Source organism: Ipomoea triloba, chromosome 3 (genome assembly GCF_003576645.1).
Source record: "Ipomoea triloba cultivar NCNSP0323 chromosome 3, ASM357664v1".
NCBI classification, from domain to species: domain Eukaryota; kingdom Viridiplantae; phylum Streptophyta; class Magnoliopsida; order Solanales; family Convolvulaceae; genus Ipomoea; species Ipomoea triloba.
The window spans coordinates 3,276,896-3,420,232 of record NC_044918.1 but is presented as its reverse complement, the minus strand read 5'-3'; the positions used below and the strand labels follow the sequence as shown (position 1 = coordinate 3,420,232).

At 34.9% G+C, this 143,337-nt stretch overlaps 16 protein-coding genes across 20 annotated transcripts in view; 10 read left to right on the top strand and 6 right to left on the bottom strand.

Annotated features, from left to right (window-relative positions):
• LOC116014398 (sucrose synthase 7-like) overlaps positions 1–263 on the top strand; it is a 4,539-nt gene extending 4,276 nt beyond the window's left edge. For both annotated transcript variants that reach the window (XM_031254450.1, XM_031254449.1), the window contains one exon: positions 84–263. In XM_031254450.1, coding sequence (XP_031110310.1) covers positions 84–99 — 16 coding nt within the window. In that variant the 3' untranslated portion in view covers positions 100–263. The remainder of the gene's footprint in view (positions 1–83) is intronic.
• Positions 264–41,464: 41,201 nt separating this feature from the next.
• Positions 41,465–46,528, top strand: LOC116011912 (transcription repressor KAN1). 2 transcript variants are annotated; one of them, XM_031251344.1, is made up of 6 exons: positions 41,465–42,812; positions 42,938–43,014; positions 43,654–43,699; positions 43,870–44,056; positions 45,691–45,790; positions 45,886–46,528. In XM_031251344.1, exons 1-6 carry the CDS (start codon positions 41,855–41,857, stop codon positions 45,955–45,957), a joined length of 1,440 nt encoding a protein of 479 aa, XP_031107204.1. In that variant the 5' UTR covers positions 41,465–41,854; the 3' UTR covers positions 45,958–46,528. The 2 variants fall into 2 exon arrangements, with proteins under 2 accessions (XP_031107204.1, XP_031107203.1); XM_031251343.1 differs by having other exon boundaries at positions 41,466–42,812; positions 45,688–45,790.
• A 4,126-nt stretch (positions 46,529–50,654) lies between these two features.
• Positions 50,655–54,580, bottom strand: LOC116014195. The gene is made up of 3 exons (XM_031254196.1): positions 54,180–54,580; positions 52,657–52,894; positions 50,655–51,154 (listed from the first exon to the last, which is right to left on the bottom strand). The coding sequence occupies exons 1-3, from the start codon at positions 54,468–54,470 to the stop codon at positions 51,030–51,032; spliced, it is 654 nt and encodes a 217-aa protein (XP_031110056.1). The 5' UTR covers positions 54,471–54,580; the 3' UTR covers positions 50,655–51,029.
• Positions 54,581–56,410: 1,830 nt separating this feature from the next.
• On the top strand, positions 56,411–63,176 carry LOC116013246 (pre-mRNA splicing factor SR-like 1). Its single transcript, XM_031252902.1, has 5 exons — positions 56,411–56,777; positions 57,704–58,114; positions 59,022–59,102; positions 59,538–59,609; positions 61,980–63,176. Exons 2-5 carry the CDS (start codon positions 57,824–57,826, stop codon positions 62,832–62,834), a joined length of 1,299 nt encoding a protein of 432 aa, XP_031108762.1. The 5' UTR covers positions 56,411–56,777; positions 57,704–57,823; the 3' UTR covers positions 62,835–63,176.
• A 317-nt stretch (positions 63,177–63,493) lies between these two features.
• On the bottom strand, positions 63,494–68,550 carry LOC116013297 (transmembrane 9 superfamily member 3). The gene is made up of 7 exons (XM_031252975.1): positions 68,268–68,550; positions 66,349–66,389; positions 65,623–66,208; positions 65,403–65,540; positions 65,121–65,277; positions 64,236–64,720; positions 63,494–63,983 (listed from the first exon to the last, which is right to left on the bottom strand). The coding sequence occupies exons 1-7, from the start codon at positions 68,432–68,434 to the stop codon at positions 63,764–63,766; spliced, it is 1,794 nt and encodes a 597-aa protein (XP_031108835.1). The 5' UTR covers positions 68,435–68,550; the 3' UTR covers positions 63,494–63,763.
• Positions 68,551–71,831: 3,281 nt separating this feature from the next.
• LOC116013301 (glutamate decarboxylase) lies at positions 71,832–79,497 on the bottom strand. The gene is made up of 7 exons (XM_031252978.1): positions 79,334–79,497; positions 79,022–79,226; positions 73,791–73,991; positions 73,426–73,640; positions 73,087–73,340; positions 72,872–72,924; positions 71,832–72,562 (listed from the first exon to the last, which is right to left on the bottom strand). Exons 1-7 carry the CDS (start codon positions 79,417–79,419, stop codon positions 72,077–72,079), a joined length of 1,500 nt encoding a protein of 499 aa, XP_031108838.1. The 5' UTR covers positions 79,420–79,497; the 3' UTR covers positions 71,832–72,076.
• Positions 79,498–91,093: 11,596 nt separating this feature from the next.
• LOC116012237 (homeobox-leucine zipper protein ROC8-like) lies at positions 91,094–95,446 on the top strand. The gene is made up of 9 exons (XM_031251737.1): positions 91,094–91,215; positions 91,776–91,893; positions 92,725–92,916; positions 93,010–93,468; positions 93,598–93,690; positions 93,805–94,014; positions 94,102–94,291; positions 94,476–94,840; positions 94,999–95,446. Exons 1-9 carry the CDS (start codon positions 91,094–91,096, stop codon positions 95,383–95,385), a joined length of 2,136 nt encoding a protein of 711 aa, XP_031107597.1. The 3' UTR covers positions 95,386–95,446.
• A 172-nt stretch (positions 95,447–95,618) lies between these two features.
• LOC116012277 (expansin-A13-like) lies at positions 95,619–97,150 on the top strand. The gene is made up of 2 exons (XM_031251781.1): positions 95,619–96,260; positions 96,619–97,150. The coding sequence occupies exons 1-2, from the start codon at positions 95,761–95,763 to the stop codon at positions 96,926–96,928; spliced, it is 810 nt and encodes a 269-aa protein (XP_031107641.1). The 5' UTR covers positions 95,619–95,760; the 3' UTR covers positions 96,929–97,150.
• Positions 97,151–101,033: 3,883 nt separating this feature from the next.
• Positions 101,034–101,582, bottom strand: LOC116012231. The gene has a single exon (XM_031251730.1). It carries the CDS (start codon positions 101,580–101,582, stop codon positions 101,034–101,036), a length of 549 nt encoding a protein of 182 aa, XP_031107590.1.
• Positions 101,583–105,626: 4,044 nt separating this feature from the next.
• Positions 105,627–109,772, top strand: LOC116012214. The gene has a single exon (XM_031251702.1). The coding sequence runs from the start codon at positions 105,627–105,629 to the stop codon at positions 109,770–109,772; it is 4,146 nt and encodes a 1,381-aa protein (XP_031107562.1).
• A 683-nt stretch (positions 109,773–110,455) lies between these two features.
• Positions 110,456–116,454, top strand: LOC116012125 (autophagy protein 5). Its single transcript, XM_031251595.1, has 8 exons — positions 110,456–110,722; positions 111,411–111,535; positions 111,955–112,021; positions 112,363–112,452; positions 114,310–114,397; positions 114,817–114,954; positions 115,660–115,788; positions 115,971–116,454. The coding sequence occupies exons 1-8, from the start codon at positions 110,606–110,608 to the stop codon at positions 116,303–116,305; spliced, it is 1,089 nt and encodes a 362-aa protein (XP_031107455.1). The 5' UTR covers positions 110,456–110,605; the 3' UTR covers positions 116,306–116,454.
• Positions 116,455–118,954: 2,500 nt separating this feature from the next.
• LOC116012571 (cold-responsive protein kinase 1-like) lies at positions 118,955–131,290 on the bottom strand. Of its 2 annotated transcripts, XM_031252142.1 has the most exons (9): positions 130,686–131,290; positions 130,187–130,602; positions 129,987–130,112; positions 129,759–129,868; positions 129,454–129,664; positions 129,139–129,370; positions 128,912–129,062; positions 128,503–128,814; positions 118,955–119,025 (listed from the first exon to the last, which is right to left on the bottom strand). In XM_031252142.1, exons 1-8 carry the CDS (start codon positions 131,054–131,056, stop codon positions 128,503–128,505), a joined length of 1,929 nt encoding a protein of 642 aa, XP_031108002.1. In that variant the 5' UTR covers positions 131,057–131,290; the 3' UTR covers positions 118,955–119,025. The 2 variants fall into 2 exon arrangements, with proteins under 2 accessions (XP_031108002.1, XP_031108001.1); XM_031252141.1 differs by lacking the exon at positions 118,955–119,025 and having other exon boundaries at positions 128,376–128,814; positions 130,686–131,289.
• Positions 119,423–121,623, top strand: LOC116012573 (NAC domain-containing protein 86-like). Its single transcript, XM_031252144.1, has 2 exons — positions 119,423–119,752; positions 120,669–121,623. The coding sequence occupies exons 1-2, from the start codon at positions 119,587–119,589 to the stop codon at positions 121,559–121,561; spliced, it is 1,059 nt and encodes a 352-aa protein (XP_031108004.1). The 5' UTR covers positions 119,423–119,586; the 3' UTR covers positions 121,562–121,623.
• LOC116012572 (uncharacterized oxidoreductase At4g09670-like) lies at positions 123,269–125,479 on the top strand. The gene is made up of 2 exons (XM_031252143.1): positions 123,269–123,847; positions 124,769–125,479. The coding sequence occupies exons 1-2, from the start codon at positions 123,383–123,385 to the stop codon at positions 125,381–125,383; spliced, it is 1,080 nt and encodes a 359-aa protein (XP_031108003.1). The 5' UTR covers positions 123,269–123,382; the 3' UTR covers positions 125,384–125,479.
• On the top strand, positions 125,848–130,659 carry LOC116012570 (pentatricopeptide repeat-containing protein At3g14330). Of its 2 annotated transcripts, XR_004097155.1 has the most exons (3): positions 125,848–127,917; positions 130,021–130,300; positions 130,373–130,659. XR_004097155.1 is itself a non-coding variant. In XM_031252140.1 (2 exons), the coding sequence occupies exon 1, from the start codon at positions 125,926–125,928 to the stop codon at positions 127,882–127,884; it is 1,959 nt and encodes a 652-aa protein (XP_031108000.1). In that variant the 5' UTR covers positions 125,848–125,925; the 3' UTR covers positions 127,885–127,917; positions 130,021–130,659. The 2 variants fall into 2 exon arrangements, 1 of the variants encoding a protein (XP_031108000.1); XM_031252140.1 differs by having other exon boundaries at positions 130,021–130,659.
• Positions 131,291–138,628: 7,338 nt separating the features above from the next.
• LOC116013873 (cysteine-rich receptor-like protein kinase 2) lies at positions 138,629–141,457 on the bottom strand. The gene is made up of 8 exons (XM_031253831.1): positions 141,029–141,457; positions 140,528–140,949; positions 140,300–140,425; positions 140,072–140,181; positions 139,767–139,977; positions 139,445–139,676; positions 139,218–139,368; positions 138,629–139,120 (listed from the first exon to the last, which is right to left on the bottom strand). Exons 1-8 carry the CDS (start codon positions 141,385–141,387, stop codon positions 138,809–138,811), a joined length of 1,923 nt encoding a protein of 640 aa, XP_031109691.1. The 5' UTR covers positions 141,388–141,457; the 3' UTR covers positions 138,629–138,808.
• Between the last annotated feature and the right edge of the window lie 1,880 nt (positions 141,458–143,337).

Genomic DNA, 143,337 nt, shown 5'->3' with positions numbered 1-143,337 from the left:
ACGCGTATTCGTCCTGGTTTGTTGCATAATACATTATTGCCTACTGGGAATGGCTGGACTTAATACTCTCTTTTCACTTGCAGGCTGCTTGGAGTATGAAGGATCCAAAGCATAAACTTCCATGTCTGCTGCATCCATGGCAGCAATTCAATTCATCACTGTTTCAAGTGTGTAGAGAATGAATCAATGAATGTGGTACAACAATAAGAATTCAAGTGTACTGATCATACAACAAGTTTAATGAAACAATTGACTTCTCTTCCTTCTCTTGCATGGCAAATTATACCATGTACCAGAATCCACCGTATTGTGTGTCTGGTCCAAAATGGTGTTCAAATTATGCATATACTATAAATAAATTGAGAGCACACAATAGGTTGACTACAGATACATAATTTATTAACTAAAGGCAGATTAATGATTTTTTTTTTGAGTACTACAATCTAACCATAAACATAGTATCTGCTCAAACAACATGATAATGAACCTGAGACCTTCCATTTGGAATGGCAACAGTGATGCCATCAGACCACAAGGTACTTGGCAGATTAATGATTTATTAACTGAAGATACATAATATGTTAAGTGTAAACACATAATCTAAATGCCGTTTTGGACCATGATCTACAATGCAAGGGTTATACCATGGACCTGGGTTCATATTGCATTGTGAACCTTGATACATAAATTTTGTATCTTCAGACATTTTGTACCTACAGTTAACAGTTTCTGTACATGTAAACAAATAACTTGATAATTGCTAACACATAGGAGTAATATGATAGCTATATGTCTATATGTACAGAAACTGTCAACTATAGTCTACAGGTATAGAATGTATCAATTACAGATACAGAATAATTGTTGACACATAATATTATAGCTACAGGTACAGAAACGATCAACTACAATACAAAATCTAAAGGTTATTTTTGGACCAGGTCTACAATGCAAGACAAGGCAGACCTTGGTCCATGGTACAATTTGCCCTTTTACATTGTATGGGCTCTCATATGGGCTGGTGCAACCAAGACAGGCCCAATGATATATTGATATCAAAGCCCAACACTCCAAAAAAAGAAGTACCAAGTTGGGTTGAAACAATAAAACATGACTGATCTGTATAGGTTTGACTGAAACATGAGTTCGAAATAAACTATATTATATTATTTAAAAAAAATGAAGAAAAAGGGAAAAGGAAAACAAAAATGATGTTCTGAGTCTCCCGAGAGAAACGGGGCAAGAGGTGTGGACACACGTATAGGTGACCCGTGACATAAATTCCAAATATGTGCTTTCTGTTTGGACACGTAATTGATGTTGACAAAGCCCAAATTGTGAAGCCATCATCAGATGTGTAACATTTATTGCTCCACCCAATGCATTGAAAAAGATGGCCAAACATCTCCCATTCCCCTTCTAGTCATGTCAAATACGTATGCCTCATTTGCTCAATAACAACACACACATTTTATTAAACATCTAATAAGGAGTAATAATCTTTTCACTGCACATAGGTCCTCTAGTACCTAACCCTAATCACCATCTTCATTACCAAAAAAAAAAAAAAAAAATGGTGAAATTGCTGGGCCAATAGAGAGCAAATATAATGTGAGGGTTTAAAACTTAAAAGTGTCACAGAAGGAAACGTAACCCAAAGTTGGGCTTCTTGAAAGTGAGAAATTAAAACCCAATTGGATGAATGGACAAAATTGAACCCAAAAGGAATGTTGGAAACATTCCAGACTTAGCATGCAGCTCTCATCAGTCTGTACTAAAACCCCATACAAAATAGCTGAAATTACTGAAAGAAATTAATAAATCAGCAAAATTTTTTTTTTTTAAAATAAAAATAAAAAAATTGAGTCCCTCCGATGCCATTACTGATTTCCTTTCCCAAACATCCCCTCCCTCTCCTCCCCCTACACTATGACATAAATAAAGACGTGACAGATGCCCAAATTTGAAAAGCTCGGGTCCACTTTCACAAAACCTCTCTCAGAGATTTATATTTATATATAAAAAAAAAAAAGTTGGGGAAAAATGAAAATAGATAATGACAGTGTGACAGTGCATGGGGTGGGGGATTGTATAGAAGTCGAAGTGCAGAAAGAAGGGAAGGGAAGCAATGGGCGCGCTTTAAATGCGGGGCAGACAATACGGTCAGCGCCTTTCGTGAAGGACAATGTCAGCCTCTTCACCCTAACCCAAGATGTGAAAACTCATTTACATACCCCCCCCCCTCCCCCATGCATTTTTCAGATCCCTATGTATCTCCATGTCTATACTCTCTATATACGTATGTATACTTCATTTCATACGTTGTTAAGACATAAAAGAATGGGGTTGAGTTATTGTCTTAATTAAAATTAAAGTTTACATCACTGATCACTAATGAGTTAGTTGCTTGGTTCATGAAAAATAAGTTCATTTACAAATTTGTTACTTAAATTTGATGGAAAAAATAGATTTTACTTTGTTTGGTTGGGATAATAGAGAATTTGTTCAATGGAAAATGAATTTCTTGGTCTCATAAGGCATTTTATTTTTTCTAATCTTTTAGAAAAGATATAAATAATATGAATTCTTAAAATACCTTCATATGCGTGTGTCCATAGACCATAATCAAGTGAGAATTTGTGGACAAATTGAAACCATTAATCTAGTAGATTTAATGGTTGAAAATAAACAAAATTTTATAATATTTATGAAAATGACTTGTTCATTGTTACAAATCGTAGCTATCCACTTGTCCAGATCTAACGGATTAAAAGTAATTTAAAAAAAAATGTGGTGACATTTTTGTAAATAACTTGAACTTTGATGCAAGTAATATGTGTTAAAAGTGCAAGTAAATTATGTTAAAAGTGCAAGTAACAATTTCATAGAGTGCACCTAAGTGCAAGTAAAATGGATTACAAGCACAACAATATCACCGAGCAACAATACTAAGTGCAAATAACGCTATCATTAGGTGCACTAATCGCTTGCACTATTAAGTAAAAATGGTTAAAAAAGTGATTTTTGTTGCACATTTTACTTGCACACTTGTACCAATTATTTGCACTTTTAATGCGTGTTACTTGTACCAAAGTTTGAGTTATTTATAAAAATATCATTGTATTTTTTTTTAAAATTACATATGATTCGTTAGATCTAGACAAATGGATGACTGTGATTGGTTCTCAGTCCTCTCCTGAGCTTCCGTTCTCACTTGAACGCGCCTCTTTAGGTCCGATTCAAGCTTGGGTGAGAACCTGTGAACTCCTATGCAACATTGAGATCTGAGATAGGACATGCAATCGAGATACGAGGAGTAGTGCATCCGGTGCAACTGTGCAGTAGTGTATGTTTACCAAGTCAAAATCATTATAAACCACAAGATCGAGCAAGATCAAACAATGTAATCAATATTCAGAGTAATTTTATAGTAATTATTTTTGAACAACATATTTTTCAAGAATCAAACAATGAAATGAAATCAATATTTAGAGTAATTTTTCATTTTAGTTTTTTTATTTTGGTTCTTTACCAAGAACTAAACCGGCCGTAAAAATCCTCTATATCTCATATTCTTATTGGTATAATTTTATTTATGGGAAAATTTTACAATTATATTAATGTTATGTGGTTTGAAAAGTTATATATTTTATTCTTTAAGTTTTATTTTTTTTTATATTTCTCTAATAAAGTATACTGTATAATTTTATAAAACTCAGTCATTAATAATGTAGCATATAGTAGGGTAAAAATTTGATTAATTAATACGAAGTATACTATAAAAATTAAATAAACAAGGGTTGTAGGAGATAGAGAGATGTATGTGCATGTATTTAACAAAAAAGAAAAAAAAAGAAAAAAAAAAGAAAGAAATTGATGGGAGAGTGACAATCAAGGGTGGGGACCTAGGGCAGAGGATTGTGAATAAATACAACTGCAAAGAAACCACAATTCTATTCTCTCATCATAGTGCCATCATAGCCTTGTGATAGCACCCACCCCCCCACCCCCTACCTTTTGTCCTCTGGAGAAAAGTAAAGAGAAGAAAAGCTTTAGAAAACCCCTTTTATTATTTTCATTATTATATAGAATTGAGAGAGAGAGAGAAAGAGAAAGAGAAAGGTCACACTCACATTCTCTCTCTCTTTCTTCCAAGTTTTCTCTCTCATACCCTTCAATCATAAAGCAATCGATTACAAAATGATTTACTCTCATCTCCTCTCACATCTATCTATCCATCTTTTCTGCTCTGCCAAAAAAGTCCTGTACCCTTCTCTGCCCCCTTGCATTAATTACACCTTCCCTCTCTTCTCGAGGAATGGGCCATCTAGGGTTAGAGTTAGACACCCCACCCCCCTCTTGCCCTACCCCCCAACCTCCTCTCTCTCTGTCACACTCATATGTCAACTTCTAATGGGTACAACATTGTTCCCAGTGTCAACGTATTGTACGTTCATAATGCGCATGCACTCATACACTCCTATCTCTCTTTCTTTTACCATTTCCTTGCTTTCTTTTACCACTCTTAATTACCCCCAATACTTTACTCTATCATATGGGGTGTTTGGTTATTGGCTTATAAGCCAAATTTTAGCTTATTTGATCAAGTTTAGCTTTTTGACTAACCAATAAGCTATTTTGAAGTGTTTGGTAAATGACTTATTGGTCTTGGCTTATAGGGCCAATAAGCTGAAAATTGAAAAGCTAATGAATGTAGCTTTTTGTATCAGCTGGTTGGGAACAATGGATATATTGACTATTTTATCTTTTAAAATCAATGGGATTTACTTTTAAATGGGTGGTGTGTTTGTTATTTTATAATAATAATAATAATAATACTCTTAAATGTCATTTTTACATTCAATCAGCTACTAGTAAACAGCTAATTTACCAAACAGTTTTTTATAACCAGCTGGTTAAACCAGTTAACGCAATCAGCCATCAGCTACTAGCTAAACCAACCAGTTATCAGCTATAAGCTATCAGCCGTTTGCCAAACACCCCCATAGTATGTTTTAACAATCCCAAATCGCGGGCAGAAAATAAGGTTATGAGTTTGAATCTCTGTAAGTAATAATATTTTTAGAAAAAAGTTTCTCTCAAACACATAAACGGAGCTACAACGGGGCCGTGGTGGCAACCGCCTACCTCACCCCACCCCTTTCTATATATATGTGTGTGTGTATAGGTTCCGGATCATGTGAGGACCTATCACTAGGTAAGAACTTGTGGACTAATTCAGATCATCCATTTGAAGTGATTTAACGGCTATTAATGCAACTGCACTTTGTGAGAGGGATGCACAACAATCACACTATGAATGCACAACAAACTGAGAACGGATGCACAACAAAATGAGTACCAATGCACAACAAACTGTGCGCGAAAAATTAAATCTATTGCATAGAATTAATCACAACCATTAAATTATTTAAATCAAAGGACCAGATAAGTCCACAAGATCCTCACCTAACTATAGGTCCTCCTTTGATCTGTAATCTATATGGGTTGGGTATATATATATACACATTAGCAGTAAAATAGTGTATAAAATCAATATTTATGTACAAATTACTAAAGAATTGAGCAATTTAGTTGGTTGTAACTTTAAATATCATATGAAATGGCATCAGATCAAATCTTGCTAAGCTAGAACCAAAATTTAAATTAAAGCCATTTAAACTATACGTCTATATCCCCACTTACATAAATTTCTGGATCAGCCCCTGTCCGAACAGGACTAGAATATAAGAAAGTTGGGGTCTAAATCTATGTGGGTATGCAAATCAAAGTGTCACCTTTGGTATAGATTTCTCTGAAATGGGACCAAACCCGAGCCGTGGTCCATGGTTTAAACCCATCCATGTGCCTGCTGTAAGTCTGTAACAAAATGCTTATTAGGTGAGCTTTATTTGGAGTGGGATGCTGGAGAGTGTGGGTTTAAACCCATCAAAAAATAGGGTTCATTAATTCAATTGAAGATGTGGAAAGTCAAAGTGGTACAGTGAGGGCGGGGGTTAGGTTGTGAGTGGATACCTTAGTATGATATGTAGCAGAGACATAACATTATTGTACTGTGTAACCACATTAACATTCTTGTTCCTTTGGTGGAACTCATCTCATCTAATAAGGTACTATACACCATGGTGGTTTAGTAGTCTTTCTTTTCCTTTCAGCCTCAATATATTCGTTCGTCAAAAGGGATGAAAATGCAGAGATTTTGTGTTCTTTCCTTTTTATTCCTTCCCTCCTACGACCCTACTCTCTCTCTCCTCTCTCTCTCTCTATCTCTATACTATACCTATCTTATCTCTATCACCTTTCCCTTTCACAACTTGTCTTACTTCTCCACCCTTTACACACCATCCTACTTACGTTAATTAATCCTCGTATCATCGTGTGTATAATTGTAATCTTTCTGTTCTGGGGATATTCACATCTTGTGGTCCTCAAAAACAACCACAAATACAGTACTTCATTTTCAAAGTTAGTCCATATAAAAATATGAACGTAGAAGTTTGGAGTTATACTATGGGTTAAGTAGGAGGAGATGAAATATGATAACTGGCTTTTGAAAATGTAGTTATTAATTCCATTTTAGTTCTTAGATTTATAGATTTCACTATACTTTTCATTTTTTATCAGAACATTCACATTTGATCCTAGTATTATTGTGGCATGACCATTTTTGTTCTCTATTAACAAAACAGTTTTAATGTTGTTAAATATAAAGCCATTTCAGTCTTAAATTACGATTTTTTTTTTTTAAATAAACATAAAAATATAGCAGGTCAACTCACTTTGTACAAAAATGATAAAAATGTCTTTGTATTTAACGATATTTCAACGATTTTGTTGACGGATGGCAAAAAATGATTGTGCCACAATAATACTAGGATCAAATGTGGATGTTCTGATAAAAAAAGACTAAACGTTGACTGTCACTTATAAATTTTAGACAAAAAATGTAATTAACTCGAAAATTTATTACATTTAGTACTCATACTATATATATATAAACAATTTTCAAAAGTTCAGCTATAAATATGATCAATTTTTAGTCTATGATTAAAAATGAAAATATAATTAAGAGACTAAAAGTGAAAATGTTACAAATATTACTAGAGTACTATTGTAAACTGATAGTAGACTTCTATCTATTTGGTCTGAAAGGTAAAAAAAATTAATAATTTTAAGTAGGAAGCTGTTAAACTAGTTGATTGGGGTAAAAGTGTTCGTAATATTATACACCCTCATAATATTCACTTATTGACGTGTCACTATCTGATTGGACTTTTTTTTTTATTATTTGATTATAAATTAAATTTATTTTTAAATTCGTAACGAGCCAGTTAATTTTGGCTAGTCAATGAAAACAAGTAAATTTAAGATGTAAAAATAACATTATTTGATAATAATTGTACAAGGAATCATTGACAAATTATTGAAGGCACATGATTTAGAAGTAATGATTATAAAATGTATATATTATATATATAAACAAAACTGAAAAAAGAATATCTCCATGCTCTAAATTTGTCTCTAATAAATCTTCCACAAACAACGACCATACGAAGCTCATCAGCGATTGGACCTCAATGGAGATAGTAATTCCCCAAAAAATAAAAATAAAATTCAAGAAAAAAAGAGATTTTTTTTTTCTTTTCTGAAAATCCTGAGGATTAATCTAAGGAAAAAAACAAGAATGATGCATGTGAAAACTGAATAATTGTCTGGGTTTTTGAAACATCCCCTGTCTTTGCACTGTGCATGGCTAGTACTGCTCACATCCTTCTATAATGAAACCAAAACATCCCTCTCCGATCATATATCCCCACTCCTCAAGTGAAAAACAAATTAACTTTTTAATTTAGTTAATTTAAGGAAGTGATACATTAATTCAAAATATTGATGCAATTAAACATTGTCTACCATTTTAGGGGAACATACAATGATTAGAAATTTACAACATATTAGATTTGTGAAATGAAATTTGATAAAACAAGAATTTTATTTTATAAGAACTATATATCTCTTTCTTAGTTTGTGTTGGTCCGTTACGTACAACTTAGGCTAGTTTACTTCTTTGTGATACCTTATTGATTAGGGTCAGAAGGTGGGTTTTACTCATAGAAACTTTTTGAGTAGCAGTTGCCAGCTTTCCTATAAATCAAAGAAATAGATTGCATAGGAATTATAATTAGATTCATATTTAATTCTTTAATCTGCTTAGGGGTGGATTCTTTGAAGTAACATACGAAATTCAAATCGAATTTCAAATTTTAGGTGAATCGAAATAGTTATCAGTTCAAATATTTTAAATTATGATATTGGAATTAATAATTTGATTTAGATATTAGGTTTTAAGGTATTATAATTATAATAATAAATTATATATTAATTATTAAAAATTGCATCATAATATTATATTAATTTTTAAAACTCTCCTACTTAATATGTTAATGTTTTGTACTATGGTATACAAAAAATATTATATGTAAAAAACAAAATTGATAAAAGATTATTATTCGAATTATTATTTGGTTTGGATATTAGATTTCAAAGTATCACCCAAAATTTTTGAATATCGGAAATTAAATTTAGGTATAGTTGAACTCAACCAACAGCCTCATTAAGGTTCATTAAAGAATTTAAAGGTATAAGTTTCATATTTTGCGTTTGACTGTTTTTTCTTTTTAAAAAAAATAATCAAACACAAAATATGAAATTTATACCTTCAATGAACCTCAATGAGGCTGTTCGTTGAGTTCAATTGATTTTGTATTTGTTTGTTTTAAGAAATAAAAATAAAATAATAACTGAAAAGACATATATATCCTAACCTCTTATATATAGGTCTGTTACCAAAATTACTATTTTATTATAAATCTATTGTATGAACCAAATATACTCTTACGGATACCACATTAGATTTTATACCTTTTAAAATTTGAGATTGCATTCAATCATTATTTATTCAATTCATTGATTGACTAATTCACTCATCAAAGTTAAGTATTATGAGATACTAACTCATCTTTTATCATTCCAATTATTTAATGACACTTCAAGTCAATTTTGAATCATTAAATTACACATCAAGTGGGGAGGGCTCAATGCTAACATGTCTGGCTATCCAAACATCTGTCTTGATATATATATTGGTATGATAAACAGTTAATGTTTGGCGAAGACTTTGATGGTTGAGTACTTTGAATCCAGTATTTTGCAATTGAAACATGACACTAGGTATTGTTATGCAAATATATAAAAATAAAGTTACACCATTCATCTTTTGACGTAGTGATAAATAGTTACTCCTTCTGTCCTATTTTATGTATCTAGTTCGATTAACGAGATTTGACTAAAATTATTTTTAATTCAAATTTTCATAATATTAAATTTAGTATTAATATACCAAAATTATATATTTAGAAACTACACTAAAAGTACTATTAAAGAAAAAAATCAATTTTAAAAATAAGAAAAAAATAATAAAGAAAATAAATAAATAAGAAATAGTTGGTGTGACCAATGAATAGTAGGTATGACAGATAAAATGGGATAGAGGAAATAATATTTAATGTTAATTAGGTAATACTTTTTTTTTTTTGAAACAATTTTTAGGTAATACCTAGTTCCTTTTATTCGATTTTTTTTTTTTTTTGGTTTCTTTATGCTTAATACACATGAATTTTTACTTTGCAGGAAAAAAATTAGCATATAAAAAATTAATCAAAATATGGTAAAAAAGTTAAAAACAAAATAAAAAGTGAGTTCAGAAATCACAGATCAGAGCTGAGGGTGAGGGAATGGAGGGGATGAATACTGTTGATTTGATGGTGCAGCTATAATAGTCAAAGCATAAAAGTATGTGCAAAACGTGATTATTCTTCTTTTCACTGTGCTTTTATCTTTATTTACTTTTTTATCTTTTATTTTTTTAAATTTTACTGAACTCAAAGTCTAGAGTTGCTAGCTAAGTTAAGCTAACCTAAGCTAAGGTAGGTAGGTAGTAATTGTGCATCATTCAAACATTCATCACTTAATTAATTAGTTTACATTTGTCAAGAACCACCTAATTAATTAGTTTACATTTTTTTTTTGTAATTATTATATATGACTCTATGGTATGCCTTCATATAATTAAAAATTATAAAAAAGATTTTAATTAATTTTAAAATATTGGATCCTTAACTGAAATAAATTAATAATCTGATTTTTATAATCATTTTGAATTATGGTCTCATCATAGTTGCAGTAGGCGCTAGGCGCTAGTCGGGCGGTAGACTAGCGCCTAGCGCCTAAGCGGTCTAGGCGGCGCCTATGCGATATCTAGGCGGTGACCTATAAAAACAAAAAAATTAACTCATGTGTGTGGGTGTATGTCATATATTATATTATATATATTATATATATCTCTCTTACTTCTCTTACTTATATAAATAAATAAATTTAAGTATATATAAATATAATAATAAAATTAACAAGGCCGACTTGCTCGAGTTAATTCGGCTAACTCTGCCGAATTGGGCGAGTTAACTCGGCCAAATTCGGCCTAGTCGCCGCCAACTCGGCCCAGTCGGCCGAGTTAGGCGTTAGGCGGCCGGTCACCTAGGCGGACGCCTAGGGAGCAATTCGCCTCGGTCTAGGAGTGCCTAGCGCCTAGGCGGGGATTTTTGCAACAGTGGGTATCGTACCATAATATAACATTGGAAAATTCACACACACACAAATATATATATAAGATTATATTCATGTGAGTACAGGCTTCGATGTAAAAATAAAAACGGATATCATCCATCAATTTGGATAGATTAAACGTGAAAATTGTTTTAAAAATAAGGAGAGAATAAGTAAGGGTTAGTTTTATAATTATTACAAAATTTTTAAGTTTTTCTAATAATTATAAAATTTTTAAGTTTTTCTAATAAATATAAACATTCAACCATTATATTGATTAACCATTAATGACAACTGAGATCAGTCCTCATTTTTTTTACAGGAAAATGTTATTCTCATTTGAATAAATCCTTATGAAATAATGCAATAACATTTTGACAAATATCTCAAACTTTGCTAAAGCTAAAATTGTATTGCACAAAATTGCAAGACGCACCTAGTTATATGTGAAAGTGCAACCGCATTGTGTACACTTTTACATGTCTTTAGATTCATTTTTAAAGTCGCAAATGTTGGGCACACTTCTACATATTGTTGGATAATGCACTCTTTAATTTTATTTGGTGCAATTTTTAGTTGTGTGTGGTGCACTTTTGAATTTTAAAAGTTTTTAATGTTTACGAAATTGTCACTATATTTTTCTCATGCTTTAGAATTATTGATAATCCCATATCAATGGCTATTATTTATATTCATTTGAGTGCAACTATATATATAATATGTTATATGGTGTTCTCATTTATTTAAAAATTGAACACATTTATTTAATTTTCTCAAATTATAAAATATATCCATTTAAACTATTTATAGATATGAATCAGCATTGGAAAAATTTCTATCTATATACCTATGCCCTTGTGTAATAAATAAACCGAGGTGACCTGTTAGCTTTCAGGATTCCTGTTGATTTTAGACTTTTGGTGCCAACATTAATTGATTTGCCTTTTGAGCATCAATTTTCAATACTGTCCTAGTGGGCTTTAGAATTAATAGCATTCATCCAATCCCTATCCTTTTCAATCAATCAAGTTTGATTATCCCCTTTTTGCCAAAAAAAAAAAAAAAGAATAAAAAATTTATTATTATAATGTAATAAGTTTTAAAATTTGATAATGTAATGGTTGAACATTTAACATTATGATTTCTTCGCGTTAGTTGCATAACATACTTTTAATGAGATTCGAGCATGCAGTATGTTATGATTGTCATTAATAATTAAAATAGAGGATAAATTGTGAAAATCAAATAAAAGTTAACAATGTAATAAGTTAAATTAAAAGTATATGGTTAAAAGTGCAGTTTGCTACACATACATACACATATAGGAGGATTTAGGTGAGAACACCTCCCTGTAAAAATTGTGGACACATACACACTCTCCATCTTGAGAAATCAAAGGTTAGAATCTTACGATTATTAATTAAACTTTCAAGTTTACAATAATTATAAAATGAATTAAGTTCTTAAAAATTTTCAATAATTATAAAATTGATCTCATGTTTTATTTATTTATTTATTAAAACCCTCAACCATTGATGAACCTTGATGGACGTACAACTGAGATCTGTCATGTGTGCGTGTTGTTTGAATTGTTAAACTAACAAGGGTATATTTAATCAAAATTTTTATAGACTTTAAAAGACTTTTAAAGTTATGGATTTTAAATGACTTTCATAGAATTTTGTTTTTCAAGACTTTCAGAGAATCTTTTAAATTTTTATAAAATTTTATAAGTCTATAAAAGTCTGTATGACAAATTAAACATTTATAGATTTTTAAAAGCTTTTTCATATTAAAAAGTTTATAAAACTCTAAATTGAATACACTTTTACAAACATTTCATAACTTATATGTACATTATTTATAATTTTCTTAGAAAAACTTTTACAATATATACTATATGTTTATAAATCATTTATAAATAGTAAATAAATTAATGCATTGCAAAAAAATAAAAATAAAAATTTATTGCTTCAAAAATAGAGTGTATTATGCATAAAAACAATATTAATTTCCACCAAATGATATAAATATTAACCAATAAAAAGTATTTATTGAACTAATGAAACATCTACCATGACCGATAAAATGGTCAACCATTAGTAAAAATGTTGCAACCATTTCTTCAACCATATCAATCTACTTTCTTATTGTGCATAGAATCTTTGACACCAAAATTTTTCCTTAAGAGCAATAAGTATCCTTTTTCTCCACAATTAACTTGCTTAAACCTCACCCAAACAAAAGGTCCGGCAAACTAGAACAACAAGCAAGCACTTCATTTGTTTTATGGAAGTGTTGGTAGAATTTTCTCGTTGGAAAACGATTTTGAGAGAGGAAGAGAGAAAGAAACAAAGACTATTAGAGTTCAAAATCAACAATCCAACAATTCTGCCCAACACCAAGTATTTGCATGAGAATGAGGAGTTAATAGCGATAATAATCACATTAACATCTGAAATAATTTCAGATATGTAAGCTCCCATAATAGCAACTTTAAACCGGGTATAGAAGTACAAAACGGGAGTAGAAGAATAGTAATTTTATTGCTTAGGGTGATAGACCTAAATTGTTCATACAAAGCCCGAGATACTGACCCAAAACGCCGACTCAAATAACAAATGATTAATACAAGTTATGGCCCAAATAATGGACTAGAAATAATAATGTTGTTACTAGGAATCAAACCCTGGTGTTCCTGTTGGAAGTTAGGAACATAGTCCACTAGATCAGGGGGATTTAGTTAACCAAGAGATGATTTTAAAGGGGGGGCAAAGATGCCTTATATAGTGTTGAAGACCTTCCGGATGGTTGACAAGTGTACGACATCCGCTAGTCTTCATTATTGCCACATAAGTGAAACTTCCTGCTCTCTAATACATAAGATAAGTAGTGGACTTGGTGGGTTGACGCCTTATGGAGTTTGCAGGTTTGATACCCCTTGGCAGCATATCCATTAACATTTTGCTCCATGCTTCATTCTTCAACGCCTTGCAATAAAAATATATTCCACTTAGGCCAATGTTTTCTCAATAAAATGGACCCTAGAGTGCCTCATCAATTATTATTTTGCAATACAAGGAAAAAACACTAGCAAATTTTTAGTTAGAAATGTTGGTCATGTGCAAGTTAAAAGTTTAAAGGGATAAATAAACTTTTACACTTTCAAAACTAACTAGATTTAAATTATAAGTGTTTGATATAAAATTCAACCACAAGTCCCTTTACACTTCACTATACTGCATTTCTTCACACGGTTTAGCCATCGAGTGTTATTGTAATACTCAACTTCCAATTATTGTTTTACTTCCAAGAGTAGCCATTACAACTCTAACGGGGCGTTTTGTTCACATAATTTTTTTTTCAAGGAACTAGAATTTCTAAAATTAGAGAAAAATTGAATTATGCTTTATTTGGTTTGTGAATTTTTTTTTTTTTTCAAATGAACTTGAATTTCTCAAATATGAAGAAATTTTTTTCTTTGACCATCTTACTTATCTTTTTAAATTCCATGGCATTTGGCTGGAACAATGTTCAACCTAGTATGACCAAACTATCCTCATATGAGTTAGTTGATTATATTAAGCATTGTTTGGGGATGAAAGTTATCAAATAATACTTATTTAAGTATTGCTATAATATTTGTTATATTATTATAATAAGTTATATAATTATAATATTTTAATTTATAAATTACTATTAGTGACATGTCCCTATTATTTATCGAATATTATTTTCTAATTTTGACTATTAGTCAAACTCTTTTTTTTTTTTTTTTTTAAAGCTAACGAAATAGCGGTATATTAAGAGTGGATGAATGTCACTCAATGAAGTTCCCTGATGTGAAACGAAGTTGTAGCTACACAAAATTTATCCAATTAGCACAATAATATACCTCCGTGGACATGTCTAATATAATACAATACCTCCACACATTGTTCATAAGCTCTTTGATGGCATTAACAATTTGATAGTGAGGATCTATCTTTTCCACCCTACTCCACCTTTATGATCACCATTCTCAAGTTTTACACTTCAAAATTTCTTGTTCCAACTCATCAAGAGATCATAATCAATACCCCTTAATATAATTTTAAAAGTGGAAGTAAATTATCGATATATATTTTTTCTTTTTGATAATATGATACTTTTAAAAAATTTCCATTGTTTATAGGTTAAGCATGAGAAAACCCTAAATTATTGTGTGAACCATGGTCCACAAAGCGTTGTGTAGACCATACTAGAAAATACATTTTTAATATACTAAAAGTATATTATTCATGTATTGAATGTATACTATATAAAAGTAATGTACTTTCAGTACTCATATGATATATTTTCCATGAATATAATGTACATTTTAACATACTAAAAGTACATTATTTATGTGCTGAATGTATATTATTTAATAATATGATCCACACAGCTGTATGAACCATGGTTCACACAATAATGATCGTGAGGAAACCATATGGATCAATGATGAGCCCAATCCCCTTAAAATGTTGAAATTACGCATAACTAAGTGTGTGCATATTTTAATTTAGAAATAAAATAAAACTATCAATCATATATCCCTGACTAGTTTTATATGCGAATTGCGCGTATGTGTTAATGCCCAATGTTTATATTTAAATAAATATTTAAAAGTATATTAATGCAAGATTATATAGAAGAAGTTTATACATGGGTGATTAAATGTCAAATTTTTTTATTTAAATATCTAACTCAATGTATATGAATCCAAGATAATATAGAAAATTCATTATAATTATTACTAAAATAAATGTTTGCAACCTTGTAAAATCGATAGTCTAAATATTTGGTCTAAAAATGATAGTCTAAATAAATACTATTTTTCATTTGAATTTTTCTAAGTGTTCTTAATTCTCTTTTGAGTAACATTGTCATTGTTTTCATCTTTACTATTTGTCCTATTCCTTTTTGTTGGTAGTGTGTTATTTGCAATTCGGTTATTGTTGGTAGCATAGATGACAACGTCATGCAATGAGATTATGATATAGGAGCTATGGACTTTCCTTTAGGTGTTCTGCTTGGGGTTCATTTGGTTCAACCATTATTATTGAATGAGCTATTGTGGATAAAGAAATTCCTAGTTAAGAAAAAAGATTAAATAAATTAATAAAAATTTGAAATTTTAAAATATTATGTATTCCAAAGATATTAAAAGGTAGTTTCTCGCTTCAATTTGCTGGGTAATGGGTTATTTGAGTACTTTCATTGTCAACAAATTCCCCAAGTAGTTAATATGATTGGTTTCAAACTATTCTTTTTTATTTTTTTTTTCATGGTATTAAAGAAATACATATGTATCATTTTTTGCTGTAACTACTAATTTATTTAATTCAATAAGAGTAAAATAGAGCGATTCCGCTTTAATTTGTTGGGTTATTTGAGTACTCTATTTGTCAACCAATCCCCAAATAGTTAATATAATTAGTTTCAAATTATTTTTAAAAAAAAATCATAGTATTAATAAAATACTTGGTAAATAAATATATAACATTATTTTGTACTATAACTTTGATATTTAATTACAAGATATTGTAAAAATAAGATAATGGACAATATAATGAATATCAATTGATAAATTTGAATGTAAAGAATCTTTGCAGGAGAGAAAATAAAGACAATATAACTAATGAAATTATTTTTCTTATTTAATTTAATTTTTTGATAATGAATAATTTTTTCAAATAAAGGTATTGTAGACACATAATTCTAAATTAAAGAAATACATATGTATCATTTTTTGTTGTAGCTATTAATTTATTTAATTTAATAAGAGTAAATAGAGTGAGAAACTTAATTATGTCAAATTTGATTGAGATGATGTTCGAACCTAAGATCTTTCTTATAGAAATTAATAGGTAAGTTAAAAGTTAACGGAATATTAACGGATAAGAGAATATTTAACGGAAAACTTAACGGATAATCATAAAAGTAAGGTTAAATTAGGTAATTTCTATTAATAATATTAATCTGAATTATCTTAACCATCTATTTGATTAAATAATTCATCTGAACCATCTATTTAATTAAATAATTTGACCGCCATTTTCTCTACCCATTTTGGGCCTAACTCTCTTTTGCTCTTATTAGTATAGTAAATATATGTCCTGTTTGCAATTATAAATATAATATATGATGGATGCTATTTTCATTCAGTGGGGAAAGTAGAGGTAGAGTTGTACCAGCTAGTTGGGATATGGGGATGTTGACTTACAACCACCAAAATACTCCTTGTGTAGATGAAGCCACTATCCTAAGCACAAACGACTTGTTTGATTGTTTAAAGGGAAAAAGTAGCTTAAGAACATATGTACACATAATTCAAGCCAATCTTAGGTGTGTGGGTCACATTACCTTCTTTTTTTCTTTTTTTTTTTTCTTTTCTTTTCTTTTTTAAATTTTATAATCCAGCTTTCTTGGACTACGCTAGAATATATCTTAGACCTCATGAATTCGTCTTCAAACCTATGAAAAAATAAATCGAACCAATTTAACTTTTGAAACTCAATATCAAGTTGTACATTTCTATGCTCAAGGAGACTAACTCGAATCCGAGCCTCAAAAGTCAAAAGCAGCATTGGAACACATTTGTGGATCATATTACCTGACCAAAAGCGACATTGGAACACATCAAATGGATAAATGTTTGGTTAATAGTTGTTAGTTGTTAGTTGATTGAGTTAGTGAGTGTGTTTAATTAGTTGATTTTAGCTGATTATAGAAAAATGTTTGGTAAATTAGCCGTTAGCTGATAGATGATTATATGCAAAATGACTTTTTCAAAAAGCTTATCGAAAAAAACTACTTTGAGGAGCTTTTTGAATTTTAACATTTTGGAGTAATAAACGGTTACAAAAAAATTAATTAGTCAAACACATATATTGAATGTTTAACCAAGTCAAATAAACTAAAATTGGTGATAAGCTAACTAACTATGACCTAATAGGACCATTATAATTAGTCTGTGTTAGATAAATTGAATCTTATTAAACCAAGACAAGATGTGACTTATATAGATAACAATCTATTTGCTAAGGGATGAGCATAGAAATGGACATTTATGCTAAAATTTGGTTGATAACACAAGAAAGGACAGGTATGAAAAATATCCATGGATGCAGAAAAGCAAAGTGAAGAAAGAAAGAGATAGAGATATAAATTAGTATAAATATATGACTTTACAGAAAGTGATTAGCTTTGCTTTTTACAGGCATTTGTGTGTTGTTGTTGTGGCCAACTTTGATGAAAATGAAAGCATCATTTTACCAAAGGAAGGGGAACACGGACCTTCCTAAAAGTCCCCCTTGGATTTTGGGAATCCCGAAAGGTGATTTGGGCACTTCATCATTCACACCACAAATTCTTCTATCATTTCTCTTAGCTTCTTCATGTATATACAATTTTTTTTTAAAAAAATGTTCTTCTCTCACTATATGCAAAATTAATCAACTTGCGTTGCTAACTATTTAAACTTTGTCGCAATGTTGATCAATCACAAGTGGTCAATTTATTTTTATTTTTTGGAATTTATTGTTATGGTTGTTGACTTGTTAGTGTATATTGTTTCTTGTATAGCTGTACAAGAGACATGTCAATATAGATTTGTTCGACTAGAAATAAATATTCAAATAATGATATGTAGCGCTTAAATCCTCTCACATAAATCCTGATTTACTACCTTTACAAATTTTATCAAGTTGAATTGTGAAGGGTTCAGTGCGAAAGATTTTGTTTTTGTGGGCAATGAAATTGAATCTTTAATAATTAAAATAGTTTTTAGTAAAAGTAACTTATTTATTTGAAATATAGTAAATTGAAACTAGAATCTTTCTTGGTAATATAGAAAAGATGGTATATTTCATGACAAGTCTCAAAAGTAATCGTTAGAATTAATGATGGATTGGGAGCAACAACAAATCAAACAATAACTATTATATGTTCTTGAACAAATTGAAAATACATTCAAATCTATTTCAAGCACGTTAATTACTATTCCTTTAAAAGTTATAGTTAATAGCAAATGCATAGCAATCCATATCACGTTATGATGATAAGATTGTGGGCCAAGCCCTTTAATTTAAGTTGTTGCCCAATAAGTTCAAACAAAGACTAAAATGTTTCACCGGAAACATGAATGAGAAAAAGACCCATGATGGTTGAAAGTGTGAATGTGCGTGCTTGAAGACTAAGGTTTGATCGGAGGGCTGATTACACGACTTGCTATTTACCTCTGCAGTGACCCTAGGAGCGCGGGAGTGCTATAGGCTTAAGGTTAGTTGCATGGGCAGCTCAACTGGTCACATGGGTGAAATGTGGCCGCAAAGACCAGGAATCGAGTCTCACCAGTAGTAGTGCAGGGCAACCTCTTAAAGTGAGAGGGCTCCTTGTGTACAGTAAGCAAATGTCTAGCCTCTGTGTTCAATTGAGTTACCATGATTTACATCATCCCAGATGCTTTATAAGGCCGGAGCGTGGGAGCGCTTGGGATTGGGGATTAAACCTTTTGGGAACAAAGCAATGAATAAAATGCTAAAATTTACTCAATTAGTCAATTAAAAATGAGTAAATAAAAGTTACAATATATATTTTGGATCCTTAATCAAAAGTGGCGAATTAAATGCTTCTAAGAGATTTTATGAGTCACAACGTTGTATCTAACTGGCATATTAAGTGGGGTCAAAACATGAAGTTAAAAAATAATCAGAACAAGATTGAGGGGAACAGCTGGCGAGACCGTAAATGTTGGGATGGTCCCATCAAGAATGTTGCAGAGAGAGATATGTATTTGGGTATATGTATAGAGAGAGGAGGGTGGGAGAGTCAAAAGGCAAGTAGAATCATAGGAGACTTACCAATCTCTGATATTATGATATATTCTTTTAGGGAGCTTATGTATATTTTAATAAAACCTCATGGAAAACCAAATTCTTTGTCTGCAATAGGTATAGGGTCAGGTTCTCGTGCGGACAAGATTTTCCGTGCGGCTATTCAATCACTCAGTATTAGATATGCATAAATGCACCATAAAATGTTTAGAAATGCATCATTAGATGTGGTACATTTTGTGGTGCATTTGTACATTTTATTCTGGTATATTTTTAAACACTATGTGACGCATTTATGTATATTTAATGGTGCAATCTGCACCGACCGCACAGAAAACCTTGCCCGCATTTGAACTTTATATATATATATATATATATATATAAACCAATGCATGCATGGATGCATTCACATAAAATATTGCCATATATTAGCATAGGTTAATAATAATTCCATGGGACATATGGTGGTGTGTTAGGAGATCACAGAGTTGGAAATAACACACATACAACAAAACAATGACCAGTCACGTGATTAGCATCTTCCTCTCGCACGACCTCCAATCTTCCCCCGACAATATAGTTCATATAATATTGTTGATACTAAACCTTATTGGAATACCTTGGTCGATTATAAGTGATAAATATTTTTTATTTACAAAGTATATGGATAAGGGGTGGGAACTTGAAACTGATAGGGCAATTTGTGATTTATCTCCTTCAACTACTCTTGGACAAGAGTTTTTGTAGCTTAATGTATTAAAAGAATTATATTTGAGTTCAACATGAGTTGTGCCAACAGATCAGAGTTTGACTTTTACTTGAGCAAGGTCTAACCCAAAACTCTTTAATCTGGAATCACTCATATAAGAATAAATTTTTTGATATTGTAATTGTTTTAGTATAGTAGCCCGCTTACAAATTATCCCTAAACTGTTGGCATGGGTTGAGCTCTTTTTATATTTAATTGAATTGGTGACTATTTTTATAATATCTCATCATCTAATTAATTAGTTGGTGATGGACCGACTAATTTATAAGTAGCCAATAATTAGAAATAGATTTTCATCTTTTAATCTTTATATATAATATATTAAATACGTGTATGTGTGTGTCTATATATATATATATACACTTGAATATATTACAAAAATAATTTAAGTAAAAAAAAAAAAGAAAAGAAAAGAGCAAGCTAGGTTGTCTAAGACCTTTTTGACTGAATGGGTACCATGATTACACCAATAATTGGACTAAAATTTCAAAGAACAAATGGGGGCACGTGAGGATAGACAATAGGCCAATGTCACATAGCATTCAGAGTTCCCCTTTTGCTCTTGCTTTCATAGACTTTAACCTATCCTTTTTTATCACACCACTTTGGGTTCATACATGAATGACCCTTTCTTGGCAATTAGTTTTTATCTTTTTCTGCCACGTCATTTCATGAATTTCATCATACAAAAGAGTGAAAAAAAAATTGTACTTTTTAAAAAATAATAAAATTCCTTTCTATCCTGCATTGGAAGCTAGGAACAATTCCTGTTATGTGTTGTATATTTCATATGAGGGGACCAATTTAGAAATGTAGACATGTATATTAGCATTGTGTATGACAAAAGTGCTCACATCGGAATAATAGTATTTAGGAATCTATATATGTTCATGTTTGTTTTTTTTTTCTTTTTCTTAAAACTAAAAATTGTTTCTATCTCTCATGTTAAACGCTCAGCGAATAGGATTGCCCACTTGTTAGCTCGGGAATCCCTTTCCATGTCTGAGTGTATGGAGTGGAACTCCTCCCCTCTTGTTTTCATTGTTAATCCTCTGTACTCTAATTTAGTTTAATGAAATCGCTTTTTTCAAAAAAAAAAAAAAAAAAAAAANTGTTGATACTAAACCTTATTGGAATACCTTGGTCGATTATAAGTGATAAATATTTTTTATTTACAAAGTATATGGATAAGGGGTGGGAACTTGAAACTGATAGGGCAATTTGTGATTTATCTCCTTCAACTACTCTTGGACAAGAGTTTTTGTAGCTTAATGTATTAAAAGAATTATATTTGAGTTCAACATGAGTTGTGCCAACAGATCAGAGTTTGACTTTTACTTGAGCAAGGTCTAACCCAAAACTCTTTAATCTGGAATCACTCATATAAGAATAAATTTTTTGATATTGTAATTGTTTTAGTATAGTAGCCCGCTTACAAATTATCCCTAAACTGTTGGCATGGGTTGAGCTCTTTTTATATTTAATTGAATTGGTGACTATTTTTATAATATCTCATCATCTAATTAATTAGTTGGTGATGGACCGACTAATTTATAAGTAGCCAATAATTAGAAATAGATTTTCATCTTTTAATCTTTATATATAATATATTAAATACGTGTATGTGTGTGTCTATATATATATATATACACTTGAATATATTACAAAAATAATTTAAGTAAAAAAAAAAAAGAAAAGAAAAGAGCAAGCTAGGTTGTCTAAGACCTTTTTGACTGAATGGGTACCATGATTACACCAATAATTGGACTAAAATTTCAAAGAACAAATGGGGGCACGTGAGGATAGACAATAGGCCAATGTCACATAGCATTCAGAGTTCCCCTTTTGCTCTTGCTTTCATAGACTTTAACCTATCCTTTTTTATCACACCACTTTGGGTTCATACATGAATGACCCTTTCTTGGCAATTAGTTTTTATCTTTTTCTGCCACGTCATTTCATGAATTTCATCATACAAAAGAGTGAAAAAAAAATTGTACTTTTTAAAAAATAATAAAATTCCTTTCTATCCTGCATTGGAAGCTAGGAACAATTCCTGTTATGTGTTGTATATTTCATATGAGGGGACCAATTTAGAAATGTAGACATGTATATTAGCATTGTGTATGACAAAAGTGCTCACATCGGAATAATAGTATTTAGGAATCTATATATGTTCATGTTTGTTTTTTTTTTCTTTTTCTTAAAACTAAAAATTGTTTCTATCTCTCATGTTAAACGCTCAGCGAATAGGATTGCCCACTTGTTAGCTCGGGAATCCCTTTCCATGTCTGAGTGTATGGAGTGGAACTCCTCCCCTCTTGTTTTCATTGTTAATCCTCTGTACTCTAATTTAGTTTAATGAAATCGCTTTTTTCAAAAAAAAAAAAAAAAAAAAAACTAAAAATTTTAAAGATAATTTTAATTTTAAAATGAAAGCTAAAATTCTAAGACTAGCAATGGACAATTTCTTTTTAGGACATTGGTTAGGAACCCTCTATTATTGGTAATTATATTAGGTACCATCTAATTTGAATTGCATCACTTTTTTTTGTTCGTTCCTCTCATTTTGGAGAAGTTTTCTTGACATTTGTTGTTCCATTGTTGTTTGACTCAACCTTATTTAAAATATATTGGTTTGTTTGTTTCTCTAGTGTATACATTAGGAGAACTTTCCCAATGCTTGTTACTTAGGAAATGCTAGTTTTAACCTATGATACTAAAAAAAACTCTTAACCAAATAGTGTTTTAGTGGTTGATTTAAAAAACATAAAAACTTACATGAAATATTTCAGGGTGTTGTTGTATTTATAAAAGTTTTTAGGAATACTTCCGAAGGGCACGATTTTAATGTATAATCGAAAAAATAGTTCAAAAAATTCCAAGTTCTTATTTTATATTGTGACCTAAGTATTTTCTATATTTTGTATATTATATGTAACTGTATAGTTTAGTACTTTGTGCTTCAGTAGGTCGAGAAAGTATGCATGAACAGATACTACATTGTAACAGAGTTAGTAGTATTAAAAAAATGGAACTAATAAATAAGCAATTAATATTTATAAATATTTAAAATACACCCCCTTTATTTATTACTTTTTATTATCTCATTCCTTTTTACATTTGTAATAATTGTTGTTTTTTACTTTATGAATATGGTAAAATTTTAAGAATATTTTAATTTATGAAAAGCTTGTTGAGCATATATACATGCATATACGAACATAATAAGAGCCAATAAAATTAGACCCCTAACGGGAACAAAAAAATGTTGGTGTTGTTGTTTGTTGAAATGAATGGATCATATTATTTTGATTTTAGTTTTTTTTTAAAATTATTTTCTCTACTTTACCCTATGTTATATCATTTACTTTTCTTAGTGTAAATTTTAGTAACGAAATATTCCGCTAACTATTTATTATTCCTAATTTACTCATTGATTTTCATAAAGAATGTCTTAGGTTCGAACCTCATCCCAATCAAAATTGACATAATTGTTAAACATATACTATGAATATGTTAGAGTTTATTAAAAAAAAAATACAATATAAAATTTAACATGAACTTTGGTCAATTAATTAGCATCACGCATTGGGCATTGATGAAACGTAACGGTACACCTAATGTGTTGTATATATTCAACACAAATGAGAAATTATATATGCCTACTATCATTGTCTTTTTGGTGATGGGAGATTTAGTTTTGTTTTTGGAAGTGCACTGTGCCAAGGCACTAAAATTATAGTAAAGCACACCGGGGACTAGATTAAATCAAGTATCTGGCGGAAGTGGCAACAAGAGGAAGCATAGATCACGCCAATTAATAGAGTTTTGTGTTGCAAAAATTATGCTTGGGCACTATCCATTGAGGGTGTTTCCCTCTAAAACTGCTATTGCACTAATTAACTTTTTGAAAAATTATGCCACATGTCATAGCAATGCATTCTTGAAATATTTACTTTTATGAAAAATTTGTTAATCTTGCATTGATATATGCTAGGATACCGAATGATACTTTGATAAATTTTGAAACACTAATTTAAAATTACAAATTGGGCATTGGACTATTCACGCAATGCACATGTGGTAACTAGTAATATATAAACATAAATGTGTAAATCTAACTATCAACTTAAGCTTTTAGTTGAGATTGAAGTATTGAACACATATGGTTCAGTTTGATATTAAAGCCAACCCATATCAAAGATCATGTGTTCGAATTTTTGCGTTACTCAATAAAAAAAAAGACTATGATCCACATGTAAATAATTAAGTAAATGCTTGAATGATTAAAAGATGAAGATTTATGCACCCCCACCATGCACATTTATCTGAAATTATGTATATTTAGATTTTCTAATCTATAAGCTCAGACTTTTAATTGAGATTTTAAGTCAAGAGATTTACTTTACAATATTATTTAAACAAATTTAAAATATATGTAAACATAAAATACGCAACAAATGTTAATATCCTATGACAAAGATACAATTCCATAATCACACGAAATGAAAATTCAATGAAAGCATCACAAAACTTAACATCTGATTGATGATGAATAAATACATACGACAAAAATGTTGGACTAATCAATAAAATTTATTTTTTTTAAATAAATTACAACGCCGACAAAATGTCGCAATTGTAAAATGAAAAGTCTAACCTAACAACCGTGCATTTGAAACTTTTAAACAATGTTTGAAAGGTAAAATATTATATATAAAAAAATTGTATTTTAAAGAAGAGTTTTATTGCATGTATATCTAAATCTTACTTTCTCAAATATATTTCTTCATATTATGGGCGTTGATATGTTTTTTTTTTTTAATATATATGTGCCCCTCTAAAAGTGTTTACATCAAAATTTTAAATATGAAAATAAAAGTTGGGAATAGAAAACTAGAGCAAATATAATATTTTTTTTTAAATAATGGACAAAAGTAGAGGGACAAATAAATAAATAGAGAATAAATCTTGACAATTGATTTAACTGATGATTAAGACGAGCATGATTAGACATGGGAAGTGGTAAGAAAAAAAGTGTAATAATTACAGCAAAAGATAACAACATGATGACAAATAATTGTTCTACTTTTCACGGGGGTCCTCTTAAAAAAAATAAAAATCAAACAAGTTACTGCAAATCTTGATTTTAAAGAAGTAAAATAAAATAAAATTGGGATACAGGTATGGTATCACTGTTAAAGATCAAAGCAGGATCACAATCCTGGAAAAGTAAAAATTCTTAATCCCCATATTATAACATTAATTTTATCAATAATTAAATAAAAAAAAAAACTTTTTACTTTTAGTTCATTGATTAACTTAAGTTACATCATATTTTAACTTGAAAAAACTTATATTCTAATTGACTTCTTTTGTTTCAATATCAAATAACTTTCAATTCTTGATATTAAAAGAATATACAACATTAATATCAGTAAACATTTCGATTACAATACTAGACACATTAATTCTATCATCGCTTCACCAATGGTCTCATCAACATCTTACAGTGTATGTTATGACTAATCTAAGTGCCCAATCGATGAACATCACATAAGCTCTATTAGTATCTTGTCATCATGATGTTGGCTTGCTATTTAGTATAAATAGAGCCTCCCTCCTAGTGTAAAGGGTGTTGATTTCACACAACTTGTATGGTACCAACCGGAGCTTCATAACCTTGTGTGGAGCCTTAGCTTCCTGGTCTCTCTACATAGTACTAAAAACAGTAATAAGATCATTGATCACTACTTCGTACACTTGCACTTTGTCTCAGTAAAACTAAATGGCATAGACCTGGACTTGTATACTCGGAGAATCAGAGTCTATTTACTTACCAATATATTGGCATTAAACACCAATTAACCATTATGTTACAAGGTAGTGTCACACACATTTCAATGACAAGATACTAGACTTAGCCCTCCATGTCGATCTCCACCCAACAATTACCTTTCAGTACCTACCAACCTAACCCATAACCCACTTAGATACCAATGGCCAGATCAAATGCATAACATTACTACGCCAAAAGCTATAGTTTATACTTTATATTGAAAACATAACTTTATTATTTTTTTAAATGCTTGTATAATAGCCAATGACTCGCTTCAACATAAAGATGTTTAACTTGACCTTTCAAGCCCAATAATATAATATAAAACAATATGGTACATATATATAAAATATAAAGAAAAATGAATGGAAGGAATGTTGGTGCCACTGTGGCAGAGGTTTATTGGGGTAAAGGCCGAAGTTAAACAGAGGAGAGAATTGAAGTTTGGGACTATATATGGAACATCGGCAACTAATTGTAAAATAGCCCAACAAGAGTAACGACGTTATGAACAGTAAATACGATGATTGATTGACATTTTTCTGTGGATCTCCAGGAATATTGTGTAAATAGTTCTTCCAAAGCTATTTTTGTACTAACCTTAGAATATTCTCAAAAATCATTATTATTATATTATTCACTCCCTTTCACATTCAATAATTATTGACCACGTAAAAAAAAAAAAAAAAGGATATCGAAGGTGCTGTCAAATTTGCAACAGTGTGTTGTAGATCACTGTGTTTAATTTTGGAAGCTTGTCTTGACTTAATTAGAATCTCACAATATGACCCCACACAATCCAACGTAAGATAACATCAATTTTTGATCCCCTAATAACTTTAATTTAATTTTATCAATCAATACAAATATTATATGATAACATCTTAATTATAGTTGGTATATATCTTGGAAACACAGAGAAGTAAGTAACTAGCTAAGTCCAACCTCTGCTCAAATCAAATTTTCTAGATGATAAAGTTTTAGGTCTAAAATCTTAAACTTAGTATTTTGATTGCTGGTCCCGATTAAATACAAAGAAAAGTTTAGATGAGAGGGGATCGGAGGGGTTGAATCACTTTTACTTTTCTAACTTTTTAATGAAAAACAAAACCTTAAATCTTAGAAGAAATATATAGACCAAGTAATAAGTTAAACTTTCAACACTTTCCAAAGGTTATGTTAAACACTTAACAAAATTGTCTTTCAAAAAAAGTACTTCTATTAAAACAAAGTTTGCATAGTAGAACTCATAATTTTTAAAATTAAAGATTGTTAAATAAAGAAATTAAGGAACAAAGATAAAATAAGTTGTATATATAAAAGTAAACTGAGAACAATTTTTATAGTGGTTCGTTTATGATTTAATACTTCTACTCTATTCTTTTCCAATGTTCGGGAGGATTTAACTAATAAACTTGTATCTCCGCACAATTTACAAGTGAATGAGCCAAATTAGTGCGTGCTTTGTTCACAAAGCCGACACAGGTTTTCACAAGACAACCCCATGTTATTCAACCTTTATCTACCACATGGGGTTGAAAGATCTTCCAACTAAAAGACTAATAAACTACATCTTCTATAAGCTCGCTTGAAGTCTCTTAAAAAACAAGATGATGGTGTGTATAACTTTTTGAGTGCTTTGAATCCCTTGATTGTATTTCTTATATGGTTTTTGTTTCTTCGTTGAGAATTCCATCTTTTTATAAATGTGTTTCAAATTTGTCCATTGGAGAGAAAGTAAATTCGAATATGCCGCTGGGTAATAAAATAATATTCTTGGATTTGACAAGTGTAGATTATCATTGTATTTTTGGAGTTTTAGAAGTAATAGATATGCAGTCTTTTTTATTTAATCCCAAGACCAATCATCATAAAACAAATTTTTGCACAAAATACCATACGTTAAACATGTTAGCTGTACCTAGTCATATGCAGTCTTTCTTTCAATAATATTTAATTTAATTGATTAAATAGGAACATAGTCATATAAAAACGTACACGTGTTTAACCACATCAAGTATAATTTAATTTTCAAGTCTCTAAACATGTGAACGCTATACACATTTTGTTGTGTATCAAAATTATTTTAGTTTCAATTCTGGAGAGCTTTTTGTGATGCAACTATTTGACTTAAAAGGGCACTCTTGAGTGGCATTCATGCATGTAGCAATTTCAGTATTTATAATTCAAAGGTCTTAATTAACTGACACTAAATTATGAGGTTATCTGATCATAGTATTAATGTGAGTTGTACCTAGTCAGACGTTATTTCACATCTATCCAATCTGTTCGCCCCCACAAGGAAAATGGGATTTAGATTTTAGAAGGAAAACACACTTAAAAAATTATTATCTTTTCTTCACATTATAATAAATTGATGAATTTTTCAATGCATTAATTAATATCGGCTAACAACTAATATTTAACTAGTTTCAACTAATTCTAAATTGAGTTACAATAATTAATCTCGAGCATAGTACTTTAACTAATGGTATTATTATTTTTGAAAGAGAGAAGGTTACAATAGAAACTAAGATGAATCTAATTACGGTCCTCCGACCTAAAGACAAATCATGACAATTCTTAAGAATTCGCCTCTAAAGATGAGACGTAGGAGATAGAGCACACTGAGACTCCTCTCGAATTGATGGGACTCCTAAATTAAAAAGTCAGCAATTCAATTTTGCCTTATGAAACAATGCAAGATCCAAATTATTTAAGGTGATCTTCTTGAATATGTCTTATATTAAAAAGGTAAAAATAAAGAGATGAATTTACCAATATTAAATGTTTACTATTATGTGATAAATTATTACTTATGTCGAAAAACACATTGAGAGCATGACGCTAGAATTAGTCATCCAAACCTCTATCCTACAAATCAATTAAGTTTATAATCTAAGCTTAATTAACTAATTCGTTAGATTCAATTTTTAGTCCGAATTTAATCAGCTCAAATATTGATTTATGAGTAGTTGGTTCACAACTCCTTCCTGTTTTCTAATGACAAATCTAAGAGCAATCTCATGAGTAATTTTTTTGGGTGGTTTTTTCATAAGTAAAAATTTGGTGGAGGGATTTTTTGCACAATTTTTTCACCTGCAAATGCAACATTGTTTTGGGACCCATTGAATGAGGAAGAAAGGAAAAGTTCTCGCCCCAACTTGGCGCGTAAACGTGAACTTTTATTTTTATTTTCAACCATCCAAAAAATTGAATTCTTGGAAATGCTCTAAACTCCTATTTAAGCCATCCCCAACAGTAATTTTTGGGGTAGTGTTTTAGAAAGCAAGGATGATATGGAGGAGAGAGGGTGAGGAGAGAAAAGAAATGGGGTTCTTGCAGAAGGTGTGGTTTTTTGTCTGAAAATGTGGGGCCCCCGTGGAGAAGAAGCCGCATCTTGATTGCGAATAGAGTGTAACTTGCGCGCCCAACGGGAGAGTAAAATCTTCGTAATTTTTATTTTTGGCAAACTTGTTTTTTTTTCTTTTCCTATTTCATCTCATATTCTCTTTCCTAGTCAGACATACAAAAACTCGTCAATAACCACAACTATTAAGCATCCCTATCTGTGTATATTTGGGGGTTCATTGCAGAGAAAAATTAATTGGATGGAATCACAACTGATATGGAAGCAAAATTTTGGGGAGTTATTTCTCCTCTAAAATCTTAGATTTTGCAGGCGAAAAAAAAAAATCACAGATCGCGCGATTGCCCGCTGGGGCGAGCAACTGGCGGCCACTCTAACATTTAATTACTTCTTTTTTTTTTTGGTTTTAAATGTCAGAATTCTTTGTTTTTTTTTTCTTTTTTATCTTTTCTCTCGTACTCATTTTCCTAATCACGCCTACAAAAATTACTCAAAAATCACAAAATAACCCCACTATTACATATGCACTCAATCACAAAGCATTAGTAGGAATACACGATTTATGATTGGTCGTCTTAAATTCAGGTACTGTTTACTGTTTAGACGTATGCAAAAACAAGAAACAAATAATAATAATAATAATAATAATAATGCAGAGGAAAAAAAAAAGGAAATTTGAAGGGTAGTGGGCAAATCGCCATCGGAAGACAATGAGAGTATCGTCGAGGAAATGGCACAGCGGCGATGGGGCCGGGTGGCGATGATCGGTACGCTTGGCCAACCGACAAAGGTGGAGGAAAAGGACGGGAAAAACTAGGACTAGACGTAGGAATATAAACACATATGTAAGTGAATGTTGTGATTAGGAAAAACATATATATAGGGGGCGTAAACCCACAATAAGAATGGTATATCATATCGTAGTTAAAAAGATAAGGAATGACACGTTGTTGATAATTAGAGACAAAACATGGTTTTCTGATAGCTAGATGACATAGGTTTGAGGCAGAAACATCCTAGGGCTACACCATCTTGCAAATGTCACACTATAAAGATGAGGAATTTAATGGAATTTGGGATGTGTCACTCTCATCCCTATTTCCTTTTATTAAATATTTTTTTAGTAGATTTTCTGTTAAATAACATCTTGATGTGTACTGCCAACTATTATATAGTGTGATAACACTTCTATTATATGAGTAATTGAACAGGTTTAATTCCCAATTTTACGGGCCCCACGCCCCGGACCAACAGAGCATTGGGAGAATGTAAATAATGGTAACTCAGCTAAACACAGAGGCTACATTTGCTTACTGCGCAGCACAAGGAGCCCCCTCACTTTGAGGGGTTAGACATTTGCTTACTGCGCACAAAGAGTCCCTCACTTTGAGGGGTTAGACATTTGCTCACTTTGCTTATTGCGCACAAGGAGCCCCCTAACTTTGAGGGGTTAGACATTTGCTTACTGCGCACGAGTAATTCAGCTGAATACAAATGTTACGTTTGATTATTGCGCACAAGGAGTCCCACACTTTGAGAGGTTACTCCCGCACTGACGCGGGTGAAATTCGATCCATGATCTTTCTTCCTAAACTTCACCTTTGTAACCAACTAAGCTGTCTATGCGGGGAGTAGCTGCAATCTTTCAACACGTTTGTGTTCATTTGATTTAATATAACAAAGAAGTTATATATAATTACATCTAGGCTTAAGTTAGACAAATAACTTAATATAAAAGCACATTCTTTAAACATTTTTAGTTATTTAGGTTAACTAGATATTGGGACTTTCCATCATCAAAATTCAATATTGGACGGTAGTAGATGCTTGGTTATAAATGTGCGCTACGTTTCATCTCTCCTAGTGTAATCTTTTAAAATAGTAAATGCTCAGTATGGAGTACTTTCTTTTATTTAATGTATTTTGACACAATAACCACACAATAATGTATATATTAATAAAAATAAAATGTTGGAACAAGCTCAACCAAGTTTGTCAGACTGTATTATTCTCTTGGTTTGTAACTACAATGTTTCAAGTTTGACTCCTAGTAGGAGCAGTCTATTGCCCTTCTTGGTTTGAACCTGTCAGTTAGAGATTTATCTACGAAAAAAATGTACAATTAAAAATAAATCTACTTATTAATCAAATATGAATTATATATTACTACATCAAATACTATTGTTAAATTTTTTTATACAAATTTTTAATTTGATCATTGTAACTTCATCCTTATATTGACAAACATTGTTGGCTATTTATCCACCATCCCAACCCCCTCCCACTTTCCAGCTTCCACCCTCTTGCTTGTAAAGTAACAAAGTCATAGTAGTTCTTTTGTGTAGCTATATATGTAGATAAAATTGATACACTTTTGTACCCAAAATAATAATAATAATAATAATAATAATAATAATAATAATAATGGAGATAATAAATTGGGTAGATAATAATAAAAATTCCACAGTTTTCTTATACTGTTCTACTAGGCCATAGAATTGACTTCTCGGATTGAGAAATTTGAAGATTGGACCTCAATTCCTGAGATTTTAGAGGAAATATCAGCAATTTGATTCTGAGGACATATGATACCACAAGATCTCCCGAAGCAACCACATCTAGCTTGTACGAGAATCATTACTATTTACTAGGATTGAGTGATTGACTGCCATGTTTGTTGTGTTTTTAATATTTATGTTTTTTGTTAAACCTAAAAAAGAATTAAATAATTGAAATTATGACATCTTAGTTAAAATTACAAATTTATATCACTCAATAATTATGTTTAATTATTTGTTGTGTTAATGTATGTCATATTAAAATTGAATCATCAAATATTTGTCCAATCATTATACCATGACCATTGACAAACATATTTATTTTTAATATACTTAATGTTACACACACATATATAGCATATACAAATATAATATAATATATGCATTAAATACTATACAAATCAGATTACATAGGGAAATAAGTATATAGGTAATTCGTTTTAGAAAAGTGCAAACATTAAGGGTGCGTTTGGTTCGCACATGGGAATCGGAATCGGAATGGGTATCAAATACTTGATAATGGTAATGGGTTTTGGTGAAAGTATTTAACATGTTTGGTAATTGGGTGGAATGGGAATGATTATTAATAGTTGAGAAAGAAATGAGGAAGGGGGATGAAACCCTTATTTAATAAGGGTATGGGTTTTGTTATTAATGGGGTATTCCAAACCCATAGTAGCATTCACAAAACCTATCAACCAAACACAAACAATCACTTTCATACCCATTCCTTATGCCTAAACCCACTAACCAAACACACCCTAATTTTAATGTCAACTATAAAGAACTTCTCCTATATAATAATCTTGCATTGATATACTTTGAATTACTTACTTAAATACAAATTAAATATTAGGCATTAAATCAGCCATGCAATGCGCGTGTAAAAACTAGTTACTCATATAATTATATATTATATTCCTTTTTTATTCCATATGTTAAACTATGAACGAACTTATCTCAAACTATGAAATCTTTTTCTTTCTCGACTCTTGTTTTTCCTGTACGAAACGAACTGTCAAAATCAAGTGTTTGTCACTACACATGGGATTAGAACATATAACATGCTATGATGCTAATTGTTAAAATCAAGTTCTTACTATTACACCAAAAGTTATAGTTAGTAATGAACTATCAACTTTATTTCTTTATACTATTGGATAAGTGTTAACATCACATTTTAATACTAGGATTTTGAACTTAGTAATCCAAACTTCTGCTCAATACAAACTGGCTCCTATTTCACACTTTCTTTCACGTAAGAAGAGAAAAATAGTTTCCAAAGAATGAATTTCAAGTCCTTCAAACTCTACCAATTGCATGTTTGCTGCTAGAAAGCTTTTAGATGTAGCTGATGGGCAAATGTCTTAATCACTTCCCTACAATTCTACAAAGGTAAATGCTTTATAAAAAATAAAAATAAAAAAAAATTAAGCCAGAATGGAAGCTAAGGCAGTAGTGGAAAGATGAGAAAAAAGGATCATAAAAGAAATAAAAGTGCATTTAATTCTCAATGGGACATTGCAAAATAGTTATTGCATCCACTATGATGCATCCAATCAAATGCATTATGTCAACAATATACATTTAATAATTTAGTATGTAACATATCATTATTTGAATACTATTGATCGACATGACATGTCATACCGTAAATATAGATTAATATTGTATATTTTTTACTTTTTTAGTATATGTATTAATTTTTTTGTTTTTACAACCATCGAAAACAATTTGTTATTTTATATTTTCTTTGGCATCATGTTCTAGAATTGTCACTATAGGATGATACTATATACTTACAAACAACTTACTGCTTATGTAAGAATTCTTTTGTTCCCTTGAAGTATATAACAAACATAAGAATCATTGATTTGTCGACACAGAAAATTCAATCCTTTTTTTTTTTAGGAAAATTATGAGTCAAAAAGTATATTTGAAGATTTTCTTCTTTTTTATTTTACCAAGACAATTTCAAATTGCATCAACAATTTTTAGATTGTTGAGACGTTCCATTATCTATTTTAAACTATTTAAAAATATCTTTAGTCTGACAATTTTTTTTTTCCAAATTTTGACATTTTCTATGAAAGCATTTTAGACATATTGAATTAAATGTGAAATAATTTTAAAATACATGACTAGATTATTTTTCAAAATTTAAAATTTGCCGACTAGAAGTAAAATAACCAAAAAGGGAATTAATTAAGTAACAAAAGTATGAAAACTTAACTATCCAAAAATCCAAAATGCAACTTAATTTCCATTGGCATATGAAGGTGAAGTGCTCCTTTAAAAGAAACTAAAGTAATATTTGGAAAGGGGAGAACAACTAATTGCATTCATATATTATTTAGCAGTAACCTCTTTTTTCTCGAAATGTTGATTTCAATTCAACAAAATAGACTAATGATCTGCTGCAAATAATAACACGACTAAACAAACTCCTTAAAAATGAAGTTTAAAATCCACAAATAAAATGACTCGACAACATTAATCTAAACTTGTTACTTTGAGTACATTTCATTATGTGCATAAGATTTACTATCATATATTTTTCATCTATAAAAAATCACAAAGTGTGCAAATAATATTTTCCACTGCAAATTAAATTGAATCCAAATCGTATAGTGTTTGGATTACTTAGTTAAGATTTCAACATAACTCTTATGGTTGTGCTGATAAATTAACTTCCTTAATCTAATATTCTAGTTATTCTAAAAAATCTTTGAAAATTTTTAAAATTTAAATAAGTTTATTCGCGTCACTCCCCTTCTTTGGACTTATTACATAATTAGGACCATCATATTTGTCTCGTATTGAAAAATACATATAGATTTAAACTAGTATAAATACATTTCAACATTTTAAAGAGGACTTGAAATGTGTTGTTGGAATCTTATCTCTTGTGCACGTAAGGATGCAAATCAAGGTCCAAAAATGAGCTTTGTAGTACCCAATTTTGATATCACAATAAAATAAACAAGAATTTCAAAACCATATGATGGTGCCTCTTAATAGAACTTTTTTAAAAGTAATTAAAAAAATAACATCAGAGGGAGTTTTCCAAAATTTTGAGTTAGCAAAAGTCACAAAAGCTGTCCATTATCAATTGAGAAATATGAAACAGAAAGCTTAACTTTTAATGGCTAAATTCGGAAAAAATTTAGCATATTGTCCATATTCATTTGTTTTATCAAACGGGACCATTAAGCAACATGATTAAACATACTCTCCTATCGATCGATATGATTATATTTATACAAAGATTTTAATTGTGTTATCCACCTTGAGGTTGTTGGACAAATATATATATTTATATGGGGAAAGTTCAAGTGAAAACATGTATTCTTATAAAATATGTGAATGAATACTAGTTGTCGATCTGTCATGCTCAATTGGAGAGCTGAGTTTAGCATTCTATCATTGGAATGTGACGTTGACTAGTACGTAAGTAAAATGGAAAAAAAATTACGTCTTCGCTACTAGATATAACTTTTTGGTGTAGTGATAAGCGGTTGGGCCTAACAATTGATATCATAACAGGTCACAAATTAAAATCTCGTTGAACTATTGAGCGGGGGCTTGGAGGGACTCGGCCAAGCTTGATCCTATCAAATATGACAAAAAGCAGTGACAATTTCATAAATAGTTCAAACTTCGAACGTGCACCGTGAAAATTTTAACATATCAACAAATACAGTATGAAGTTTTGTGTAGTACACAATCAAAATTTATAATATTTATGAAATTACCCATCGCATTTTTTCCTTTCTTTTAGAGTCATTGATCATCAAGATATGACCAACCACTGGCATTAGTAAAATGACACAAAAAGCTTTTTCAAATTCCCTTCCAAAGTCATTTTCTTATCAACTTTATGGGTACGTTAAAATTAATTCCTTTTTCACCATTAATTATTTTGATCATATAATATAAATATATAAAATCCATCTGCTTACTTGAAAATCTGAATCCATTTTAACCCAATTTTAATTAATTGTTAGTACATCATGTTCAAAATTACCAATCACAAGCTAATTTGACCAAAATGTTCAACACAAACAAGCTAAGTACAAAAGAGGTTAAATTAAACATGGAAAAACTAAGAGCTACAATAAGTATGAATCACTGTTTCTTGTCAACATTGCTTCCATAGCATTAAAACCCAAAGGCCAAACTATTAAGGTTTTAGGGTAATAGCTTGGACTTCATTGTGAATGTGCTTTATGATCATTTGCAAATCTCTGACTTTTTCGAGATAAAAAAATTAAAGTATTGAGGCAATATAATAACATTAACTACAAGAGCTTATATCCCAAAACAAATGCAACACTTCCTTCCATGTGTATTTATTTGACAATTTATTTTTAATAAGGTTTTGTCAAATCTATCTTATCATAAATTATAATTAATGCAATATTTGTCCGAGTAAGACACTTAGAAATGGCTAATGAAGGCTATGACATGGATGGATATATAAGGGATCAATATATAAATATTAATATTAATATGGTCAAATTAACATTAACTTTCATTTCTTTTCAAAACAACAAAAATCTAATAAACAATATATGATCTGTGTGCAGTGTGCACATTTGTCATTTACGAGTTCCCTGCGGCGAGGATCTTTGGTTCAATTTCTAGTTGAGACTTTTTCAACCATTCTAGTAATTTTAAAGATTTTTATGTTATTTTAAAGATAATATAATTAATAATGTTTGACTAATTTTGAACTAAATATATATAATTTATAAGAAAATTGTCAAATAAGCCCCGAACAAGTATTAATAGTGCAATTAGGTTCCTGATCTTTAAAAAGTTCAATTAGATCCTTGAACTTGCATTGTAAAAAATGATAATAATAAGTACAGTACAATTAGCACTTTTTACAAGTTCAAGGGTCTAATTGAAACTTTTTTTTAAAGCTCAATCAGGGATCTAGTTACATCTTCGCTGACTATTTTTCCTAAATTATATTGTAACGGTCCGTCATATTTTTTTAATATTTACGTAACAGTCATCGCTACATTTCGATGGCAAGGTATATGTTAGACCCTCCAAACCAGCACTCAACCCTAAGGCATAGCCATCCTGACCCTTCTAGTCTCTAAGCCCACATAGGCACACAGTCATTTGGAAAATATTCTTGACTTTATGTGACCCTCTCAAATGTAATGTTTTTTTTAAATATATACTAGCTAGAGAAAAACTAAACTAAATAAAACTACAAATAATATCTCCACGACAGCCCAATTGTAGTTTCCTATCAAGAATGGAGGTATCCCCATCCGCTGGAGTTTCAATGGTGTAAATAGGTAAGTTGTTGTTTCTTGAAATGGGTTGCCATTCAATTTACACAGAAATTCACTTCACGATAGACGTCTATGATTCATATGCAAATCAGGATATAAGCTAGGCATGCCCACATTGTTTCGCCTTCCCAATAAACACATACAAATCACTTTTTAACTCAACGTTTATTGTTCGACAACAACTTAATTAGAGAGACGAGTTCAATATTCTTTTATTGAAATGTTACGTTGACTGTTATGTAAGTATAAAGAGAATAAAGTTGTGCCTTCGATACTAATTAATGTTGGAAGGAGATTGTCAGATAGTAACTTAGGGAGCCAAATCCGATATAAACGCTTGATCTTGACAAATATTTCTAAAGCCTCTATAATTCCACAATCAAGTTATATGATATGCCAACACGTACTATAATAATGAAATATAATCCACATATCCAATTCCTTTTCCTGTCTTCACCCCTCTCAAATTAATGTACTTTGCTAATTTTATTAACGCAACGGGCAAATTTCTGCAAAAATAATAATATAAATAAAAAATTTATCCATTGCGTCATCGGATCTCACCTCAAATTTGTTCAAAATCATATTTTTATCACCAATGTCCGGGCCAAACACTGCCCATGGACTTGTGTCATTTAGTGTCACATTGGAGAAGTGTCTGCAACAATATTATATCCACACAGCATAAATCAATGGGAAAAAAAAACCCAAAAATTATAAAATAAGGGATAGCACAAAGATGTTTGCAACTCCTAGACCTAGTTTTGTTCATCTTCAGTGAGAGCATTAAAAGTGCCAGAGAAGATACTTCCCAATACAAATAAAGAAGAAGAAGAAGGTAAGGCATTATAATATAATAATGGTTAAAAGGGGATCCCAAACATAAAGAAATGAATGTTTAGGCATTGATTTAGCCTAGGGTTTTGGAAAATGGGGGTTGGGGTGGTGGGGAGTCAAAGTGATGATAGATGAGGCTGTTGAGGAAGACACAATAAAAACCTTAGATGCCAGACAAAGTTGTTGAAAGATTAGAAGGGAATATTTGGGAGTATGATAAGGGAATTAGAAGGTAATGTATGTGTGTTTTTTTTTTTTTTTTTTTTTTTTTTTTTTTTTTTTTTGGGTTCTTTAGGTTTATGCACATGCAAATACTTCACCACACATATTTCAAAATACAGTACTCTCTACTACAAAACAAATACCCCTTTGTAGCGCTCTCTCTCTCCCTCTCAAGTCAATGGGTCTACTTGTACTTTATGTTCATACATATATATTCGTGTACATGTACTAATATATTACTATATGCATATAATATACTAGCTAGATGTAGTGTGTGTATTGTATAATATATACTTATGTGTAAAAGAAAATTTTTCAGTGTCATTGTCTTCGGTGTCTCTACCAAAAACAGTAAGGGTAGGGATATTTCGGTCCTAATGAGTGATCGAAAAGAAATTATATCACCCAAAATTGTTCGATATTTGATTTCTTTTTAAGGCATGGTGCAATGGATCGGAGCAAGAGGTAATTAAATTTTCGGTGCCACTACTTTGGAAGAAATCACATCTTTTCATTATCATTTTACAATTTAATACGATTAAAATATAGTTGTCTTTTTCATTTTAGGAAGGAGGGACTTAGAGTAGGTGTTATTAAAAAAAAATTCTTATATATATAGAAATGGGTCCCCGTGCGGTTGAATGTATCAGGTGCAATTGTGCAGTGAGATTAGAGTCAATGATCTTGCATAAATCAACATTCAGGATTAACAATGCTTAAAAAAAACACGGTGGCAATTTGGTCTTTTTGCATCTAGGTAAAATTTAATGTGCGTGATTTTCCTTCTTACGATGCGTGATTTTCCTTCTTAAAGTGTGTGATTTTTGTACTTAAGGTGCGTAATTTTTGTGTTGTGTGCTTAAGGTCCGTCAGTTGTTAAAACTTAAGTGCATCGGTCTAAATTTTTAGGTGCGTGGTTTGTGTACTTAAGATGCGTCAGTTGTTGAAACTTAAGTGTGTCGGCCTAAAACTTTAGGTGCATGGTTTTCTTTTTTAAGGTGAGTCAGTTGTTGAAACTTAAGGGTGCGTTGGCCTAACGCTTTAGGTTTGTGGTTTTTTTTCTTAAGATACGTTGTTTTCCTTCTTAATTAAGGTGTATGTGTGTGTGTGTGTGTGTGTTTTTTTTTTTTTTTGCAGTTCCAAAACACAACCGATACTCTTTATAAGATTTTCTCTACAAAGCCATATTTATGTTAATCCAGCTTAAGGTGCGTAGATTAGAAGCTTAAGGTACATCAATTTAAAATTTTTTTAAAGAGTATTGATCATCGCACAACCGCACGAGAAGCTAACCCCGCACCTGAACTCTCATATATATATATATATATGGATCAGTTCACGTGCGAAGAATCTCCCAGGTAACGGCTCAAATCAATGAAAATTATTTATTTTTTTTTAAAAAAAACTCGTTTCCTAAGAACTGAATGCATTCTCCTCATACCATTTAGAAATGACGCACCTTAAGTGTTAAAATGACGCACCTTAAGTGTTAGAATGGCACACTTTAATGTGTTAAAATGACGCACTTTAAGTGTTAGAATGACGCACCTTAAGTGTTAAAATGACGCACATTCAGTGTTAAAATTGACGCACCGTTAAAATGGCGCACCTTAAGTGTTAAAATGACACACTTTAAGTGTAGAACTTATGCACGAACTGATGCACCTTAAGTGTTAAATTGACGCACCTTAAGCGTTGAGAAAACGCACCTTAAACTTTACAATTAAGCATCTTAAGTTTTCAAGTGTAGAACTGATGATGCACCTTAAGTGCTGAAATGGCGCACCTTAAGCACTGAAAATAAACACCTTAAGCTTTCAACAAATACGCAAAATGAACAAAATACCACTACTTTTTTCCAAACATTGTTCAATATGGATGGTTGATTTTAGCAAGATCTATGTCTATCATCCACTTCCACTCTCACGTGTCACCTAGACACTCCATCTGCATTTGATATATATATATATATATATATATATATATATATATATATATATTAATTAATGAGTGTCCAAGTGCAAATGCAAAACTGCAATGTGTATTAGCCTATTAGCTTATTAATTAACCTTCTTGGTTTGATCGAATCAATTAGCCATGAGCAATTTAAGTTGCCTTACCTTCTTATGATCCTTTGTCGACTAGGGTTACAAGGGAAACTTTACTCAGTGCGCACTTTCGGGTAGTGGCTACAAGTTTCCCATGTTACTCAAAAAAAAAAAAAGAAAAAAAAAAGTGCATTGTGTAAAACTACAAAATGCATCCTCTAAAAGCGCACCATGCAGAACTACAATTTACAGTTTTGTACAGTGCACTTTTACACTTGAGTGTGCTTTCTGACTTGATCCGTCTCTTTTATATATATATATATATAGCGGCTAGAGTCTCTTGTTTTGGTGGTAGATGGGGGCAATAAACCCAAAATGGGGAATGGATCCTCACTTTGGTCACATTATTAAAATCAAAAAACTTGACTAATGATCCAAATTGATGTTGGATGTGTTTATAGTAAGAGGTTGGAGTTGGTGTGTTGGTAGAGTAGGGGTAAGTTAAAAAGAGAAGAAAGATGAGAGAATTGAAGAAGTAGGTTGCGTTGAATAATAACATTATCCTGGCTGCCCATTCTATAGCATGGAAATGGAACGCCTTTAAAATTCATTAATGTCCTGGAATGATAAAGGGAGAAATATATGAGCAGTAAAAAAGTAAATGAGATGAGAAAGAAAAGACAAGAGGTAGAGAAGAATTGAAGCAAAGAGGGTGGGGGAAAAAGAATCACAGAGAGGAGTCTCTTTCTCTCTCAACCATTTTTTTAACCCGTCCTCTACGGGGAAGTAATCGAAAAGGAAATCAATCAAAAAGTGACCCTTTATCTTTTTTTTATTTTCTTTCTTAAATAAATAAAAAAAATTTGGTTTGAGAAATAATATAATTTTATATATTAATGCATTTGCAGCTGTTTTGCTTGTTTTGACTAGTGAGTATAGATGGATAGAGAGACCTCATTGTTCTAGTGTCATTTTCCGAGATATACTCTCGAGGAACACCACACCCAAATCCTCCCCCTTCCCCTCCTTCTTCAATTCTCCTCCTTTTCCATTCCATTCCATTCCTTTCTGGAATTCCTTTTCTTTTTCTCTTTAATTTGAATTTTCTTTCTCTCTCTTCCTCTAGCTTTATCTCTCTCTCTCTCTCTTTCTTTCTTTCTTTCTTTCTTTCTCCTTCAATCCTCTAAAGCATCTTCACTAAATCAAGAAGCTGCGGGCACAAAAGAGAGCTAGCTAGCTTTGTAGAAAAGGCAAAAGGGAAGGTGAGGTAGCCATAGTTGCAAGTTTTGTTGAGAGGGAATACAATACAATATATAAAAGAAAGGGAAAAGAGAGAAAAAGAAGGTGAAAACATGCCCTTGGAAGGGGTTTTCATTGAACCCTCTCGTTCCAATCCACTTCCTGATCTTTCTCTCCACATTAGCCCTCCCAATAATAACACCATATCGTCTTCCCCATCCTCTTGTATCAATGAATTGGTAGCCGCCGCCGGCGGATTCGATCTCCCCACCACCACTAACCACCACCGCACCAACAGTACCTCCGCCGCCTCGTCGCAACAAGTGTACCCGGAGCTGTCGTTGGCGAGCCCGACCAGCACCGCAGCAGCGGCGGATGAGGTTGTCCGGGAGGCGGAGAACCGGTTCTTGAGAACCGGCGGGAGGGAACAGCCTTATCCTCCGCCTTATCATCTAGGAACCCATACTTTTCAGAATAATGGTTCTAATAATAATAATAGCAGCAGCTGCAGCCAGATGAGCAACATAAATCATGGGGTTTCACTGCTGGATGTATCGGACGGGTTGAGGCCCATCAAGGGCATCCCGGTGTATCAGAACCGTTCATTCCCTTTCCTCCCCACCATGGACCATCATCACCATGGCTCTAGAGAAAACAAGGATCCCAGCAAGATGTGCTTCTACCCAATGCCGCCGCCTTCCACCTCTATTTCCCACTCCCCTTCCCCCTTCTTTAACCCCGTCGTCGATCATCTCTCCCTCTTAAACAATCCCTCTCCTTCCTCCTCCTCCGCAGCCGCCGCTTACCGGAGATTCAACGGCCTCTCCTCCGCCTACCAGCTCCCCCACAACCAGTACGGCGGAGTCGGAATCGGAGCCGCCGCTAATCACCACCATCACCATCACCACCATCCTCACCACGACGCTCCGCCGTCTCACGGCATGATGATGAGATCGAGATTTCTCCCTAAGCTCCCTGCGAAGCGGAGCATGCGGGCCCCAAGAATGCGTTGGACTAGCACCCTCCACGCCCGCTTCGTCCACGCCGTCGAGCTCCTCGGTGGCCATGAAAGTGGGTAAACAAATAAATTCATCCCAATAATCTTTAATTTTCTCAATTACTTAATAAGTCTAGTTAACTTGCACCGCTTAATAAAAATCTTACAGTTTCTTGTTTGATTTGATTTGATTATAAAGGGGCAACTCCGAAATCAGTACTGGAGCTAATGGATGTTAAAGATCTCACTCTAGCTCATGTGAAGAGCCATTTGCAGGTACCACCAAAACTTAAAGATAAGAAAAGAGAAAGGGAATAATTATATTTCTTCTTCTGTTCAATCCTCTCATCTCTCTCTCTCTTTCGGGTGGGTTGAGTTGAGGAGCTCCGGCACAGTAGCCGATGAGTGCAGTGAATGAATGAATTAAAGAATACACAGTAAAAGAAGTCTGATTTTCTGATGGCAGAGATAGAGAGAGAGAGAAAGAGAGAAAGAATAGTGTAACAGACAAAAGTAAGTCATCATTTCTCAATAATACAGCCTAGCCGTATTAGAGTAGTAGTGTTAAGTTTATTGTTATCAAACATCGACCTCGTGACTAATGACCACAAAAAAACATTATCAGTACTTCACAACCTCAGATTTATGCCTGCACGCACCAAAACTCATCTCTCTCTCCCCTATCTATACATATGTATATGTATTCTAGCTCAGAAGAGAAATGGAGGGCTTGATTTTTTTATTTTATTTTTTTTGTAAATCACGAGGTGTACTGGGTTTTTCTCTGTCCATCTTAGGGCCTGGTCCAAGGGAGATAGAGGGCTTGATTTTAGGTGTTCTATTGATTTGATTTTGAATGAAAAGAAAAATGATGGATTGTCTAAATTTAATTTGCAAAATGGTTTCCCAATGCAGATGTATAGAACTGTTAAAACCACTGACAAGCCTGCTGCTTCCTCAGGTAATTCATACTTTGTTAATTTTAGTCTCTTTTTAGCCTAATCATTATCGCATATTCATGCAGTTTTGTTTTTTTTTTTTATTCACCATACAACTCCATCCAGAAATGCATGCATTATTGCATTATTTAAAGGAGATTGAAATTCAAGTTTTTTTTTTTTGGTTTTGAAGGGCAATCCGACGGGTCAGGCGAAGAAGATCTCACCGTTCTGGGAAGCACCGCCGGCGGCGGTGGCAGCAGCGGCGGCGGCGGGATTCGGCTCATGGATCAAAGAGGGGCGGCGGATGGGTCGTCGTCGCAACTCGAACCAGATTTCCCTAACTCAACTACCACCACTCTATGGAGCAACTCTTCAAGGTACGATCAGATCAGAAACCATTCATTCAAATTAATGGAGCTGAGTAGTATCATTTAAGTTTCTTGAATTGTCTTTTACATATATCCCACTTTTTGAAAAAGAAAAATGGGAAAATCTTTAGCGAATAAAACGCGCACGTACAATCAGCAGCAGCAGCAGCTAGCAGGTGACTTTTAAGAGTAATGGAAAATTGAATAGAGAGAGAGAGAAAGAGAGAAAGAGAGAGAGAGAGATTTCAATTCATTCCCTTTTTCTTTTGCATGAATCTCATCAGAAATGCAAACGCACGTCCACCATTTTCGCAGCAACAAAAAGCTTCCCCTCTCCAGTCTCCCCTCCCCAGCACCTTCAATTCAGCTTTTGCTTTTCTTGTCTTTCATCTCTTTTAATACCATTCTCTATCTCATAAATCCATCTATCTATCTATCTCGTACCTAGTACAACATATACCTTTCTACTGTACACACACATATATATATATATATGTATATGTCTATCACGTACACTGCAACACATATTTTGCACCATATTTGCGTAGTGTTTATGGTATATACAGTGGGATATATATGATAAAGTAATGATGGAACAGTAATGGTTATTAAGTAGAGGATTAATTTTTTTTTGTCAGACCACGAGGTGTCCTGAACATGCCCTAACTGTAAGAGTCATTTTAAGTCTGTACTGGCTAGATTAATTTTTTCATACTAGAAGGGGTTCAAATTCCATGCCTCTCTTAAGGAACGAAAGTGCAAGGTCACTCAGGTTAATCGAGCTGGTTAAGTAGTAATGAATTAGGAAAGTAAAAAGCAACCATTGTCTCACTTTTTCAGTCTTTTTTTTAATTAATAAATATAAATTAATGCATTTTGTGTTTATTCTGTTCACGAGGTGATTTTAGCATATATGAGCAGAAAGGGACCAGAATCTTGACTTAAGTGCTCTCCTTTTCTCAAAGTAGTATTTATATAAGCCATCCATTGTTTTTGTGTGCGTGTGTTTGTCTTTGTGTGTCTTTTGATTCAAAAAATAGACATGCACAGTATATATATACACACACATATACATTACATATATACATACACACCCACATATACATATAGAGAGAGAGTTAAACCTTATTTGGAATTTTGGATCCATAATCTTCTCTAAAATGTCTTTAATTTTGTCTGGATTCTTGCCCTCTTCCCCAAGCTAATTATATTCTCCATCTTGTCTTTTTTATTACTTTTAGATTTTATATATATAGTACGTTTTTGTGTGTGTATAATATAGGTATAATATATTTTTCATATATATAGTTTTTGTGTGTGTATAATATAGGTATAATATATTTTTCTTTCTGCACACAGACACACATATATAAGTGACTGTGACTTACCTCATCCATCCGTCTCCAGGTGGAGCGGTGAAAGGTCCCGAAGTTTAAATTTATAAGTGTGTGTGAATGATGTCTAGCTAGTTTTTTTGGTATAATAATTAGATATTTTGGATTTCAATTTGGGATGGGTCTCAAAGGGCTGCTAATATGAATATATGATTAAACCTTGATTAATTAGAGATTATGTTTGTGTATATCCAGCAGTAGCAGAATTCAATTATATTGAAAAGAATTTTGTGCTAAACTTTTCAGTAGCAGAGAAGGATGGCTACAAACTAATAGTTCCCAGGAGAGCAATGGGTTGATCAGATCATCATCCTTTCCAACACAACAAAGATGTGGTCACCCGATCGACGTATGCACACAAAACCTCTTATAAAGTGTATCATACTTATGCCACTGAACTATATATAATTTAACCATATTTTTACAAATTTCATCATTTTGCAGGACTGCGAAAAGAACCCTAGTTTGGAATTCACATTAGGCAGGCCAGACTGGGTCCAAAAGGAACGTGACTAAAACAACATTATTGAACCAAAGCGAGCTACACAATCCACTATCCGCTAGCTATCGTCTGGTTTTGGGTTTTATTAATTAGGTTATTCTTTTTGTTTTACTTCTTCCTTTTGGTTTTTCTTTTTTGGGAATGAATTGAAAGAAGAAAAAAAAGGAATGCATTATTCGATATATATAAATATAAAAAAGAGGTATTTCTAGCTAGCTAGCTTGAACTGCTCCATCCCACATATATATATATATATATATACTTGCATTCTCAGCCGACAGACAGCCAAGGTTTTAACCTAAGCTACTAAAACAGCCATGCACGTATACCTCGTCCTCATCCTTCTTCAATTCCCTTACTTTTTGTTTTTGGCTTTGTCTGTGCTGAATTACTAGCTAGCTTAGTGAAATGCAGTTTGAAGATATATATATGATTATCTTCCTGCGCGGGTGCAGAAGATGATGTATGCATGGCGGAGTATATATATAATTTGCTAATGTTTGAGGTCAAAGAGATTTTCAATACAAAGAAGAATTGATGAGTTTTTGGGAATGAAGATAATGTTGTCTGCTGACATTAATTCAATGGTTGCATTGTGGTATATATAGTATATACAATAATTAACTTGTATATATTTGTTTTTGTATGTGTTACGATTCAATATAACTTTTGATAATAATCATAGAGATCTAAAACTAAGGTCAAGATGATAACATATCAATATAACTTTTGTCATAATCCCATGTATAAATTCAAAAAAAAAAATCTCTTAGTTAAATTTCTTTAGATGTGAACTCAAAATAAATAAATAAACTATTAATACTCCAAACATATATGGATACTCTTTATATTAGGCATTGTAGGAAAGAAAATAAATAAAAATAAATGTCGAATCTAAAATTCATTATTGTTCCTCAGCTCGATCTTATAGTATCACAAATAATCCACTTCACAAAATATACATTACTCTCATTCTCGACCGGGACACCATGAATGTGGCTACTAGTAAAATTTATTAGATTTCTCTCTCGAGGCTCCGGCCCCTCTTGCACACCAAAAAAATTACTCTCATTTAGGGTCCATTTAGAAACTTGAAAAATATTTTCTGAAAAATATTTTGTGAAGAATATTTTAATTTTCTAATATTTGGCTGAAAGTCGGAAAATTATCTTTCCTGTTTGGCTAAAAGTTAAGAAATTGTATTTTTTTGTTTGGTTTTTTTAAATGAGCATATAATAATAATAATAATAATAATAATAATAATAATAATAATAATAATAATAATAATAATAATAATAATAATAATACTTAGTAGTAGTGGTGATGGTAGTTGTGGTGGTGTAGTATTGATGTTAGTGGTTATGGTGGTGGTGATAGAGGTGGCGGTTGAATTGTGTGGTGGTGGTGATGGTTATGGTAGTGGTGGTGGTAGTGTGTGGTGTGGTGGTAGTAATAATAATAATTTGAAAAACTAGCTTGCAGAGAATTGAAAGAAAAGAGAGATTGGAAAATAAATTATCAAGAAAATGTTTTCCGAATAAAAATCTATAAAGAAATTTTCGCTAAATTAGACATTTTCTATTGACCAGAATGATTATTTTTCTTTGCCATTATTTTCTTTGAGTAGCCAGACACGGAAAATCTAAAAAATAACTTCCAAAAGTCATTTTTCGAGTTTCCAAACGGAGTCTTAATGTACTTATTTTTTGTGGAGTTGTATGTGACATTATTCCAATTCGGTCTCGTATGTGACACACCCAATTGATCCTCTATAAAAAAAAAAATGGTTAATTAGAAGAAAGATAGGATTGCCTATTTACTTGCCCGGGAATCCCTTTCTTTATCTGTTTGCTGGGTGTGGACCTCCGTTCCTCCCCTTTCATTGTAAACCTTTTATTATCTGAAGCTTAATGAATGTTCCTTTTATCTTAAAATAAAAAATAAAAAAATAAAAATAGATATATAGATAGGAGTCACCCGAGCACCTAGTGCCACCTATTGTATAGTATGTGCTGATAAGATAGCTTAGCCAACCAAATCAGTAGCCTAATTATGCGTTATTATATAGCCATATGCAAAATGTTCTTTAATTCCCTAATTTGGTAATGGAATAGCTAAAAGGTCTTGAATTCTATCAACTTCACATTTTAATTAAAATACAACACATTTTTCAACTATACACAATTCAAAACATTACCCTATATTGCTCTACATGTATCACGCTTGAAAGTTGAAACAACTTATAAATTGTTGTTAATCGCCATCTATCGAAACCCTAACCAATCAAAAACTCCATTTTATAAAAATATGAAAAATGAAATTCGGTCTACAGTCTATGTATATTTCGTGGAGTATATTTTTAAATAAAGCATTATATTAATTAATTGTAACGCAATGGGGTAATTCAAGTGACAAGTGAGCTCTCTTTATGGGAAGAATTTCGGGAGAACCCGAATTTGACGATTCCCCATGGGCCAGTTCCTGTGCCTTTCGGAGCATTGCAAAAAAACCATCTGGCATAAGGTATGGGTCTTTGCATTTTATAGAGAATGAGAGATATTGTTAGTGTAGCTATGGCAAATTATATTGTGTACACTATTGACATAAGTTAAAATTTTAATATATTAAATGTATATTATTTGTGTATTAAAACTTCAATATTTGAAGATTTATTATTACTTTCAGTACACAAATAATGTATCTCCAGTATATTAAAAATATATCTTATGTTAGTGATGCACCTTACAGGATGGACCATGGTCCATGATATAATGATTGGTGTCGCTATAGTGCCGCAAATTATACAGTAGACCATGGTTCAAAACAGTGTCATTTCTTTTAATGAAAAGAAACGACATTCGTCCGCACCGTTCTGTGTAAATTAGCTCTATTTGTGTAATATATTCAGTTTCATTTTATATAAAGTGCAATTTCATTTCAACACAACTACAGTTTCATTCGACATTATACACTCAAATATGTGAAACCGTTATTCAGTATCATTTTATATACACTATAGTTTCATTACAACACAACTACAGTATCATTTTGATATAACTACGGTTTTATTGAATAATATATACACTCAAATATGTGAAACTGTTATTCAGTTTCATTTTATATACAATATAGTTTCATTACAACACAACTACAGTTTCATTTCAATATAACTACAGTTTCATTCGACATTATACACTCAAATATGTGAAATCGTTATTCAGTATCATTTTATATACACTATAGTTTCATTACAACACAACTACAGTATCATTTTGATATAACTACAGTATTTTGATATAACTACAGTTTTATTGAATAATATATACACTCAAATATGTGAAATTGTTATTCAGTTTCATTTTATATACAACATAGTTTCATTACAACACAACTACGGTATCATTTCGATATAATTACAGTTTCATTGGACAATAGACACTCAAATATGCGAAACTGTTATTCAGTTTAATTTTATATACACTGCAGTTTCATTTCAACACAACTACAATTTTATTTCAATTCAACTACAGTTTTATTTAATAATATAAAAAGTTAAAAAACAAATGTGATGCAGTTTCATTTGAGATAAATTGTTATTTCATTTACGGGGCTCCGTTAAGATGTGACAGCAGTTTTATTTGATAATATAAAAATTTAAAAAACAAATGTGATGCAATTTTATTTGAGATAAACTGTTATTTCATTTACGGGGTTCCGTTAAGATGTGACAGCAGCCGTTTCTTTACTTAAACCAAATGTGTCGTTTTTTTTACCATGTATGGTCTACAAAACTATAGTGCGTAGTGGGTTGCGAGTGTGGAGAATTTCATAACACAAATCATTGGGCCAACCTTCATGGGCTAATATAATTGTTTGGACATTTGAATTAGTCAATTTTTGTTCGAGCAAATTAAAAAGATATTTACCACAACGCTTTATTTTACATAAATAACAAATTCTTCAGATACAAAATTTAAGGTGCAGAATTTCATAACACAAAATACAAAAATTCACAACATAAGACACATGCATATGCACTCGGCAAATTATGCTGTGGACCCATGTCCACCTTGCAAGGTGGACCTGGGTCCAAAACTACGTCGTTTTTGTCATCTTTTTTTTTTAATTAGTAAACATATTGTTGAATATAGAGTTGTCCAAAAATGTGCGAATGTAGAGGTTTCAAAGTGTGAATGTAGAGTATAGAAATTGTGAATGTAGATTTATGATTATGTGAATGTAGAGTTGCCCAGAAATGTGTGAATATTGAGGTTTCAAATTGTGAATATGGAGTATAGAAATCGTGAATGTAAAGTTTTGCATGTGTGAATCTATAATAGAGTTAAGAAGTTCTAGCAACTTGTAGCCCTGTAATGTGTGAATGTGGAGTTCTCAAGTTGTGAATGTGGAGTATAGGACCTGTGAATATAGAGTTTTGAATGTGTGAATGCATAACAGTGGTAATATAGTTACTAAACATATAATCCTGTAATGTGTGAATGTGAAGTTTACAAATTGTGAATGTAGAGTATATTGTAATGTAGAGTATAATATATGTGAATGTAGACCCAGGTCCACCTTGCAAGGTGGACCTGGGTCCACGGCATAACAACCCCTATGCACTCAGGGTGTACAGTGCACTGTGAACCCTAGTCCAGGGATGGTATAAGGATTGGTCAATGCATTTATAAATTTAATTTTACACATAATATAGTCCACAAAAACATGCTATCCAAAAGCTAGATGTTAGTACAGTTGTTGTCACCATCCTACTACCAAACCAAAACATGTTACATTCATTTGCAAAGCTTTACTGCTTCACTTGGAAACACACAATAGATAACACCATAGATCCAGTGAAGCAAGCCAAGCAATACACTGCCTCCAGATTTTATTGAAAACACAAGAATATAACTACTAAGTCATTTTCATCTCAACTTCTCCAAAAATTACCTCTACGAACTACCAACTTAAATGCCGGGAAAATGGATGTAAGTACTAAACCTGATATGCTCTACACACAACCCGCCAACATCTGCCACCAAATATAAGGCAAGCGAGCCTTCAGCTTAATCATATGAATGATTCATGTGGTGTGCTGAGTGGAGGAACGGGATGAAAATGCCGATGCTGTTGTGCTCAATGAACTCTTTGCAAGATAGATGCTCTTCTTTGTTAGAAGCCCCACAGTAAAGAAGAATCCGATCCAGCCTGGGCAAAAACTGAGTTTTCAATTCCGTATTCATGCACTGGATACTATACACTACAAGAAAAATATTTCAAAATGCACGTATAATTCACCAAGGAGCCCAATCCACAAGGCTACATGGTGGTTCCAGTTTTGAACGGTGTTTATATCATCAAACCATCAAGCAAACACACAGTACAGAAACTAGATGTCCATAAAGAATGTTCGATGGGAAGTTAACATTTAAATTTCAGGTAGAGTATAACACATGAAAGATCATTAGGTGTTGGAGGTTAACAGAATAGAATGCGTAAGTATTTACTTTGTCGAACTACCTATAACACCTATGAGTTAATTGCTAGGCCGTCACATAGCTCCAAACACAAAAAGCAAGAAACGAATGATCCTACACCAATGCAAGGATTGATGTAATGGAAACTAAACGGTAAGGAATGACTAAAATGCAAAAGCAAAATTCAGTTATAAAAGTTTCCCTGTTTATGTTTCGCTTTATCAAGTAACTCATTAATGCTAGCTCCTAAAGACAGCATTCTCTTGCAAAGATTTTTCCTTCTTTCTTCTGGATGTTATCCCACTCTCATTTACCTTATATCAGTACAGCTGTATATATACATAAAATTTATGATTATTTTGTGATCTCTCAGCAGAAACTAGCATCATAAACAGAAGAAAGGAATTTGACCAAAATGCTCTACTCTTTCTTTAGCATAGTCTTTTTTTAATATAAATCCAAATGAATGAGTTTATGTTTTGATATGTACAATCTTATTAAGCAATGGATTATTGCCATATTGCTTTGAAAACTTCTTCTCAATGTGAAACCTAATCAACAAATGAAAAGATATGCAGAGCTGAGATCAACTTTTTGATTTATCTGTGAATCCTGTACTCTTGTGCTTATTAAAAGTGATTAAATTTTGGGGGTGTATGCATGGTTATCCAGTATTGACTTAATCTGGACGCATAAATGACCCTTATAAACCAGAGATTCAAGCTTCACATACTCCATATAAGATATAAGAGATCCAAATCAAACCTCTAAAGTAATCTATATGCTTATTAAAAATCGGTGAAGTGATTATAGTTTAGGGGATGCACACATGGTTTTCCAATATTGACTTAATCCGGACACATAAATTGCCTGTAAAAACCACGAATTTGAGTATCACCTACTCGGCTACTCCACATGAGATACAAGACAATCAAATCAAACTTCAAGGTAATTTGTAGTTTGATGTAATTTGAGTTTTATCTATAAGATCAAGAGATATAAATCTTGAATAAATCTCTAGTTTGAGGTAATCTTAGAAGAAGATTAAATCCCAAAGCACAAATGCAGAACATCAGAAGTAGAAAAAGCAAAAAGATGGAAGTAAAGGAATCAAATCTATAGATGACTTGGAGCCAGTGGGAGAGAACCTTACAACTGCAAAGGACAACACATAAAATGCTGAAACACGGTAATATAAAAAAAGAAATCAGAGAAAGTACTATATTTGTTTACCTGCAGCTATGGAAGCAGTAATAATTGCTGAAATTGTTGCAGTTGAAATGACTAATATAGCTGCAAATAGTGCCCCAAGGTAAATGGCTATCAAACAGGCAAACAAAAGAACCAAGAACCCCCCAGCTACCACTAAAGAGATGACCAGAGATATCACTATTGCATTGACAGTAGCCGCAACAAAGAAAATCATAAACATTAGTAATCCTGTCAAACAAAAAAGGCCAATTGTCCCAACCTGCAACCAAAATTGATATTCCAAGAAACAGGTTAAATGAAAGACAACTAGGATTTGGAATGGTTATGGACAGTAAGTGCTACAGGTATACCAGTAGTCCCAAAACAGCCTAGCAATGACAAAAATTGGAACTTCACCTAAGTAACAGACTGAACCGACAAGATACAGTAGATGCTAATGACACTAGAAACTCTCTACTTGAAAACAAATCTATTAATACCATCTAGGGTCCTCCGAATATAGTGGTTTTGCCATGTTTAGTCCTAAACTTTCAAATTGACCACCCGTGGTCCTTCGACTTTCAATTTGTTATCATTTGTGGTCCAAGTTAACCACTCCTAGTCCTTCAACTATCAAATTTTAACCAGTCATGGTCCTTCGAGTAGGACCACAGCTGGCTAAATTTTAAAAATTGAAGGACCATGGGTGGTTAACTTGGACATGGTAACAATTTGTCAATCAAGTTTGGGACTAAACGTGGCAAAACCACTATACTCAGAGGACCCCATATGGCATTAACTCATCCAAAATAATAATAATAAAGCAAAACAGCAAGCATATTCCAGAATGTCAAATTTTAGTTGGAACTTATTCAATTTTTCCAACTAATAGCTCAACTGAAATGAGATCAATGTGCCAGACGCCCAGACAGCATAAAGCCCTGAACTTGCTCTTAATTTTTGCAGATGTAACCCAATATTGCTTTTCTTACTAGTTCAAGATGGAGGAAAATTTATGTGTAGCAATTTATCAGCAGGAAAAATAAGCTCAACCGCAATAAGGAATTAAGGATGCCACACCAGACTTGCACTATAAATTGCAAGAAAGAGTAAAACTTTGAGACCCCTGCTGATCCATCATATTCTAATGTCAACATTTCCTCTCAAGAGTCTGTATAGAAGTACTGGCACTTGCCTAAAACCCAGAAATTCATATTCCCATGTATACGTTTAATAGTAGTTTGAAATAATTTCTTTTCTCAAAAAGATAATTAAAAAAGTTTGAAGTTTAGCATTTTAAAGTTACAAAAAGTTAATTAATCAAACAATTATATTGATTTTATAACTAAGCCAAAATTGGCTATAGGCTAACTATTTTACCAAACAGGCATAAACTATTTTGCTACAAATGTACAGTACAATAATAGAAATATAGTCAATGCAATGTATATGACATCCTAGAGGGCAGTAGCTGCCTACTTTAAGGTAAAATAGTTTACTCTGTTAAATTCCATGACGTTCAAAGTAAAATAAAGAAGTGAACTTTTTCTCCAATACACACTCACAGAAAGAAGCAGAAGGGCACGGAAAGGACTTCCCCAGCGAGTCCAGGCGTGAATATTACGAGCAGTGTTCTGAGAAGCTTCGCAGAGCAAGGGGGCATACTCGGAGAGTTCAACCTTGACCCGGTGCTGAAATGTAGCGGGTGTGTCCGGCCCGGGGAACAAAACAGCGGAAATCAAACAGGTCAGAACAGCGGAAAGGGTGATTTCCTGTGCGTGAAGCCCTCCCTGTGTGGGATTGCAGAAATTGGAGTCTTCACTTTCACCAACCATCTCCTCTGCGTCCTTGCCCATTTCACGGAGTCATCAGGATTATACAAGTATACCCAAATGTGGCATTCTGGATGGTAATCACGTTAATCGATTGGTTGCATTGGTTGAATACTTGAATCTCTTGAGGATGATGTAAGGAGGTGGTCAATGCTCACTGGTCAGTGGTCAGCTGGAAGCTTTTTTTTATTATTATTATTTTAAATATTTTTAGAGCATCTTTATTGGAGTTATTCCGCGATTTTTGAAAAAAAAAATAAAAAATTAAGTGTAATTAAAAAAAGAAAGTGATGATGGAAAAAAAATATATTATTAAAAAAAAATACAAAAGCATATGGTCAGGTGCGCCTGAGACACGTTGGGCGCATAAGTGACAGCCACTCACATGTGATATTAATTTTGAGTGGGTCCCAAATATCAGAATTATCTCTTCATTTACCGGAAGAGCTTCTCCCTTATCTCTCTTGCAGCTTTCTCCTCCAAGATGGCATTTCTTTTTTTAAGAACCGTGAAAGCTCTTAGTCATATGACTATGAGATAGTTTTAATTGGCGTCAAAGAGTTTAAAAAATGTTAATTTGACACTACAATCATTAAATTTTTATTGATTTCATTCGCTCCAATTCGATTATCGGCTAGAACACATCGAAAATTTGTAGTTAACTTATTAAGGGTGTGTTTAGTTCAAATATTTAGAATATGAATGATAATAAGAATCAAATTCTTAGTAGTAGTAATAGTTTAAGTATGAATAACGCTCTTTTTCGTAGTAAAAAGGAATTAAAATTAAAATAAATAATTAATTAAAAAAAATACACAGACATGTGGGTATATTAGAATTCCATATCTATTTTAAAAAAAAAAGAATTCCATATTTAATGCATAGATAATGATCTTTTTTTATTTTTTTTTCTTTCTTTCTTCAAAAATAGATGAGTAAAAGAGGAATGTGTTTTGTAATTATAAAATGATTTGATTCAAATAGTAGGATAACAAATGTAAGTAAACAAACATGATAGTGAGTAATAGATTCAATAGTACCAAAAAAATATGATAATGAGTATCAAAACCCATAATAGAATGCAAAAGTCGTCAACCAAACACACCATAAGCCTATAAGCAGAAGGGCAATTTTGTCTTTTATAATTTATGCAAAAGAGGAAAGTTCAAATTGGTCTCATCGTTCGAACATTTTCTCTGTATGCGCCTCAACGCAGTTTCTCCGACAAATCCAACAAACTCATGCTCATGTAGTCCTCCATAATGCCCTTTCGTCCATCGTATCCATATGCATTACACTCATTCTCCAATACCCGGACGTACAAGAATGATGGAGAGGTCAAGAGGAGCAACAACGTGTGGAGGTGCCAAAAGAGGATTGAGTACTAGTAGTAGTAGCCATGGAGTTAGTAGTCTTTGCAGGTGGCCTTCGTTGTATGTGGGGCTAGGAAAAATGCAGACGTAGAATCATTTGAGGCTAAAGACACAAATCATAAATTAGTTTCATTCAAACGGCTTATTTGCATTATCGCTGTGAAACTAAAATCTTGTCTGCAGAGCCACCATCACATGCGACGAAGACGTTGTAGGTGGAGACGTCAAAGTTGTCCCATGGGCGGAGACAGATCTGTTTAAAAAATAATAATAATTATTTTTAAAAAATATTTTTAAAAATATTTTAAATTTGATGCGACGTTTTAAAAACCTAAAAACCTGTAAAGTGGACGAATTATTTGAAATAAGTTAATATTAGGGATTCAATTATATATATTTTTAAAATTTAATAACCTTTTTTTTTATAGTAAAATTTAATAACCTAATTGTATTATTATATGCTGATATTTGGCCCTTATTCCTAATATATATCATAATCATAATAATATAATAATAATCTGGATATTCCTAATATATATCATAATATCATAATCATAATAATATAATAATAATCTGGCTATATGAGTGAAGACGAACAAATCCCTAATTTCTAAATTCTACGGAGTAATTCCTAAATCTGATTTACAACGAACAGAGTGAAGACGAAGAGGAACCGTAGAACACCGCTCGGCGCCTCGCATGCTCAGCGACCAACGGACCTTGCCTGCTCGCCTCCAATCGAACACAGCTCATCACCAGAGATCCAAATCCCATCTCCAAATCGCCGGTCAGTTGATCCAAAATTCCATCTCCAAATCCCTAACCTTGCTCTTCACCGGACCAGAGACCAGAGACCAGTTCTCCATCTCCTGCCTCGCCTGCTTCCGGCTGCCTGCTCCGCCGCCTCCGCTCCTCGCATGCTCCTAGCCACGAACGGTCTCCTCTACTGTCGACGAAGGTACTCCTCCGGTCTCCTCTCGATTTCTCGGTTAAATTTTTCTTCGAGTTCTGGAAATTTTCTGATTGCTGGTTGAACCTTGATTTTTTTGTCTTCAAGTCAAAAAATTTTCTGCCGAACTTGATTATTGATTTTTTATTCTTAGATTTCTGATTTTGCTTGAGTGTTGGCGAAGACTGGAAATTCACGCCGTCTTAGGCTGTGTTGAACACTGCATTAATTTTTAGACATGGCTTTGCTTCACAATTATTGCTAACATAGCTGAGATTGATGTATGGGAGTATATGCTTGCGTGCTGTTATTTGTGTATCTATATGAGAATTATGATTGGTGATTTTGTCTTGCCATTATGCTCGTTTGCTTTTCATGATTGAGTGATGATTCTCTGTCAGGGAACTAGTATATTATCGTGTATAGTGTTCTGAATTATTTTCTGGTTAAGTTTTGTGTATTCAATTGCTTTGCTATTTTTGGGTTTGATGAAACATATACTGAGATTTTGAATGTGGTTTGAACCTATTTAATTAGACCATGAAAATGACTGTCAGTTATGAAATTTTTGTGTTTTGAATGGAACATGGTGCAGTTTTCAGCTTATTTTGACAAAATCCTTAAGAGCTATTTGGCATGTTCTCTTACAGTCAGGATTGGATGGATGTTTGCGCTAGAAAACTATGAAATGTTGGGAATTGGGATTTCTAAACCGAACCGAAACCAAACTATAATGTTAAACCGATTGGGAAAGAAATAAACCTTATACGGGTTAGAAGTTATATACTGTCTTTAAGTGCACCAAAATAAGCAGCTTACCAAGTCTTGATAATAACTGTAATATATGTTACCTTTTTTTTGAATATGTAATATATGCTACTTGTTTACACTTAATTGTATAATTGATTTTGTGATCTTAATTGCATTTGCTGCAGGTAGCTTTTGGTTTGGAAATCAAGTCCTGCTGACAATTTTCTGATTGTTGGCTGTCAAAGAGGCAAAGTTTATTGAATTTTTATGCTTGATTGACTAGTGGTGTGGGTATTTTATGAGATATGGCTGAGATTCGGAGTTCTGGGAAGCCAATTGATCAATTGTTGGAGAAGGTTCTGTCTATGAACATTCTTTCTTCTGATTACTTTAGAGATCTTTTGCGGCTGAAGACATATCATGAAGTGATTGATGAAATTTATAATCAAGTTGATCATGTTGAGCCGTGGATGACTGGCAACTGTCGGGGTCCTTCAACAGCATTCTGCCTTCTGTACAAGTTTTTTACTATGAAACTTACTGTCAAACAAATGCATGGCCTTTTGAAGCACCCTGATTCACCATATATCAGAGCTGTGAGTAGTCTCACGCTATCAACATGTTTGCATTTTCACTCTTTAGTGTTCATTTCTATTGTTAGTCATAATCTTCTAGTTTGCATGAAGGACTATCGCTAGCAAAGTCTTTTGCATCATCAATCTTCATAGGGGTAAATGCTCATTAAAATTTTAATATGCAGTTCATCTTTTAACTTTGTGACCTTTATTACAAGGTTGTAAAAGGCGCTAGGCACTCATCAGGTGGTGTGGATGGGCGCCTAGTCGCTGCGGTCGCATAGGTTCCTTAATAATTTTTTTTAATTACATTTGATAAAAAATAAAAATAAAAAGCCTAACCCTAGCCCAAAACTTAAAAGTTTAGCCCAAGCCCAAACTCTTCAAAGACTAAAAATCTAACCCTAATTTCAAGTCCAATAATTTCATATTTCCACCGATGAAGCATTACCATCTCTCTTCAACTTTAGCAATGGCTATGAGTAGATGACTTCCAAGCGGTGATAGCGAGCTGCGACCATGGGCTATGACGCCCAACCATCTGACAAGGCGAGGGGCTTTGCGAAGGCGATGGGTTAGGTGACGAACCACGACTATGATGGCCAATGGGTGACTATGAGGGTGTGAACTCCACTGAAGGCAGTGGCGACACACAGAGGATAAATGGCCGACTTGTCTGACTAGTTAGATGGCCGCCTGCCTGCCTACCTCAGAATATGCATCGGTCTAGTAGTGTGGTAGTGCCTATGTGGCCACCTAGGCCAATTTTTGCAACACTGCTTTATTATAGAATTATTAAGCTTTCTTTAATATGTGGAAATTTTATTTGACACATCAATAAGGATGGGTTTCTCTGTTGCCACATGCACATTTTACATTACTGAGAAGTTTGATGAAGGATCTGATATGAGAAATTTTCCTTTTCTAGGTGGGGTTCCTATACTTGAGATATCTTGCAGATCCAAAGACATTATGGAGTTGGTATGAGCCGTATCTTAAAGATGATGAGGTATGAACAATGTGTTTCCTTCCATCTCCTTTTGAAATTGATTGTTTTCTAACAATGTCATGTAGAGGAGAAATCACTTTCATATTTTAAATATGACTGAAAAATTTACATCTTAGTGCACACATCAGAGGATGAGCATTTAGTTGTTTCAATTAAATATGAAGGTCCGGGAGTACGAAGGTTTCCCAGGATGTCTGGCTCCATCTTTTATAATTGCATCCTACTTATGATTATACTGCCCATTTTATTTACTTAATATTCTTCTTTTGCTTCACTATGGTTTTACTGCATAAGTGATTCTGTCACTTCAAACTTCATCTTCACTTATGAAGAATGCAATATAGGATCCTTGTAATGTGTTTATTACATATGTTTATCATGCAGCACTTGCTTCCCATTTAAGCTCTAACCTTTTCTGTTTTCCCCTATTTGCAGGAATTCTCTCCTGGATCTAGTGGTAGAATGACAACCATGGGTGTATATGTGCGTGACTTGCTCCTAGGACAGGTCAGGTGCCAAATCATTTATCTGATAATTTACTTTGTTGTGTTTTTTTGGTTTTTAAAGTTCTTCACTCATACTGCTTCTTCAATTTCAGTATGTTAACAAGCTTGCACATTCATTTTTTCCATTATCTTGCCTTTGAGACACATTTATGTCTCTCTTCCTGTGTGCTTCTATATGACATCTGAGTTCAATACTTCTTGATAGGTTCTATATATTATTGGCAAATAGGATTTTATTTTTTTAGTGGTGCAGTGAAAAGTTTATGCCCCATGTTGCAGGGAAATTTTCAAGAATATGCATATACAGAATTTTCCCCCAAAATGTGCATGTTTTGAAACCTAGACAAAAATGTGCAGAGTGCATTTGTTAAATTTGTTAATTGGATAGATTCATTTACCTTATGTGCTTATATCTTTTTCTTCTCCTTTTTAATTTTTTAAATTTAATTTCTCCAAAACTAATTTTGCGAAATTTCTGAGAAATTAAAATTATAATAAACACATTATGTTCATGCATGTATACCAATTTTCTCAATGAAAAATATATTGCTTAATTTATTTCTTTTAAATAAAGCATAAACAAAAACTGTTTTTTCCTTTTTGTTCCATCCTATCACAGTATCACTACTGACATAGTTTTGTTTATATTTAGGGAAGCTGCGTTAATGAAATGCATTTTTTAAAAAGAAATATTGCTAAATAAAATGCATTTCTCTTAAAAGGCAAGCTCTTCCTTTGTTTTCCATTTTATATTGAAAGAGTAAAAGCATGCATGTGATATTATGGAAATTTAGTTGGGTGAGATCTTCTGCATCTCCCTCTAGGAAACCCAAAACTTACTATACAAATGATAATCACACCCAACTTAATTTGTGCATACTAAAATTTGCCCCTACATTTTTTTTTCCAGTTCTTTGGCTGATTCAATTAACGTTATGAGTTTTAATACTGTATTTTAATCTTTCATTCATTGTTAAAAAGTTAAACCGTCCAACGAAGATTTGGAGCCTACCTGATATTTTTAGAATATTTCATTCTTTCTTGCAGTGTGTGAAAATATATTAGTGAATGATGAGTAAACTTTGATTGAAAATAAAACGTAATTACTAAATACAATTACTGATTTCAATTAAATTAACTGTAGAGTCTAGACAATTTGTTTGTATCTAAATGCAAGGATCTGCACATGTCCATGTAATTTCCTTACAAAAAAAAAAAAGGCAATTGAGAGTATGAAATGGAATGCTTTATCATAAGGTTGAGTGAATTGTTAAATTGATTTATCTAGCTATTGGAAAATTGAAGATGATTGGTTAGTTCCTTTTGTCCTGCTTATGCAGTGACATTTCCCATCATTACTGATTGATTTCTGTAGAAGGAAGTTTTTTCATGTTAAGATGAGAACTGATTTTGCTAGGTAATGGCAAATTGAGGATGTTTGGTACTTCGGTTAGGCAATTTGTCCTCGTGTGGGGGCATTTCAAATATTACTGGTAGATTTCTATACACGGAAGCTGCTAATTTCATGTCAAGATTAATCTCCTGTGTATGTAACTTTATCAATGTTTTTCAGCATGGCTCAGACAAAGCTTAACCTGTTTATATGCAGATTTTATATCTTCCCATTAGCAGAGTTAACAGTAAACACTACTATTCATTACTTCTAATGAGATTGGATTTTTTTATGTTGACCACTTAAAGAAAAATTAATGTTTGCCTAAATGATGAGCTTTTCAGTCATCTGAATATCTGATGAGGAATGGTAAGAGTTAGTTAATGCAACTCTTCTTAGATGTTCATTTGTTAGTTTTAATGGTGTTCATTATGGATTTCTCATAAATTTTGTGTCTCTGAATAATGGAAGCAACCTTTTGTCTTGGTAAGAGTTCTCTAGTTCTTAGTTCTCATTTCTTCTCATCCTCCATTGCAATTGTGATTTTTTAATGAAGTCACACCTTTCTAAAATGATAAAATTTTCATTGACTGACTTTATCCCAAATCTTGAGGTTGCTAAAGACATTCATTTTCTCTACCAGAAAGCCTCTTTTGTAATTTTTTCAATTTTTGAACTATCAAGTTGCCAAGGAAATGATGGAAGAGCATGTGGCTACTTTTAGCACTGGCCTCTCAATCGTCAATTTGACTAGTAAAACTTATCTAGTGTCATTTTTTACTATTGTACTTGAATGTTTTGCAATTAAAATTTTTACTCTTGATTGATTTCAATTTTCAACTTTGACACAAAACATACTTGGAGTATTACAATGTTCTTTGATATGTTTGTGATAACTTTCATTTTCTCTGTATATGTATGTACTGCTACTTAATCCGACATTGATACAAGCACTAAACATTTTGTGCTTGATTGCAGTACTACTTCGATACACTATTACCTCGTATCCCAGTTCCTGTAATGCGTACTGTTGTATCCAGTCTTGAGAACATGAAGCTACCTACTAAGCCTTCTGGATCAACTGGGGATTCTACTCGAGGGTCTGAAGAAACTGCACGCCGGCCACCTTCTGTGAAAGCTTCCCTCTCTGTCTCGTTTGGTCAGCGTGCACCTCATCGTGCATCAACAAGAGATTCATCTCCTATCCGTCGTACCTTGACATCATCTCCCTATGACAGGAACGGTGATGATGCAAAGCGGTCTCCCAGCTATCGTCGTAGTCAAAGCCGTGACATACCTGACAGAGACAGGGATAAAGACCTGGACCGTGAGAGAGACCGGCAGCATGATAGGGATAGGGATCGAGAAAGGGATCGTGACCGAGACAGGGAGAGGGGTAGGGATCGGGACAGAGAGAGGAGGTATGATTATGATAGAGAGAGGGATAGGGATAGAGATAGGGAGAGAGGTAGAAGGCATGATTATGATAGAGAGCGGGAAAGGGATCGAGACAGAAGATATGGGGGGGATTATGACAGAAGGGGGTCCAGAGAAAGTAGAAGGGATCATCATGAGAGGAGTCGGAGCCGAAGTAGAAGTAGAAGTAAGAGTCAGAGCACGCATGAGCGAGGTGGAAGTCTTGATCATCGGCGGAGTCCTCCAGCACAGGATGGAAGCAAAGAGAGGACATCTGTTTCTAGCAACCTGGCTAAACTTAAAGATCTCTATGGTGACTTGGGTAGCAGCCAGAAGGAAGACACAAGCAATAATAGGGGGGCTAGGGACAGTGGTATGGAAGAGGTTATCCGACTCGGTGGCTCTACTTGGAGGTAGAGTAGAACCACCCCTACCCTCACCCTCACCCTCACCCTCACCCTCATGCAAGTTTTATGTTGAGCAGCTGCTGCTGCTGCTTGCTACCTATTGTCATTTGGCATAGCATCAACAGCAGCAGCAGCATGTATTATTAGACAACAAAGATAATACCATTTTCTTCCGTGTTATTTCCATTGGATATTTACAGTTAGTTCCCCACTTGATGGGGGAAGAAACATAATTGTTTGTCTAAGTTCTATTCATCAACTGTGCTGGGTTGTACTTATACTCCGTATCAACTACCAAACATTAGCTAGCTTATTTGAGTAATGGACCCAATTTTTATTTTATATTTCCCAATTTCCATGCATTGATTGTGTTATTTTCTTAGTTGCAAGTAGAGCAGATTGTTTTCCATTTTAGTGTGGAAGCAGAATGTGATGATTGATGACAGAATTTTTTAGGGACAGAATTTTTTAGGGAGTATGTAATGCTTCTTTAGCACAAAAGACGACTTTGAAAAATGTAAAAATCGATTTATCTTCATACAATAAATAATACATAATAGTCGGCCGGCCGGGAGAATTGGAGAAAACTGAGATGGCCAGGCAAAGAACCACAGTGGCTTTGGAAAAGCAAAGCAATAGAAAGAATATTATAACGAACAAGAAAGTGGCTATAGTAAGCAAACATCCACGTTTTCCTATATATTTGAATGTTGTCTCCATTTTGGATATTAGCAAAAACTAACACTACAAGTTGAACACTATTAAGCTGTGATGTGCTGTAATTGCAAAATGAGAAAATAGGTTCTTTAGAGTGCCATATATCAAAATAATACAAACTTCCTCTCAAAAAATCCTACATTCTAAAATGGTCTCCTAGATACCCAATTGCCCTAACAAAGCATGGCCGCATAAGGAGTAGAACATCACCCAATCAACTTATTACTCACATTTGATTGAGTGGTAAATATGACGGACGAAAAACAGGGCTGCTCGGAAACCAACAGTCCCAAGCATTAGGAAGAAACCATAGCAGATGCAGGCCATGTACCCAAAGAAGAACGAGGTTTGCATGAAGCCTGACATATCTGAACGTGCATAGTAGTAGTACAAGCAGTACCCATATATGAATAGCCCAGTTGATCCACCACAAAGGAAAGATCTAATCAGCAGCAGCAGAAGAAGAAGAAAAACAAACATACGTATTAGTACTTCAATCAAAAAGTGAAACTAGAAATTTAAAACTAATGACGGGACCAGAAATACTGAAAAATAATCATCATTCCAGGGTAGTAGTTACTACTGAATATCATTAGTTTAAACATTATATACGAAGAGTAAAAAGTTGTCACATGCAATGAGAATTAATAAGAATTCTTAGGAGATGATAATTACAAATAAAAGTACAACTTACCTCCACCACCATTCATGGTCTTCAGCAGCAAGTTGAAAGTATGTCAATGCCACAGTAATAAAAGCAGTAACAATCAGCAAAATAATGAAGACTATAAATAAGATGCTGTAGATTGTGTATATCCTGTGACCCCAAACACTTGCAAATATATAGTATAGCTCAATATATATGGCACTGAAAGGCAAAAATCCAGCCATTGCCATCTGAGGAAGGGCTCCACGGTACCAAGGTAATGGTGGGATTTCTCTTGGGTATTTAGTAGTTCGGCAAGGAGCTTGAAACTCTGCCTTGCTATTCTTTCCAGCAATCCCTCCCAAGACCAGCAATGGTGATGTAACAAGAGCCCATATTAAAAAGATAACCACAATGGTACCAAAGGGCAGCGCTGCTGTGGCACTGTAAGCAATGGCTACAGTGTTCAGGAAACAGAACGTGAGAAACAGTGGTCCACAAAACAATGCTCCAGTTAATAACAAGTTCCTCACCTGTAAGATAAATAAAAGATTTTCATTAGTATATTGCATTTACTCCAAATTAACTGTTTGCACAAAAGCAGCAATTCAAGGAACAGATATCCACATCATTATTTATATGAGATAATCATATTAGTGATTGAACAAGATTGTCCTATTATCTTACGTGGAGATGTCAGTTACGGCCACAGAAAAAAAAAAGAATTACAGAACACTATTTAGTCACTATTGTTGTACATGGAGATGCACATACTATAACCTGGTAAGCTAAAAATTTAGAATATCACTCAATGAGCAACCAAATGAATAAAAAGCATAGAGTTCATGTATTAAACAAATTCTGTTTTTTTTTTTGTTTTTTTTTTCCGTTAAAAAAATATAAGGTAAAAAACTAAAGCCATTGAAAACAGACCCAGTTTGATCCTTCTAGTTGGCAATAAAAAGAGGAAGCAGTGTAACCAGCAATCCCTGATGTGAGAGCATATATGACGACCAAGGCAGTGAACAACGCTCCCCGATTATAAGGATAGAATACACCAACCAGTGCCAGAATGAAAATAAAGATTGCCCTGTGAATTGGAAGGGTGGGGGGCCAAAAATAACATGAATATGACTAAAAGTTCATTTGACAATTTTAAAGGGAGAAGCTATTGGATTAATCCAATTTATGAGGAGAGGTCCAAGGTATACTTACAGGGTAAATAACTGAGTACCAGAACCCAGGGCTGCAGCCAGCAAAGATTTGTACTTCGGATACCTGAAAACATCACCATGGATGTATTTCCACCCTGTTTCTTCTTGGTCATCAGCAGCTTCCTCATCATGAGCATACCTTTACAATATAAGTAACAAGTTCATCATCAGTAAAGGGTGAGAATAAGTTGGCAAATAATAAATCAATAAATGATGCCTACTTCACAAAATCATTCTTAAGGACCCGCATAAGAATAGTAGCCAGAAAACCAGTCAGGAGGAGAACCGTCACACAGGAATTGATTATTGAAAACCAATGAATTTCCAAGTGGTGTGGCAATGATGAAGACTGGGAGTACTTCTCCATTCTCTTCTCAAAAGGAGTATTTGTTTCCTTCCATTTCACAGAATACATGAAGTCTACGTCAACTTCTTTGTCCTCAGTAATGTCAACAAGGGCATTAGGATCAGTCCGTGCATTGATCTCAACCACACGATCATTGTTGTAAAAGATCTCAAAATGAAGATGTTTGAATAGATAATATTTGAATTCGCTGGGGTCAGATTTTCCATCCTTTTCAACCTTTCCAAGAAAACCCCAAATGGGAAGGTCATCATAGTACATTTGGAAGTAGTAATCCTTGGCAACAGCATCACGGAATTGTGCAACTTCTTTCTGTGACAGTGTCCTCTTGCAAACTATTTCCGAGTCCTTGTCATACATAAAGTCAAGCTTGTAAGGGGCACTGACCAAACGATCGCCATTCAAGACTTCACCAAGGGCTTCCTTTTTCTCTTTCACATGCTCTGTCAAGAAAATAAATTCAGAATTAGAACAATATACCAAATTAATGAATTCAGATCTATAATAATATAACAAATTAATAAATTCTGAATTTTAACAAAACAGCAACTTTGGAGAAGATAACGTCATCATGATTCCTAACCTGGAAGACAGAAGGGGAGATCAAAATAGCGGTATGTTTCACTGCATATCGAAAAAGAAAAACTCATGCAGTTAGTCATACATCACAATTCACAACTACTTAAGTGCATGAACAGACACTAAAGTGCACACATCAATCCATTGAACACTAGTTCTGGCCTGACTCACAACTAGATAAGTGCATGCAGAAAGACTGAAGTGCACACTTCAATCCAGTGAACACTAAGTTCTAGTTTTAACAACACAATTTCTATATGTTTTGAGTTCCATGCTTGCAAGTAACCTGTGCTCTATGTAAAAGTGCCTTATGGTTGTTGTCTTTGTGAAGACTGATATACCTTTTTTAACACCCTTTGTTTTCCCTATTGATTTTATTAATTATTCATTCAATAAAGCTCACTCACATCAGTCTTTGATTCCTAAAAGAAAACTAACATGCTCTTCACTAAAATTTTAGTTGACCATTTGACTTCAATAATTGATTATTAATTATTTGGAAATAATATCCGAATAGAACTCTTTGTTTCTCCAAAAGCAGAATCTTTTTATTTTAATTTAGTGAGGAATTTTATTGTGAAAAAAAGAATAAACATTCTTGATTTGATATGACAGCCATAATAGTCAAATAATATAGTCCATAAACTCAAATATTATTGAGGAGCCACAAAATCAATACTTAGTATGTTATCCACTTATCCATCAGTGTATTCATCATTCTTTTAAACAGCACTTCCATTACACATGAATTGTGGTGCTAATTCCATCACCTATAGTTCTTTTACAAAAGGTAGAATATAAGCCAAAGTTGAATCAAATTGGGCAATTTATCTAACATGGAAAAGAAGAAAACTTCCAAGGTTTTGAAAGACAAATTCAGTGTGACCAACTATGTCTGTCACAAAGCTCAACCCCTGGCGCATGGATAATGAACAAGACGAATATTATTGTGCTGTGCACCTAGGTTTAGAATACAGTATTCATTACATTCAGAGAACTTATTCTGTAACTTCCAAGCCAACTAGAAGCACCTGAACTTTAAGAAGTAGACACCATGGTTTGGAGTCCAGTCAATACCTTCCCTTCTTGTTATCTCAAATATTCATTGCATTTTTTTTAAGCCACACCTCTATCTTTGGCACTATATCCTAAACCCTCCAAACATCTAACCGCAGCTTATCCTTATGCGTGGCATGAGACAAATTGACTCAACCAGATGCCAAACAAAGTGGACCATCACAAATTCACATTCCAACTGAAGCTAACAATTTGTCCTTTTAGTTGTCCCAGACAAGTATATTGGTCCCAAATTTTAATATAGATACCTCAACTGAAAGCTAAGGAATTTCACAAATCACAACACTGAAATTTAACTGAAAACTCAAAAGCACAACATATCTCATTCATTTTCAATTTACATCTACCTACAATCACAGCAAATATGATTACCTAATTACGAAGATTTTCAAATATAATTCAGCTGAACAGTATGAATAGGCTTTGAGGGTGTTATAAAGACAAAAAGTGGACCACTTCCAAACACCTAAATGTGGCTTATCCTTGTCGGTGGCAGCAAGGGGGAGGACACAATTTCACTCATCTGGATGACAAACAAAGTAGACCACTCGCATATTCAGATCCCAGCAGAATGCTAACGATTTTGCTTTCTAATTGTCCCAGCAAAGCAGATTAGTCCTAAATTAATCTAAACACCTCACCTCTACTGAGAGCTAAGAAATTGCATGAAATCATAAGTGTGACATTGACCGACAACCTCAACAGCACAAAACTCCTCGCTCATTTCGACAACCACAGGAGCATGATTAGGCTAATTATGAACCGAACTTGCAAATTCAATTCAACCGAACAGCATGAATACCAGTCTTAACCACAAAAAAGATCTAAGGACGAAGATTTGATTACCTAGGGTTGTGAAATGGCCCGACCTTGTTGGCGTAGAGAGGGACAGCATCTCCGGCCTTGTACTTGTGATCCGATGCATCCGATCTCGCCGGCGTCGCACAGCACGCTACGAGTACAAAGACGACGACGCACCACGCCGCCGTCCTCTTCTCCTCCATTTTTGCCATTACCTCTTTCTTTCAATTGTGTTTTTTTTTTTAGAGAGAGAGAGCAGATCTCGATCTCCCTCAGCAATGGTGAAGGCGGGGAGGGGAGCAAACTTCGAGAGCCTCAAATGCAAATATCAGACTTTGTAGACGTAGGACCGACGAAGATTTCACTATTGGAGTTTTGTGGGTTCTTCCTCACGCGCTATGTTTTGCGAGTGAGACACTTTCGACACGGACCGGGACGTGGGAACGGACTCGCATGGAGTGGAATACGACTTCGCACCTTGGAAACAACCACAGCTAAATGCCTAAATCTATAGACTTCTATTTTATACAATAAAAATTAAGAAAATTTTATAATTCTCAAACTCATTACATTTTGTATGCGTTTAGCACTAACACTAAATTAAATAATATATTTGATTTAAACATTAAAATCGTATGAACTTGTTAGATGTAATTTAGGTTTATGTTCAAGAAAATCATTTTAAAAATACAATTCTATGACTTTTATATTAGTATTCTTTATGATTTTGTTCAAAATAATCGCATTCATCAAAATCAGATCTATATATGTCTTGATGACTAATTAGGTGCTATTACAACTTTATGTTAATTATAAATAAAAATTACATATATATATATAACTTATAGATTAAAATTTCAAGTTTTTTAAAATTAAAATTAATGTTTATATGTCAAATTTTCATTGGTCAATAATATTTTCTTTTTAGAATTTTAAAATAAATATTGTCCGTCTGTAATAATACTCAACGTTATATTTCTATGTCCATTATATTAGTAGTACAAAGATTTGTTAATCTAAACCTTTTTTAATCAAACGTATATGGTAGATTACAAATTTGGGGCAAAATGGAGGACTTGGTAGCAAATATAAAAAGTGTTGGTAGTTACTTCTTCTCCTAAGGGTCTTCCATGCTTCGGCCCTACAAATCATGTGAGAGGAGGTAAATCACAATAACTTAGTAGCTCAATAGTACAGTTAGGGTCAATGTCGGTGCCCATAAGGGATCTGTCCACTTTGGACATAATTCTCACATTGACGTTCTCAAGTTTTGAACATTAGTCTCTTCTCCTAAATATTGTCTACTAAACCAATGAACTAAGCGTGTGCCAGCCATGTTGGTAGTTACGTGTTAGAGGTATTGGTGGATGAAATAGTAATTTAATCAAAGATGCATCGGATCGGGAATTCTAGATTGCTTAAAAGGTACTTAAATGCGACATCAATAATCTTTGATTATTGTACTAATGTTTTGGTAAGACATACGCCTAATGCATGGAAGATGATGGAGACAACACATGATGAAGGGGTTTGCATGGCTTTTTCGTTGTTGCTACCCAAAACACAAAAATACATGTTAAAATGAAAATGTTTCATAAATGTTATGTCATGTAGAGTAAATGAAAGAAATCACTAGTTGAAAAGTTTTAAATTCTTAACTCAAAATTAATATTGTCACAAGTTTAATATCATTTTAATGGGTAATAACATGAGTGGATCCATAAATTTTTATAAGCGAGGGGAAAGTTCAAGTAAATTAAAAAAAATGTTCATGACAAAATATCAAACACCAATATTATTATTTTGGTTCGAATACAAAATACATTATAAATTACAATACAATATGTATGATGAACTATACGATAGTCAAGGGTGGAGCTAGAAATATATATGAGAGGGGTAAAATTTTAAAGCACTATGAAATACTATAAAAATATTTATGACATATATGAAATATAAGCAAATTAGATAAAATAATTTCAATAGAAAAAACACTATAAACCACATATTTCGATTCTAGCAAGTGACGATTCCCCCTGGGTCAGATCTCGTGCCTCCCGGAACGAATGCGGGTGAACCCGAACCGTTAGAAGAACGGAAAAAGACTCGGTGAATTTACCAAAAAGAAAAACTATAAATCACATATCATCTCTATTGATATAATAATATTATTTCATAAATACTTTTTTCTTTTATTTAAATCAACTTTAAATTTTTCTAAACTAATTTAAATACGATAAAGTATAATTCATATTGAGTGATCAATCCATCTAGTACAATTCATTTCGCATTCATATTAATTAGATTATTAGTAGATACCCAATTTCTTCTCTTTTGTTTAGTGTCTCAGCTCCTTCCACACGGTCAACTTCATGTCCACATAATCACCGAGCGTTATAACATGGACAAGGATTCACAATGGATTGTAGACATCATTATGCATGCGTATGTGTCTTGTGTTATAAAATTATGTATCTTAAGAGCATGAATTTTGTATTTGAAACAAATTAGTAATTGTGTCTTATGTAATGAACTTCTATGTCTTGTATTGTGAAATTCTGTACCTATGAACACAAATTATGTACTTAAATCATATTTGAAAAATAAATAAATATATAACATGTGTATGTGTTATGAAATTATGTACCTTATGAGTATGAATTCTGTACCTCGTCGTTTCGATCTAGGGTCGACGTCCATAATGTTATGTGGAGTCATTGTAAGGCCGGCCTAGTAGCCCAATACAACTGACCATATTACATTGTAGTATCTGTTCCTCCACGGAGGCTCGATCTCATGACCTGAGAATCATTACATGCCATCTGAGTAGGGCTGTTAACGAACCGAACATAAATGAACGGAGGTTGTTCGTGTTCGTTTGTTAAGGATTTTGGGGTGTTCGTGTTCGTTTGTTAAGGTTTTTGAAAATCTTGTTCGTGTTCGTTTGTTAAGCGTTCGTTAACGTTCGCGAACACGTTCACGAACGTGTTCGCAAACGTTAACAAACATGTTCACAAACATGTTCATTTACGTTCATGAACACGTTCATGAACATTTAATAACCAAACAGCTGCACATGTTCGTGAACACAATTTGTTCGTGAACAATAAATAATCTACTTTCATGAACAAATTATATGTTTGTAAACATTATTAAACGAACATTAAACGATCTTGTTCGCGAACATTACTAAACGAACACAAACGAGCTTGTTCACGAACACTACTAAACGAACACAAACGAGCTTGTTCGCGAACACTTAGCAAACGAGCTTACCATTGTCCAGACTCTGTTCGTTTATTAACCGAGCTCTAAATTTTGTTTGTTAATGTTCGTTTACCTTAACAAACGAACATAAACGAACGCTTACCGAGCTCGAACACGAGTAGTTTGTCGAAAGCTCTGTTCGCTAACACCCCTACATCTGAGCACAATGTGCTTGACCATTGTGTATGTATTTAGATATATTAGGACAAAATAAAATGCATATATTTAGCCCAGTTATTTTAATTTACATATTTTAACTTCTTATTTTTACATAACATCTCTCAATCAGTGAGTCACACATATGACCAAAATATTACACTCGATTTTAAGAAACAAGAAATATTCGTAATCAAAAACCTCAAATGTACTTAATAAATTGCACTCTTGATGATAAGCATATTACGGAGTATATTATTAAAGGCTTAGCATACATAAGTAGAGCCTCAGTAACACACGAGCAAGAGTGCAAGACATAGCAATATAATACCTCAGTGCACACATAAAATATCAATCTTCATGTAAAAACAAAAAAACAGCCATATTGGTCATTCGATCTGCCTCTAGTCGTCTCAAGTCTTAGCAGTTAATTAGCACACCCCATTTATCTTTTTCTTATCGGCGACGAACTTCTTCCACGCCGTGGTCACCTCCAGCGTGACTTCCCGTTCACTCTTCTTGCGGACCACCACGCCATTGCCCACCGAGAGCTCCGTTTCCGTGGCATACTTGGAACCCACTCTGGCCGGAAGGTTGTCGAGTTCGTGGACAACCCTCTCGATGTCTATGACAAGCCGCTCCGCCAACGTCCTCGAGAAGTCTTCCCTGATCACCACCCGGAGCACCGTCACGTGCTGCGCGTCTGGGGGCATGGTGTACGCCGGCACGATCCACCCGAAGCGCCGGAGCATCTCCGAGATCTCGAACTCGTCGTGGCGGCTGTGGTCCTTGAGAGAAAACGCCACCAGTGGCACTCCAATCTCCTTGGATACGATGTTGAACTTCCCTGTCTTCTCCAATCCTTCTCTTAGCACTCCTGCGTTTTCCTGGCAATTCTCCATAATATTCTTGTACCCCTATCATTGATAATGTGATGTTAATTTTTAATATAGAATATATCAATAAATGCATGCAGAACGTAAGGTAAACAGTCTTAGCCGTTCACAAGGAGACAAAACTGTTTAGATTGTCCATAATTGACCAACTCAAACTAATAAAAAGGTCAATAAGTGGTTGCAGCTGAAAGTTGAACTTGTAACCTTATGGTTACTAAATAACAACCTGATTAACTTGGTTAGAATTGCCTCTTAAATATACTTGATTGTAGATACAGAATATTACTATCACCCATAATAACCATACTTATTTACTCGACCGAAACTCACCTCATGACCTAAGCGAATCAATTGGTAGTACTGAGCAATTACTTGACTAGAACCTGGAAATTAACAGCAACGAACAAATTAAAATGTATGAAGGAATGACAAATCCACTTGACTACAATATAATACATATAGGTAGGTAGAAGTGTAGAACCATTCAATCAATTAATTAGTTTAATTTATAATGAACATTATAAACTCTGATCGAGAAAATATACCTTTGGAAAAGTTGAGGGTGAAAGTAGGTTGATCAGCTCCAAGGTAGTTAATGTGGAAGATAAGTTCCTCAGGCAAGTCTACCTTGCTCCTCCAGATAACCCATCCAATACCAGCATACACAAGCCCATACTTGTGACCACTAACATTAATGCTCTTCACCAATGGCAACCTGAAGTCCCATTCCAGGTCTGGGTAAAGAAATGGGGCAATGAACCCACCACTCGCCGCATCCACGTGGATCGGAGTATCCCACCTACCCAATTATCAAACACTAAATTAAAGAATGTACGTCCTGAATTACAATACTACAATATTTAATGAAGAAATTAATAATATACCCAGTTTCTTTGTTCTTCTTTGTTAATAGATCGTTCAAGAGCTTTACATCTTCGAATTCGCCATTGAGTGTTGAGCCCAAGATGGCGGCAACACAAATTGTGTTCTCGTCCACCATTTCCACGGCTTTCTCAGGGTCCATCACATAGTACCCATCCCTCAACTTCACCTCTTTCAGTTCAACTTCGAAGTATCTCGCAAATTTCTCCCAACATACCTGTAAGCAGTAAGTATAACTTGGTTTCACAACTCTATCTTCTCATGCTAAACCATATTAATTAAGACAGATAAAAAGAGACTATAGTACACATGGCCATCGATTAATGTTGGAGGTGATTGAACTAGGAATTAAAGCATATATATGTACCTGGACATTGGCACCAGTAACAATGTTGGGCTTGTCATATGGTTTGCCCTGTGCTTTCATCTTGTTTTGCCATTTTCTCTTGAACGCTAATCCGGCCAGCATAATGGCTTCCGACGACCCAACCGTCCCGACGCCGACTGCCGCCTCGCCGTCTCCCAGCGGCGCATTGAAAAGATGGGCAATCATGTTCACACATCGATTCTGCAAAAATACAATTACAATGGTTTTATTAAAAAAAAAAAGAAAAAGAAAAAAAAGAGAATCATTTATAGTCAACAATCTTTAAATCTAATTGAATGAGTTTGATACTCTCTAATTACACAATAATATTTTCTATCCAACCCAAATACTCAAAGATTAAAGTTTGGCTTGTTATAAATTGCCCGTCAATGAACGTCCAAAATAACCATTCAGAACAAGCAGGATATTATTAAGAACAATGGAGAAACAATATATTGCGTGCCTTAGGTTGCCATAAAATTTGAATCCTTTGTAAGCCCTATATACAAGTTGGAGTATTATTAAATGCTTTTGTTATGCCAAAGACCTTGTGGTCTAGTGGCACCCGGTGTTCCAGTTTACACAACTGTTGACTCTTTGTGCTTCAATAGGTTGAGAAAGTAGCTATGAACAGATACTACATTGTAACAGAGTCAATAGTACTCAAAAAATAAAAAATGCTTTTGTTGTGAGAACTGGACACTAGCCCCATTCTGGAGTCCCTTCCTTTGCATAAAATAAAAAAAAAAAAAAACAAAATGCTCTTGGCCATATAAGGAAACTAAATTCTTAAAAATTTACTAATAGAGTACTATTCGATTAGGTTCTAAAGATAATAGAAATTTTTGTAATATATGATTGACAATTTTTCAAATTGCTATTCCCATAAATAAAAATTGCCTCCTAAAAACTCAGGTTGATTCGTCAACACTAATCACTCAATCAAGGATGACTAGGAGTCTAGGACTCCTTGCCCCAACCCACCCAGGTAGATATTGGATTATAATCTCCGGAAGTCCTAGACCATCCAATATTGATAAATTCTTTAAGAAAAATATTACTTGGACTTTCTAATTCCTCTCCTAACTTTTACCCCATCACTTAAACTTTTGATGTAAACATTTTTCTTGGGATCCACAAAATAAAAATAATTAATAGTTGCCACTAACTAAAAATGAAGGAGCAAAGCTTGAGATTTCATGTACTAAAACTCATTCTTGAATATGCTATTGTCTTAACATCGTATGAGCTATCTTGTCAATATAATATTCATTTGAGCAATCATGTCAATTATATTCATTTTATCCTAATGTCTCACAAATCAAATAATGTTGTCACATCAGTACATCACTATAAGACATTGGCCCACCTTCCCTTGTTGCCTAGCTTCTTTAAAAAAATAAAATAAATGGAGTGTTGAAGGAGCAAACACTTTAAAATGAAACGTATGGAGGCAAATTAAATGATGGACGGACACTTTCCAAAATGAGCCTATCCAAAAGCAAATTCACAATTCACGGGCTATCATATTTGATATTTCAAGTACTAGGGGCCTAGGCCCCCATCGCACATGCCTCTATTATTCCCATGTGCTAATAATAGCAATCAAGAATGCTTTCCAAAGGCTGTGTCGTCTGTCGGCACAACATATAAATTCAAAAAAAAAAAATTGTTAAAAATGGATTGGTCACCTACAACGTATTTAACAGCCACTCCATTAGTGGTTTTTCATGAGTTTTTAAAAGTTTAAAAAACTTGTACATGGATTTTGAAGAAATAGAATAATGGGTATTTTAAGTGTTTTTTCTCCAGCAGGATAAAAGAAAAGAAAGAAAGACCAGCCATCATTTTTAGGACATGGACCACCCAATGCCAATTACCGGCCACTTTGAATTAACTTGACCCAGCCGCTGCAAGCAACGACCATTTTTCCTGTTGCTGCCAACTCATTGTTTTTTTTTTTTTTTAATAAATTTAGCCTAATATATATATATATATATATATATATATATATATATATATATATATATATATAGACACACAGACACGGGGTCACATATGCATTGTTCTTTAATTTTTATTTTTATTTTTAAAAAAGAAGATTGTAGTTTAATTTTTATGCAATTGATTTTAATTTTTAAGCAATTAGTAGTTTAATTTTAATTTTACAACTATAATTTCAATTAAATATAGGAATGTTTATTTAAAAAGAATTAAAATATAGTAGAGTGTCAAATAGCTTGTACCTATGTGACTCTTCCAAACGGGAAGTCACATGACATTATAATAGAGTCACTAGTACTTAAAAAGAATATAGTGAAGAAGAGTTTTGAGATTGAGCGGGATAGTAGATGATAAGATGGATGTTAGGGCCCACAAAAAACGGATAGAAAAAACTTCACTAATGAGGTTGTTCTAAGCAACGTTTACTCATCCGGATATGATTTTTACAATGAATTATAAGTAAAATAAAGCGGGGCATGTTACTCTTATCCATGGGGTCAAAGTACCTATGAGATCTTTGTACTATAGTATTTTGTTCAATTTAGTCATTGTACTTTTATTTTGTTCAATTTAGTCCCTGTATTTTATAAAGTGGTGCAATTAAGGATAATAGTTAACGGTGTTAATATTACATTTAACTTACATGGTGCTGACATCATCACTGTCGCATCATTATATTTATATTCCAACTCATATATTACTTTATAAATATTTAAAATTAATTATTTTTACCACCAATATATTATATTAATATGTCCAAAATATATAATTACAACCAAGCTCCCAATGAGATTTGAACACTTGATATCATCATGTTTGTAATTATTTATTTTAGACATATTAATGTAATATATTGGTGATAAAAATTATTAATTTTAAATATTTATAAAACAATACATGAGTTGGAATATAAATATCATGATGTGGTAGTAATGATCTCAGCGCTACATAAGTTAAGTCAACAATAATATTAACATCGTTAACTATTGTCCTTAATTGCATCACTTTTTAAATACAAGGATTTAAACAAAATAAAGTAAACTGAATAAAACACTATAGTACAAGGAGTCAAGAACTTCATAGGTACTTTGACCTAGCAAATTTACTTTTACCACACACTATTTTTTAGTCAATTATTTCTTTAATATAAAAAAGTGCATGTTAAAAACACAGTGCTAACTGCTAAATAGAGAAAGTTGGGCTCCGTTGCTATTTTTTTGACTTAAGCATCCTCATCAATTCTAGTTGTCTGAAGGTTTTTGTCATGCCGGATAGGAAGGAAAATAGAGAATAAAGAACAGGTAAAAAGGAGAAGAAAAGAACGATTAAAAAAAAAAGAAAAGAAAAGAAAAGAAAAGAAGGAGAGATTCTAACGTGTCCAATGCGTACCTGTCATGGGCAAGAGCTTTGTTTTATTTATGTCAAGTGGGGTCTAAAAATACTAAATTTTGCATGAATAGTGTTTCATTCTCTCTTCTCCACCTAAAATAAAAATTCTTAAAAAACTCACTAAAATTTTCCATTGGAGATGCTCTTCAAATAAATGAGTAAACCTATTGTTTACTTATTTATATCAATGTCTTGATATTAATAAAATTATTAATATGCCAGTGACATCCTTTGACATTCAACCAAATTGGATGCTTGGGCAATAGTTATATCATGGATCCGGATCCACATCGTCACAATTTATATAAATTGCGAGCATTTATTATATAAATTTTAAACATTAAATATGTAAATAATATATTTTAAACTTCAATTCACATTGCAAAGCGGACCCAGGTCCACGTAATACCTTACCGTGTTTGAAGTTTTGTGCAATCAGGACCACACGCTGCGCAATTACTCCAATTAGACGCCTATTGATGGGGACTTGTAGGCCCAATTTAGTGCGAAATTTATTTTCCAAATAAAAAAAAAACAATTGGGCAGAATTTCTATTCTTAAAAAGTTGTCCTCATATTTACTCACTAAATATGGGAGATATGCAATCCGGCCAGATTCCAGGAGTGCAGTCTAGATGTCAGCGATGGCGTATATGAATTCATTAAATCTAGGACGGCGTAAATGAATTCATTTAACTGAAATTTATTACCATTTTAAATATCACTCATCACGATAAATAATTTAATTGAAAATTGAGAATTGCACTTATGAATTTATTTTATATATTATAAATGTTATTCCATATAATTTTTAATCACTAAATTATTAATAAAGTGGTGCTCTGATCATTTTATTAACAGTTCGTCAAATTTTATTATCACTTAAAAATTTTAGGTGATCAAAAGTTCAAATCTAGAGTAAAATTCTTAACTCAAAAAAAAAAAAAAAAGATCATTAACCTCTATTATATTAATAAAAAAACAAATGTAATAAAACTAATAAGGACTGTGTCATAGACTGGTAGACCCTACAATAGCCCCTTCTTATTAACCACTCCCTGAGGCTCTATATTAACTTGTTGTGAAGTTAGTCAATTAGCCAATCATGAAAATAAGTATTTTTTTAAAATTCAAGAGTAGCTAACAGTGGGTGATAATAGAGAATCAGTAGTACTCAAAAAAATAAAATAGTGAACTATAAAAATTAAAGCATTTGCTCAATCACAATTAAAAGCCTAACCTAGTTGTTGGTTGAAGCCTGTGTTTCATCTCAACTAAAAGTCTGATATGATAATTGAATTGTACATTTATATTTATATATTATATGCTCAACAATAATGGTAGGGGTGAGAATATTTTTAATTTTATAATCAGCTACTCTTTTTTTTTTTTAATCAAAGTTTGAAAATGGAGAACTATTTAGAATATATATATATATATATATATATATATATATATATATATATATATATATATATATATATATATATAGGGAAAAATCAGTGGTGAAGTTTCAACATGATAAAGTATGATTTGGAAAGAATAATAAAAAATTTTGACCGATTAAAAGTAAGCCGAGTCGCCGACTCAGGAATTAAAAGTAGTAACTGTGCTATCCTATAACCAAATGTGATTTGTTTTTTCTTAAAAATATGATGAAATCTGATCTTGATTTATACCGATTGGAGTTGTATAATTTAGAGTAATTTTTGTTGTACTTGTTAGCCCATAGCCGATTTTTTCTTGGAAAGCCAAAACGGCGTCACATCAGAGCAACAGAGACACAAAAGTGAAATGAATCTGAAATCAATGGAAGAGGAGGACGATATGATGACTTGCCTGAAGCTCAGTGGTGACAGGATACTCATCCATGTCAACGTAGTTCTTGTTAATGGAGGCCATGATAAGCTTATCGCACTCGGGCTCCATCCAAGTGGTCACAAACGACGCCAAGTTCAACCTCGGATTCCCGTCCAGCATCAGCTCATCGTTTATGATCTGGAACGCGGCTTCCTTCGGGATCGAGTTCTCCGGCATTTTAAACCTGCGATCGATCATTCGCCGCCGGCGTTCATTTTTAAGTAATTAACCTAATCGGAGAACATAAAAGGGAACGGAATAAATTGAGTACAGATCGGAGTATATATTTACCGAGGAAGGGAAGCTCGAACGTATCTGGAAGCGAAGGTTGAGTGGATTGAGACATCAGACTCGGAAGCCGTCTTCGACAAAACCATGGTGAGACTGATCGGAGAGAAGAGAGAATGGCCGATGGAGAATTTTATAATCAACGTTGAAGAAGAAAGGAGGATAGTGGTAGACTGGTAGTAGTATTTACTATTTATAAATCTGAAATTATTATTAAATTTCTTTATCCTTAAATTATAATGCAAGAATGGGTTAATTTATACTCTAATTATAATGCGTTACAAATTTAATGCATAATTAGTCACAACATATTTATTTTTGCATTCAAAACTATATTAATGATCAAAGTGCAACTTTATTATTCCCAAAAAAGTTAAATCCCCATCCAACTCTAAAGGCCCCCACGCCCTGGCTCGACAAAATATTTAGGAGAATGTAAATCATGGTAACTCAGATGAATACAGAGGCTATACTTTTGCTTATTGCGCACAAAGAGACCCCACTATCACTGGTAAGACTCGATATCGAGTCACTATTCACAAATTTTATCATTGTGATCAATTGAGCTGCTCATGCGAGCCGTGCAACATTATAATCAACCATTTTGCTGATCCAATAACTTTATAGACCATATCTATCCTTTTCACAGGTGTGGATGACAATATTGCGTGACATTGCTACATCATATTATAAGATTTTTTTTAAAATTATTATTAAAACAGTGTTTTCCTCACAAACACTAGTTTGACAGCTTTTTAGTAGTTTTATTTTATTTTTGCTGTTTTTTTCCTTTTTATTTTTTAATAACAATAAATTGAAATATTATTATTAGTATATTTTTAAAAATGAGCTGAAATTATACAAAAGATATAGAAAAAATAGTGATAAATTGTGAATGTGATGTTATAAGAATAAAATTCACTCTAAAAAAATAAATAAGTATTATAAGATATAAATAATCTTTACATATATAAGGATTTGAATCTATAATAGTTAAATCACAAAAAATAAACAAATAAACATTATAACAAGTATGAACTATCAAAACTAATACAATAAAATATAAAGTCTCTAACCAAACACGTCCTTAATATTATCTCGTTATATTATGCACATTACATTGGGATGGGGAATACTGGGAGCCGCGTGGAATTGTGGCCCACTACTAGTAGAGTAGTAGCGTGCTTCCCAGTTCCCACCTAGTTTCCTGATTTTTTAAAATCACATAATAATGTCACCAAATTGGAACTTGCCGACTTTATGGTTATGGCTTGATGCTGATTTTTTAGTCCCCAATTAGCAAACTTTATGTTGACTTTTTAATCTTTTGCTCCCAGAAAGGTTGACTTTTTAATCTTATTGGCAACATAACATGATTAAGAAACGGGGGAGATCATAAAAGTGATACTAAATCTAAGTGTTAATTGTTATTTTAATATAAAAGATGGAGGCATGTTTTTACTTTTCTGGTAACAAATTTTACTATTCATTTTTTAGTACTATTGACTCTGATATAATATAGTATATATATTTGTAACTACTTTTTCAACATATTAAAGTAGAGTCAATACTGTTTTCACTGGGGCTTGAACCCATGCCATTGATTTATGACTTGAAAACATAAATTTCGGAAGCTATTCCTTAAGAGGAAATAGAGTATGAAAAGTACGCACCGACATAGACGACAATATTTGAGAGAATAACTAAGGTTTGAAATTCGCCAGTAATAATGTGGGCAAATTCTTTGTGTGTACCGACATTTGACTTTGTCTGCTGTGCCACTAACAAGGTGTTTGGTTGGAGGGAATTACAATTCCTTTCCCACATAATTCCCACTTAATTCCGAAGGGAACTAAATTCCTTCGTTTGGTTGGAGGGAATTGCAATTCCAAGGAATTGCAATTCCCTCATTTTCATGGAATTAGAATCCCATGGCCCCCCCTAGGATTTTAATTCCATGGATTTTAGGAAGAAAAAAAGATAACCTTGAGACAAAATTACCCTCCCTTATTTTAACCTAAAATTGATGTCTAACCTTCCATTCAAAATCATAGAGTGTATTATTCTTCGACTTCCCTTTGTGTATGTTCCTTTAAATATTTATATGCAGCAACTATTCAAAATTTGCATTGTTTATATACAACAACTTTTGTGTATGTTCCTTTGAATTCTTTATATGTATAACCTCTACAAAATTTCTGACTACCCAAATCAAATGCTTGTGATTTTTTTTAGTTCAAGAGATACGGTAGATGAATGCTTTTGAATTTAATATGTTATATTTTTTGGGTTTGAGTATGCAAATGAGTCTAATAGATACTTGTCAATAATAATAATAATAATAATAATAATAATAATAATAATAAATAAATAAATAACAACAACAACAATGGGCATTTTCGACTTTATATTACTTATTTCCTCTCAATTCCCATGTATACCAAACATTAGAATTGAAATTCCCAGTAATAATATTCCCGCATACCAAACACTGGAATTTAAACTCCACTTTATTCCCGCATTATTCTTTTCCCATGGAATTACAACTCTTTTCCCACCAAATTCCCTCCCTCCAACCAAACGCCATGTAAGTTACCGTGATTGACTTCCTTCCAAATAATGTGAAACTAGGGTTGGTGATTCAACCTTTTAGAAGAAGAGATAGAGTCTAAATGAAGGCGACACCCAAATTTAGAAGATAGACAGATAGTCATAACTCATAACTATATAAAAAAGTTTTTAAAAAAGTAGATGGCTATGAATCTATGATCTTCAGTTTTAGACAATCGTAATTGTATTATAAAAGCAAAAATGAATTTAAAATTAAAAAAAAAAGTTCTTTTAACGAAAAAAAAATCATTAATTTATTTAAAAAGAAGACATGTGTCAATTCGAGTTGTACTAGATGCACAAATTTTCTAAATAATCTTCTTTTCTTGTGCTCCCTTTGTCGTATAGAAAAGAGTTAATTTCATTTTTATCATAGATTTATAAGTGATAATTCATTTTAAGTTATTTTTTATTAGAATATTCATTTTGATCTTAATATTATTAGGGCATGGTCATTTTTTGTCCTTTATCAATAAAATAGTTTAAATATCGTTAAATACAATGATATTTTGGTCTTTAATTATAGATTTTTTCCAGAAAAATAGTTCAACCTACTTTGTATAAAAAAGATTGAGATGTCTTTGTATTGAACGATATTTCAACAATTTTGTTGAAAGAGGACTAAAAATGATCATACGATCATGTCACAGTAATACTAAGATTAAATGAGAATGTTCTAATAAAAAAAAGATTAAAAGTTGCCTGTTACCTATAAATTTATCACAAAAATGGAATTAACTCAATAAAAAATTTGTAAATGTGTGCATTAGGTGAAACATATCATGCAAGTCTTAGCAAACAAAAGACAATAAAGAAATAAGCGAGTGGAGGCAAGTCTGAATTGAGAGACAAACAGACTGTACGTCTATCATTATCAATGCCTTGGCGTAAAAGAAATATACAACAGTCCTGTTGTATTAATAGTGTGAAAGCCACGCTGTTGAAGTTGAATGAATTGAAGATGAGTGGATGTTCCTTAATGAATTGTATTAAGGCCGATTCCTTGCCTGATCCAAGGGTAAAAGTTGAAAGTGTTGCAAAACGTGTATGTACCAAAAGCGTGACTATCGGGGAAGTGGATGTTGACTCATTTATTGTTGGAAAAATAGCACTAAAATGGTATTTAAGTAGCCATTTTGTGATATAATTTAAAGTGGGTCCACAACCGATTTGGGTCGGGTCAAAGTGGATTCGGGTTCTTCATAGTGAGACGAAGAGATCCATATATTGTACGCTCAAAATGGATAATGGGTGAATGAGAAATTGGTTCTCAAAGTAGACCCATTGGAGATGGAATTTGAAGTGAGGAAAAGCTTATGTAGCTTTGTCCCATATGGGTTGGGAAGGAAGATTTGCCCCACTATAAATACAAGAGGCGGCTAATTGACTTGTATGGCATAGAAGCTCTCTCTTGCGCGCAGGGGTGCAAATCAAATCCCAAACTGCGCTTGTAAAGGCTTGGCTTGGCGCGTGTACGTCGGCACCTGCGGGGACGACATATAAATTAGCCTTGCGGCCATCTCAGAACCACATGAGATCGCGCGTGTACGTCGGTTGGCACCTGCGGGGACGACATATAAATTAGCCTTGCGGCCATCTCAGAACCACATGAGATCAAAAGTGGTTTGCAGACTGGAGACAGGGGACGACATAAGCCTTGCGGCCATCTCAGAACCACATGAGATCGCGCGTGTACGTCGGTTGGCACCTGCGGGGACGACATATAAATTAGCCTTGCGGCCATCTCAGAACCACATGAGATCAAAAGTGGTTCGCAGACTGGAGACAGGGGACGACATATAAATTAGCCTTGCGGCCATCTCAGAACCACATGAGATCAAAAGTGGTTCGCAGACTGGAGACAGGGGACGACATATAAATTAGCCTTGCGGCCATCTCAGAACCACATGAGATCGCGCGTGTACGTCGGTTGGCACCTGCGGGGACGACATATAAATTAGCCTTGCGGCCATCTCAGAACCACATGAGATCAAAAGTGGTTCGCAGACTGGAGACAGGGGACGACATATAAATTAGCCTTGCGGCCATCTCAGAACCACATGAGATCAAAAGTACGACATATAAATTAGCCTTGCGGCCATCTCAGAACCACATGAGATCAAAAGTGGCCTTGCGGCCATCTCAGAACCACATGAGATCAAAAGTGGTTCGCAGACTGGAGACAGGGGACGACATATAAATTAGCCTTGCGGCCATCTCAGAACCACATGAGATCAAAAGTGGTTTGCAGACTGGAGACAGGGGACGACATATAAATTAGCCTTGCGGCCATCTCAGAACCACATGAGATCAAAAGTGGTTCGCAGACTGGAGACAGGGGACGACATATAAATTAGCCTTGCGGCCATCTCAGAACCACATGAGATCAAAAGTGGTTCGCAGACTGCGGCCATCTCAGAACCACATGAGATCAAAAGTGGTTCGCAGACTGGAGACAGGGGACGACATATAAATTAGCCTTGCGGCCATCTCAGAACCACATGAGATCAAAAGTGGTTCGCAGACTGCGGCCATCTCAGAACCACATGAGATCAAAAGTGGTTCGCAGACTGGAGACAGGGGACGATATATAAATTAGCCTTGCGGCCATCTCAGAACCACATGAGATCAAAAGTGGTTCGCAGACTGCGGCCATCTTAGAACCACATGAGATCAAAAGTGGTTCGCAGACTGGAGACAGGGGACGACATATAAATTAGCCTTGCGGCCATCTCAGAACCACATGAGATCAAAAGTGGTTCGCAGACTGGAGACAGGGGACGACATATAAATTAGCCTTGCGGCCATCTCAGAACCACATGAGATCAAAAGTGGTTCGCAGACTGGACCATGTCTCGCACTGCGACTCCAGTGACCCCGGTACATTATTTTCAGAGTTATTTGTGAATAATGGACTCCAGTGACCCGTATTACGGAATTAAATTCATTATTTTCAGAGTTATTTGTGAATAATGGACTCTAGTGACCCGTATTACGGAATTAAATTCATTATTTTCAGAGTTATTTGTGAATAATGGACTCCAGTGACCCGTATGTTTTCTCCCTCAAAACACTGCTCATCATTCCTTCAAGCCACCTGCGTTGATCCCACGTCCTAGTTCGTCGGATCCAAGTTTGTGTGCTCAAACGTAGGATCGTAGTATGTTTTATCCTAGGAAACCTAGACCGCAACGCTCCAGCACCCGGAGAGGCGGTAAATAAGGTTTTAAGGATAGTGGCAACATGACTCGTGCTTCCAACCATCTCGAGATCGTCCGACTTTCGTCCGTTGGCATTTATCAGGTTTATTCAACCATTTATAGGTTTTATTTTACTGTGTAATTATCCTTCGTGGATATTTTTGTTGTATTTTCCATTTTCTATTGAATTTCGAGAATAAATTTTCCTTACAGTCTTAAAACCTTATTTATCTCTGCTTCTACCCCTTTCTAATTCTCGAATTTCTGGAAAGAAATGGAAAACACGTTGCCAGTAGTCGACCTGACTTAAGAAGTAAAGACGCGTATTGCCTCCATTAAAAAAATTTTAAATACGCGTCTAGACTATAATAGTAAAGACGCGTAAAGTCTTTTAGTATTTACAAAAATACCACCGCATTTTTTTCAATACTTTAGGAGTCTTTATTTATAACTAAATAAGTCTATTGTTTCATTTTTTTGGTCATTTCTCTACTAGTGAGACAACAAACTCTTGTCCCACTTGAATTATTATTATTTTGTCTATTATGAATCAAACGTGAGATTCGTCTTGATATCCGTGGACATTTTATTTACAATTTCCAAATGTTACACACCAACTATATATGCTTACCCAAAAACATGAAGCCAATTACTATAATTTTTTACCAAATGATCCTTGAAACCCACAGATCAAAAATCATTTAAGAAGCTACCAAACCTGCGTCCTTAGAGCATCCTTAATATTTAATTTTTTTTTTTGCGATTTTTTAGGAGTTTTTGTAAGTGTGATTAGGAAAAAGAATATGAGAGGAGAAAGAGATAGAAAAAATAAAAAAGGAAATAAAAAGGTGTTGCAAACGGGCCACCGGGCGCGTGCACGCAACGCGCACGGCATGGATGCGAAATTTGTGTCTTTGCACTATTCCAAAAACTTGATTTTGCATATGAACCAAATCCCTTCTCTCTTCTTCCTCTCTTTCCTCCATATCATCTTTCACTATTCCAAAAACTTTCAATAAAACTCCTATTATGGATGCTCTTAGTGAAATATGACTTCTTATATACACTGAATTCTATTTTCTTCATCCCTTATTATTGTTACTCTTTTGTAACATCATTATATTCTCTCAGATAATTAAACCAAAAATAATAGTTTTGGTTGATGGCAAAAACTTGTGTGTTTCACCATGAGACGGGTCGGGTCGGGTCGGGTCATGGTGCAAATGTAACACTTATATGCACAAATGCTATACTTATATGCTCAAATGTAATACTAAACCGGAATAAAATTTTTTTTACTTATTAGGGTAAATGTAATACTTTTAAGGGAAAATACAATACTTTTACATTTCGATTTAAAAGTATTACATTTTTCCTCAAAAGTATTATATTTACCCTTATAAGTGAGAGACACTGGTAAACATTACTTATTATGAAAAATGTATTACTTTTTCTCTTATAAGTAACAAAAATTGTATTTTTGATTAGTATTATATTTAAGCATATAAGTGTGAGATTGACACATATAAGTATGACATTTGCATGGTGTTTTGACCCGACCCGACCCGTCTCACGAATAAGGATCCGTGAGACGGTCTCACACAAGTGTGACCCTTGGTTGATTGAATTGGCATCCTTAAGTACAAGTACAGACCATCCTAGCTAATCTCTTCTATCATGGAAGTCAAATAATATTTATATCCCTGACTTACATTAATTTTTATCTCTCTTTCTACCCATATTTAATTTTATTCCAAGACTAAATCTGACCCAAAAAAAAACATTGAGATAGTAAGATTAAATCTGACAAAAACATTGAGATAATAAGATTAAATATGACGAAGTTAATGCCAAGTATTCAACATGATTAAATTAAAATTTGTAAATATATCATTATAATAGGTAATTTTTTTTTGAATACTACTAACTCTATTTCACCACCTCCCGTATAAAGGGAAGGGTTTGATGCCATTGGACCACAAGGTCCTTGGCATTATAATAGGGAATTAAAAGTACAATTATCTTGGACTATTATCTCTAATTGGTAGAAATAAAGAAAATAGTTTAAGATCCCTTAATTGCCATAAAATAATTTAAATAAAAAGAAAAAGAAATAAGGGGAGCCATGTGACTCCTCTTAATTAACACTTTTCCACCTCCATTGTTGTAACAACTGGTCTAGGCGGCCACCCCTAGGTGCCGGCTATGGTGTTAGGTTCCCTTAGGCCAAGGGATTTCACCCCTAAGCGCTATTTAGTCGGCTGACCAATTAGGTGCCAAACTCGGCATATTCATTTTTTTTAATGGGGTTACCCAAAACGACGTCGTTTTCGACAAAAAAAAAAAAAAAAAAACCCTTAATTTTTCAATTTTGGTTAATTAGAGAATCCCTAGCGAGCCTTTGTAAAGTAAAAGAAATTACAAAGCAAAGCTCCGTAGCCTCCTCTCGCCATCCAACATTCAACAAACGTAAAGCTTCACTCATTTTCCACTCTTTAGTCATTTGTCGTCGTCTCTTTCTCCTTCTTCAGCAGGACCAGTTGCCATTTGCTCGCCCTTCGGCTACTACTCGTTTTCTCGTCGTCACGCCTGGTCGCCGGTGGCAACTTCTTCTCATCCAACCAGCAGGTACTAAGTTCATTTGTGGCGTATTATATATTCAACTTGTCAATGTGCCTTTGCCAGTGCCTAAATATGTTATCTATATACATAATACACTTATGTATACACTATACACTAGGTGTGCCATAGTAGTGCCTAGTGGAACAGAGAGTTGAGGCTCTCTGTATAAGGAGCCTCGAGGCCCCACAGAGTGGTGCTTGCCCATCTGATGTGGAAACATTGGAAGGTGTAAACATTAGAAGTCAAAGGCTCCTTTCTAAGTAGTATGTATTTTGAAGCAAAACATTGCTCCAAACTGTTGAATTACCAAACAACAATTTTGATTTTTTTCCTAATCAAAATGTCAAAAATAGTGGATCTGTCATTTTCTAAACAATTCTATTGTGACCATAACCTAGTCAACCTTTAAGATAATTTACAAAGAATTTTAAATTTTAAAAGTCCATTCACCTCCTCCCCCTACTCCCACCCCTCTAGACTTTTACATTACAATTGGGACCATCAATTATGCTACTAACGCTCTTGTGAGAGAAGCCATTTCTATGTCAGGCTATGGGGAATGACACTTATGCCCTTTGGCTTTTCTTATTAATGTAGCATATTTGTTGATATTAATGGTTAATTCTCTCCCTTTTGAAAAAGGGATTCAAAGTGACTTTTACATGAAATATTGGGTTGTGGTCTGGCCTAATCCAACAATATTGGTATATCAAATCCAACTTAATGCCCCATATCTGGTAGCCCAAGTTTGTTGTCATGCGTTTCAGACGACGTGTTCAAGCTTGGAGTTGTCATCACCATATATGATAGACAAGAAGTCATCTCTGTTATGTTGAGACGACTCATTATCTTATTTAATAAACTCTTTAGTATTTCAGAAGAAAATATTAATATAAATAGTATTTCTTCATATTGTACTTAATTGTATTTGAATCTTAATGTAGTACATTTGTAATGTTATGCATTTGCTATAGACATTTGTACTTGGATTATTTTCAATCACTAAAACAATAATATTGAACACAACTACTATACTTTTATTAATTAAAGGGAAAAGGGTCAAATATGTCACTAAACTTTACCCCAAAAGTCAATTAGGCACCTAAACTTTTAAAAGGGTCAATTAAACCCTTTAACATGTCAGATTGAGTCAATTAAGCCCAATAATCGGTAAATGACCTATAATAACAGGTCATTTCAATTCCGGTGACGGTCGAACCGTCGTCGGTCGCCATCTCCGGCGGAAGGGCGACCAAAAGGTCGCCTTCCAGTTGAAGGCGACAAAAAACGTCTTCCAAGAGAAGGCGACCAAAAAACGTCGCCTTCTCCAGAGAAGGCGACAGATCTAGTCTCCTTCTCCAGGAGAAGGCGACGGTTCTGGTCGCCTTTTCTGGGAGAAGGCGACCAGGTCGCGGATGGCGACCGGGGACGGTTCGACCGTCGCCGGTCGCCGGAATTGAAATGACCTGTTATTACAGGTCATTTACCGGTTATTGGGCTTAATTGACTCAATTTGACATGTTAAAGGGTTTAATTGACACTTTTAAAAATTTAGGTGCCTAATTGACTTTTGGAGTAAAGTTTAGGGGCCTATTGGACCATTTTTCCTTAATTAAATAATATCAACAAATATAATCCTGTTAATCCATTACATACAACAAAAAAATTGGTTGACTAAAGGCACATTATTAGGTGCACCCGGGTCCCGGGCTCACTTTGTGGTTTGAATGTTTACAATTTATCTTTTTAAAATTTACAATTTGTATACTACGAACACACAATGTTCATTCACAATTTACATACTTAATGTTCACAATTTATATTTTAAAAATTCACAATTTGTATATACTACGAACATACAATGTTAACATACACAATTTATGTTATTTGACTTAAGAACACAATTTATATTCTAGAAGTTCACAATTCTAATATTAAAAATACACAATTTAAGATAACAGTCCACCTTACAAGGTAGACCATGATCCATGGTATAACAATTGTTGACTAAACCTGTCAACATAAATTGTAATTTATAAGAATGCAACCACACATTTCTATTTTGTATAATGTATATAATTATTAATTTTTTTTCTCTAAAGTCGAAACAATAAGTATAAACTGTATTATATTATATTATAATCGACAAATGCGTTAATTATCATAAATTACAAGAACCAAATGTAACTCTCACATAGAAGCTAAGGTGGCTTTGGTGTAATATAATATCAAGAGATAATATCCAAAATAGTTTATCAATTTATTGACTATGTCATAATTCTCAAAAATAACCATTGTTTACCAATTGACTTAAAATGACCCCTCAATTATGAAAAATTTAATTAGTTTAATCCTCAATGTAAATAATAAAAGATTAAAACGAGTAAATTTTTGTATAATTGACGAATCATTTTGCGTGAATTGATAGTTAGAGAGCAATTTGAAAATTATGAAATATTCAATGACCATTTTAAGTATCAATTTTGATACCAAATTAAATTTATAATATGACATAATTAGAAAAGGTATAACATTATAAAAGAAGAAATTAAATGTAAATTATCTTAAAATGAATATATTGCCAATATGGTTAAGGAAAATACTAATATATAGTTTCCTAAAAGATCAGATATGAATAAATCTTGAATGTCCACTGCCTAATTAGGAAAGGAGAGTAAATTTTTTTAAATAAAATATTTCGGCAGAAATTATGAATTTGTATCTCTCCATCTAAATAATTAATCATTATTAAGAATCTTGTTGTCCAATGCTATTAATTTTGAAACTTTATATAAAAAGAAGAGTTAAGAGTTTAAGATTAATTAATTTGTTTATTAGTTCATGCATTAATTTTTGTAAGGAGGGACTGGAGCTATTACTGAAGAAATTCGGACAACATCTACTATTTCATTTACGGTGTTTGAATTCGGAATTTATTAGAGACAGCAAACTCTCGTCCCGCTTGAATTATTATTATTTTATCTATAATGAATCAAACGCGAGATTCGTCTTGATATCTGTAGGCATTTTATTTACAATTTTCAACTGTTACACGCTGACTATATATGTTTACCAAAAAAACATGATACGAATTACTATAATTTTTTACCAAACGATCCTTCAAATCCACATATCAGAAATCATTTATAAAGTTACCAAACCTGCGTCTTTAGTGAAATATGACTTATATATACACTGAATTCTATTTTAATTTCTTCATCCCTTATTGTTGTTACGTTGTTTGTAACATTATTTTACTCTCTCTGATAATTAAACAAAAAAAAAAATCATAGTTTTGGTTGATTGAATTGGCATCCTTTGAGTGAAGGAGATGGATTCTGCGTACAGAGGAAATGGATCTGGAGATGATAATGATCTGGATATATCCAGCTCTAGAAGAGGCAAGAAGCACTACCATCGCCATACGTCGCAACAAATTCAGCAACTCGAAGCGTATGATTTTACTCTCTTTTTCGCAAAAAATTGACTGATAGATATACAAGCTGAATCGAACATAAGTTCTTGTTTACACATATTTGTTCATTTTACTCTCATTTCTGTTGTTGTTATTGCTGTTGTTTTCTCTCATTCATGTAAAAATTCTTGAGATACAAGTTGAATCGAACATAAGTCTCTTGCTTGCACATACATATCTATTCATTCTGCTTTAGAATTATTTGAAACTGATAGTAAATTGGATGAATTTGACAAAAACTTGATTAATTTTGAGAAAAACATTCGCGATAGACCTAGTGCATTACGCATTTACGCCATTATCGATTTCAAGATTAGGGCTAAGGTTCGATCAAGTTCCAACGAGCTAATTAAAATTAATGTCGAGTATGCTTGCATTGTATGTTCTTTGTCTACATAGGTGTTGTTTTTTGTTTGGTTGATTGAGATCGATCGAGTGCTTGCCGAACTATTAATTTTTTTGTCATGATTAATTTCACATTTAGTTGTTTCGATTTTGTGCTAATTAATTGTTGATTAATTGGCGGATATGAATGAAGGTTTTTCAAGGATTGCCCACATCCAGATGAGAACCAGCGACGACAACTGAGTAGGGAACTAGGATTGGAGCCTAAGCAGATCAAATTTTGGTTCCAAAACAAAAGGACACAAACAAAGGTATATATCAAACTTGTTTCGACTAAAAATTTAACTTAATACTTAAAAACTACGAATTTATATTTTATATTAATATTTGTTATACTGTGCTAAATATTAGTATTTTGTATTAAAATTTTAAATTTATTTAGATTTTAGATATTTATATTATTGTAAATAATAATAATAATGCAACCATTTTTATAAATTTTATATTTATATTTTAGTAAATAATAAACATATAATTCCATTATATAATGTGTATATATTATTATTATTATTATTATTATTATTGAAGAAGATAAGAAAATATATGATGAATACATGCACATGATAACAATAATGAAAAAAATAACATAAGTTATAAGGGTAGAGGTATTCTTATCTAAAATATTATATAGTACAACACTTATATAGATAGCATAATGTATAAAAGAAAACGTAACGGAAAAACAAACATAAATGAAGGGTATAACCTTTATTCATACTTATTACTTTAGATTAGATATTACTCATCCGTCCCATTTTACGGTCTTACTTCCCTTTTTAGTTAATCCCAAAATATTGTCATTTTTCTAAAATTGCACATTACTATAATTCTACTTTTCGTAATTTACTGTTATGAATTTTACTTTTTTTAATTACTTTTATTTTCAAAAAAGTGAGAAAAATGAGGGGCGGACATAATTGAAAAACACAAAGCATTTATTGTAATTCCTTCAAAAAAAATTGACAACCAATTGGGGACGGAGAAGTATATGCTTAAACAATAACACTTTTAAATTCATGTTTTCGATATATATATATATATATATATATATATATATATATATATATATTTGCATGGTGCAGGCTCAGGGTGAGAGGGCAGATAACAGTGCACTTCGAACAGAGAATGAAAGAATTCACTGTGAGAATCTGGCGATGAGGGAGGCGCTGAAGAACGTGGTCTGCCTTCAATGCGACGGTCCTGCTCTCGGGGAAGAAGAGAGAAAGCGCGGCCTGCAAATTCTCAGAATGGAGAATGCACAGCTCAAGGAAGAGGTTCAATCTTCAATTCAATTTCTTTAATTTCAACACTACTTTCATTGAGAATCTTTTTTTTTTTTTACTTGAAATTCTAATGTTTTTAAATAGCACGAGAGATTATCAGCTGTCATTTCCAATCTGATGGGAAGATCGTCCATGATGGCGGCACAGGCAGCTTCTAGTGGAGTTTTACATGAAGAGAGCAATAACTACCTGGTGGCCGGCGGCTCAGCTGCCGTTGATCCGAGGAATAATAATAATAATCCGGTGGTGGTTTCGCAGCCGTTGTTCACGCTGGGTGGAGGAGTGCAAGAGATGGAGAAAAGCGCGATGGTTGAAACAATGGCGGTCGCCATGGAAGAGCTTATTGAGCTTCTGCAAGCGGATGAACCCCTCTGGATACGAACCCCCGAAGACGGGCGATTAGTCCTCCATCGCGAAACCTACGACAGAGTTTTCCCCAAAGTGAATTACCTCAGAAGTGTTAGTACTTGGACGGAATCATCCAAGGATTCCGCCGTTGTTCCCGCCTCCCCTGTTGAACTCATCGAGATGTGTCTTGATCCAGTTAAGTTACTCATCTTATTCCTCTATATTCAACTATCAGTTTAGACTTTTAGTTGAGATGTAGCACATACTTCAATTATGCTATGAAAACGGACTCACTGTGTTTTGAAGTTTGATTATATTGTGCAGAGTAAGTGGATGGATTTCTTCCCAACGATTGTGGCAAAGGCTAGGATCATTGAAGTTCTTGATTCTGGAATGCTAGGAGGATCCTTACAATTGGTGAATATATATATATATATATATATATATATATATATTAATTTCTAGACCTATACTAGCTTTAACTTCTTCTGTAAGTTTGAAATTATAAAACTATATATGCTGCGGTGACAGATGTTTGAGAAAATGCACATTCTTTCACCGATGGTGGCGCCTCGAGACTTCATTTTCTTACGTTATTGCCGACAACTTGAGGCAACCGCATGGATAATGGTCGATGTTTCATATGACTGCTTCAAAGAGAATGAGGGTTTTGCTCCCTCTTACTCCTGGAAGCTTCCTTCTGGATGCTTGATTCAAGATCTGCATAATGGCAAATCCAAGGTTCCTTCTGCATCTACATATATATATATTTTCTGAAACACATAATATAATGGTGATCTGATTTGATATATGTATATGTTTTCGTAGGTTACATGGATTGAACATGTTCAAGTGGATGACAAAACACAAACTCATCGCCTGTATAGAGATTTAATCTGCGGCAGTCAAGCCTATGGAGCAAACCGATGGATTGTTACACTTCAAAGAATGTGTGAACGTTATGGATTCTCCATGGGAGTAAAGGGTGCACCTACCGCTAGACATGAACTTGAAGAAGGTATGTTGAGCATATAATATAATGTATAATCAAACTGTTTGACTTAGTAATCAGACTAGTAATTTATTAGCCTTATTGATTTAAGTCAGTTAGACAGTTAGCTATGAACAACTTAGACTGGTTAACTGGTGCATACTCTCAGATAATGACATTACAAATTTTGAATTGTTTGATGGGCATGCAGTGATGAATGAGCCTCAAGGAAGGAGGAGCGTGATGCAGTTATCACAGAGGATGGTGAAGAGCTTCTGCGAGATACTGAACATGGGTGAAAGAGTAGATTTCCCTCAGACGTCGGAGATGAACAATAGCGGCGTCAGGATTTCGCTGCGCAAAAGCAGCACCGAAACAGCCCAATCTGCAGACGCATTGATCGTCTGCGCTGCTTCGTCTCTCTGGCTCCCTCTTCCCTTCGATCATCTCTTCAATTTCTTCAGAGATGATCAGTTAAGAGCTCAGTGGGATGTTCTCTCTAATGGCTACCCCGTCACCGAGGTCGCCCGCATCCCTACCGGAAATCATCCCGGAAACTGCGTCTCCATAATTCAGGTAGTACATCACATTCATCTTTTATATATATTTATTATTCATTAATCAAACATAAATTTACGATTCAAACTATCAGTTTAGACTTTTAGTTGAGATAAGATGGAACATATGCTTCAATTTTTACTAACAAACACAAATATCTTCCGGTAAATTTGCAGCCTTATGTTTCCAAAGAAAGCAGCATGCTGGTGCTGCAAGAGAGCTGCGTTAACTCGTTGGAAGGTCATGTGGTGTACGCTCCGATAGACCTCCCGGTCATCACCGCCTCCATAAACGGCGAAGATCCGATCAAAATTCCGATGCTCCCGTCGGGGTTTGTGATCAGCGGCGACGGTCGTCTCGAAAAGAAAAGCTCAACGGCACAAAGCAGCAGCAGTAAAATGGGACAAGGTGGGTCCCTGTTGACAGTGGCATTCCAGATATTGATAAGCAACGGCTCTCTCTCAAAGCAGGTCAACATGGAGTGCGTGGCCACCGTGCATGCCCTCATTAGCTCCACCATTCAGAAGATCAAAACCGCTTTGGATTGCTCCGATTTGGAGTGATAGGATTTTAGTGTTTTTTGCATTTCTTCAGATTTTTCTCTGTTTCAGACTAATCGAATATCATATTATCATATATACTTTCCTTTGGATATTTGAATTTGAATTCAATGATTGGGCCTGATGGAGCCCAAGGGTTTAACGTACCCCACAACCGCGTGATTTGCTCTTGTATAATCTTACTTTTTAACTGTTCTAGGCTACAAAAAGTAGTAACAATCATCATCAATCGGTTTGCTTTTCTGAAACGACTCCATTAGCATCGGCTTCTGCGAAAAGCAAACCGGTTATAGCTTCTAGGCTTCTCCCATTTGACCGCTCCGTAGCAGACTTGCAGAGAACAGAGGTTGAAGATAATCACTCTACTTAGCTTCGAGTATGCCAGATAGTACTGTACTACTATTACTATATCTCCTTGCATTCACACTCTTATCTACGACTTCATTGGTTTTTTCCCACGACGGCTGGTCGCCGACCTCCTCCGCCGCGGCCTCCTTGCAATCGGAGTGGCGGCCGGCGCGTGCCACCTACTACGCGCCTGCGGATCCCGAGGACGCGGTGGGCGGGGCGTGCGGGTATGGGGATTTGGAGAAGAGCGGCTACGGGAAGGCCACGGCGGGGCTGAGCACGGTTCTGTTTGAGAGGGGTCAGATCTGCGGCGCGTGCTTTGAGGTCAAGTGCGTGGAGGATCTCCGGTGGTGTATTCCCGGCACTTCCATCATTGTAACCGCTACCAATTTCTGCGCTCCCAACTATGGCTTCGAGCCTGACGGCGGCGGCCACTGTAACCCTCCCAATGCCCATTTCGTGCTCCCCATTGAAGCCTTCGAGAAAATTGCTATCTGGAAAGCTTCCAATATGCCCATTCAGTATCGCAGGTTCGTAGTCCGTTTCAATATACTACTCTTCTTTTGGCTAGACCACGATTTGTCCTGAGTAGAAACTGTACGAGGCATTTTAAGTTCGTACCATATACATTTTTAAGCTCGTACCATACTCAGATTAATTTTCGTTCGCACTAGACCGACCCAATTAAGGGTGAAAGTGATGGGCAGATTAGTTGGCTAAGTAGGTGACCAAATTGAAATGCTTGCAGCTTCAATATCCTTGGAGGACATATTTGCCATAATTTTGCCATAAGTGTTGTATTTATGCAGTAATATATGTTATTCTCATGTCACAAACCTTTTTGTTTGGAATGCAAATCATATAAACTTTTTTGTTGATTTCAAACAGAATAAAGTGCAGAAAGGAAGGAGGAGTGAGGTTCACTGTCAGTGGTGCAGGAATATTCATCTCGGTGCTAATCAGAAATGTTGCCGGTACTGGTGATATAGTTGCAGTGAAAATTAAGGGTTCAAGAACAGGATGGCTTCCAATGGGTAGGAATTGGGGCCAAAATTGGCACATAAATGCAAACTTGAGGAGTCAACCACTATCGTTCGAGATAACTAGCAGCGATCGTGTAACCCTGACATCTTACAATGTTGCTCCCAAGAACTGGAATTATGGGCAGACCTTTGAAGGCAAACAGTTTGAAGCTTAGAAGTGAATTGAAGCATCCTAGAATTGCATCAAACAATTGGTCTTTGGGGAAAATTTTGTTTGCTCTTTAATTTGGTAGAGCCCAGAAAAAAGGAGAGTTAATGTAATTAGAGAAACTTCATTATTGGGCGTAGTTTACTAGTTTATGTTGATTGTAGTTGATTCACAATGTATCTCAAATCTTGATCAGCCAAAAATAGTATGCATCTCTTGTTTGTGATGAGATTTCTTATCCCTAAGTAAATAGTACGAGCAATTATTTATAGATTATGGAACTACATTTATCATACATGTTGATGGTAATGGCACAACTGCAGAAGGATGAATGAGAAAACAGAGCGAATTATGTCCAAAGAAGATATACTTTATACAATGGTTCCTTAATGACGTTATGATTATTACTTTAAGGATTCATTTTTCTTTTGTTAATCGGTGGTGTGTTGGTAAGGTAGTCTAATTCTAATATAATTATGGTTAATAAGGAATATTTTTTTTTTACATCATGAAGGAGGGGGTTACCCCTAGGGAACTACGCTCTAGGATAGCTCCACCACTCTACGTGCCCTGGTAACATGTGCCAGGTCATCGAAATACAAATCCTCGGTCCCGATTGGGCAGGATGAAAATGTCTTGAATTCCTCCCCTTGAATCGCTCCAAACGACGCAAGGCGGTCCACCACTGTATTCTGTTCTCGGTAAATCACCCGGAATGATAAACTCCAATTCCTTGAAATCCACCATTTAGCCTTCTCGATATAGTTTCGGAGAGGACCTCGGCCACCCGACTCCTGCTGAATCCAATGAACAATGTTTTTGGCGTCCGACTGTACTTCCAAGTCTCGAATTCCCAACTGCCATGCCCATTCTAGACACTCGACAATAGCCTCCGCTTCCACAATGGATGGATCTCTGAAGGCTGATTTGCAAGTGATACCTTCAATCCACTCACCTTTATTGTTTCTCACCACACCACCAAAACCAGCGCTGTTGCTTCCCATCTTTATACTTCCATCAACATTAAGGGTGAAATGGTGCGCATTAGAAGCCCTCCAGCATGTCTGAATGGTTCCATATCTCCTTGTCATGCTCATGGTGTTGTTCTGCCGTTCGAACGCCCGCCCAATTTCTTCTTCTGCTTCCAAGATCCAGCTGGTTTTATGCTGCGCAGTCACTTCCCGATCATTGAAAACTCTGTCGCAGCGCCATCTCCATAACCACCAAGTGATGATTGCGAAACGGCGAGCCCAATCCCCTCCATCGTTCTCATTGAGACTCACACTGATGTTTAGAGTTATCCACCGCTTGAAATCGTGATGCCCCCAGCTTCGTCGTTGTTGTCTAGAAGCTAGCGTCGTCCACACTTCTCTGGCTCTTTTGCACTTTCGCAGAATATGCTCAGCGGTTTCAAGCTCGCCTGGGGAAATCGCACAGTACCCATCTAGTGTAAGCCCTCTTCTCATTCTTTCCGCATTTCCCATAACTCGATCATGTAGTGCAATCCACAGGAATGACTTGAGTTTGTTGGGGACCCTCAGCTTCCATTGATTGCGCCATGTTCTATCCTGCATGTTAGTCTGATAGCCCGTAATTAAGGAATAAGCCGACGTAATGGAGAACTTACCTGAAGCTTCCCTACTCCAGTAGCATTCGTCGGCCACATCTCCTACGTTTAAGTTGGTTAGCTCCATTTTTCGTCTGATTTCCACCGGTAGAGGTGGTAGCAGCTCCCATTTCCATCCCCTACCATCCTCCCAATATTCTTCAACCTTCCTAGCTAGTTCATAGTTGGTTAAAAAATTCGGGGTGACAGTCATCAGCGGTTCCTCGTGGATCCATGCGTCCTCCCAAAACCGGGTAGTCTTTCCGTTATTGACATGGTGTCTCATTCCCTGTTGAATAGTGGAACATGTGGCGATAATTCCTCTCCACGCATTTGAGCATGTCGATTTCGGGCATAGGATTCCAATGCCTTCCCTCCCATGTGCGTATTTCTCTCTTAACGTCCGCGCCTAGAGGCTTTCGTTGTCGGTGCAAATCTTCCAACCGAGCTTGGCCATGAACGCCTTATTCATGTCTTTAGCTGACCTAATTCCCAAACCTCCAGCAAGCTTTGGTTTCGTGACCTCTTCCCAGCACACAAGATGACATTTTTTGGTCTCGGGAGTTCCACCCCAGATAAAACGCCTTATTCTCTTGTCAATCTCCTGCCAAATCCCCGCGGGCATGAATATTGTTTGCATGCCATAGTAGGGAATTGCTTGGAGAACCGATTGGGCCAAAACTTGCCTTCCAGCGAGAGTCAGAAACTTGGTCTTCCATCCGCTTAGTCTATCGTCCATTCTCTCCAGCATTGGGGAGAAAAGGTTGCTGGTGACTCGACCATGAAAGGTTAGGACCCCAAGGTACTTTCCTAAATTGGTTGATGCGGGAATGCCAGCTATTGTGACAATCTTGTGCGCTTCCTCGCTATCCACATTCTTAGAGAAGAAAATCTGTGACTTGCTCAGACTTACTTTCTGGCCAGAGGCGTGACTAAAGTTCTCAAGGCACTTGGCTATGACGGTGATTTGTTCCTGCGACGCCTCAGCAAACAAAACAAGATCATCAGCGAAAAACAAATGAGTAAGTAAAGGGCCATACCTGGAGAGTTGGATGCCTTTCCACACTCCTTTATCCACCTCCTCCTTAATGGTGTGGCTGAGTCTTTCCATGCACATGACGAACAAATAAGGGGAGATGGCATCTCCCTGACGGATCCCACGAGAGGGTAGGATTTGGTTGAGTTGATTCCCGTTCCAAAGAACTTTAAGTTTGGGAGACTCCACGCAGGCCATTATGTTTCTGACCCATTCATCATTCATGCCCACGTCTTTAAGGGTATGCCGAATAAAGTCCCAGTTAAGCCTGTCATATGCTTTTTCAAGATCGATTTTGAGGATCATGAATCCTTTTTTGCCTTGTTTATTTCTCATGGAATGAACCACCTCCTGGTAAATCAAGATGTTATCCGTAATTTGTCTGCCCGGCACAAAGCTACTTTGCTCCTGCCCAATCAGCCTACCCAGAATGGGCTTGATGCGGTTGGTCATAGCTTTCGTGATGATCTTGTAGATAACGTTGCAGAGGCTAATTGGCCGATACTGACTGGGGCCATTGGGGCAGCTAGTTTTGGGAATAAGGGCAATCAATGTGTCATTCATGCCATGTTCAAGCTCTCCCAACATCATAAACATATTGACTTGTCTGAACACCGACCTTCCTACAACTGGCCATGCCTTCTGATAGAATGCTGCATGAAAACCATCGGGACTAGGTGCTTTCAGCGGACTCATATCAAATAATGCCGATCTTATTTCCTCCATTGTAAAATTCTCATTGAATCTGTTCCATGCTTCCTCCCCTAAATCAGGAAATTTTCCTTGCGGGACGCAGGAGACGTCAGCCTCAATATCTTTAGTAAATATTCCAGTAAAATAATCCTGTATGGCATTTTCAATTTGACGCTCATCTTGTAACGTGTTACCATCCGAATCAAAGAAATTAAAACCCCCTCATTTTGTTTTTTTGCTCCTAGTGGCGGCATGGTAGAATTTAGTGTTGCGGTCACCAGATGCAATCCACTCCTCCCTTGCTTGTTGAAACCACAGAATTTCTTCTTGATGCAGCACATCCTCAAGTTCTTTTCGAAGCTTCCTTTCGAGCTTGATAAGACCCCCCTGGTTAACCTGGCCCAATTTCCTTTGAATCCCATTCAGACGTCTTAGCAACACGTTTTTCCTACGATGAATGTTGCCAAAGACATTTTTATTCCACTCCTTTAGTTTAGACGCCATGTAGTCCGTATTATTCCAAACAGTACCATCGATGTTCCAGTTCTGGCGTATGAACTCCATGAAGGCAGGATGTTTCGTCCATGCACCTTGAAACAAAAAATTACTGCGACTCTTCCTTATTTCCAAATCAAATTCGATTAGCACAGGGCAATGGTCCGATCCAACCGTCGTGAGGTGAGTCACATTGGTTTCTTTCATCGAATCCATCCAGTCCAGAGAACAAAGGGCTCGGTCCAATCTGGCCCCCTTAAACGTTCCTTCTTCCTTTCCCCGCTACCAGGTAAATCTTTGCCCAGTAAGCCCAGGATCGATCAGCGCTTCGTCAAAAATCCAATTTCTAAAGTCACCGTTCCTATGGGCTCCCGGGTTACTGGGATTAGAACATTCTTCATTACTTACTATTGCATTAAAGTCGCCCGTAATGAGCCAAGGGTGGTTCACCTGCACTTTGTTCCTGCTAAGGGCTCTCCAAAGTCGCCGGCGAAGGTGGAGGGAAGGGCTCCCATAAACCATCGAAAAATTCCATTGTCTACCCGAATTTTCCTTGATAAGAAGGTGCACGAACTGGGGATTAGAGTGAAGAATTTCCAGCTTTAGTGCGTCCGACCATAAAATCCAGATTCCACCACTATACCCAAGGGCTTCTACCCTTGCCCATCTGTCAAGACCAAGCCTGCTGCACACTGCATCCGCATTAGTGCTAGAGGTCTTAGTTTCCATTAAACAGAAAATTTCCGGTCTGTGCTCGTTCAACAAATACTTTGCAGCTCTAAGGAATTGCTTAGACGCTGCACCTTGGCAGTTCCATGTGATAATCTTCATGGGAAAACAAACAAAAAAGAGACAAAATAGAGAAACCACAAATAAAAACAAAAAACACAGAGAAAAAACAAAGGAGAAAGCAACCAAACCAACGGTCCGGCAGAAAAGCTCCTCACAGTTCAAACTCCATCTCATCATCGCCAGAGCATTCCTGGCTCTCTCCCAGTTCCTCGTCATCCTCCTCATCTGGATCCTCCTGCCTACTTTGGTAATTGGAATCAGGCGGGTCGTCGTGATGTTCCTGACCCAGCTCCTCCCTTCCCAGTCCATCGTCCTCCATCCCGGCCTCACCATCGATCACTTGAGTAACTTTGGCACCATTTTTGTCCCCTGTTACAAGAGTATGCTCATTACTAGCCCCAGCTTGATTAGCTTGCATCCCAGGTTTCTTTCTATTTTGTTCGTTCTTTTTGCTTGTCTCGCCAGTCTCAAACTGCTTCTTGTGCAGCCCATGCGCATTATTTCCAGTAATTTGTTTTGCAGAAACTTGGACCGTCGATCTTTTTCCTTTTGTTGGGCTCGTTTTTTTTGGTCCATGGGCTTGGGTTTGCTTTGCCGCTTGTTCCCTCGGTAGTTCGTTACCTTCCATCTCGTCAACCTCATAATTTGGTTCCTCTAAGCTCTCAAATCTCGACCCAGACTTCGCAATATTTTGTTTACCTTTCCCAGCGTTCTGCTGCGGATTCTTTCCATGTTCATTACCTGATTGATTCCTATTTCCCTGATTTTTCGTGTATTTTCTTTTTGGATTTTGCGCAATCATCCATGATCCGTAATCTTCTGTAACCTCTGGCCTAATAATGGTAGTTCCCATATATTGTATTGCCTTTCCTTTTTGGCCTCCCTTGTTACCGTTAGCGACGCCGTAGGGGTTTTCCGGCTGGCTTCCACTTTGTTCGCTCACATCGGCGGTGGACTCATCGTTCTGGTTCAGATTGCATCCTTCAGTGTTATGACCATACATGCCGCAGGTGAAGCAGATGAGATGCAAACCCTCGTACACGATCGGCCGGACTCTGTTTTTAAGTGTAAATTTTGCGAGCAAAGGTTTTGTGATGTCGACCTCAACACACACCCGCGCAAAGCTTGCCCGTGAAACCAAGCTAGTTGTAGTGTCTATGTTTATCGGCCTTCCAACCTTTCCACCAACCCGCATCAGGAACTTGTGATCAAAGTACTCCGCTGGTAAGCAAGGAAAGCGAATCCAAACGATCATGCTCTCTGTTCTCTCCGTGAATGGATCAAAATTTGGGATCCATTCCTTAACTATAAGATAGTGATCAAGCACCATCCAAGGCCCTCCATACTTGGCGAATTCATAATCGTCCACTAATGCAAACTTTGCCAAGAAGTAGCCATTTTCGATGGTAACCAATTCCATCTTGGCCTTCGGTTTCCACAGAGATGTGAGCCTCCTCAGAAGATATCCATACCCCACAGATTTGCCCATCACTTTAACTATGAGCGTTTGCTTGCACCTTTTCTTCCCTCGTAAGTCTGATGACCGGGCATAGTTTGTCTTCATCATCTTCTGGTTCTTCCTCGTCCTCAGAGACGAGGTCGATCTCATCATTAAACTGCTGTTTATCCCCTGCCATCTCATTTGCCACAACCTGCTTGAATGACAGCGTACCTGTTGGATTATCTTTCTCAGCAGTTTTCCCTGCATCCTCGTTGCTGATCGGCAAAGCCTCCCCCATCGGTGACTCAATTGATGTTTTTGTTTTCTTCGTACTTTTCTCGATTTGGTTCTGTTCATTGGATTTCCGGCGAGTCGAGAGCATTTCCCCACTCTCCATTTTTCTTAGCAAAGTTATCGATTTTCTTCCTAGTCTTCTTTATGTTTAAATTAATAAGGAATATTTAATTGTTAAAAAAGTTGAATATTTAATTGTTAAAAAAGTGTAATGTAATATTTAATAAACTCATTTTTATTGGTTGAAAGATGAATAGTTGAGAGATTTTTTTAATTTATTTAAATTTTTTATTTTAATAAATTAATATTTTTCTTCTTCAATTTTTAACTTAGTTTTAATTTTTTTATGTGTGCAAATAAAATTAACGTATACAAAAGATATCATTAAAAATTTCTAATTGAAAATTTTAAATGACATGTATTTTGATATTTTTAAAAATAAATTATAATTATATTAAATCATGATTGCATGTTAATTATTTTATAATTGCAAATTCATCAACTCACTATTGCATGTTTATTATTGTAGATTCATTAAATCCTTATTGCATATTTATTAATCACTACTATAAGTTCATTAAACTATTAATATATGCTCATGCTTGTAAGTTCATTATGTTCACATTATAAGTTTATTAAATTACTACTTTATGTTCAATATATCAGTATTACAAATTTCTTAAATCATTATTATATGACCATTTAAACTCACTATTGTAATTTCATTATGACGTTATTGTAAGTTCATTAAATTACTACTATAGATCATCACACACTTATTGAAACAATATATTAAAAAAACATTAATATAAGTCTCATTTGTATCAACAATAATTATGCCTATTAGTCTTATTGAGTTTAAACTAGTCAAGTATCAACAATCTAAATTGATTTAACTCCTTATACTCTTGTAGCTCTTTACTGACTAAAGTCACAATAAAAACTTTAACCAAAATACATTTTTTGAACAGTTACGAAATTTCATAGTAAGTTAGTCAAGCAAGTACAAATTTGAAAGCATTTAATCATAATAATGGCATTTAAAGCTCCTTATTTTATTTTGCTGGTTCGCGAGCTTCTCTTTTCTCCTCCGACAAATCTTCGTCGTTTTTTTCCTCCGGTAAATCTTTGCCGTCTTCCTCCTCTGTTGTTTAGATGGCAACTGATGGTGCTCTACAATCTCTGGCTACCCTCACTCTGGCTGATCTGGATGACGAAGAAGATATTCAGCAGGTTGGTAATGTCCCTCTAAATGGTTTCGAAAGTGAAGAAGAATTTTATGCGGTTGGTCGGCTAGTCACCGATAAGCCTATAAAGTTCATATTTTTCAGAGATACCATGGCCGAAATATGGCGGCCAGCGTTAGGTATGAATGTTAAAGAGCTTCAACCTAAACGCTATTTATTCCGATTCTTTCATGAAAAGGATATTGCTCGTGTGGTGGATGATGGCCCCTGGGCATTTGAACAGAGCCTTCTCATTCTTAAACGTATAACTTTACGTGAAGATCCAGAATCTGTTCCTCTTGATTCTGCTGAGTTTTGGATTCAAGTTCATGGGCTCCCGGCTGGATTCCGATCGGAACAGGTTCTGCAGGCTGTTGGTGGTTTTATAGGTCGTGTGATTATGATGGACGATCGAAATTTCGATGGTTCCATGCGTGTCTTCTTCAGGGTTCGGGTGGAATTTGATGTTTCTAAACCATTGAAGAAGGGAATGAGACTTAAAAAGGACACTGGGGAATGGGTGCGTGTTGAATTCAGGTATGAACGGTTGCCAACCTTCTGCTTCATCTGTGGCATGATTGGTCATGGTGAGAGATTCTGTCATAAGGTGGTTCAAGGGTGGGATGCTGGTATGGAGAAACCCTTTGGTCCTGATCTTCGTGCGGGGGGAAGGAGAAACACTTCATCGGCAGGACAGAAGTGGATTGCTCCGGAAAAGACATTGGAACGGCGACAGTGGGCTTCGCCGGGATTACGCTCCGATGATGATCTAAAAGGAAAGATTGGACAAAATATGGACGCTGATACTACTGCCTTACAAGTGCATGCGTCAATTCCGGATTCTCCTTTTGGGTCAAATTTGAAAAATAAGGAAATAATCACGTCAACTAATTGCATGGGATCTAGTATGGGAAATAATGACTCTATTACTATACTAGACCAGAAGCGACGTCGTACTGATTTGAATAATGAGGCTATGGCTGCTGCGATGGATATTGAAGAACTGGGGTCAAAAAACTTGCTTTTGGCGGGTACTGGTGTTTCCCAGTCCCGCCCATCCCAATGAGTTCCTTATGCTGGAACTGTCGTGGCCTTGGCGACCCACGCACAGTTCGTGAACTTATGGCCTTAGAAGCTAAGGTCAAGCCGATGTTTATATTTTTAATGGAAACTAAAGTTCGTCGTGATCATGCTGAACGACTGAAAAATAAATTAAATTTTGAAGGCCTCTTCTATGTGGATGGTGGTGGAGTTGGCGGAGGTTTAGCTTTATTTTGGAGAGACAAAGATGTTGCTAAGTTAATAAGTTACTCTAAAAATCATATTGATATTCAAGTGCGGCTGCCTAGCAGCAATGCTTGGAGATTAACGTGTTTTTATGGTTTTCCAGAACGTAATTGCCGTCAACAGTCTTGGGATCTCTTGCGATCTCTTCACTCTAAATCAGACTTACCATGGCTTGTTGCTGGTGATTTTAATGATATTGCAGCCCAATGTGAAAAACGTGGTTTACATTCCCATCCTGTGGCTCTTATTGAAGGGTTTAATAACATGCTTGAAGATTGCGGTCTTTTTGATCTTGGTATGAGTGGTCGAAAATTTACGTGGGAAAGAGGCAAGGGGACTGACAGTTGGGTGGAGGAGCGACTAGACAGAGCTGTAGCGGGGGCCGACTGGTGCTCTCTATTTCCTCAGGCTACGGTCTCTAATCATGATGTTATTACGTCCGATCATACTGCCATATTCATTGAGATAGATGGTCCTGCTATTGTGAGACAAAAACGCAGATTTATGTTTGAAAATGCTTGGATTAAAGAGTCAGGCTGTAAGGACATAGTACTGAGAGCTTGGACGGCGTCTGTAGGAGAACCCCTCCCTCGAAGGCTTGAGCATTGTGGTGACTCTCTTAAACGTTGGGGAGGTGGCTTTGTGAAACAAACTGAGAAGGAGATTGCATGGATTCAGTCTCGACTGAATGGTCTGCGATATAGGCGAGATGAGGTGTCTCTGCGTTGTTTTCGTGACTTAGATGCAAGAATGAGAACTTTATATGATGAGTTGAATATTTTTTGGCGTCAAAGGGCTAAGCAGCACTGGTTAGCGAAGGGTGACAGAAACACGAAATTTTTCCATTTGTATGCATCCATCCGAAGAAGGAAAAATCGGATTGTTCGCCTTCGTGACGAAACCGGTCAGTGGATCGATGGAGGTGGTTTAATGGGCTTGGCAAAGCGATATTTTGAAAATATATTCACAGCCAAAGGGGTTAGTTTACTGGATTCTTTGAATACTTTTGTTCCTAAAGTTTCTGAGGTGGATAATGACGTTCTTATGCAACCGTTTACTAATGATGATGTTAAGGAGGCTCTCTTTAGCATGGCCCCGGATAAATCCCCGGGGCCGGATGGTTATAGTCCTGCATTTTTTCAGCATTTTTGGAGTGAGATTGGTAGTGATGTCTCCCGCTTCGTCTTGGATTGCATGAATGAGGGTGAATTCCCAGTTGGTATGAATGATGCTATAATAACACTGGTCCCTAAAATTGCTGCTCCTGCTTCTATGCGTGAACTACGACCGATTGCTTTATGCAATGTAGTTTATAAAATTCTCTCTAAAATGTTGGCGAACAGAATGAAGGATGTTCTTGAGAAGATAATCTCGGCCTCGCAAAGTGCCTTCCTTCCAGGGCGACTCATAACAGATAATGTGCTCATCGCCTCAGAAGTGATTCACTACCTGAACCGAAAGCGTGAAGGGCGAGATGGTTGGTGTGCTTTAAAGTTAGACATGGCGAAAGCCTATGATAAAATGGAATGGCCATTCTTGAATGAAATCATGTGTCGTATGGGCTTTCATCCTCGTTGGATTAATTTGATTATGCGGTGTGTCAGCACGGTTCGCTATAAGGTGGGAGTTAATGGTGAGCTTTCGGATTTCATTGTTCCTTCTTGTGGATTGAGGCAAGGGGACCCCCTGTCTCCTTATCTATTTATTCTTTGTGCCGAGGGTCTTTCACATTTATTAACTGAGGCAGTTCGTAATAGAGCTATTTCACTATGTGTTGTAGCAAGAGGTGCTCCTGGAATATCACACTTATTTTTTGCCGATGACAGCCTGTTATTCTTTAAGGCTACGGTTCCAGAAGCTGAAGCAGTTAAAAGCTGCTTGGTCACCTATGAGCGTTTATCGGGTCAATCGGTAAACTTCTCTAAGTCTTGTATTATCTTCAGCAGGAACACAGGAGAGGTCCAAAGGGATGCAGTGGCTTCCGTATTTAATGTAAGTCAGGCTGGTAATATTGGAAAATACCTGGGCTTACCGATGGGAATCGGCCGGAATAAGAAGGAAGTATTTTCATTTATTGAAGCCAAACTTAATCATCGGTTGGGTGGATGGCACAAAAAGGTACTCTCACGAGCGGGGAAGGAGGTTTTACTAAAAAGTGTTGCTCAAGCCCTTCCCACATATACCATGAGCATATACTATCTCCCTGTTACCTTATGTGAGCGAATTGAGAGGTCTATGAATAAGTTTTGGTGGGCTTCTAATGGCAATCGTGGTGGCGGCATAAGGTGGATGTCCTGGACGAGAATGTGTGAGTCGAAGGTGAATGGAGGCATGGGTTTTAAGTCGCTGAGTCGTTTTAATATTGCACTTCTCGCCAAGCAAGGATGGCGCTTGCTCACTAACCCATCTTCTTTGGCTGCTTTGCTTTATAAAGCTAGATACTATCCAAATGGTGACTTCTTGGATGCTATGATTGGGACGAACCCGAGCTATTGTTGGCGATCCATACTTGCAGGCCAAAATTTGCTCCGAAATGGGTGTTTTAAGCGCATAGGTAATGGCAAAGCAACTCTCATTTGGAAACACCCCTGGTTACCAAATGACGATGATCCTTTTATCCATTCTCCCATCCTGCAGCATGATCCTAATATGCCAGTAAGTGGTTTAATTAATCAAGCTACGAAAGATTGGGATATGAATGTGTTGAACACTATTTTTGAACCCCGGGATGTGAATCTCATTACAAAAATTCCGGTTACATTGCAGTTCGACGATCAATGGTGTTGGAGAGGTGATACTAGGGGTCTCTACTCTGTCAGGCATGGTTATCGTATTATGTCTGAGCTACATAACCACAATATCTTGCATTCTGCTACTTGGCGTAACCTCTGGAAAATGAAAATACCTCCAAACATTCAAAACTTTCTGTGGCGTTGCTATCATGGAGTCCTTCCTACCATGAATTTTCTGTGGCGTTGCTATCATGGAGTCCTTCCTACCATGAATGCTCTGTGGCGTTGCTATCATGGAGTCCTTCCTACCATGAATGCTCTTTCAGCGAGACATGTCGAGGTTGATGATCTATGCCCTCTGTGTCGTCTCAATCCTGAATCCCTTGGACATTTATTTTATGGTTGTATGCATGTTGCTCCTCTTTGGAATGATTTTATAGACTACCCACTCCCTGGAGCTACTGCTGATTTCATGACCTGGTTTTCTAATTTGTTTGTGAATGGCTCTCTAGTCATGACCTGGTTTTCTAATTTGTTTGTGAATGGCTCTCTAGAAGTAAGGTTGAAATTTGCTGCTCTTTGCTGGTGTATATGGCATGGAAGGAATGATCTTGTATGGAATCAAACTCCCTGGCAACCATCTAAAATTAAACTTGTATGGAATCAAACTCCCTGGCAACCATCTAAAATTAAATTGGAGGTAATTCACTTACTTAATTCTTGGCAGGAGTTGGGTGAGAGAAATATTAGTAACAATATGCATGGATTCACATTGAGTAATGCTGCTAGTCCTACGGCTGATGTAGCTTTGATCTATGTGGATGCTGCAGTATTTCCTGAAACAGATCAAGCTAGTTATGGTGTGATTATTTTGGATAATAACGATGGTTTTGTTGCGGCAAAAAGTGGCCCGATTAGATGCTTGAATGATGCACATTTAGCGGAGGCAATTGCAATTAAGGAAGCTTTATCTTGGGCTAAGGAAAAAGGCATTCGTCGGCTGAAGGTTTATTCTGATTGTCAAGCGGTGTGCAACTTGTTTAATGGTACTTTGCCGGACTTCTCCTTTGCAGGTTGTACTATTAACGAATGTCGAGAACTTAAACGACACTTTGAGTTTGTGTCTATTCAGTTTATCTCTAGATCAGTGAACAAACCCGCTCATGTGTTAGCTAGGGCGGCCCGTTCGCAAACTGGTCCTCATTGTTGGATTTCTTCTTTACCATCTTGTATTCAAACTTTGATTTAATGATATTTCAGTTTGGTTTTCAAAAAAAAAAAAAAAGCTCCTTATTTTGTTTCTTTTAAGTTCATGAATCATGACAATAGGTAAATAACTTAACCCTTTATTTATTTATTTATTTTTATTTTTATCAAAATACAGTCTATAAATGCATATGGTAATAATATTGATTTAAAAATCTAAAACTATAATTATATATAAATAATTGCATATAAAAAATATAATATGATATATATAATTAGGCATCAAATACATAAATTTTCCTACCAATATACCATTCATCATCATTTTACTACATGGACTTGATTATCGACTAACAAAATTCATACTATTAGTATTTAAGAGGGTCGAAACCTGATATTATTCAACTTCTTGTTATTCCAATTTCAATTTTCAAACAATGACTAGTACTGGAATTCTGATAGATTTAAAACTAATATGCAATAACTTTGCAATTTTACTTTCTTCTTATTTTATTTTTAATAACCCTTCAAAATGCATAAAATTTTGTTTTTAGAAAAACTATAAAACTTATTCTCAAAAAAGAAAAACTATAAAACTGTCCAAAAATGCTTTTGACTAATTGAAAAAAAAAATATTTTTTGTATAAAATTTTGAACAAAAAATCCAAATTATTTTATGCTCGGGGCCATTAAAACCGGAGCTTAAGTTTAGTCGAAAGAGAAAGAAAGACGGCCCATTATTCAATCGATCTTCTCTTCCACTTCACGAAACCTTTGATCTCCGAAACAAAGGAAAGAGAAAAGACAGAGAGAATTTGGGAAATCTTGAGCGTTGTGTCTTGGCGCTAATTGTTGCTCAGTTTTAGCTCATAAACAATGGAAATCAGTAAAGGCACAGAAGCGCAGAAGTATGTTTGGGAAGGAGCAATTCCACTACAGATTCATCTTCACGAATCCGAAGTCACCACTCTCCCTCTTCCTCCCCCTGCTCTCGTAATCCTCTCTCTCTCTCTCTCTCTGTTTGCAGCTTATTGATTGTCACCGTTGATTAATTGATGTTTTAGTATACATTTATATACAGAATTAGTGTATGGATACGAGTGTTGCAGATATCTCTTGTGGACTTTTGTTGACATTGAAGAGTTTAGCTAGGGTACCGGTAGCTTCAATGTAGCGACTAGCGAGTGTGCTATAATTGCTAAGTGTGAAGGATTTGTCCCTGCACTGATCTTACAATTCGACTGTTTTTGGCCTTCTCTAGTTTATTTTCAAACTTATTGACTTTGGCCATCTAACATTGCCGGGTTCTGCTTCTCTATGATGCTTTTCAATGTTATTCCCGTAGCTGAGCTCCTTGAATTGGCCACAGAAATCAAGCAATATTTGTAGCATGACCCACATTGGATTTATTGTTGCTACATGAATCTTACCTTACTTATTACAGAGCATCTTCTTCTGAACTTAGTAGAATTTCAATTTATTTATTTGCAATTCTGCATAAATTTTTTACTTAAAAATAGGGCATTAGAGAAATTCATTCAATTAATGATTTGCTGTTAATGATGCCAATAACTTTGATCAGCAGATTTGTGTTTGAGTGGGCTGAAACTGAAGTATAGCTATTGAACTTTGATTGTTTCTTTTTGTAGTTTAGATTGATTTCATGTTTTATCTGTTTCAGATTCTAGCTCCTCGAATAGGGTATCTGCCTCTATTAGCCCCACAAGTTAAACCTTTCTTCAGTGGTACACTTCCCCCGGGTGTGGACACTGTTTGGTTTGAGTACAAAGGACTTCCTCTGAAATGGTATTCTATCCTCACAAGAAACTGTATCTACTTAGCTTCTTATTTTAAGCATGTTAATTGTAATAAATTGGTGAATAACAAATCTTGCTTCATGAATATATGGAATATGAATTTAGCTAGCATGAAAACTTCAGAGTTATAGGTGTGTAACAAGAACTCTTTAATATTTTATAAGAATTCATTTCTAGTTGCCTATAGAAGTGATTTTGATTAAAGTTGCTACTATATCCATGTTTAGATCAACGTATCTATATTATACAGTGATGTGTTGTACTCTAGCTTAAGTAGCTAGTTGGGCACCTTGGCCTCGACCCTCACCTCCCAAAACTTTTTTTTTTTTTTTTTTTGAAGTAGCACTTTTCCGTTCCTCTAATAAGGATTGCTATTTGCTGGGTTGATTAATTGGGTCATGTGTGCAGGTATATACCTATTGGGGTACTCTTTGATCTTCTCTGCGCAGAACCAGAAAGACCATGGAATCTAACGGTATATATTGACTTTGCTATTTTCTTGAAATTATGAGAAACCTGAAAACCTCAATACTGTGTTTATTGTTAAGATTTTTATACATCATCTAATGCTCATTTTGAATAGCCAGATATATTCTGCTTTTTGTTGTTGAAGCTAGCTTTTACCTTTCTGACAAGAAGTTTATCTTTAAACTAGTTGTAATTGTTTTATGTAGTATTCATTAAAAATAAGTATGTTGTTCTATGTAGAAAGTAAGTTTTGTCTTTTTATTTATCTATTTATATTTTTTTTTTATTCCCATGCTCTCTGCAATGCTTCTATTATTGACAATGACACTCTTCCACAACTTCCTGAAGGTACATTTTAGAGGATACCCTGGAAATATTTTAACCCCATGTGAAGCTGAAGATAGCGTGAAATGGAGTTTTATCAATTCTTTAAAAGAGGTTAGGTATAGTTTGCTTTTGTACATTAACTTCTTTATGGTCTGACACTTCTCATAGCTCCAAATTCTCTCATAGCAGTGTTTGTATACCTGGTGTTTGGGGTGGTTTCACCACTTCGACTGCTATAGCCTATAGTTCAAATTCCCATTTTACCCAACCCAAGGGGGTTGGGGTGTTTGGAGCTTTTGGGATATTTATACCTTACTAATTTATTAAAGTTATTTGTATACTCGTGTAAATGTCTTTAATGGTTGTTTACCATTATCATTTCAAACTCACTGATCTTTTTCCAACCACATAAAAATCTCACCTCCCTCATCGCTCTAAAGACTACAATTTCAAACTCACCACCATAGCTCTAAATGCTCCAAACTCGATCCCTCCTAAATGAAGCTTTAAATGGCAGTTGTTTCTCCTTTTCTGGCTTAAGTAGCCTTTATAGCAAGCTGTTTTATCCTATCTTTCATATTTCCTTTATCGCGCAATTTCTTGACAATAGAATTGTCAAATAGCCATGAAACTATGAACTAACTAACTTTGATAGGGAAATCTATAAAGTTCCTCTCTAATATACATCTTTAATTCCCAACATTTGATATACGAATTGGGACTTTGGTACAAGCTTGTTAATAGCAATCAAGCGATGTGATCAAAGCTTCCTTGCTCCTCTTTGGCAAAGTTCTGAAGTATACATAAAAGTGACCACTTTTGTCTCTTTTTCCCCGAAGCATAAGAAGCAAAAGCACACATAATTTCGTGGCGTGAAGTCAACTAATCAATGGAACAAAAATTAGAGTTTTAATAGAGTTTACTGGTACAACCTTTCATTCTTGCAAGTTTCTCATTCTTTCATCACACTGAACCAATTGTAGCAGCTCTGTCACTGGGATATCCTTTCTGGTTTTCTTCTTCATCTTCATCTATTTATTTTGGAATTTAACACTCTTTCCTCAGTTATCTAAATTGATTGTCTTTTCTCTCTCTTCTTCAGTTCTTCTCCTTGTCCAATTCATTTGCCTCAGCTCATTTGTTGCTTTCTTTTTATTGGTCGAGGCCAGATAAAAGTCTCTCTTACCAGTCAAAAGCGAGTTATCTGAGAATCAATGACTGTTGTTCTCTCAGAATAGAAGTTTCTGTGGACAGAGAGTTCTAGAAATGTAATATTTTTATTTAGCAGGAACTCTCTATCCACAGTTGACAGTGTTCTAGAATTGTAATTTTTAAATTTAATTATAAAACAACTAATTAATTTATTCAAAATTTCAAATCATTCAACATCTTGAAATGTTTTTATTTAATTAAAACATAACTAATCAATTGATTCAAATCAACTTCTTGGGAAGACATTGAATATGGATGCTTGACAAGGAATTGGATATAAAGAGTGAAAATAATTTTTTTTTAATCATATTAATTGCAGTATTCTATTACAGAAATTACACTGCAAATCATTACAGTTATTTAAAATCATAAAATTTCATTTTTGCCACTTCATGTTGCTTTGCATGAAAAAGTGACGTTTCTCTTTAAAGCAAAGCAAGGCTTCATTGCTTTGATTTTCGCTTTAAAAACTTGGCTTTGGTGTGTGATTCTCTTTGAAAGGTAATGGAAGTTTGAGCTGTAGAGATCCTTAGTTAACATGAGCTGGTAAGATGATCTGAAGAGTGAAGAGGATGTAGCATCAAGTTTGGTAGTCTAAAATATTTACACATTCAGAAGTCATTGCATTTTTTCTTCATTTGTGCTGCTATGCTTCTTATTATTTTATTGATCACTCGTTTCTCAATGTCTCTTACTGCTGTTGCGAAAAATTTGGGTTTTTATTTGTTCATCCCTTACCTTAGTTTCGCTGTGCAGGCAGCATACATAATCAATGGGAACTGCAAAAACATCATGAATATGTCTCAATCTGATCAATCAGAACTTTGGCGCTCTGTTGTAAACCGTATGTGTATCCAAATAATACTTGCTACTTCTATCCTCTATTTCTTCTATTCTTTAGATTTTTGTTCAATATGATAACTTGCAATTTCTATAAAGTATGCTTTCAAAAAATTTTGCTGTGGCAATCTAAAGTGAGGATTGAGAAAGTTCCCCTTTGATTGCTTAGTTACATTTTACAATGAATATGTTATGAGCTACACTACAGGCAACAATAATGTGTTTGTGTTACATGCTTGACATAAATCTAGACTTCTGATCACTAGGTGTACAATATATTCTCGAAACTTAATTTCTACATTATTCCTAAATCTATCATCTATTTATCAATTTAAACTGTTAAACCACTGTTAGTATTTTCCAAAAGTTGGTGCGTTCTATGCCTATATGCATCAATTTAACTATTAAATACAACTGCTTCAGGTAATTTGGAAGCTTATCTCCGAGTTTCTTCTAAGCTTAAGCTGGGTATATATGGAGATGATTTTTCAATAAAGTTGGATTCTTCCAAGTCTCGACAGAGCAGTAGTGATGGAGATGCTCCTGGAGCAGTAAAAACAGGTGACAGAAATTCACAAGGTTATCTGTTTGGAAGAATGAATTTTTGCATTCTTCTTTTGTTACCCTTTAAATAAATTAATTCATGTCATATACTCATATCCTCTTTTTATCTTTAAGAATGTACAATGACTTGTATTTATTAGGAAAGGGATAATAGGGTTTAAATATAGACTGGCACTATTTATATTTGACAAAACAGAAACATAATTGTTATTCTTATATTCAATGATTGTTGGAAAAGATGGTAAATGTTGATGTAAAGTTGAAATTTTAGATAGATTTATAATGAACTGTTGAAGACTGAGCTTGCAATTGACTGTTAAATCATGGCTTCAGAATTCTGTAAAACAGAGGTCATGGTGATAGATATATATAATCTTGAGATTTTACTTTGATTGTTGCTGGGGATTTTTCCCTGAATGTTCTCCTGAAAAACATTTGGTAAGACTTAAGAGTAGACAAGCGGTTGCTCTCCCCTCCTACCTTTCTGTTCATAAATATCAGCAATAATTTAAGAAACACAACTAGGGAAAATTCAGCCTTGCAAGGCTATATGTTCATTCGAATAGTGAAGATACTATTGTGATCAACCTCTGGAATGGCATTTAAAGTACTGGTTTTTATAGCTCTACTTCTAAATGTGCTGTGGTTTTGCCTGCCCAAGTTTTTTGTTATATTTGTATTGTTTTCTGCTGTGCATGTCAGGTAGAATTCCAGTTCGGTTGTATGTTCGGAGCTCTACTGTGGATTTTGATTATGTAGAAGATGCACCTGTGGTTGAAAGTTGGGACAAGATCTCTTACATTAACCGACCCATTGAAATTCACGAAGATGGTTAGTAGAAATGTTATTCAGTGATTGCATTTGGTATCTATTGCCAGTTTGAATGATTAGGGCACAACCTTAATGACCTAACCAGTAAAATAACCTATTAAGGTAGAAATTTTAACGAGCAGCTCCACAAGTGATCCTGCATTTTCATGCACAAATTTTAGGAGTCTACTTATGAACTGCAGGCAAATTATTCACCTTGGGCGATGCAGTAAAATCACTCCTACCCGAGTGTTTTGTGGATAATTCTCCTACCCGTAGAGCAGAAGAAGGGGATGAGAAAAGATCAGCTTCAGAAGAGACGAACACCACAAGTGGGCAGGAAAAGGGAGAAGCATCGAACGAGCCTGTGGAGGCATGCTCCTTATCAGATGGTGCAGAAATCAAAGTTGTTCGCATCCAGGGAATCGAACCCAAGCTGGAAATCCCTTTTGCTTGGGTGGTGAAGAATTTGATGAACCCAGAATACTTTCTTCATATTTGTGTATACATCAAAACTTCAGAACCAATTGCCATATAGTGGATAGTTTCTTACCTCATGTGTAGCATTCACACGATTTCCAATATTCTTTAAGTTCAATTGCTGTATAGAATACTACAAGGTGTACAGGATAGAGTGCCCAACATTGTTCTTTAATTGTTAATGTTATCATATGGTTACTTTCTACATTGAGTGTGAAATGGCTATGGCTGAAATATGTGTTAGCTAAAACTTAAAACACAGAAAATGCATCTGAAATGAGGTTGTGAATACATAGTTTACCCAGCTTTGGCATACCTGATACTATAAAAATCAGTACTCACCACTATAGTACAACGACTTTGTTGTGAAATACTTGAATATTTATCTGAAAACTCTTATCTTTAAAAATTGTGTATTAATTTATTCCATTTTTGTACTTTAAATTTCATTGTTCATTTTGAAGCCCACATCTGTTATTAGACCTGCGAAATAAATAGCTCCAAAACATATACATGAAAACATACAAAATATTAAACAAATCCGAGTTGGTTACACGCTCGACTTTGTAATAACAAGATTACAAGTTTGACTCTTAGGGGGAGTAGCCTATTGGCTTGCTAGCTAGCTATGAGTAACTTAAGCTAGTTTACATTCTTGTACTCCTTCACATGCTAAAATTACACTGTATAGTTTGTTTGGTTCACACCCTCATGTAATAATCGAGAGTTTCGCTAATCACTCAAAAAATATTAAATAAATTAAATTATTGAAAAATTAAGCAAAATATGATTTTCTTTTACTAAAAATAAATTACAAGCCCTTACTTTTTTTGTTTTTTTTGAAATAATTATAAGTCCTTACAAATGTCTTATTCTCTTTTATATTTTGGAATTAGAGTTAATTCCAGCAATGGTCCTCCGACTATGTTGATTTTCCAAAATTAGTCCCCGACTTTTAATTTGGACAATTTAGGTCCTTTGATTTTCAAATTATTTTCAATGTTGGTCATTTCGTCAAATTTTGGTTAAGTTGATGTCAAATGAAGGGGTAAATTGCCCGTTCACATTTTTAGTGTATTATTACTCGTATTTCTCATGTCCTATACGTTGTATATATGAATATAATCTCAGTCGAAGTCTCAATCGAAGTCATATAATCTCAGTCGAAGTCTCTTCGGCTGAGATTATATCCATATATATAGCGTATAGGACAGGAGAAATATGAGTAATAATACTATACAAGTGAATGAACAATTTTACCCCTTCATTTGACCTCAACTTAACCAAAATTTGATGAAAGGACTAACATTGGAAAGAATTTGAAAGTCAAGGGACCTAAATTGTTTAAATTAAAAGTCGGGGACTAATTTTGGAAAGTCAACATAATCAGAGGACCATTGCTGGAATTAACTCTTTGGAATTATTATAAAATGTTTTTTCTTAATCATATCCATTCTAGAATATAATCTAGATGATATAGATAAAACAAAATTGAAATCTTTTAATCATAAAAAAATATATAATACCTTCTTACGAATCAAGTAAGACAAAGCCATAAAAGGGGAAAAAGCACCAAATGATGGATTGATGAAAAGGTAAAGCTAGCGGTCATATATACAACAATTTCAGCATCTTCTTCATGCTAAGATCTTAGACAAAGTCTGCAACCAAGTATTCCCCTGGCCCCTCCCTTCCACGCTGGCACTTTTCATTCACGTGGCAAAAGTAGGCCCCATCTTTCATTCGTATCTATGTAGGCCACCAAAGGTATCATGCATGCATTATTCCATTTCTACCTTTCTTCTTCTTCACCGTACCCAAATCATATCATATTATTTTAAACATTTTTTTTAAAATTTAATTCTGCCTAATTTGTATATATTTGCTATAGAAACAATTAAAATGGGGTTCAACTTAATTAATCCAAATAGAGAACAATAATAGATAATGCTAAAGGACAATAGAATTGAATGTCAGATCAATTATCTTCCTATTAATTGCTCATTTAGTAAAGTAACTGTGCGTTTGTAATGGGAAGACATGATGTCTTTATCTAGGCAAGTACAAAGTATTTATATTAACTCACTAAGGACGTCTCCATCAATGCATTTTGGGTAGGTATTTGAGAAGGCCAAGCTGATGAGGGAGAGGAGGGTGAAGAACCTTGGTCGTCTTTGCTAAAGGATTAGACCAAGGTTATTCTCTCTCCTCTCACAATCGCGTTGACCCCATATTCTCTGGCCATGCCAAGCCAAGTTTGCATCGACCTCAACTATTGGGTCACTCAGGGTTACGTTATCTTGGACCTACTCTTTAGATTCCACTTCTCCTTAAACTTGTTTTTTTGAGGCGAGTCTAATATTTTCATAATCAATTTGAAATTGTTTTTTCAAATTTATGTATGCCACATTTAACTTACACATTTATTAATGTTGTACCGTTTATGAAGGGTGGAGTAAAATTTAATTATGTAAGTAAGTTGATGTTTAATTAATAACATTACCCTATGGATATGCAAATTAAATCAGCATGTGAAAGGAACATTATATATATTGTTTGAGGATTGGCATTGAAGAAAGCTCCCAATTCTTTTCCATACGCATACATATACTACTATACCTTATTATAATCTAATGTATTATATATCCCACCACCTTGGTTAACGTAGAATATAATGTAGCCCTGCCAAGCATCGAATCAGATATCTCCACGTGGACAATGCAAGCTCAAATGATTCCTAGCTAGGACAACTTGGAAGCATAGAATTTTGTTCATTTGCTGCATAAATAAATAAATAATTAAATTGCAACGCAGTAATGTTTACACTTACATACTTCAACGTACGTAGTACAGTTTGTATATGTATGAATCTGCATGCACAAAACAAACATATACATATAGAGAGAGAGAGACAAAAAAGGGCAGGGTAATAAGAGCTTGAGAAGAAAGATTATTAAAGCATGTCAGATGTTAAAATAAAATAGTAATATCAATAATAATAATAATAATCTAATTTAAAGATAAAGTGTGTAGCTAGCCGCCCCACATTACTTTTCGCATCTTCTCTTTTTGTCCTCTCATAAATAATATAAACAAGGTCCATAGCTCCATTGATTGTGTATATAAGTAAGGTTTCTGATCTTAGGGTTTCATATAGCTCCATTGATTGTTTAAATTCGGTGATCAAGAATCACGAGTTTTTCAGGTGTATACGTGCATTCAAGAAGCTAGTTAAGGTAGTTTTAGGGTTGGAAGATAGATCAAATTTACAGATCGAGAGGTGGATTTGAATTCAAGAAGATAGCTGTAAAGTCTGAGGATTGATTATCAAATCTGGAGATGGAGGCAATGGCAACAGTTTCATTGCCACCAGGGTTCCGGTTTCACCCTACGGATGAAGAACTCGTTGCTTATTATCTTAAACGCAAGATCAATGGGCACAGGATTGAGCTTGACGTCATTCCTGAAGTTGATCTTTACAAATGTGAGCCATGGGATTTACCAGGTATTTTTTATTATTATTAATTTATATCTTTAATTAATTCCAAACCCACTTTCAAGAAAGGTATAACAAGCAGACCAAACATATTTTGGTGTTACCCATAGCAGTAAGAGTTAAGTTTATGACTTTGATGACTTGTTTTAAGCGATAGATCAGAAGAAATCATATGTTTGATCTCTGCGAGCTTTATGCTTTATTATATTTTTGTTCTTCTTCAAGTTCTTACCAGAAAATGAAATGAAAACACTAATTAATACAGTTTGATTATGGCGGAAATATATATAATATACTTTGGACACACTTTAGCATGCAGTAAAAAATTACATGCTTTAGTGCAGTAATAATAGTACAAAGTATAGATTATATATCCTAATTATGTATGTCTACACAGAGATAAAGAACCTAACATTGTAATATGGTCCCTACTGTCTTTTTGTTTCCTATTAGAAGCTTAAAGATGTGTACTTACACAATAGGAACAAATCACATCATTACAAGATTCATCATGAAAACACAATGGGTTTTTGGTAAATAGCTGTAAGCTAATTGGGCTAGTGAGTTTGATTAGTTGATAACATTAACTGATTATGAAAAGTGTTTGGTAAATTAGTTAATTACATACAAAATGATTTTTTTTCAAAAAGCTACTTTAAGCAGCTTTTTAAATTTTAACATTTTTGGAACAATAAACTGTAACAAAAAACTAATTAATCAAACACTCATATATTGATTGTTTAACCAATTCGAACAAGTGAAACAACTAATAGTGGTCAAATAAGTTTTGGCTGATAAGCTAACTGTTACCAAATTGGCCAATATATATTGATTCAAAGCTGGAAAATCGCTTAAATTTTGAATGATCAGACAGAAAAAGAAAAGAAGTATAATTGTATTTATTGTCTTACTGTGTGTGTTATAGGGAAGGCATTATTGCCCAGCAAAGATCTTGAGTGGTATTTCTTTAGTCCTCGAGACCGAAAGTATCCAAACGGGTCGAGGACGAATCGGGCAACAAAAGCTGGATATTGGAAGGCAACAGGGAAGGACAGGAAAGTAAATTCAGAAATGAGGGCGGTTGGGATGAAGAAAACCCTAGTGTATCACAGAGGGAGAGCTCCTCACGGAGCTCGAACAGATTGGATTATGCATGAGTACCGTTTGGATGAAAGGGAATGCGAAACCCGGTCGGGATTGCAGGAGGCTTATGCGCTTTGTCGTATATTTAAGAAAAGCTTGAACGGCCTTAAAATCGGAGAAAATTCCGGCGCCGATCGGTCGTCGTATGACTACGAGACGGAGAGCTCAACCTACGCAATGGCGGCGCCGTCATCTTCGGCTACGTGCAGCTCGCCCATGGCCGCCGCCGCCGGTGATGGATCTCTGTTCAATTTCCCCGGCGGCGTGAGCAGCGATCACAGATATTGGATGCAATTTCTATCATCAGACGATCAAGCATTTCGTTTCCACAATAATCCATCGCATCGATTCATGTTGCCTCCAGTGGAGTTTCATCAATCTAGCTTTGTCCCTGAATACGCAAATCATGATGAAATCCTTTCGGTTGCTCATCATCATCAACATCAAGCTGCATCAGGTTTTAGCGACGATTATTTTCCGTTTGTTCCTCAAAATAATGAGGAATTGGGAGATATGGATTCTTCTCTAATTACAGAACAACTGAATCAGGATGATCAACAAAATGTTGGAGAAGAATTGAGATCGGATAGAATGGTTGAGAACTTGAGATGGGTAGGAGTGTTAGACAAAGACATTGAGAAGGTAATCTTAGACCACTCAGCTATTTTAGTTTAATTTCACTCTATTAATCTTTAATCTTTAATACTAATAATAATAGTAGTAACACAATTTAATTATACTAGTATTATCATATTGTACTATTTGGAATTAAGGATAATATTTTTATATTATATGTTTTCTTTTACAAATTAGTATTCGTTCTAACACATTATTGTATTATTTATTTATGCTATTCTTTATATTACTCCAACTGTACTAATGAGATTAACAAATCAACAATAATGCAAACAACGACAATTTGTTGGATTATGGGCATGAGAAACAGATCGGATGATTTCTATGAATTATCTTGAATCACCCTCCATGAGAAATAATCTAGTACATACATTAAAAAAACATATTTATGAATGAGATCAATTGGGGTCTAAAATTCGTATGTGCATATAGAGCATGTGTTATGTGCATATTCTATCTTGCACACAACACATACTTAACATGCACATGCGAATTTTGATCAAATCCCACAATTGCACCAACACATACACGTACACAACGCATGCATAATATGCCCATACGAATTTTGAATCTCAAAATTACACACAGCACATGCACGTATGCTTAATATGCATACGCAAATTTTAAAACCCCCAAATGGAGAATAACCTAGGTAGCAGAGAATTTCAAAAAATATAAGAAACGAAACACAGGAAAACCTTGCAAATATAAAATTTAAAAATATAGTGGTACTTTTACAAATAATTTTTTTCTTAGTATGCATAAATTTTAATTATTCATAATTACAAATAATGCACCGATAAATAAAAGTAGTGCACCAAATCAATGTTAATAATAAATACCAATTACCTCAAAGTCAATTTAAAATAAAAATATAATGCGTAAATTCTAAAATATATTTAAATTTAAACATTAAAATTTTAATTATTCATATTTTCATTAACATCTTTAATATATATATATTGATGAGATTTGGTGCGAAAAATCTCCCAGGTGCAAACATTGCATGCGGTGAGATTTGAGCCTTTGATCAAATCTAGATATCAACGGCTCAAATCAATGAATTTTTTTTTAAAAAAATGCGCGTCCTGGAATGAAGAAGCAAATTGAAGTATAAAAATGACGCACCTTAAGTATTACAAAGACGACACCTTAAGTGTTAGAATGGCGAACCTTAAGTGTTAAAATGACACCCCTTAAATCTTAACATCGCGCACCTTGAGCTTCTAGGGGCACATTAAGTCCTAACATCTCGCACCTTTAGTTTTAAAATGGCGCACCTTTTAAGTGTTACAAAATGCACCTTAAATGTTAAAATGCGCACATTAAGTGTATAACTGACGCCCCTTAAATGTTAAAATGATGCACATTAAACTTTGAAACGACGTACCTTAAACTTTAGAAGGACACCTTAAGTTTCAACACAAAAACGCACCTTAAGTTCTGAAGTATATAACTGATGCATCTTAAGCACAAAAAACATGCACCTTAAGTTTGAACAATATGAAAAATGACCAAATTACCATCGCATATTTTTTATCCATGTTCATCCTAGAAGTTGATTTTGAATATTCATTTTCTGTTAGACTATACACACCTCCCAAACACACCAAATCCAAAATCACTTTTCAAATTTTCAAACACACTTTAAAAAACTGTCCTTCCCTATCCAAAAAAAAAAAAAAAGTAAAAATAAAATCAAAATCTTGTGGTTCTCTGGTTTGCCACATGGTTCTCAATACCTGGTTCATTTCAGACTGAATCCAAAATCCAAAAGCTAAAAGCAAAAACAAAGGTTACAAAATCAAAGAGTTAAACTCTGTGCTTGAATAGTTGAATGCGTTCCGGGGAGAGAGGAAAATGGCCGAGGAGAACACAATTCGTTTTGGCATAATGGGGTGCGCTGATATAGCAAGAAAGGTCTCCAGAGCCATACACCTAGCCCCCAACGCCACTCTTCACGCCGTCGCTAGCCGTTCAGTGCACAAAGCGAAACAGTTTGCAATAAAAAACGGCTTAGCAGAAACGGTTAAGATCTACGGCAGCTACAACGAATTGCTTGATGACCCGTCGGTGGATGCAGTTTACATGCCGCTTCCGACAAGCCTTCACTCCCATTGGGCAGTCTTGGCTGCGGAGAAGAAGAAGCACTTGCTGCTTGAGAAACCTACTGCCCTGAACGTGGATGAGCTCGATAAGATTCTTGATGCCTGTGAGAGAAATGGGGTTCAGTTTATGGATGCTAGCATGTGGTATCATCATCCTAGGACTGCCAAGATGAAGGAATTGCTATCCGATTCTGACATCTTCGGACAAGTCAACTCGGTAAGTGTTTGGTTAAATGCCCAGCCGAAATTTCCTTGTTGTGGGGCAGATTATCTTCATTTTGAGCATATTCGAATTAAGTTGATTGAAGTCTAGTATTGTTTATGAATATTTCATACTCCATCTAACCAATTGTTGTATTTTAGTTGCCTAATTTAGTTAGTGATGATTGATTAATTGATTCTTTAAGACTGAAGCTAAACTACTAAGTAGTCCTAAATTGTATGTGAAGAAACAACAAATGTTTCTAGAATTAATACCAGATGGGGTGTTCCGAGTACAGTGCCACTGCCACATTTAGTCCTACAATTTAACCACCCATGGTCCTTCTACTTTAAAGTTAAACACCTATAATTCTTCAACTTTTAAAATTTTAACTAACTTTGCCCTTTCTGAACTAACGGAAGGACCATAGCTGGTTAATTTAGTTAAATTGAAAGTTTAGGACTAAACATGGTGGTGCCACTATACTCGGAGGACCCAACTGTTATTAACTCGATGTTTCTATGTTGTTGTGTAAGAGTATGTTTGTGTTTGTGTATTTAGTGGTTGAGGTGTATGTATAGTAGGAGTATTTATAAAACAAAATGGATGTTTCTATAGCTGTATTTCACTTCATGAAGTGTTATTGGCACTCCATTAATCAGACATTTCCCGTTTAACGTGTCTGACGTCTTAGTATTTCGATCATATCTCTGCGTAGGAATGTTCAAATCAAGTGATTCTTGCGCCATTAGAAACAATTGATGTTTCTATGTTGCTGTGTAAGAGTATGTTTGTGTTTGTGTTTGTGTATTTAGAGGTTATGGTGTATGTATAGTAGAAGTACTTATAAAACAAAATGGATGTTCCTATAGCTCTATTTCACTTCACGAAGTGCTATTGGCACTCCCTTAACCAGACATTTCTTTCCATGCCAAGATCCACAGCTCATCATCTTATTCAGCACCTCCAGCATTTCTGGAAAACGACATAAGAGTGAAACCGGACTTGGATGCCCTAGGCGCACTGGGAGATGCTGGATGGTACTGCATTGGTTCCATATTGTGGGCTATGAACCAAAAGCTGCCGACAACTGTGGTTGCGCTGCCTGCTATAGAGAAAAACTCAGCCGGGGTCATATTGTCATGCAGCGCGTCTTTATACTGGGGTGAAGGAACTGTTGCAACATTTTTCTGCTCCTTTCTTGCACACGAGTCGATGGACATACTAGTCTGTGGCTCCAAGGGATCGCTCTCTGTCAAAGACTTCATAATCCCCTTTGCAGAGACGTCTGGTTCCTTCAGCTTCGCTTCTGGTTCTAAGTTTTTGGATCTCCACGTCGGGTGGAATGCTCAACCTGATGAGGTTCAAGTGGCTTCACAGTTGCCCCAAGAAGCTATGATGGTTATGGAGTTCTCTGAGCTAGTGAATGCCATCAAATTCTTGGGAAGAAAACCAGAGCACAAGTGGCCTCACAGCAGCAGATTAAGTCAACTAGTGCTGGATGCTGTTAAAAATTCTATAGACCTTGGTTTCCAACCTGTTCATTTGTAGATGGCTCTAAATTGTAAAATTCAGCACAATATGTAATCTGCCACTTTGTATGGGATGAAATTTATTTATAAATCATATTTAGTTATTTACAGTCCATGCATACAGATCCTTCCATGATTCTTCTCACTGTCATTTCAACATGTTGGGCGAGAGGCCGGTAAAGGGTCATGTCCGACACTCGGTGGCTAGGAGCATTGTTGGCAGAGTCCTAAAAGGTCAAGTTGGGTAAAGTTCAGCACCCTGCCTCTCGAAAATGTGGCAGTAGTATAAAGAAATAAAGTTGTTCCTTCGCTACAAGCGGAGTATAACTTTTGGTGTGATGGTAAATGCTTGATCCTAACACAAAATTTAGTTGAGACGAGACGAAACACATATTTTTATTTTAATGTAATATAATTGAGACAGAATACATCGTTTAATCTGATATCAGTTTGATAATGTGGTGAAAGGTTATGGCTTTGAAATAGCAAAAGGCCAAACTACATAGGATAGAGTGATCCTATGGAAAAGAAGACTGTCACAGCAAACACTTCTCTCCAAGAATGGCTCTAATGGCCGTTTCTCAAATAACTACTTTAACGATCTGCAACACCGGCATAACGGCCACCTCAGGTCCCCAGAAACTCCATAAGCTAAACACGAAACCTCTAAACTCAACAATCAAATCTCTCTCTAAAATCGGCAAATTAGACGAAGCTCTTCACCAGATCGAATCCCAACCGTTGAAATCTCCCTCCACCCACCTCAGTCCGGACTCCTATGCCGCCGTCCTCCACGCCTGCATTTCAAGAAAATCGTTCGAACACGGCCAAAGGCTATACCTCCACCTTCTCCTCCACCACGCCAACGGAGACTTTCTCAGCAACCCTATACTGAAATCCAAGTTTATTACCCTCTTCTCTGTTTGTGGCCGCCTCGACGAGGCTCGCCGTGTTTTCGAGCATGGTGTTGAGGCCGAGAATCTGCCCGAGTCTGTCTGGGTGGCGATGGCTATTGGGTACTCCAAAAATGGGCGTTCCAAAGAAGCACTGTTTCTTTATTCTGAAATGCTGTCCCATGTCAACGAACCCGGGAATTTTGCATTTTCCGTTGCGGTGAAGGCTTGTTCGGATTTGTTGGACTTGACAGTCGGTAGAGCGGTTCATGCCCAGATTATAAAATCTACTACGGAGCCTGACCAAGTTGTATACAATGGCCTTTTGACTATGTACATGGAATGTGGGTGCTTCGAAGATGTGCTGAAGGTGTTTGAGAAAATGCCTGAAAGGAATGTTGTTAGTTGGAACTCTTTGATTTCGGGTTTTGTTAAGAGAGATATGGTATTTGAGGCCTTTGAAACCTTCCGGAGAATGCAAAGAGCAGAGGTGGGGTATAGCTGGGTAACTTTTACTACAATTTTGGCACTATGTGCTGATCTAACATCAATTTACAGTGGGAAAGAGATACATGCTCAAATTGTGAAATCATCTGGGACACCGGACGTTCTAGTGCTTAATTCAGTCTTGGATATGTATGCCAAATGTGGAGAAATAAAGTACTGTCAAAGAGTGTTTGACAAAATGAAGTACAAGGATCTAACATCATGGAATACTATGATTAATGGGTTTGCAATCAATGGATTTATGGCAGAAGCTATGGAGTTGTTTGATGAGATGGCTGGCTGTGGAGTTAAGCCTGATGGGGTGACATTTATTGCTTTATTGTCTGGTTGTAGCCACAAAGGGCTTACCGATCTTGGGCAAGTATTGTTCAAGAGAATGAGTTCAGAGTTCAGAATCGAGCCTTCTGTAGAGCATTATGCTTGTTTGGTGGACGCATTAGGTAGAGCCGGGAAAATCAAAGAGGCTTTGCAAGTTGTGAAAAGGATGCCTATGAAACCAAGTGGTAGCGTTTTGGGATCAGTACTAAATTCATGTAAAATCCATGGAAATGTCTCTCTTGCAGAGGCAGTGACAATACGACTCTTTGAGATGGAACCGAACAATGCAGGAAACTATATAATGCTATCGAACATCTATGCTAAAGCTGGGAGTTGGGAGAGAGTTAAAAAACTGAGGGAGATGATGGAGAAGAGGGGGGTTAAAAAAGATGCTGGATGCAGCTGGATACAGGTTAAAAGTAAAGTGCACACTTTCGTCGCTAGTGGTGGTTTTGAACTCCGTAATTCAGATGAATATAAGAAAATGTGGAATGAATTAGAGGAAGCTATTGAAGCAGCTGGGTATAAACCCGATACAGGCGTCGTTCTTCATGATGTGAATGAAGAAATGAAGGCAGAGTGGGTTTGTGGGCACAGTGAGAGGCTAGCAACAGTGTTTGGGTTGATTAATACAGGTTCTGGAGTTCCCATTAGGATCACAAAGAATCTTCGTGTTTGTGCAGATTGTCACACTTGGATGAAATTTGTATCAGAAGTAACACAGAGAAGAATTATATTGAGAGATACAAATAGGTTCCACCATTTTGAAAAAGGGGACTGCTCTTGCAATGACTATTGGTGATGTCCAAGCTGATGTTAGAAGATACTACTCCTTGTAAGTAAACCTCTTTACACTAGGTTGTGAAACTATTGTTTTTATTTATTTGTTTTGAGCAATAGAGTAAGGATGAAATTTTAAACATGATTGTCAAGCTTTTGCAATGGAAAGAGGTGTTAAGCAAAGGAAAAAAGAGCATTGTTCCATTATTCTTCAAAAATACTATTATTATAGCAGCCTTAGCAGGTTTAGCTCATAAAATAATTCAAGAAATAGACTAACATTTCAAAGAATAAACTTATTTTATTTATTTGTTTAGATTTTTATATTTCTAGAAATAATATTGGAAACTATTCCTTTTGTAGAGAATCTAATAGGGCATCTTGAAGAAAATTCATGGACTCATTGTATCAGATATTCAAATGTCTTTAATTTTTTTTAGAAACATAAAAAAAATCATTGACTTACAAATATGCTTATATTTTGTTCTACGTACATATCTATATTTATTTAAGGGTAAAAAAAATCTATAAATAAATAAATAAATAAATACAAACACGTCACAATTCACAAGTAAGCTAGCAAGATCAAAATAGGCGTAGCTAATTCACAAGTAAGCTAGCAAGATCAAAATAGGCGTACCTAGCGGCCTGAGAAACGAGAAAATGAAATGGTGGCATTAGTTAGTGTTGAAGTGTTTGTAGCTGTAGGCATCCTCTTATTGAAATCAGTAATAGTGGTTGGCCTGTTTTGGGGTTTTTGAATGATTGAGGCATCAGTACTTGAAAGCATGACCACCACTTCTGACATGCTTGGCCTTATCTTCGAGGGTGATTGGGTACACACCAATGCTATTTCCAACATTCTCTTCACTTCCTCTGCCTCATACTCATTTGGGTCTAAATTATTGTCCACGAGTCCTAGATGTTCATCATTCTCGTACAATTTCCATGCCTGTATTTATTATAATTAGAATGATACATATATACAAAAGTCAAATATTGAATAATGTATCAAGATAAATTGGCTGTTTCTTCAAACAAGAAATTACCTGTTCTAGGAGATACTCAGTTACAGGCTCAACTTTTAAGTCACTGCTCCGTCGCCCACTGATGATCTCTAGGATAACAATGCCAAAACTATAGATGTCAACTTTCTCTGATAAATGGCCATGAATTGCATATTCTGGCGCTGTATATCCCCTGTTATGTTGCAACAAGCAATAGTTAAGTGAAAATAAAACTAATGTAGAAAATAAAATAAGGTTGTTAGGCTTACAAAGTCCCTGCAAATTTAGTTGTAAGATGAGTCTTATTTTCTGGTAAAAGCCTTGCTAAACCAAAATCAGCTATTTTGGGTTGGAATTCGTCATCAAGTAGTATATTGCTAGATTTGATGTCTCTGTGTATGATGCATACATCGAACTGCTCATGCAGATACTCAAGACCTCTAGCCATACCCAATATTATGTCTACCCTTTGCTTCCAATTCAGCATCCCCCGTTTCTCTCCTGCCAATTCATTCATGAAAAATGGGAGAAAAGTTTTATTTATATTTATAACGTACAAATATAATGTTTGAGGTTGTGAGTACCATATATGTATTTGTCAAGGCTGGCATTTGCCATGTATTCATAAACCAGTATGAGCACTTTTCCATTGCCAGAATATCCCAATAGACGAATGAGATTGGGATGATTCGCATTTGCAATAAGACTAATTTCAGTCTCGAAGTTTGCCTTTGCTCTACTAGAAATTGCTATCAGTTTCTTTACTGCCACCACATCCCCGCTTTGTAGGGTGCCCTGTAGTTTAGACATAGAAGATCAGAGTGGCGGCTTTGCTTATATATTCTGAAATTTCATTCTGAATACCCTCATGAATTGTTACTCAGATCACCTTATATACATCACCAAAACCTCCTTTACCCAGTATATTTTCTTCGCTGAAATCATTTGTTGCAGCTTTCAAATCTTTATATATATAGCTCTTTGTCCCCAAAATATTGCCTGAAGAAGACAGTCCATAATAAGTTAACACATACCTAAACAATTTTAACCAACAGTGAAAATTAAGAAGGGTAAAATTAATTATAAAATATGATGATTGCCACTAAAGGAGCTTCACCTCTTATCCAAGCATTTTGCTTTCTTGATTGCAGATACCAAAGGAAAAGGGCTGCTAATACCAAAATGATCCCTACAGTACCGACTACACCCGCAAGAATAGGTTTCTTCTTTCCTGAACTATTCCCTGGAGAAGATGCTACCAGTTAGGTGATGCTTCCAAGACTCAGTGCTTAAGAAATTAAAGATATATATATATACCTCTTCCTAGGAAGGGTGTTATGTCAGTTGTCTGGTTATCAGCAAAAAAAGGGGTGTCTGAATATCTCAAGAAACATCCTGCATCAACCCCAGCTCTTCCATCCGCAGAATTAGGTAAACAATCCTTTATGTTATTGTAAGCTACTGACAAACAATCTTTACAGTTGCTTTCGCTCATGGTTTCAGCACATTGCGCCACCGCATAGGTGGTAGCACCACCAGGAGATTCCTCCTGAAGCTTTGCTGCAGCGTAAAAGCCATGAATTCTGGGCGTTGCAAGTAGAAGCTCATTTAGTTGTTGTGCTGCTGTGGCATTGAAAATATTTTGTTTGCTGGCAGTTCGATTACCACAAACTCGATAGGTTCCTCCTATAATCTCATCTATACTCTGGTCATAGAAGTAACCATTGTTGTACCTATACAAATTAAAACAAACAAATTAAGCAAAGGCACGTACAGGCCAGATTGAAGCATATGCTCCATCTCAATTACAACTCACCTTAGGAAGCACCCATCAAATACGAGAATAGCAGAGTTGACTCCGGCGTTGGAGCAGTTTCGGGTTACTAACACGGCGGCATCGAAACAGGCCACACAGTCCGCAGTGGAGAGGTACTTTCTGCACTGTGCCATTGCGTAGACAGTCTTCTGAGTGGAGGTGGCAAAGTGTTTATTGGCGCTGGATAACTGGTTTCTCAGATCAGCAAAGCTGAGGTTGAGTTCCCTGTTATAATTTGGCACATCGCTAACATGGTACAGGCCGCAACCCTGGTCGACTATTTCGGTTTGTGGGTCGGAGAATGCAGGTTCTGATACGGATACTACCAACATCACCACCGCCAACCACCACCACCTGCCTGAGCCTGCCATTGTCTGCAACTGTACTGTATCTATGCTCAAGGATCGGAGGAGAAATACACAAATTTACATGGCTTTAAAAAATAGAGGGCCGGTAAATATATTGAAATTGCCGGTCTTGGTTTCCTGCCTTTCATTATTCAGGTAATATAAATGAAAATGGAATAAGGTGCAAATTAACTATTGAAGGTAATCTAATTCGACCACTGAAAGTAACTTAATTAGGTCACTGAACGTTACCTTCTATTTCACCAGGTTGTCGGCTTAGGTGGATGATGAGTTGAAATAATTTTTAACAATAAACTATTAAAATAAAATAAAAACCAAACAGCCGCATTCAGCCACACCTTCCCCCCTCTTTCATCCCCAACTGCAGACGAAGTAGGAGGGGGAAGCAGTGGCCGGCAGCCAACTTTTTTTTTTTTTTTTTTTTTTTTTTTTTAAGTTTATTATTAAATATTATTTTAAAATACCACTTCATCATCCACCTATGCAAGCAACCTTATGAAATGGATAGTAACTTACTATTAGGTGAAATTACGTATATTAAGAGTCGTTTGGTTCACGGAATCTTGGATTACGGATAACACCAGGTAATATGATTATCTCCAGGAAGATAATGTGAGATTTTGAGAATGTAAGATTACTTGATGTGTTTGATTTGGATTGTAGAATATAATATTACTTTGTTTGGTTAATGGTTATATTTTAGGTTATATGGATCAATTTACTATAATGCCCTCAATATATAAATATATATATATATATATATATATATATATATATATATATATATATATATGTGTGTGTGTGTGTGTGTGTGTGTGGGGTTTATTTATATGTATGATGTATATCGATGCTTAATATTAAAAAAATAAATATGTAAATACAAATAAGGTAATATAACATTACCAGACTCGGATTACCTTGGTAATTTTAGATGACCTGAACCAAACGCTCCTTAGAGTGTTCAGTGGCCTAATTGTTTTTTTTTTTTTTTTTGGTTTAGTGGCCTAATTGCACTTTCAAATTACCTTCTGTGGCTAATTTGGACCTTATTCTAATGAAAATTGTAAAAATGAAAATAATTTGAAAGTCGAGAATCACGGGTAACCAATTTAAAAATTTAAGATTAAATGTGAAATCATTATACTCGGAGGATTCTACATGACATTAACTCGAAAAAAATAATCCATTTACAAATAAGTCCATATTTTCTCGTTGAACGTGAGGCATGGTGGTAGTTGACCATTGACGAAGACTAAGGTGCTGAGCATTCTAAGTTTCTAACAGTGAGTGTGACTTTGATGGCCATGTATACTTGACCGCAGTTATGGCTTGTGTCGTTTTGGCTACGGAATGCAGTATTGAATTATTTAATTAATTAGTTAATTTTTTAGATGACATGAGAAATTTGTACTAACTATTCGATTATATGAATTAAATAAATTTTATTAATGTTAATTTTTGGGTTTTTAGGGTAATCACGCAGTGATCCAACATGGTTGAAAAACAAGTAATAAATAAATAGTGAAGAGGAAAAAAATATAGGAGACACAATATTTTTAACGTGGAAACCAAATTGGTGAAAACCACGGGCCTTTTTGGGCGGTGCCAAGCTAAGTTCCATACATTTTGTAGGTAGTTTGTATATGTACAATTTGTGTGTAGAGGTACAGAGGGCAATTTATATCGTGGATCACGGTGCACAATGCATTGTGCACCCCTACCAAAATGTTAGGAGATGAGTTCTGTGTATTCTAGGTAATCGTTCTGTGTATTCCAGGTAATCATTCTGTGTATTTTAGGCAACCGTTCTGCGTATTCATGTTAGTAACACATGTTGTGATGTGTTTGTGCATTCGAATGTTTAGGAGGATGAGTTCTGTGTATTTTGTGTCAATATTATGTGTATTCATGTTATTAACACAAGTTGTGATGTGTTTGTGATGTTAGGTGGATGAGTTCTATGTATTTTGTGTCAATATTATGTGTATTCTAGGCAAACGTTCTGTGTATTCTAGATAAGGATTATGTGCATTATTGATAATGAATTCCCTGGAATCATTCGCGTCCGCGTCCACTAACATCGAAATGACGTTGTTTCGGACCAGGGTCCACGATATAACGATTGGGTAGAGAGATGATTAATTAAACCCCCTTCTTGAATCTAAGTAGGGCCTTTTATAGTAGAAGAAATATAAAGCATATGGTAAGTAGATCGCAAATTATACGGTGGACCATGGTCCACAATGCATTGTGGACCATGATCATAGCTGATACTGCAGTTGTGTTGAACGGATACTGTAGTTTTGTTAAAAAGATACTGCAGTTGTGTTGAAAGGAAACTGCAGTTGCACATAACAGAGGCCATTCATCTGTTCAACACAACTGCAGTATCCATTCAACACAGCTGCAGTATCTTTTCAACACAACTGCAGTATCCGTTCAGCACAACTGCAGTTCCAGATGAATGACACGGCCAGTGTTTCGCGCAACTACAGTTCCCTTTCAACATAACTGCATTATCAATTCAACACAACTGCAATATCAACCATGATCCATGGTCCACAGTATAACGATTGTAAGTAGATTGTCTTATGATAATTGAACATTTATGGTCAAGTGGAATATTTTATGGAATGTGGAGGGATTTAGGGAATGTAAAGATATTTAGGCGGTGGGAGATATTATAAGGAGAGAAATAATATTTAGGAAAGTAATTTGTAGGGAATAGCTTGCCAAATCTCGTAACTGCCACTTTAATTAATTCTTCCACCGCCAAAGTTGACTATCGTCAGGATGACTGCTTCCAAGGATGATTGCCTGCCTGAGCATGACTAGCTGGCGAATATGACTGCCTGCTCAAGGATGACTAGTTGGCTAATATGGCTGCCTACCCGACGAGCTGACTGGGCGCCTGTACCGGTTTGCCACGCCATTGGTCCTCTGTGCATTCTCAAAAGGCATTGGCAAATTATTGCATGGACCATGGTCCAGACAGATGTGTGGACCAAAAATAAAAAGTACATTATTTGATAGTATATATCAAATAATGTACCTTCAGTACAAAAATAATGTACCCTAAAATAATGTACTTTATGTACAAAAATAATGTACTTTTAGTATATTAAAAATGTACTTTTTATTTATGGTCCACACAGCTGTGTGGACCATGGTCCATGCAATAATGATTGAAAGTCATCTCTGGTCCATTCTGTGGACACGGGTCCACCTTGCTAAGTGGGCCTTGATACATGGTATCTATTGTAAGTCCCTCACTTTTCTATGTCTAGTCGAAGTATGGTATAGGAAAGTATAAATCATTTTCCCTTCCCGCTGACAAGCTCTCGTGCTCCTTTCTCAAGGAGACATAGTAAGGCTGAGTGCCCAGTCATTAAGTCCACGCTATGACTGCCTTTCTTTGCTGAGCCCGACCGCCTACCAGTGGGGTTGACTGGGCGCCACTGGAAAGAGGGAACAATTGTTTACCATCGGGAAGCGAGATTAAAAGGAAGACCGACCAGCATAAGGTGGGACAAAATGACTACCAACCGCCAAGAGGCGAGAATATAGAAGACCGCCTACCGAGAAACGCGATTAAATGATTGTCGATCACCGAGAGGTGGGAAGATAGAAGGCCGACCACTGAGAAGTGGTGGAATGACTGTCGACCACCGAGAGGTGGGAAAATAGAAGACTGCCCACTAAGAAGTGGAGGTAGAATGACTGTTATCCAAAATTTTCTAGTTGACTGCCGACTACCAAGTACTCATCATCCTGCAAAATTTAAGACATCGATTAAGTGAAAAAACATCTTCGTGAGATGTGCCCCATTGAAGGGGTAAGGTCCGGACTAGTTAGTTTATCTATCCTAAGTTAGTTGACTACGTGGTAGTCCCTCAGCATCTTGCTCCATGTCTCAAAACTTGCAAATATTCAAAGAAGACTAGTAAATAACCAGTCAGCTGCCTCGCATCTGAGGGGTGACTAGCTGCCCACCAGCTTGCCTAAGCTAATGAGTGGCCAGAACTCCCACTCCTTTCAATCCCAAAGGCTTGTATGGCTGGTCGACTCCCGACCGCCTATTGCAAACCCCCTTTCTCCACCTTTTCTTCTAAGGCTTGAAAAAGCCAAGTTGACCGACTTCGCAAGGAATGGTGACTGGTCAGTTCCTGACTGCTCACTGGAAATCCATTTTCTCCACCTTTCTTTTAAGGCTTGGAAATGCCAAGTCAGCTGACTTTGCAAGGAAGGGTGACTAGTCGGATCCCGACTGCTCATCGACAAATCCCCTTTTCTCCACCTTTTCTTCTAAGGCTTGAAACAACCAAGTCGACCACTTCGCTAGGAAGGGTGACTAGTGGGCTCCCGACTGCTCATCGATAAACCGTCTTATTCTCCACCTTTTCTTCTAAGTCTTGAAAAAGCCAAGTCGACCGCTTCGCTAGGAAGGGTGGCTAGTTAGCTCCTGACTGCTCATCGAAAACCCGCTTTTATCCACCTTTTTTCCTAAGGCTTGAAAATCCAAGTCGATCACTTTGCTAGAAAGGGTGACTAGTCAGCTCCTGACTGCTCACAAAAATCCCCATTTTCTCCACCTTTTCTTCTAAGGCTTTAAAAGTCAAGTCGACCACTTTGCTAGAAAGGCTAACTAGTCAACTTCTGACTGCTTATTGAAAATCCTCCTTTTCTCTAGTGGTCAGCCGGCTTCGCGAGGAAGGGCGATTAGTCAGCTCCTGACAATAATTCCAACACCATCCTTTTCTTCTAAGACCTGAAAAGGTCAGTTGTCGATCGACTTCTCAAGGAAGGATGACTGGTAAGCTTCTGACTGAAACACCAAACCTCCTTTCTCCTTGGCTTGAAAAGGCGAGTGGTGCACTCGGCTTTGCGCAAATATTTTCATCCAAACTAATGGAAGAGTTTTATTACTCGAGCTAAATAGTACACCAACTAATTATGGCAGATAAGTGCCTACATCGAATAAAACGAATGATAAAGGGATAACGACTATATCATACTACTGATAGAATTTCTTCAAGGCTCTTAACCACGTGGTATTTTGCATTTATGTCATGCTTCATTTTGTTTACGGCTTGAATGTGGCATTGAATTATTTAATCAATTAGCTAATTTTTTTTTGGATGACAAGAGATGCCCATCCACAACCAATATTCGAAGGTGTGAATTGAGTAAATTCTGCTACTATATAATAGCTTATAGTAACGGCATGTTTTATTTTTGTTAAAGGTTTGTTTAGAATGTTGAATTAAGATAGTTTTCATTGAACCAATGATGTGTTTGGTTCATGGGTTTACACATTAGAAATGAGAATCAAAATCATAGTTAGTGTTTGGGTGACAACATTTTAAAACAACTATGGATTTTGATTACCTCTTTAATTAAAAATTCCATTCCCTAATTAAAAAGGAGTGCGTATCATTTCATTTTATTGGTAATCTAATTTTTAAGTTTAGATTAATACTTTTAGATTTTTGTTTTAATTTGTTTTGTTCCTATTGATGCTTTGGGTGCCATTAAATTAGGACCAATTGCATTGATTTTTTGTTTTTGTATTTTTAAAACATTTATTCCCATTATAGGTCATACACAACCAAGCATCAATATTGGTAATAATTACAATTCCATCCTACCACCAAACATGCAAAATAGTGAAATACTTACACCAAAACTGATTACCATTATCAAGTATTTGATTCTCATTCCAATTACGATTCTCATGTGCGAACCAAACACACCTCAAATTGTAAGCGCTAACACAACTGTTTAATTAATTTGCATTCGGTTAACTCAGATGAATGTTTGTCTGTTATGAAGTTTACCGATTGATTTTAAAACCAGTGTTAATGCTATGATTAAATGCTATTTAATTCCATCTCTCCTATACATACCTTAGATGAGCAGTAGATTTTACACTCAAGCCAAAAAACTCATACGTATTTTTTCTTCCCAAAAAACCTATGCTCATCTTCTTCTTATAAAATTTGTACACATGACTGGAGTTTTACTCCATGAGATCGGAGTACATAAATCATTTTTTTTTTATATTATTGGTGTGAGTACCTATCAGATGAGAATAAGTCTTATAAAATTTGAGTTCCTCCTTTCTCCACCCGTTGCTCCACTTTTGTTTTTTTTTTGCTCTTTTTTCCTGGTTCCTCTTCAACAAATCCATGCCATTAGACAAGTCAAGACGCTTGTCGACAAAGAAGTCATCCGAAAATGTCGTCCGGACTATAAAATCATTTTCCAAATGTCCTTTCAGTGCTGCCGAACCTAATTAAGAAACTTCTCATTATTGAACCAAATTCTAAGCACTCCATAATTATATTATATTGCTTGATTTTTTTATTTTTTTATTTTGAAAATAGAAACACAAGTTTTTAATTCATTTGCATTCAGCCAACTAACCCAAGAAACGACTTTGAACGAGTCATATTACATGGTTTGGATTAAATTTGTGATAGTTTTTACAATATTTTTCAAGGGAGTGTATTATTTAGATAACATCGAACTAATTAATTGAATTGGATTTATTTGCTTATCGATTTAGTTTATTTCATTATCGGTGGTAACATTTTAGAAAATTTAAAATTCTATAATGTACATTCAGTACACAAATAATGTACATTTAATATATTAAAAATGTACTTTTTGTTATGGTCCGCAGAGTATTATGTGGATCATAATCCACAAAATAATTTGTCATATGCCTGCATGTCTATTTATATGCAAATAAGATATCAGTTAATTGGCTAAAGATCTTGTAGTCTAGTGACATCAAGTTGCTCCCTCATATATGAGAGGTCGTGGATTCGAATTTCCCAGGAAGTTAGATTACACACATTTTGTCTGAGTATTAGTTTCTCTAAACTTTTAGTGCCTTCATCACATTTTTTTCCACCCATTGGCCCACTTTCGTTTACTTCGTCCTCTTCAACAAACTCAGTACATAAGTCAAGAAGCTTGTCCACAAAGAAGTCATCACCACAAAAATCGTCTTGTAAAATCATTTTTCAAATGCCCCTTGCTGGTGAATCATTTTCAATATGCTACCTTAAGCTCAAAGAAAGCTTTTCTTTTCACCAAATTCTATGCACTCCATTATAGCTTGAAACACTACTGTTATTTTTTTTAAAGACAAATAAAAGATGAAAACGAAATTTAATGAGAAATTCACATAGAATTAATCGGATCATAAACACCAAAAAGTTGTGTTCCGTAGTTTCCGACCATGAGCTGTTTCCGACTAGAAACACCATGTAATCATACCTCACAAAGATGCATAGCATATATTATAACGTTATTGTCAAGCCTTTGCAATGGAAGAGGTGTTAAGCAAAGGAATAATTAAAGAGCATTGTTCCATTATTCTTCAAAAATACTATTATTATAACATGTTTAGCTCATAAAATAAGTCAAGAAATAGACTAACATTTCAAAGAATAAACTTATTTTATTTATTTGTTTAGATTTTTTTATTTCCAGAAATAATATTGGGAACTATTCCTTTTGTAGAAAATCTAATATGGCATCTTGAGAAAATTCATGGACTCATAGTATCAGATATTCGCATGTCTCTCATTTTTTTTTTGAAACATAAAAAAATCATTGACTTACAAATATGCTTATATTTTGTTCTACATATCTATATTTATTTAAGGGTAAAAAAATCTATAAAAAATAAATAGAAACACGTCATAATTCACAAGCAAGCTAGCAAGATGAAAATAGGCGTAGCTAGCGGCCTGAGAAACGAGAAAATGAAATGGTGGCATTAGTAAGAATTGAAGTGTTCGTAGTTATAGGTATCCTCTTATTGAAATCAGTAATAGTGGTTGGCCTGTTTTGGGGTTTTTGAATTATTGAGGCATCAGTACTTGAAAGCATGACCACCACTTCTGACATGCTTGGCCTTATTTTTGAAGGTGATTGGGTGCACACTAGTGCTATTTCCAACATTCTCTTCACTTCCTCTGCTTCATACTCATTTGGGTCCAAATTATTGTCTACCAGTCCTAGATGTTCATCATTCTCGTACAATTTCCATGCCTGTATTTATTACAATTAGAATGATACATATATACAAAAGTCAAATATTGAATAATATATCAAGATAAATTGGTTGTTTCTTTAAACAAGAAATTACCAGTTCTAGGAGATACTCAGTTACAGGCTCAACTTTTAAGTCACTGCTCCGTCGCCCACTGATGATCTCCAGGATAACAATGCCAAAACTATAGATGTCAACTTTCTCTGATAAATGGCCATGAATTGCATATTCTGGCGCTGTATATCCCCTGTTATGTTGCAACAAGCAATAGTTAAGTGAAAATTAAACTAACGTAGAAAATAAAATAAGGTTGTTAGGCTTACAAAGTCCCTGCAAATTTAGTTGTAAGATGAGTCTTATTTTCTGGTAAAAGCCTTGCTAAACCAAAATCAGCTATTTTGGGTTGAAATTCGTCATCAAGTAGTATATTGCTGGATTTGATGTCTCTGTGTATGATGCATACATCGAATTGCTCATGTAGATACGCAAGACCCCTAGCCGTACCAAATATTATGTCTACCCTTTGTTTCCAATTAAGCATTCCCCGTTTCTCTCCTGCCAATTCATTCATGAAAAATGGGATGAGAAAAGTTTTATTTATATATATATATAACATACAAATATAATGTTTGAGGATGTGAGTACCATATATGTATTTGTCAAGGCTGGCATTTGCCATGTATTCATAAACCAGTATGAGCACTTTTCCATTGCCAGAATATCCCAATAGACGAATGAGATTAGGATGATTCGCATTTGTAATAAGACTAATTTCAGTCTCGAAGTTTGCTTTTGATCTACTAGAAATTGTTATCAGTTTCTTTACTGCCACCACATCTCCGCTTTGTAAGGTGCCCTGCAGTTTAGACATAAAAGATTAGAGTGGCGGCTTTACTTATATATTCTGGAATTTCATTCTGAATGCCCTCATGAGTTGTTGCTCAGATCACCTTATATACATCACCAAAACCTCCTTTACCCAGTATATTTTCTTCGCTGAAATTATTTGTTGCAGCTTTCAAATCTTTATATATATAGCTCTTTGCCCCCAAAATATTACCTATATATAGAAGAAGACAGTCCATAAGTTAACACATACCTAAACAATTTTAACCAACCGTGAAAAGAAGGGTAGAATTAATTATAAAATATGATGACTGCCACTAAAGGAACTTCACCTCTAATCCAAGCATTTTGCTTTCTTGATTGCAGATAGCAAAGGAAAAGGGCTGCTAATACCAAAATGATCCCTACAGTACCGACTACACCCGCAAGAATAGGTTTCTTCTTTCCTGAACTACTCCCTGGAGAAGATGGTACCAGTTAGGTGATGCTTTCAAGACTGAGTGTTTAAGAAATTAAAGATAACATATTATATTCTAGCTTATATTAATAGATATATATACCTCTTAATAGGAAGGGTGCTATGTCAGTTGTCTGATTATCAGCAAAAAAAGGAGTGTCTGAATATCTCAAGAAACATCCTGCATCCACAGCTCTTCCATCCGCAGAATTAGGTAAACAACCCTTTATGTTATTATAAACTAATGACAAACAGTCCTGACAGCTGCTTTCGCTCACGGTTTCAGCACATTGCGCCACCGCATAGGTGGTAGCACCACCACCACCAGTAGGAGGTTCCTCCTGCAGCTTTGCTGCAGCGAAAAAGCCATTAATTCTGGGCGTTGCAAGTAGAAGCTCATTTAGTAGTTGTTGTGCTGTGGCATTGAAAATATGTTGTTTGCTGGCAGTTCGATTACCACAAACTCGAAAGGTTCCTCCTATAATCTCATCTATAATCTGGTCATAGAAGTAAGTATTGCTGTACCTATACAAATTAAAACAAACAAATTAAGCAAAGGCACGTACAGGATTAAAGCATATGCTCCATCTCAACTACAACTCACCTTAAGAAGCAGCCATCAAATACGAGTGTAGCAGAGCTGACGGCGATGGGGCAGTCTCGGGTTACTAACACGGCGGCATCGAAACAGGCCACACAGTCCGGAGTGGAGAGGTACTTTCTGCACTGTACCATTGCGTAGACAGTCCGCTGAGTGGAGGTGGCAAAGCGTTTGTTGGCGCTGGATAACTGGTTTCTCAGATCAGCAAAGCTGAGGTTGAGTTCCCCTTTATAATCTGGCACATCGGTAACATGGTACGGGCCGCAACCCAGGTCGCCTATTTGGTTGGTTTGTGGGTCGGAGAATGCGGATACTACCAACATCAGCACCGCCAACCACCACCACCTGCCCGAGCCTGCCATGTACGACAATTATTGTTGTAGCTTGGCTCAAGGATCGGAGGAGAAATACACAAATTTGCATGGCTTGAAAACAGAGGGTAAATATATTGAAACTGTCTGGTATTGGTTTCCTGTCTTTCATTTTCAGGTAATATAAATGAAAATTTGACACAATTTGAAAGTCGAGGACTATGGGTAGGCAAGGTGGTAGTGTTGACCATTGACGAAGACTAAGGTGGTGAGCATTATAAGTTTCTAACGTTGAGGGTGACTTTGAGGGCCATGCATACTTGACCGCAGTCTTGTGTCGTTTTGGCTACGAAATGCAGTATTGAATTATTTAATTAATTAGTTAATATTTTAGATGACAGAGAAAAATTTGTAGTAATTATTCGGTGATATGAATTAAATAAATTTTATTATTATATAGTATTCTGTATTTATGTCATGCTTCATTTTGTTTATGGCTTGAATGTGGCATTGAATTATTTAATCAATTAGCTAATTTTTTTTGGGTGACAAGAGATGTTCATTAATAACCAATATTCAAAAGTGTGAATTGAGTAAATTCTGTTACTATATAATAGCCTATAGTAACGGCGTGTTTTATTTTTGTTACTGTTTGTTTAGAATGTTGAATTAAAATAGTTTTCAATTTTTCATTGAACCAGTGATGTGTTTGGTCCTTGGGGTTTACACATTAGAAATGAGAATAAAAAACATAGTTAGTGTTTGGTTGACAACATTTAAAAATAACTAATTTTGATTATCTCTTCAATTAAAAATTCCATTCCTAATTAAAAAGGAGTATCATTCTAATTTATTGGTAATCTAATTTTTAAGTTTATATTAGTACTTTTAGATTTTTGTTTTGATTTTTTTGTTCATATTGGTGCTTTGGATGTCATTATATTAGGATCAAATTTATTAATTTTTTATTTTTGTATTTTTAAAACATTTATTCCCATTATAGGTCATACACAACCAAACATTAATAATGGTAATAATTACAATTCCACCCTATTACCAAACATGCAAAATAGTGAAATACTTTTACCAAAATCAATTACCATTACTAAGTATTTGATTCTCATTCCGATTCTGATTCCCATATGCAAACCAAACACCCCCCAAATTGTAAGCACTCCATTATTGCTTGAAACACAACTGTTTAATTAATTTGCATTCGGCTAACCCAAGTAACGACTTTGAATGGTTCATATTACATGGTTTGAATTAAATTTGTGATAGTTCTTACATTATTTTTGAAGCGGTGTATTAATTCTTTAGATAACAATGAACTAATTAATTGAATTGAATTTATTTGTTTATCAATTTAATTGATTTCATTATCAGTTGTAACATTTTAGAAAATTTTCATAATTTCACCTGAAATACCAAAGAGTCACAGGAGATAGTCTATTGCTCGGACTTAACGAGAATTTGACTCTTCGTGCGTAACTTTTCAGATACTGTTCGTAGGTACTGCTCGAAGTAGTTCTCGTAGTATTACTCGAAGCACTCTTCGTTTGTACTACTCGAAGTACTATTCTGGAATATTAATTCTGATTCTATGGAATTAATTTAATTTTAATTTTTAGAATTAATTTTCAGATTAATGTTTGTCTGTTATGAAGGTTACTGATTGATTTGAAAACTAGTGTTAATGCTATGATTAAATGCTATTACTTTTTTAAAAAATGCTATTTAATTCTATCTCTCCTATACATACATTAGATGAGCAGAAGATTTTACAAACGAGCTAAAAAGCTCATCCGTATATTTTCTTCACAGAAAAACTCTGCTCATCTTCTTCTTAATAAAATTTGTACACATAGCTAGAATTCTACTCCACGAGATCAGAGTACATAAATCATTTTTCTATATTATTGGTGTGACTGTGTGAGTACCTATCAGATGAGAATAAGTCTTATAAAATTTGAGTGCCCTCTTTCTCCACCCATGGCTCCA

Bases quoted from the DNA above. Each gene is read 5' to 3' on its own strand.
- LOC116011912 (XM_031251343.1), top strand. From the start codon at position 41,855: ATGCCCTTGGAAGGGGTTTTCATTGAACCCTCTCGTTCCAATCCACTT. The intron at 44,057-45,687 runs GTACGATCAGAT...TAAACTTTTCAG, and splicing joins CTATGGAGCAACTCTTCAAG to TAGCAGAGAAGGATGGCTAC. The intron at 45,791-45,885 runs GTATGCACACAA...ATCATTTTGCAG, and splicing joins GATGTGGTCACCCGATCGAC to GACTGCGAAAAGAACCCTAG.
- LOC116014195 (XM_031254196.1), bottom strand. From the start codon at position 54,470: ATGGGCAAGGACGCAGAGGAGATGGTTGGTGAAAGTGAAGACTCCAAT. The intron at 52,895-54,179 runs GTGAGTGTGTAT...TTTTGGTTGCAG, and splicing joins GTGCCCTTCTGCTTCTTTCT to GTTGGGACAATTGGCCTTTT. The intron at 51,155-52,656 runs GTAAACAAATAT...GTTTTTGCCCAG, and splicing joins TACTGCTTCCATAGCTGCAG to GCTGGATCGGATTCTTCTTT.
- LOC116013246 (XM_031252902.1), top strand. From the start codon at position 57,824: ATGGCTGAGATTCGGAGTTCTGGGAAGCCAATTGATCAATTGTTGGAG. The intron at 58,115-59,021 runs GTGAGTAGTCTC...TTCCTTTTCTAG, and splicing joins ATTCACCATATATCAGAGCT to GTGGGGTTCCTATACTTGAG. The intron at 59,610-61,979 runs GTCAGGTGCCAA...GCTTGATTGCAG, and splicing joins GTGACTTGCTCCTAGGACAG to TACTACTTCGATACACTATT.
- LOC116013297 (XM_031252975.1), bottom strand. From the start codon at position 68,434: ATGGCAAAAATGGAGGAGAAGAGGACGGCGGCGTGGTGCGTCGTCGTC. The intron at 65,278-65,402 runs GTAAGTATACCT...TCCAATTCACAG, and splicing joins GGTACTCAGTTATTTACCCT to GGCAATCTTTATTTTCATTC. The intron at 63,984-64,235 runs GTAAGTTGTACT...GCTGCTGATTAG, and splicing joins GACCATGAATGGTGGTGGAG to ATCTTTCCTTTGTGGTGGAT.
- LOC116013301 (XM_031252978.1), bottom strand. From the start codon at position 79,419: ATGGTTTTGTCGAAGACGGCTTCCGAGTCTGATGTCTCAATCCACTCA. The intron at 79,227-79,333 runs GTAAATATATAC...GATCGATCGCAG, and splicing joins GTTCGAGCTTCCCTTCCTCG to GTTTAAAATGCCGGAGAACT. The intron at 72,563-72,871 runs GTGAGTTTCGGT...TATCAATGATAG, and splicing joins TGATTCGCTTAGGTCATGAG to GGGTACAAGAATATTATGGA.
- LOC116012237 (XM_031251737.1), top strand. From the start codon at position 91,094: ATGGATTCTGCGTACAGAGGAAATGGATCTGGAGATGATAATGATCTG. The intron at 94,015-94,101 runs GTTCCTTCTGCA...ATGTTTTCGTAG, and splicing joins TGCATAATGGCAAATCCAAG to GTTACATGGATTGAACATGT. The intron at 94,292-94,475 runs GTATGTTGAGCA...ATGGGCATGCAG, and splicing joins TAGACATGAACTTGAAGAAG to TGATGAATGAGCCTCAAGGA.
- LOC116012277 (XM_031251781.1), top strand. From the start codon at position 95,761: ATGCCAGATAGTACTGTACTACTATTACTATATCTCCTTGCATTCACA. The intron at 96,261-96,618 runs GTTCGTAGTCCG...GATTTCAAACAG, and splicing joins ATGCCCATTCAGTATCGCAG to AATAAAGTGCAGAAAGGAAG.
- LOC116012231 (XM_031251730.1), bottom strand. From the start codon at position 101,582: ATGAAGATTATCACATGGAACTGCCAAGGTGCAGCGTCTAAGCAATTC.
- LOC116012214 (XM_031251702.1), top strand. From the start codon at position 105,627: ATGGCCTTAGAAGCTAAGGTCAAGCCGATGTTTATATTTTTAATGGAA.
- LOC116012125 (XM_031251595.1), top strand. From the start codon at position 110,606: ATGGAAATCAGTAAAGGCACAGAAGCGCAGAAGTATGTTTGGGAAGGA. The intron at 114,398-114,816 runs GTATGTGTATCC...CAACTGCTTCAG, and splicing joins TTGGCGCTCTGTTGTAAACC to GTAATTTGGAAGCTTATCTC. The intron at 114,955-115,659 runs GTGACAGAAATT...TGTGCATGTCAG, and splicing joins TCCTGGAGCAGTAAAAACAG to GTAGAATTCCAGTTCGGTTG.
- LOC116012573 (XM_031252144.1), top strand. From the start codon at position 119,587: ATGGAGGCAATGGCAACAGTTTCATTGCCACCAGGGTTCCGGTTTCAC. The intron at 119,753-120,668 runs GTATTTTTTATT...TGTGTGTTATAG, and splicing joins TGAGCCATGGGATTTACCAG to GGAAGGCATTATTGCCCAGC.
- LOC116012572 (XM_031252143.1), top strand. From the start codon at position 123,383: ATGGCCGAGGAGAACACAATTCGTTTTGGCATAATGGGGTGCGCTGAT. The intron at 123,848-124,768 runs GTAAGTGTTTGG...TTCCATGCCAAG, and splicing joins TCTTCGGACAAGTCAACTCG to ATCCACAGCTCATCATCTTA.
- LOC116012570 (XM_031252140.1), top strand. From the start codon at position 125,926: ATGGCTCTAATGGCCGTTTCTCAAATAACTACTTTAACGATCTGCAAC.
- LOC116012571 (XM_031252142.1), bottom strand. From the start codon at position 131,056: ATGGCAGGCTCAGGCAGGTGGTGGTGGTTGGCGGTGGTGATGTTGGTA. The intron at 130,603-130,685 runs GTGAGTTGTAAT...TAATTTGTATAG, and splicing joins TTTGATGGGTGCTTCCTAAG to GTACAACAATGGTTACTTCT. The intron at 129,665-129,758 runs GTGATCTGAGTA...TCTAAACTACAG, and splicing joins GTTTTGGTGATGTATATAAG to GGCACCCTACAAAGCGGGGA.
- LOC116013873 (XM_031253831.1), bottom strand. From the start codon at position 141,387: ATGGCAGGCTCGGGCAGGTGGTGGTGGTTGGCGGTGCTGATGTTGGTA. The intron at 140,182-140,299 runs GTGAAGTTCCTT...TTCTATATATAG, and splicing joins GCAAAATGCTTGGATTAGAG to GTAATATTTTGGGGGCAAAG. The intron at 139,677-139,766 runs GTACTCACATCC...ATGAATTGGCAG, and splicing joins CCTTGACAAATACATATATG to GAGAGAAACGGGGAATGCTT.